Source organism: Tasmannia lanceolata, unplaced genomic scaffold (genome assembly GCF_043159265.1).
Source record: "Tasmannia lanceolata isolate RefF3 unplaced genomic scaffold, GAP_Taslan_0.1 ptg000019l, whole genome shotgun sequence".
NCBI classification, from domain to species: domain Eukaryota; kingdom Viridiplantae; phylum Streptophyta; class Magnoliopsida; order Canellales; family Winteraceae; genus Tasmannia; species Tasmannia lanceolata.
The window spans coordinates 1,331,611-1,473,738 of record NW_027518696.1 but is presented as its reverse complement, the minus strand read 5'-3'; the positions used below and the strand labels follow the sequence as shown (position 1 = coordinate 1,473,738).

The following is a 142,128-nucleotide window of genomic DNA, read 5'->3' as shown; positions in this document are numbered from 1 at the left end:
TCTTCTAAGTTACCAATTTACTCTTCTAGCTATAGTTAGGTGGCCCCCATCGAGGATGGTGGGCCATAATCAGAATTTCAAATGATTGAACGATCCCAGCCGTCCGATTGATGGGCTTTCTTCACGTGGCTGGTCTGATCGTTTTTTGTACAGAGCAATTTGGTCTCTGGCCTTTGATTGATGGTAAGGATTGATAAATCAGGAGCTTAGGAGGGCCCTCATAATGGTTGATCTAGATTGTTCATTTGTGAGGCCCTACTTTGGGTACTAAACACTATCGTCTAATCAATGGTCTAAAATCCAATGACCAGAATACATATTAGCCAATGATAAGGTGTGATTTTCGGGCAATTAGAGATTCAAAGTAGGGCCGACTAGATGGACGCTCCAGATCAATCAAGGGTGGGCCCCACTACGACGTTATGCTATGAGTCTAATGTCGGCATAACTTGAAATAACTATCTCGTCCTCCATGGCTCAGTCGAGATTTGACGTAAGTGCTGAGGGTATCATGGTCATAAAATCAAGGGCTCAGAAGTCAATACGATTCTGACACTTGTCAGTGGACACGTGTACGGCCAAAGTTGAGACAGTCGAAATTTGGTTTTGCCGCTCTTAGCCCCGGCCGAACCGTTCGTTTTCCGCTTCGGTTCCAAACCTAAGCTTCGGAAGACTCCGAGCCATATCTCAGGATATTTGTTTTGCACTCCGAACCTTATGTCTGGAGGTCGTCCCTATCAGCTCCACCAGTAGCAGTAGCAGTCGCAGTAAAAAAACAAAAAAAACGTTCGAGTGAGAAAAACGGAAGAACGTTTTCTTACGATTCGAAACTGCAAACCCTAGCTTTTTAGGGCTTCGATGCTAATCTCTTCGTCGTTGGAGGAGATTCGAAGGTGTTCTCTTTCATCTGGTTCGTTTCTGTCTAAGATCTGATCTTGTTTTCGAATTTTTCTTCGAGTTTGAGATTTTCTCTGTAAGCAAGGAACCGTTTTTTTTTTTTTATTATTTAAAAATCTTGTTTTCGTTTCTTTTTTCTGAGTTCTCTGCGACTTTGAGTTTAATCTGTAAGCTAGGAAGCGCGAAAAAAGACCTAGTTTTTCTATGAGATTCATCGGAAAGCGCTGGACAGAAACAGAGACAGATTATGATCGTTTGTTTTGAAGGTGTGTACTGATTTGCCGTCTTCCGAGGCTTTTTTTTATTGCATGTGAAGCAAAACTCGTCTGAATCAAGGTGTTTTTAAGCTGTAAATGAGAAAACTTCTACCTTTCGTACTTTTATTTTTAAGGAAGTGGAGAACGATGATGTTTGATTTCTTGAAGAGATATGCTGATTTTTAGTGTTCTTTAATGGATCTACGGTACTGAAATCGGTCCGACAGAGAAATATTTGTTCATTGAGTATTTAGACTCTGTAAATGTATGATTTACAGTTTTGACCGAAGATTCATGAAGCTAACGAGGTGTTTAAACTTCTTGTTTTGAAAAAGAGGAGGTGAAGAAGGAAAAATTGTTGTTGAATCTTTTGCGATCCTGTTCGTGTGAAGATCTGCAGCTCTTGAATTAGTTGTGAATGAAGTGATTTGTAGTTTTTTTTTTTTTAATGATTATTTAAGTAAAATCATCGAGTCTCTTCAACAATCCTTTTGGATTCTGCTCAGAACAGGTAATATTTCCGGAAATAGGCGGTTTTCTGCTGAAGTAGGAGCAGAAAGAAGAGTTATTATTGATTATTATATCTTTTTATTAAGGCAATACAAGGAGGATTAGTGAAGGTCTACGTTGCGAAGACGATTGCAGGTATTTTTTCGGAAAGTCGCTCTGTGAAAGGCAAATTTCACGTTTTTCCTGATTTTCGACGGTTTCAATAGATTTCTTATCTGTAAAATATCTTTTTTCCTCGTGTTCTTGCATAAGTTTTGCGGTTTTATCGCATGCTATGATACTAGGGCACGCAAAAGGCACATGTGGCTGTAATCTGCTTGAAGTTCCTTTCAACAGCACATTCCGTGTGTAAGAAAAAGAGAAGAACTGATTTTTCTTTCTTTTCTTTTTTCTTTCTTTCTGGAGTTATTAATTTTTTGGGTTAGAAATCAGCTGCTTTTCTACTCTGTTTTTATTGTGGTCACCTATTTTTCAAAATTGAATCGAAAAACGGAAAATCACTTGTTTTTTATCTGTTGAAATGCTTGCCGTTTTACTGTAGAAACTGCTGTTTTCAACGTGATTTGAATTAAATGCGCAGGTCGGTTTCAATAAGTTTCATCATGCAAGTGGTATGAGCAATGAAAAAAATAACTTTAAAAGAGTATGGACGACCATGATCATTTGGGGATAAAAATAAAAGGGAAAAATTGCAGTAAGGGCTCCTCAGGATCATATAGTGTGCATCATTTTAGCTGAAAGAAATAGTTGCAGAAGAGCAAGGCCTGCGTGGTGAATTTGGGTAACTGGAATATTGTTTTTTTAAGGGTTTTCTTGTTAGTTATGTCGGGTTCGGAGAAAGCCTCATCAACTGAACGAGAATTAGATCCTCTGTTGAAGGATCTCTCCGAAAAGAAACAGAATTTTCGTCGCAACGTTGTTTCGTTGGCAACAGAGCTCAAGGATGTTCGCAGTCGATTGGCCTTGCAGGAAGAGTCCTTCGTGCGAGAAACCACAACGAGACAGGCATGTGCTTTTTAATTTTTTGGGTTTTTTGCCGTCATGTTTTTTTTAGCTATTTGTACAAATATGAGTGATTTGTGGTGTGGGATTTCACAGGTGGCTGAGACTAAGGCAAGGAGCATGGAGGAGGAGATATGTAAATTGCAGAAAAACTTGGAAGAGAGGAACGGGCTGTTACAGGCGTCTGCATCTGGTGCGGAACAGGTGACGATCTGTGGGGCTTTGAACTACTGTTTCTTGTGCTTGGTTTTTTGTTGGTTTGGTATTTTCGTGCTTGAGCTAGTAAATGAAACTTTTTTTCTTATTTGTTTGTTCTGTGTTTGTTTCCTATTATTTATTTGTTTGTTTGGTACGTTCTTTTTGTGTTTTTCTGCTAGTGTTTGATCTGGTCCCCTATTCGGCCTGCTTCTCCACCTTCATTTTCTTTGTTATTGTGTCTTTTTTCGAGCCCACAAAGTTCCCGTCTTTTTCTAAACTTCGTGTTTTTATCCTCTTCCTTCCCATCTGAGGTTTCTGAAAATCAAATAGCCATGTGAGAAAAAGTCATGCTGTACTGCTGTTAAGAAAATCCAAAAAAATATCGATTGGAAGAGTACACCTTTGAATCTGTTGTAATTTTCATTTATATGATTGTAATTTATCTTTCAACGGTGATCCAAGTGAATCATGACCGCCATAATGATCCTGTTTCGATTGAATGGGTGATCCAAATGTGAATGATGACCACTTTAATGAAAATTTTGTTAGTCCATACTTTCAATTAGCCCTTTTTAGATTGAAGGAAAAACATTTTTTTTAATGATAGGAAAAACATTTCTTGCAAAAAAAATTTCCGAGTAAATTTTTTTCGTTTCCACAATTTAGGAAAAAATGATCTGGGCATGACCACATTTTGATACTGGGATGACTGTCACACTATTCTAGTAGGCTGCTGAGAGCTTTCTGGGAATTCTAATATCCTTCTGGTAATCAAAACATGGTTGTGCCCGTGTCAGCCCGCTAAATTAAAGGCCCTCTAAAGAAAACCTTTTTTTTGAAATTGCAATATATTAATAAAAGGAGGACCGAGAAGGACCTCAAAGGGACAACAGAGATAAAAAAAATCCAATAGAAAATCAAGAAAACACCATCCAAGGTGTCACGGAGGAAGGAAATCAAACTGCTCCAAATCCTCTCTCGACACCCCAGACCTAGCTAGAGAGTCTACTTCAGAATTACTGTGGTACAAGTTAAATTTTTTCCCCTATGTAACTAATTAATGGAAAAGTAGGAAAATGGTTTTTCTACACCAAGCTTTCCCAGAAAATTCGTGCACTGTAAACAGAGCCTTGGAAATCCCATGCACAGTAATTATGCATTTGTGCTTAAGGAAAAAAAAGTTTTGTTGACTTTCACGCAGGTATCCTCATTATATTCCAATAAGGTACATTTTGATTTTAGTTGATTGGATGAGTAGCAGTGAATAGTGGTAGTTTTATATTTATAGGGTGCATTTGTGCACCCAAATTGCAATTTGGCTGTACACCCAAACACACCCGAGTGAGCAGTTCCTTCTGCAGACAGGTCTGTTGCAGATGTTTGAACTTCTACATACATTTGCAGAGTGCGATAACTTTTCTACAGAGTAGTTTCGGCTTCTCAAACTGTTTCTACTATCCAAACCTTGCACCTGTCAAGAATGTCTGGCATCTTTTCTCTTAATCTGTAGCTTTAAATTTGTAACATTCCAAAGTTCATGCATACATCTTTCGTACATAAATTTCTGCCTAAAATATTTCTCTGCGAAGCTCTCAGTCTTAAACCATAATCACACCAAGTACAAACCAATTACCTTCAAACGATCTTCTCCTTATTTGTGCTATTGAATTTATCTTCATTAATTTCTATAAGAAATCCGGATGTGCAACCATGAAACTCCATGCTTGAAGATCCTCTCTTCTTCCTGCAACTTTGGATGATCCATAGTTTAAAGAATTCATACATCTACCTTGACTTTGTTGAATTTGGAAAGCAGAACTCAGAAGTGTGCTCATTGAGGACAGTTTCTCAGGGATGCCCTGTCTCATCTGGCATGTGATGCAACCCTTGGGTGCTCACCACTCTACACTGAATTTCTATGATGCTTATGCTTAGTCCTTGTTGAAAAACTAGACGAACTACCTGATTTTTTAATTTGGCTGCTCAAACCACTTCAATCAATTAATTACTTGAAAAATTATTATCTTTAAACCTAGAAAATGTAAAACTAAAAGCTCAACACCTATCATTCACAAACTTACCATATTAATTATTATATAATCTAAATTAAGGCCCTTCCTTTCTTGGTTTTCTGTTGACTTTCTAAGTCAGCAGTTAATTTGGATATGTTATTTTGGCTTCTAGTCTTGTAATTGCCAGAGTGGGAAGCAAGTACCAGAAGCGATGTGGAAAGCGGAAGAAGGAAGCGAGGGTTCTAGAATAGAGAAACTGTAGGAAGTAAAAATTTATAAGTAAAGAGGAAACATGAGGGAAGCATCATCAAAATTCAATATGAAACATTTAATAAGCCTCATTAAAGCAAACAAGCAGCGTATAGAAAGAGAAAGGGTTATAGTAGGTTAGAGAGGAAGGGTTAGTACAGGGATTTATAATTTTTTGTGTTTTATTTATGCAGATTTGCTGTTAAGTTTTTAGAAAAAAGATCCCCATCAGTTTTGTTTGATACTTGAGATGAGTTTTAAGATTTAACTCACTCCTTTGACATTATCAAAAGAAGAAAACAGTCTTTTAGGAAAAATAATCACCTAAATGGAGAATGTACTCTCAATTAAGAGGAAGCATGTAGGAAGTATGGTTCTCATACATTTGGGAAGCGAGAATAATTACTTCTGAAGCAAGCTTCCCACACCATCTAGGAAGTTTCCGGTAACTAAACTCACGCCAAGTTAATTATCAATTCACTATTGCTTAGTTACCTAACTTATAAGTGGAGCAATGGAAATTAATTAAATTGGTTTGGAAAAGATAAATAATTATGAAGGGAAGTTAATCTTGTTTCTTAACCCAAGTTAATAAATTAACCTTGAAGTTAATTACATAGTTATATACACATTTCATTCTTCACGTTCTACACACACACACACACACACACACTGTAGTGGTTTGCTCAGTTATTTGAATTGATTGAGTACATATACATATTCACCAGATAATTAACTAGTGCCCGAGATAGATTATGTAGCTGTCCTACTTATTTTCCTGCTTAATGTAATATCCTAAAATTGTTGGGAAGAAGTTGGTGATAAATATTCAAATGGTTTAATTGCAAATGGGAATTTTATGTAGAGCCAATTTGTTGTTTTTTCGAACCCATAATACTTGATGTACAAATGGCAATGCGACTTCAATAATGTCATTTGTGAAGTCCTACATCATACTTCTATTACTAAAGTTACCGACCGTATTTGTTTATTAAACTCTAGATTGTCATTTGCAGCTTGGATGTTACCTGGCACTCCAGTGTTTTTCTACCAACTAATGTCTTTTGGATTGAACTAATTCTTTTCACCTCTGACATTGGTTTATGTGACACAGTACCTGAAGGAGTTAGATACTCTTAGATCACAGCTTTCAGTCACACAAGCAACTGCAGAAGCCAGTGCTGCATCAGCCCAATCAGCGCAGCTCCAATGCTCAGTCTTGTTGAGAGAATTAGATGAGAAGAACAGTTCATTGAAAGCACATGAGGATCGAGTGAACAAACTGGGAGAGCAGTTGGATCATTTGCAGAAGGACCTTCAAGCAAGGGAAACTTCTCAAAAGCAATTGAAAGATGAAGTTCTACAAATTGAGCAAGATATTATGCATGCGGTTGCCAACGTTGGAGCTAGCAAGGATTGTGAACTGAGAAGGATTTTAGAAGAGGTTTCTCCCAAGAACTTTGAGAATATTAATAAACATTTAAGTGCAAAGGATGCTGAGATAGCCAGACTGAGAGATGAGATCAGGGTTATGTCCGCTCATTGGAAGCTTAAAACTAAAGAACTGGAATCACAGGTTTGTTCTTTTCTGGATTTAATTTATGTATTCATACAAATTGACCTACTATCCCAGGCTATATTTTACTGTTAATATGTCCCATTCCTGTTCTACTGTTAAAATCTTTAATCAAGTTCTACAGGAATTGGTTATTTGACTCAACTTGGTCAACTTGCTTCAAGTTGTGGCGCATATTTTGGTATCCAAATCAATTGCATTTCGTGCATAGTTTCTCTATAAACTCACAATATTCTTTTTTATCGTTTTAAAATTGTGATGAATTTCACCCAAAAATGCAATTGGCTTGACACATCCTAATGGAATCTTAGGTACATGATATTTTTTAAAAGCAGGAAATACCAGATCAAGTACTGGAAATACTTATCAAGATTCTATTGACAATGGTTTCCTTGTGAATAAATTGAGTTCTTAGTTTTTCTGGGATTTAGCGAGGTCATTTTGAAGAAAGGGCTATGTTTATTTAAGTTAGTTTAGTTTGGTGTGCAGAAAGATCTCATCCAAAATCCAATTGGTTTCATATGCTGAAAAGGCCCTATCATGTATGGCCCATAGACGTAGGGGCGCCCTGTGACGGCCTTATTAGTATGTTGTCTTACTACTTGAGCTTATGTGAGGGTCACTGAGAGGGCTAATATGGGGGACTCACATATAGTAATTTGGCATTTTTTTATTATTATTTTGAAGAGACAATCTTCCATTATGTTATTATCCACCGCTTTATTCTTTTCCCCGATCAATTTGAACTAAAAATTTTCAATTATTTTGTGACCTTTTACTATTTATATTCTAGTTAATTAATAACAACTTGTGTTTTCATTTTTTCGGAGTTTAATTTCTCCTTTTTAATAGCATTTTTTAAGTACAAACCCAAAAATCTTGATCAATTAAACAGCACTGCATCATTAATTTTCAAGTCTATTATGTTGGTGTTCTTTCCGATCTCTAAGCATATCACCGCTCCACCGGGAATTCCCTCTGCCCCTAACATACTCCAGCTTGGTAGTTTCCACCGCCTGTCCAGGGTTGAGGCCTGGGATTTGACGGCGGACTTGAAAAGCCACCAACAGATGCTTTACTCCCAATCATTCCGGATAACGCTTGCATCCTCTCTTGTCCCTATTTTTACTCCTGCATTGGGGAACACAATAGGGGTACTTGTGATTGTGTGGTTAGAAAGAGAAACATCCGCAGGGATACAACAACGTATTGGGCATGAATATGCTGGTCCCTTGGGAATTCTTCAAGCTCTAGCGGATGGGACCAAACTGCTTTTCAAAGAGGTTCTTCTCCCATCTAGAGGAGATATTCGTTTATTCAGTATCCATAACAGTCGTATCAATTCTACTAAGTTATTCATTAATTCCTTTTGGCTATTGCCTTGTTCTAGCCGATCTCAGTATAGGTGTTTTTTTTATGGATTGCCATTTCCTCTCTTTTTTAATAGCATTTTTTTACAGTACAAACCCAAAAATCTTGATCAATTAAACAGACTGCATCATTGATTTTCAAGTCCTCGTAGACTCGAATTGATTTTCAAGGTTCCTAACCATTTCCATGTTATGTAATTTGTTCTTTTATGTTTATCTAACAGCTCGAAAAACATCGGAGAGCTGATCAGGAGCTCAAGAAGCGAGTACTGAAGTTGGAGTTCTGTCTTCAGGAAGCTCGGTCCCAGACACGAAAACTCCAAAGGGTATTGGATGATATTTCAATTTTCGTTGAGTATATAATCATTTTTATATTCTTTAAAAAAAAAACGTATTTCTTTTGCATTTCCATGCTGGTTAGCAATGATGTGGTTACATCTAGTATTTCCTCTTGCATCTCTATGCTAGTCATTGATTTGCCTTCATTAATCTAAGTAATTAGACACAAACACCATGATGTTGGAAAACATGCCATACTGATTTGTCCATTTGATTATATGATAATATTGTGAGTTATAGGGTATCATATAAATTTTAGTTCATTAGCTCATGAGTGGAAACACAGATGTGCATTGTTCTTGAACTGATATGATAATCTGCAGCGGGATTCTAAACTGAGGGGCACCCTTGCAGAAGTCAGATGAAAGGGTGCCTCCATTGGATGCACGCCACCAAAGTAACGTAAAAGTCAAAGACTATTAAAAATGCACTTTGGTGGCGTGCATCCAATGGGGGTGCCCTTTCATCTGATTTTTGCAAGGGCGCCCTTCAGTCCAGCATTCCTCTAATCTGAAACATATATTAAACATGAATATTACTTCAGATGGTTATGAAAAGTGGGAACATGTAAAACCAGAAAAGGAGATAGCTTTAGGGCCTCTTTGCATTTTAATTTAATCTAATCAGAAAATGGGGCATGAAGGCCTCTTTGGAAGCAATTATCTATAATATTTCTAAAATTTTTATAACCATTACTTTCAAATAATTGTATTTAACTTCAAAATCTTTACCATATAAGATTCTTAGACGTATGCAAAGAGACCTTTGATTTTGCCATATCAATTGAAGTTTTTGAAACTGTTTTTGGTTCCCAAGGGGCTTTACATAACAGTACTTAAGATATGATTCAATTATTTTCTGGTGTTTTCCATTATGTTTTGATATGGGGCTGTGAAACACAGATGGGAGAACGAAGAGACAGAGCTGTGAAGGAACTGAGAGAGCAGCTGGCTACTAAGAAACAGAGCGGAGAAGAGAGCATCAACAAGCAGAACTTCTGGGACAGCTCTGGTTTCAAGATTGTGGTTTCCATGTCTATGTTGGTTTTGGTGGTATTTGCTAAACGGTAAAACCAACCCCTCAATGTTATCGTACATGTATGAAAGGGATACAGTAGAGTTGATGTAACAGAGAAGAGAATGGTAGGCTACATTGGTGATATATGTATATGTCATATTAGGTTAGTTCTAATCACTTGCCTCACTTGAGAAATGGTGACAAAGTTCTCTTGGGGGATGTCAACGAACATAGAAAATAGTATGTTTTTACCTAATCACGCAGCTGAGCTTGCCGATCTCTGCAGATGTATATTTTGTCCAAACCATAAGAGAATGTTCCGTGAAACACTAAATTTGTTTACATCTTAATATGAACTCGAAAAAGGAAAAAAACACAACTCAATTCTCCAGCCATTTTTTCTGTACCCAAGGGGGAAATTCAGTAACTGGTTAGTTAAATCCACATCTGGTTTGCAAGAGGTAGCTTCTGTTTAAAGCATATACATACACAAGTGTACATTGGTCTACCTGCAAAAGTTCTTGAACGATTGATTAATTCGCCGCAATTAGGAATCATTCATCCATGTATCAGATGTACTTGCCCCGCAAAGAAGGCTGATGTGATCGATAAGAATGTGAAGAGCAATTGTAGATCGAGCAATACAGATGATGAACTGGTAGTAGTGGCAGGTGGTGATTGGGACCCAAAAATTGTGGTCGTAGTTGAGCTTCCTGGATCACTTGTATTCAACACCGACGGTGACGATGACAATGATGAAGCAGAACTGCAGTTAAAGAAAACAAATATTATTTAGTACCATATTATAAGTAAATTCCAAGTTAATAATGTGAGAGCTACAATGAGAGAATATTTGTACCTTGATGATGGGTAGACACAAGATCCAGTACCTGTTGAAAGTGCAAGAAAAGATGACTGAGAAGAATAAAAGAAGAAATTTAAGATGAGTTTTTAAATTTTAAATATATTTCTCCAGTCTTATCAACTCAACTCAACTAACCTTTTGTCTCAAACTAGTTGGGGTAGGCTAATGAATCCTTTAGAAAAATTTTATGAATAAGGTGAAAGGATCTACCCACCTCAAATTGACTAAGTCTAATACTGACACTAGTTGGGTTCGTCTACATGGATCATTGTCTTTTATTCTCTCCTATCCGAGGTCATGTTCCTAGCCATCAAGTTTTTCCTCATTGTTTCTACCCAAATTGTTTTCGTTCTGCCCTTACCTCATTTTACTCCATCAACTTGGCACGAGTCACTTCTCACTGGAGCATCCAAAGGCCTACGTTGGATATGTCCAAACCATCTTAAGCGGTGCTCTCTCATCTTCCCCTCAATTAGTGCCACTCCCACCCGTTTTACAGATGTCTTCATTTTTAATTCTATCTAAACTTGTGTGGCCGCACATCCATCTAAGCATTCACATGTATTATCAAAAAAGAAAATTATTTAAAAAAAAAAAATGAATCACCAGAATAGGAAGCATACTCCTCCTTAAGAGGAAGTGTGTTGGAGAGGTGCTTCCTCTAAATTTGGGAAGCGGGAAGAGTTCAACTTTCTAACTTAGTCCAATAGTCCACGACTCCTTGGTATATTATGTTGAGGATGTTAAACTAACTCTTAATTTTTCTGTTTTCAGTAGTTGAGTACCGGTAGGTTTAGAGAGTTGAGTCAAAGTAGGCTTGAAGGTTGAGTGCAAGTAGGCTTAAGTAGTTGTCTTAGTTGGAAAAGGAGATGAGGATTTATCATAAAAACTGCCCATGTGAAAGGGCTGTTGGCACGGTTGACGCTGTGTTTTCTGAAATCAAATAAAAAAAATTTCCTTCTTTAGAGATTAATAGTGCTTTCATTGTCATGATTTTGAAAGACCCAATCTTCGCGCTTATGGCTACACCACTTTTTAAGTGATCTTCCTACCCAACTAGAAAAGCTTCCAGTAACTTATGATCTATAGCGAGTAGTAGTGCTTTCATTGTCATGGATTTGGAAGACCCAATCTTCGTGCTTCTGGCTACACCACTTTTTAAGTGATCTTCCTACCCAACTAGAAAAGCTTCCAGTAACTTATGATCTGAAAATCAAGCTTCTAGATTCACATCTATATGAATATTTTTTTTGAATGATGTATGAATAAAACATATAAAACTATAGCCCTTCAACCATAACCTGCTACAATCCTATCTCTTTCTATATGTTTCTTGTTCGAGCAAAAAATACCTAGTAAAGAGAAAACATGGTATTTTTTGCTCGACCTCTCGCTTCTCGTATCTCTTCTTGCACTCCTTTCTCGCTCTGGCAACAATGGTTCAAACCTTTGGATAAACTGACTTATTGCCCTTGTGATTTATGCTAAGGAATGGTGGTTTTCATCTATCCCCTAAAAAATCAAGGGGCAAAACAGTCTTCACCCATTTCTCCCACCATACCATCTTCACATGCATGCAAATATAGTTTCCAATTGAAACAGAGATTCAGTAATGAATAAAAGAATAAGCCTTATCTTACTTGGATTTGTATTGACTGTCATGGCTGTTCCTCCGAAATCACAGCTAGTTGACGTTGGACTCTTCTGATAGTAACTGTTAAACGCGTATGAAGCATGATCACGGAGAGTGTTAGGATTATAACAAGACCCTGTCTGTTGAATAGCTGAGCAGTCAGCTCCTCCAATCCCACAAGCATAATCCAGTGCAACTTGAAGTGCATTTTCCAATGAACCCATCTTTGCCACACACCAGCTCTGCCCTGCAACTATTGGGGATACTGTCGTTGGAGGAGAGATTGGATTTGTGGTTGGTGCCACAGGGGGTGTTAGAGGTGTTGTTAAGCCGGGTGGTGGGAATGGATTGGTTACAGGCGGTGTAATGGGGACCGTGACAGGTGTCGTGACTGGATTGGTTATTGGCACCATAGGGGTCGGCATTACTGGAACAGTGGATGGGCTTGTGACGGGTGTGGTTATTGGATTGGTGACTGGTGTTGTTACGGGATTCGTTGGAAGGACAGTAATGGGATTGGTGGAGGGGACAGTGACTATTGTCGGCGTGGGATTTGTGGAAGGGACAGTAGTAGGCGTTGTCACAGGATTGGTTATGGGGGTTGTAGGGACGAATGTAGTTGGCGGATTAATGGTATCATGTAGAGTTGTTTTGGGTTCTGAAATGGGTTTGTTTTTGTTAAGTAGTTCTCTGTGGGAAGAAGGAAAGATCTGTTCTACTTCCCTGTCCAGCTGTTTCTGCTCAAATTCTTTCATTGGAGAGATTTCTGCAAATAACCCACAAATCCTACTTGTGATATGAGCATGGTTTTCTATAGATTCCATCATTTTCTCTGTGAATTGAGCTAGTTCTATTTCACTTGGAACAGCAGAGCTCTTAACATTCAAAACCAAAGGAACATCATTGCAATGAAGAACAGTGGTGGCATATGCAGCTTTTTTTGTTACTGATTGAATGAATTGATCTCCCAAGCTCAATGCCCCATCAATAGTGGTCTCTAAAACAATAAAAGACCCAGATTTCCTAATAAAATCCATGATTCCATGTAGATTTTTCTTGCATTTTTTGTCTGAATTCTCTAAAATCGATAGAGAGAGTACGGTCGAGATCTTCACTTGATGATCGAGTTCAAAGCTTTTCAGTGCTGAATGTATCAACTTTAAGGTGGGTAGAAGCAAAGATAGCTCATTTTCTGTTGCGGATTCACTACCACTTGTTATAATGATAGTGATGTTTATGTGTGGGAGAGAGGGTATCAGGTGGTTTTTGAGCCATGAAAAGGCAGAAGCTTTTGATTTTTGGAGAATTTCGACTTGGGTTTTGTTCACATAGAGATCTACAGATATTCCAGTGTTGTAGAGTGAATTTAAAACCCTGTGGTCTGCTACAAAGACTTTGATCTGTGAGGGAGATACCTTGTTTTTCTTTAGTAAAGAGACTGTTTCTATAGGAGATGAGGTTTCACTGTTTCTCCTTGCGTCATATGAGAAACCCACAAGTGTCCCTGAGGTAAAAAAACAGAGGAGCAAAATAAATTAATCAAACTAACATTTCCCACAAAGAAAACTAACAGGTAATTTGGAACCCAGTATAACAAGAAGAAGAAGAATTAAAAAAGAAAAAAAAATCAAGGCTAGTAGAGCATTTTCAAAATGATAATGAGCAGTGTTGAAGAAACGGACATGAATTTGTTTTCCAAATTTTTTTATTTTGGTCATCATAAAACCTCAGAATCTGAAGACCCAATAGGCAAAACATGAGTCCATCTCTAAGCTTTTGTAAAAAAATACTCGGTTTTACAGTGTATTTTCTTTAGCATTCAAGTCATTTGAGTGATTTTTATTAGCCCAAGCAACCTTAAACTAAACAGAAAATGGAAATTCTATACTGACCTGAACAGCAGACGGTGAGAAGAGAGAGGAAGAATGGGAGGAGGCTCTTAGCAACCCGCTTAGCCATTAAAATGAGATGGTATCTCTGAATTTTGGAGGGCACCCAACTGGATTTTTCATGTGAAATACACAAAGACTGTGTTTTAAAAGAGGGCCACTTGAAAAAGGAAAGGAATCCAAGAGGAGGGAGAGAGAAAAGCAGGGGAAAAGTATGAGATATAAAGCAGAAAGCACAGTAAAGGAAAAGAAGGGGAAAAAGGTGAAAATGAAAAAACAGACATTACTTTGGCACGAAGAATGAGATCAATAGTGCAACGAATCAACAAAGGGCTCTTTGTTCCCTATCTCTATGTGTAGTGAAAGGGGCACATAGGAATAAAATTAGACATGGCCAGGCGTGTGATTTGGCTACAAGTCATTTAAAGCCACCACCCTCACCTCAAGTCCAAGGTATGTATGTATGTGAATGTATGCAAGAGGAATTCATACTGGCACTCTTTTGTTTAAAGATAGTTAATGAAGGAATGCTAAACTGAAGGGTACCCTTGCAAGAGGAATATTAGCACTGAGTTTAGAATTTTCAGTGCTATTATAAATGCACTTTGATGGCGCGGGTCCAAGGGGCGCCTTCATTTTAGGATCCTCTAGTTAAAGAAAACCACATGAATGGTTAGGGGGTATGTACTCTCGAATTTTTGGTAGTAAATGTCAACTTTCAAAAAAAAGAAGAAGGTTAAAGATAGCCTTCTCTTATCTCTTCATTTGACACTTTTTCTAATTATTTTCAAGGGCTGTTAAAATTTACTAAAAACAAACTATCATAAACATATCATTTCCATCTAAATTGTAGAAAGAAAAAATTTACTTAGAAAAATGTTTCTCTTGCAATCCAAAAAGGGCTTCGAGAATTAGTTAATAAAACGAGGAGTGCCATTATCAAAACAAGGGTGTGCAGATACCAATTAGATAACTATTATACATATTTACATATTCATGCATGCATATATGTATTTGTAATGTGTGCATGGATGCACATAGTATGCATGCACGTAGGATGTGAAAACCCCTTCTCTAAATCTCTAATGCAGAACCATGTCGTGTTTCTTTACTCGGAAATTATATTTCACTCCATTTTCCAGGATTTCCGCCCCTCTTCGTTCTTTCTCCTAAAATGGTCACATCATTTTGTTTGTCAATTTTAATGAAGTAAAGAGAAACTGAAGGGGTGGTGTGAGAGGGGTGGAAGTATCATTTCCCCTTACCTCTTTTGAAAAGGTAGTCAAAATATAAACAGAAGCATCGTCAGGTCCTGCTTCACATGAAACAACTGTGCAGAACATGTGCACCATAACAGTACTGTATAGTGTAGACTGTTTGGTAACAAAAAAAAGGAAAATGGTATTTCCACCCCTTTTGTTTGTCTTTTGTTGAAAATGATGTCATTCCCAGAAAAAGGAGTAGAAATGTATCCATTATTTAGGAGAAAGAAATACCCAATGGGGGTGGAAACTGTAAAAAAGGGGTGGAACTATCATTTCTAGGCAAAGAAAATCTATTAATCCTTTCTGCATTCAATACAAAAAGCATGTAGTTGTTTGTGACATGGCCTAGGCGCCGAAAGCAATAGAAAGATGCCAAGAACATGGTTGCATTTGTAAATAAAAAAGGCTCAAGCGTTGGTCAATCCCACTTATATTTTCCTAAATTTAGGTTAGACTTTAACTAGTTAGTTTGATATTGAACATAGAGCCCCTCTTGTAAAAAGAGAGAAAACAAAGTAGATATGAGAAAGATAATGTCTTGAATCTTCTTTTTGCTATAAAGTATTGGATAACATATATTTGGAGAACTTAGAGAGTCCAGTTTCTTCCTTTGGTTGGAGCAACATCCAATCATAATTGTGCAAAACGAAGTGAGTAATGCCATTATCAAAATATGGTAGTGTGGCCAACATGGTTCCACTAAGTAAACCATTCATTTGTTGGGGCCCAACTTAGAATGGTTATCTCCATAGGTCGATCCTAACCCTCGCTCCGATCTATAGAAGGTAGCGTATTATTGAAAGCTCCACAGATTGGAGGGTTAAGATCATACTGTGGAGATGATTTTAAGAGCATGGCATATCTAAGTTGGGACTTGGGACCCAACAAATGAATAGTTGGATCATCAACCCATGTAGGCCCCACTGCAGACACCATATAAAAACTTAACCTTTGTGCCCCCAAAACATTTCCCCTTGAGATGATCCTAAATACCCAACAATTAAACTTGCAATTTATAAATGTGCAGTTCGGAAAGTTTGAAAGCAATGGTACAAAAATTTCCACAAATCAAAGGGTTATGATTGTCCAATCCAAGAGATTTTCAGTATGGGCCACATCCTTTGCAAGGCTTGGCAGAGGAATTGTTTACATCATCTTTTGATCTTGGATGAGAGAGAGAGAGAGAGAGAGAGAGAGAGAGAGAGCTCTGTTAGTAATGATTTTTTCCTGGTTGTGATTAACTTCCTCCATGCTAACCTAGTAAATACTCTGTTAGTAATGATCTTTCGTTTTAAATGGATAATCTATTAACATTAAGGAAACCATAAATACATTCAAAAGATAACTGTACAATGGAAGATCAATGAGATTAACTAATTGCAGTTTCCTCCTTTCTCATCAGTACTCTGTTCTTTCTTCCTCTGCTCTTTCAAATTGCATGATCAACCCATAATTCATTGAAGAAAGCATCAGAAAGTGCATCTTTGGCTGAATCATATGAATTTAGACATTTCCTGAATGAACGAAGAACTCTCTCATCTTTTGCAGTTCGTTGCTGGGACACCACCAAGTTGATAATTAAAATGAGAATGTAATTACAATTAAACAATTGTTGTACAATTCTAGAAGAAGAAAGATTTTGGATCTTAATTTGACTTACGAATGTTTTCTTCAGCAACAAAATATCCACCAAATATTGTAACCACAAGACATTTGTCTTGGGGAAGCTGTTTAATCATGAAAACAACAAAGTCTAAGAAGCCATCTGTTTGCTAGATAAACAAAAAAATGCTATAAATCTCTCTGGTTCTGAAAATGCTCAAAAGAGCTTCTCTCGACTTTGGTGTTGAACATTTATCCTTCCCAAGCACCAGAATAGAAGATAACACATATTCAAATTTATATAGATATAAAAGAATTGCCACTAGACTTTTTCTAGGGACTGGGCTGTGAAGCCAACTGTCCTTCGCTTTTATAGGAAAATCTACAAAATAACACTCTTCAATCTTTAATAAAATTTCAACTATCTTACCTGCCTTCCCAGAATTCGTCCGTCACCTCTTTCATCTTTCGGTATGTTTCAGACTGTAACAGAATATGAATGAGGAGGTAGAACTAATACCATGGTTAAATGAACAAAAGATTTAGTGATTCTCTTCTTACTTGTTTATCTCCTTTTGGACCCTCAAAGATTTCTGGGTCAGTCGATAGATCCAGAAACAATATAGCTTCCCCTACTGAAAACCAGCATTAACAAATGTCATTCACTGCCACACTAACTGTCAAACATTCTATTCAAACACTATCTTGTTTTATAGTCAGGCTACAAATTTATTGTTTGAGGAAAATGATATTTCCAATGTTACATGGATATCTAATTTGGAGGCACAAAGATACCAGCTACTTCTGTGGATATGCAATGTAAATATACTAATTTTCTAATTTAGCTGCACATACTATATGTGCTTGTGTATTTATCTCTGTATGCACAACTAGTGGGATACTGTCTCCATGTATATTAAACTGACACAACTCACTAACTTGGTCTGTGAATGCCCTCTTTGAAACCTTTGTCAACTCAAATCCAACTGCCAGGACAAGAGTGAATGGCAACATTTTCAAAGAGGCAATATCTGACTCATATTTATAATTTATGACACTATCATAAACTATTTATTAGTTTAGCGGTAAGTGGTAACAAAGAACTCCAATCTGCACCTGTGGTCTAACTAGATAGTCTGGGTCCCATTTTCTTATAACTCTCTTCCCAAAATTGCTAGTTACGACGATTTAAGAATCATATATAAGTTTAAAGCCACCAATTGTTATGAGCAGCACATAGAAAACTTTAAACCCGTTCAAGTAAAGAAACTACTCATTTAACAATAAAGCAATAAGTTGGGACGAATTATCACCAGCTTTGATCCGAGAAAGAGTAAAGTCAATTATTGATATTGATAATCCAAATGTTTTGGCCAGCATTCGCCTTCCCTGAAGCGTGAACTCCATTGTTGCGGCTCCATTACGAGTTAAGAGAATGTTGCCCCTGTGATTCAATCCCAAATCGACCCTCGGTAAGCAATGGATTTAGCAAGTAACAACTAAATTGTGTATCATTAAAAAAATTTAACTAAATGGTAAGACCAGTGGAGATCTCGATGCTCAAATTCGCAAGCGACTTCTGCTACAGCCAAGGCAGCTGTAACCTGCAATGACGAGAGAGCAAATCAGCGGTGCGTTTCTGAACGTTGATTCCAAAATGAATTGTAGGACTTTTAGGAATTTATTTCCATGTTATTTAGTTTCTAGGATTTTTAATTCCATGGTATTTAGTTTTAGGACTTTTACTTTCCATGTTATTTAGAATTAGGGAATTTATTTATGGAAGTGATAAATTGGCCCCTTTTGATTACTTGGGACACCCACGAGAGGTGTATCAATGACTGCAGAGGGGCTGATGTACTTCACGTCAGAAGGATTCAACGGGGCTGATTGGCACGTACACTGCTGCTGGGTGTCCCAAGTAATCAAAAGGGGCGGATATATCACCTTCCATTTATTTATTTTCCATGGAATTTTATTTCAATTGCCTATATATAGGCCTCATGTATTAGAGATTATTAGGCTTTGATGATTATTGAGTGAATATAGATTTCTCAAGAAATGTTTAGCTTACCTGTACCAACAAACTCCGTGCTTCGTCAAAATTCATGAGCACAAAGCTTTCGAGGTCCCTACCACCATCCGCAAGAACAAAGACAACATAGCACTGTAACCAACTTTATTAGCTTGAAATATATAGAGCAAATAGATCACAAATACAAACTGCCAAAAGGGTAAGATTAGTCTCAGGGGGTATAACTCCTAATTACTTAATAACCTGATTCTCTTGGAATTCCTTTGGATTGTCATTTTCTGATCCATTCTTTACATCCCATTCTTCCCATGCTCGGATTAGGGAAGCATCATAGGCACCATGGCACACTCGTACACTGCAGAGATGGAGCTTCATTACCATCATCAGGACAAGAATTAACTGTAAATAAGATTGTAAAATACAACTAGATGAATTTGGAGAAATTAAGCAGAACACATACTCTTTGGTTTCTATGAAGTTTGTACATGTGTTCTGATTGTCAACATGGGTTGCTTGTCCCCTTAAACTATTTAAAGCCCAGCAAAGCAAAACCTCTTCGAGCACCTCTGCAGATCTCTGAGCAAAGGGAGATTGGTTCTTCATGATTGGGAATCATATAATATACATGAGAATAGTAATTGAATCTACATACCTTTTGGATTTCCCCATTCACTCGTAAATCTCCGTCAATGGGTACTATTTTGCAAACAGTCGCCCCTGCCTTGAAGGCTTCTCCATATGTGCCTTCACCAATCTTAACTATACTATTTGGATCACTGTTGTGAAGTAAAAGGCCCAGTTTTCATCAGTTCATGGATATCTTCCAAATAAACCCCATTATACAAGAAGAAAAGAATTGATAGCTACAGAAAGCCTTGCACTAAGAGAAAACGTAATATAACAAGTATAAGATCAGGTTGGTGTCTTCGTATAGCTTCCAATATAATCAAGTTCTTGATATTGTTTCATGCAAGTGTAAATTAGTTGAGAAATACTTAGAGCATAATATCTCGGTTTTCTCCCATCGGATAGAGGTTTCTTGAAAATCAAACATTCAAGGATGAGCCCAAGCAAATAAGTGAAAGAAAGGAACTTAAAAGTTAAAACACATCAAAGAAATTAGACGCAGCTAACCAGTGACTTACATTTCAGTTGTAATAAAAATATAAAGTAACTATATCAGAAATAGTTCATGTAGCGTAGTTTCCTTGAGCCAAATACATAACTGAGGAATTTATGATTTTGCAGAAAAATGGTATTAGGTAGTAAAGAACCAACCAATAATGAGAGAACACTTCCACTAATCGTGATGGAACAGACTGCCCACAAATCATTAGCAGCTTGTTAAATGTGTCCCAGTGATCTCCATCCAGTGATTCACTACGAGATGTCAAAGAAAGTTTCTTAACCGCTTCTCCCAGATCTTCAGCACTGGTATCACCTTCTGCCGAGACTTTTATACCTTCACGAGTATCATTCAAGATACTACTCTTTTGTGGATGCTTATCTCTGTCAACTAGATCATTTTCCATGGAGATTGAGCAAATGCTATTCTGATCAAGATGAAATCTCGAGGTAGTCTTCAATGTGGAAGATCTTTCTGGTGTTTGCTCATTTGAAGGGTCGGAAATATTGGCGCAAAAGGCTCCAATGGGCTCTAAAGGTGTTTCCAGAATCCTGGAGAGCGAACCAAAAGACCCGCAACTGTAGGTGAGCTTTTTGGAGATCAACCATCGCTCTAAAATTGAGGACAAATCTGGTATAACATGAGTGTTTTGTGCACCCATTATCCAAGTACCAGAGTGCTTGGGTGAGGGGCTTTCCTCCAACAAATCAAAGGAGTCAATCTCTTGAAAGTATGCCCGCTCCTTTGTAAAATCTTGAGGCTGATGCACAACCTTTCTCTGCAATCATCAGGCGGAAGCAGATGCAAAGAAATAATAACTCAATTGTAAGAGGTTTGAGTATGAGGACCACAATAATGTCATAAAGAAAATATGGCACCTGAAGTTCCTAATATAATATCAAAGTGAAGATATGAGATAAAAGTAACAAGAGTCATACATTGAGAAATGCTTGCTTTGGTTTCTTCCTTGCCTCCCTCTGTTTCAGTTGAGGCCTATAATCTGCAGCCACTGAAATGATAATACTTTTCCTCCCCCTATCAAACATAAACACGGATATCAAGTTGTGCACAGTGACTCCTATATTATTAGCATAAATGACATATAAATAACAGTTAGTTGGGAACTTGGGAACCAAGTAAAAGTAAATCCAAATACATAGCAACTTGAGAAAACATGATGCTTGATAATGATTCCCACACATCTATACAAAAAACAGAGAGATGAATGCGACAAGCATTTGTAAAGGATAATGGTATGGGCATTTGCACCATATATAACACAAGGATATTTTAAAAAAAAACATGTGCGGAGCGAACATTAACAGACCTAGCCAATATAATGAATTTAAAATGTAGTTGGAGAAGTATCCAGCAGTATCCCATGTCTGCATCTGTCTCACAGTTTCTTCAAGAACATTTTGGCCAAAAAGAATGGCACGAGTAGGACGGGCGGTTGATTATTATCACAACTAATATACAGGATATAGTAAAATAGCAGATTATTATGAGAACTAATAGAAAGGACATAGGAAAATAGTTGAGAGAACAAAACAGATGTCATGAAAGCTGAATGAATATTAAGGGCATTCCTTCACCATTGAATAAATGCCATGCCATGCTGAGTATGTTACGTAATACATCTTGGTTGAATGAATAACAGCATTACCACTCTAATATCTCTTTTAAATACCCTGCAAGCTGACCATTGGTGTGTCACAAGGACAGCTTGTGAGTTAAGTCTTTTGTTATCTGTAATTTGATCATTTGTAGAGATGAATTGAATGTTCCTTCAATCGCTTAATCTTCAATCTTCTCTCGAATTATTTGGGCCCCACCGGAAAGTTTTGTTTGGCCATAAAGAATCAGATTGGAAGAGATGGGCAATGCTTTCACTGTATGGCTCCCAATATGTCATAATTGTCCCAATGCCATGACTATAATTCTTATCCATGTAACTTCATGTTGTAACAGCTTCCATTTCTGTATTCCAACTTTGGCGTGCATCAAAATATGAAGTTAAGAGTATTGGGTTGGTAACATTTGGGCTGTTCAGGGGCGGAACTACATGTAGCATAAGGGGGGGCAGCTGCCCCTGTTGAGTTGGGCCAAATTCCTAAAAGTCCACATTCATGTTCTATGATCAAAATGATTAACAATGTTTGAAAAGAGTGACTTTAGTGTTATTTAACCTAAAAATTGAAAAGGAGAGTAGTATTTTGATAAGTTGCAGAAAATTGGCAGAATAAGACAAAAATCAAACCTGGTAGAAAGGGAACGATTCCAGCTGATTCTCTTTCCCGGTGCCAGACTCAAACGATTCCCCCCATCGGGTCGGCCTCTAAACAAAGAACAAATCGTTTCAAATAAAACAAAAAATCGGAGCTTTATAAAACACAATAATCGTAGCGATTGTTGCGTTTTTATTTTTGTTTTAACCTACATTTGTACACCTCTGTCCACATTTTCAGGTTTTCTCCTTCTGTAAATTACTCCAATTTCATTCTGATCGTCTACAGGATTTGAGAAATCGCTGCCACCTGAAAGAATAGGAGAGAGTGAAAATGGTGAGAGGAAACTTTAAAAAAAAGGAGAGAATTGAAAGAGATTAGGGTTAGGGTTAGGGTTAATATTTAGACCTCTTTTTTGGGAAGCCATGGTTGTCAGAGAGAGAGAGAGAGAGAGAGAGATTTGAATGATTAGATTGGGAGGGAACACAATACATACACGCTTTCGCATCCGTTGCGATATATTGAGAACTATCCGCCTCAGTCATCTCCTACCTACACGGGTAGGGGTGGCAAAATTGGCCGAATCGAACCGAAACCGAGCCGACACCGAACCGAAAATTCAGTTTTGGTTTGGTTAAACCAAACCGATTCAAATTTCGGTTTGGTTTGGTTTGGGGATCAAACCGAACCGAAACCGAATATCTCCAATAATTATGAGTAAGGGGTGGTAAAATTGGCAGAACCGAACCGAACCGAAAATTCGATTATGGTTCGGTTTTGGTTTGGTAAAACCAAACCGATTCAAATTTCGGTTCGGTTCGGTTTGAGGGTCAAACCGAACCGAAACCGAACCATTGCCACCCCTATACACGGGCCACCCCTTTTAGACCCGCATCAACCCGACCCGAAAATAACATGGGGTCGGGTTTAGAAATCATGGGTCTTGGTTAAGGTAGGGTTTTAAATTGGAAAACCCTAATCAATCTTGAGTAGTGCCGGGTTTAAAAAAAGAAACCCGATCCGACTCATGTGGATGTATTATGACTTACTTAAATATCTCTTTAATGAGGTAGCAAATTATTTTCCAATATATTGATACAATTGTTTTCATTGAGGTAATCATGTCTCTATGTGAAAATAGCATCCTTAAATTTATAGACTCGATGACAAAAATTTAGAGATTTTTGGTGTGAAGATTCTATGGGATTTGCTAGGGTCCATCTCAAAAGGCATTTCACAGCTGGTCTGTCCCATGTCAGACCATCCACCTGTGAACTGAGACAACGGCTTTTGTCTCCGTTCACGAGGTGGTTGGTCTGACATGTGATGGACAAGCCGCGAAATGCCTTTTGCGATTGACCCTTGCAACTCCCTTTTGTTTTCTACCATTTTGTCTCCATTCGGGTTTATGAATCTCGGGTTTTCCTAAAAAAATTAGACCTGACCAGAGCTGAGATAATTCTCAAGTAGGGTAGGGTTTTGGAAAACCCGACCCGCCCAACCTGAGTTCACCCCTACCTTTAAGATTAAAAGGGTAGTTAGGCCAAAGGTTTAAAATTTCAGTTTCAGTACCTATTTCGGATTTCGGTGAAATCCGAAATTTGGTATTAAGCTTCGAAATTTGGGTTTGAAATTTCGAAATTTGGGTTTGAAATTTCGAAATTTCGGACCGAAATTCCCAAATTTCTGAAATTTCGGCCCAAAATTTTGTAACAATCTTTTTATTAAAAAAATGCCATTAAAACGAAATTAAGACCGAAATTCCCAAAAATTGGTAATTGGCGAAATTTGGAATTTCGTAGAATTTCGGTTTCGGTCCCCTCGGTCGAAATTTAAAACCATGGTCAGGCCTAGGGAAGAAAAGGGCACGAATACATCAGTTCCCCTCATAATATATAGCAGAAGGCATTTCGTGGATGGGCTCTTGCATGAGAAAGCAGCCACCTCAAATGAATTAAATGAATAAGACAAAATCTGTTGAAAAGTGAGCCTATGTGGCTGCTCTCTCATGCAACAGCCGATCCGCGAAATGCCTTATGCAATAGTCCCTAGCAAATCACTTTTACAATTAAGTCTCTAAATATAAGGGCCTCCTTGGAAGTCAGATATACCAAAATTGAAAATTGGTACTTACTTGCAGATATGATAAATTGTATTAATGTTTTTATCTTTTTTTTGTTTGCGTCCTGTACTATTGGGTGTGGTCCATCTCGGTCCTCCCTCTTTCTTTTTATTGTTTCATTAATATTATTGATTGTCATTTAAAAAAAATGATAATTTTAAGGACTTCATGTCCGCACTACCATATTTTGAAAATGGCACTACTCACTTTGTTTTACATTTTTCTGATTGAATTTAGACAACTACTTGGGTGAAATTATATGGTGTTTTTGTGTTCATGCGCATAATGGGGTACGGCATGGGTGACGCTGTTGATATTTGATCCAACGATGCCTTTGAAAATGTCGGATGTCGTTGGATCAAATATCAAAGTCGAGTTTGATTACATGCAAAAATGCATGCGCAGACACCATTAGAAGAACTCACTTCTTGATTACCGTAACAGTGCGCCCCTTTTCATCACTTGGGACAACAAGCTACCATGTATCTATGACTGCGTAGGGGCTGATGTACTTCACATTTGAAGGAATGAAGTGACCTGATTACCACCTACAATGCACCTGGGTGTACCAAGTGATGAAAAGGGGCGCATTTATCATTTCCCTTAAAAGGGCAGAGAGCAAAGCGAGTAGTGCCATTATCAAAATACGGTAGTGCGTATGTCAGTCACATAATTTTAATATAATCTTATCTGCAAATGAAACATTACATCTTCTTTGGAAACTGTTAACCATATCATTTAGAGGATCGGAAGACATTTTTCTTAAAAAAAAACATGGCATAATATAGGTTTGACGGGTGCGCAAAAAGACATGAGAAAGAGTGTGTAGTTGAGGAAGGTGAATATAACTTATGAAATAATGATAAAAAAAAAACATGGGCCTGTTTGATTTTAGGATGTATATAGCCCCCAATAAGGTCTATTCTTTAATAAATCTTGATTCCGTATGTGTCTAATAGCTATCTTGAGCATAACTTATACCAAGTTGTGACTTTCACATGGGGGCATTTCATTGCTGGATAAACTGAAATTATCTAATCATGAATAAGACCCTGTCCCGGATTACCTGTTTTCATGAATAGCTTGTTTTTTGTTTGTCAGACTTTATTTTCTATCATGGAATTATTTTTGTCTGCCATTTGTTCCATAATGTACTGCGAACGAATAAATTATCTGGTTCAATGATAAAGTGAAGGGTGTAGTTGCAACTTGCAAGAGCCCAATAGTAAGGGTGCCCCCATTAGATCCATGTCACTCACCGCAACAAGAGCAACCTACGTCATAAAATGACCAAAATACTCATGTATCAAACAATATGATCAAAGTGCCCTCAACACTATATTAAGATGTGTAGGGAACTTAACCGGATATAACTCACCCCTAAAAGCTAGCTATTAGAGGGAGGGTGCCCATTCCCTTATAACCCATCCACATGTTTTACCGATGTGGGACTGTTTGCTTTTGTGTGGAGCCCCAACAAGATGGATGGATGATAACATGCAATATCTATGGAGATTTGCGGATTTGATAGATGAGATCCAGACGATAACCATGTCCAGAATCAGCATGTTCGACGTTCTGCGAATGGTGAAGCAGATTGTCTGGCCAGTGAGGGAGTTAATCGGGCATCCTTGATCAGAAGATAAAACTGCCATAGTGACCCAGTTTTATCTTCTTGTTATGTTTTATTCCTCTAGATCCGCTTGATCTTGGGGTTGTTTCTTATCTAATAAAGATCTTGTCATTTTTAAAAAGAAGAAGAAGAAGAAGAAGAGAGGCATGGTCTATTCACTAGGGAATGTTTAGCACCCCTTTATTACATAACTGGATCTCATTCTCACCTTTGGTTGGAGATTGTTTTTTTCTAATAGAGCCTATGTTGGTTATCAAACGGCTCAAAAGTGTCACCAATCATCCAATCCTAACGTCCAATAATATGAATGCTAGAAGCCTAGATCCTATAGACATGAATTTGGGGCCATTGAGATCTATGCTGGGTCCATCAGATGGGCCAAACCAATCAAAGATGGGATTCACTATGCTATATTCTGTGCGCATGATACATGTAATGGGAGCCCTTTCAAACTTGCCAATGACACTTGGGTTTGTCTTCCCTTCTAGTGGCAATTGGTATCATGTGTATCTGTTAAATTTTATTAAATAATCTCTCTCTATATACTAATTAAAAGTTTCAATCAACCATCTTAAGTGTTTTTAATAAAGCCATTCAATCCCTTTCAAATTTTCTTTTGTCGGGCCAATGGGGAATCTTCAACCAAAGAAATGGGAAACCAATTCCCTGGCTTCAAGGAAATCTCACAAACCCCTTCAGAGATGAGAAACATCTCATGGGAAGGTAAGATGTGTCTATCTCCAAAAAAAAAACGAAAAAAGAAAAAAAAAAGAGCCTAACAAAAACACATGTTCAAACAGGTATTGGGTTTCTTCTATACTCAAGTTTTGTAGGTAGGATCTCAGCTGAAACCCATGAAATTCCCCTGATACATTTTGAAATGAACTGGGCATTGCATGGTTGTGATAAAAAGGGTAAAGTACTATATGGATGTTTAAGACACAAATAAGAAAAGAAAATGTTAAAATAATAAGGCAACGGATGACCCACTTGGAGTTTGTGCCTAATCCCAAATTCCCAATTAAGGCCTAATGGGGCTGTTCACTATGGAGATAGTGGGGATATCATGTCTGGGTTTATTTTATCCTTGGATAGGCTTGCTATCCTCCGTCAAGAACGACCCCCATACAAGCAGGGCAGCCAATCCCAGGGGTTTATATAAGAAAATTAGCCAAGCAGGGTAGCCGAACAGTTTATCCAAGGATTTCTATCTCCATGGAGAGCAGCCCTTATTAGAATTATGACTAATCCCAAATTAAGACATAATTGGAGAGCATTGAGATATTTGAATTGTTTGAGGTGACTCAATCTCCTAATCTCCTATTACTAGAGTATTGGGGGTGAACATTACTCCCTTAGAAAATCAGAATTAAACTATTAGCAAATCAGTTCCGGTGCCACGATAGCAAAAGAGCAATTCAAACTTCAAACTTCATATAAAGACATGAGTTTTAATAGATACTGAGTTATGGTTATGGTGAATTTTGTGAATTTGTGAGCATAGTTACAAAGATCATATTCCAGAAAAAATAGTCAAAGAAAATATGATAAATTACGAAAAATGTTTGGAACGAGTCTCAAAAAAAAAAAAAAAGATTCGTCGAGTTACAAAGATCATATTCAGGCGATGAAACTGTTTTAGGGTTTTGTGAAGTACTTATATTTTCGGGTTATGAGAGAAAGCTTGTAACCCTAATATCATAAATAATGAAAAATCTTCTCATCTCAACCTTTGACATAGGCACAATGCCGAACCGCGTAAATCGTATTTTGTTCCTTGTTTTTGTTTTATATATTTTTTTTTTACTGAGAGGAAGTCTAAACTGAAGGGAGCCCTTGCAAAAAAAAAGGGGTGAAAGGGCTCCCCCATTGGATGCACATCAACATCATGTTTGACTTTTCAGCTGTTATTAATGCATGATGGTGCATGATGGTGATGTGCAGCCAATATGAGAGCCCTTTCACCTCTTTTTTGCTAGGGCTCCCTTCAGTCTAGAATTCCTCTTTTACTGATGCCCTTGTTTGATCCACATTTACATTTACAATGCGAGAAATTTGAAGTATTCATGGTATTTTTTAAATTAAAATGAGGAATAAAAAATTCAAGATTCTTTCATGAACGTTTCAATTATTCAGATAATTTTGTAACTCTGTTCGTGCGCAAAACTTATTTTATATCATTAGTATGAGAATCCTCGGCCTCGAGGGCACAAGTACGCACACGCGCACACATAAGCATTCATGTGAAATACTGAAGACCTCCACCAGGAAGCACACTTTCTATAGAAAAATGAGTATGGAAGGAGGTCAGGAGTTTCATAGCCTGAAGCTTGTCTTCCCCTAACTTCCATATCAAAGAATGATTCCAATTCAAAGAAATGAAAAACATAGATTAATTGAATTATAGACAGTAGATCAATAAAATACAGCAGGGAAGGAAATGTATTTGGTAGCATCAGATTGAATTTGAGGTGTATGTCTGGGGTTGGCGTCCATGGAGAGACAACAATTCATATGCAAGTACCTTGATTTCATCCTGAATTGAAACTGGGACCCACTTGGGTTTTTGCTCTAGAACCACAAAACAAGTGGGACCCCTTTGTAGAGAACAAAAACATGAGAGGACTCTATTATCTACGTGCATTATTTTTAATAATTTGATTGGTAGCTAGGACTTTATTTATTTAATCCATGTTATATTACTTTAAAGTAATGAAAGTGTCATCATTTGATTTTGACCTTGGTTTGTTAGGGGCTCCTTTTCTAATACCAAAAGACTCTTGAATGCCGACCAACCTCAATAATAAGCTTTTCTTGAGGTTTTAATATACTGTAAATCCTTGGGGGAGAAGAGACAAAAGAGTATTCTGATAATCCAGATTAACTCCTTTTGTGTCCTTTTCTTTCAGCAACAAGGCCTTAGAAACATCACAAATCCCAGCAGCCCATTTAGTAATTTGATTATTTTATAAGTTTTGGAGAACCATATGAGGATGAGGAAGCAAAAGAAGAAGGTAGGTTGACGACATGTTAACATTTCTTATGAGGTCGCAAAAGGAAAAGGTAGATTGAAGCATTCTTTCAACACTTAAGTGCATTTTAATATTTCTTATTTCATTGTAATTTCCATTATTTTTCCATTGGGCAGTGATAAATCGACTCCCAAATATCTTAAATCGACCCCCATGTGTCTATCTAATGGAAGAGGGGAGTGATAAATCGACCCCCATATATCTTAAATCGACTCCCCATGTGTACCTATTTCACATTCCAAGGGAGAGGATCCGGTCCTGTTCCCAAGTAAGGTTAAGAAAATTTATTTTGGATATTCACCACTGGAATAGAAACCCTCGGATAGGCAGTTCCTAGGATTGGCTATTCTGCCTGGATTAGTTCATTTTGAAATTATATTGTCGTTGTTTATCAATTTGGATATGGTAATTGTAGTTGATATTGGCACCCACTTGTCTTGTTACTATCCATCCCTCTCATTTACCTAGAAAATTTTCCTTTGCTCCTACAACTAATAATTAGTTGTACAACAGATGAAAACAAAATTTATAAAAAAAGAAGAAGAAGAAGAAAGGACTGCAAGGGACCACCTTTAATGGAGACTTTTGAGATCACTTATTTGGATGCTCCCACATGGGTAGAAAGAAACCATTGGATAACTTGTTCTTGGGATTAGCTATTCCACTTGATAACAAATCTATCTAGGGATAAAATAATCCCCCACTTGCTATCCTCATGGTAAACAGCCTTATTGTAGCTTAGCTGGTATTGCCAATCACTTGTCTATTCAGTTTGAATTTATCCATTGCTCCCCCTACAACTAATAATTAACTGTAACAAGTACTAACAACCGAAAACAAAATTTATGAAAAAGACTGCAAGTACAAATAATGTGAGTGGCAATAGCCCTTTCCTCACTCCTATTCATATTTAATTATAAGAGTAATTTTATGAAGGCATATTCACAATATTTTTGACATATAATCCAATCTAACAAGCCAAAAATATAGAACCTCAGGGCATGTTTGGCAACCACAAAAAAAGAAAAAAAAAATCATGGAATATTTTTTTACCCAGGTAAGAGAGGGGAAGAGTCAGAGGAAGTGATGGGGTTGGAAATCATAGAAAAAAAAAACCATGTTTATAGTAGTTTTTTCCCCTTGTTTTCAGCCCCATTTCATTGGGTTGCCCATTCACACCAAAATGAGATGAAGAGAGGTATCGACCATATCCACAAATCGACGGTTAAGATTGTCTAAAGCAGGAGATTTTCAGTATAGCCCAATTACTAGGTGAGAATTCCATATCCCGAAGTACTACTAAATTACCTCATTTTAAGCTAAGCCAGTAAGTTAAACAAGTGAAGCCCCACACGAGCCATGCCGCAGGTGGCTAACATGAACATCTAGCGCCGACTAGTGGGACCCAACATGCGTACTTCTAGTTCTAGTAGTAAAGCCGGTGGCTAACATCTTGCGCCGACCAGTGACCCCACTAAGCCGGCGGCTAACGTTCGGCGCCAATCACGAATCATATCTTCTCGGTTTCACACTTTCAATTTTTACTATCTGTTCCCTTTTCTCAGACACCTCTCTGAGAGTCCTATGGGTAATGATATTTCCACGCCCCCTGTTTTTGGTTTGCCTCTTCACGCAAAGTAAAGAAAAAGACAAATAATAAAGATTAAAGAGTCAAAAGGCCAGGCATTTCAGGAATGAAAGTAGTAACTAGTTAAGAAGTAACAAAAAGAAGTGGTGAAGATATCATTTCCCTAGTTCTATATGGCCATGTGGGACGCATTTTATGTATGTGAAAAAGGGCAAAGGGTAAATAATAATGGTAGGGGATGAACTATTATGAGAGTTTAGTGAGACTCAGATTTAGTCGACCATCTTTGATGGACCCAACATTACAGATTTTGGTACCCTGAAACCCAATGTAAACAAGGAATCCTAAGCATCCCGTTAAGATCATGTTGATGTGTTGTACATTTTTCTAATAATGTATTCTAATACGTGAATAAAGGAAAGCACAACTCATGTTGTTAGACATGGGTTCTTATGGGGGGAAGGGGTAGGTGAAATCAGGACCGTTGATCTTGTAGAAGATCACAAGATAGACTACAAAAATCAACAGTTGATCTTTCCTTGGTGGAACCTAAAGCGAGACTTGTTAGATCAAGAGCCTACAACAGTCCGATTCAATGTGTTCTCAACCATATTTGGCTGCACTTATGGTTGCCAACCGGATTAACGGACCTGATCACTGATCACATAAACAAGGCAGAAGTTGGGCTCAATAAGTATCTTTGAAGAAAAGATTAAAAATGACTTTATTTTTTCCATTTTCCTTACCTTAATGTTCAGATTAAAGGGATCAAAAGACTTGAATAAGCCAGAAGAAGTGTGCCTGAAAAGAGGAGAGTAGGGTCAACCCTAGGCCAACTTGTTCAACCTGATTTCAACTCTTGTTGGGTTGGGAACAGCCAACCCGATTTAATTTCAAGTTGGGTTAGGGTTGAGGCATTGGACAACTCGACCTCCTTCTCCTTTATTCATCGTGGTTTTCAAAAGGAAAATGATATCAGCACACCCATATTTTGATATTTTTCACAAACCATCATGTCATTTAGTATTAAATTTCCCAAAAAGCTATCGCGAGCCAATTAAAAGAATGAAAGACAGCTGGGTTTGTGCTGATAACATTTCCTTTTTCAAAATCTTACCTCCATGATTTCTTTTATTTATTTATTTTTTTCTTTGTTTACCCAGGCCAACCCAACCCGATTCAGAAAATTGGGCTAGGGTTGCAAGATTTAGAGATGGGTTGGGTAGGGATTGACCCTTATCGACCCAAGGCTTGCTAGGGTTGGGGTAATGCCACCTCAGGTTGGGCTAGGAATGGCTTCAACACGACCCGACCCTGCCCGAGTTGCACCCCTGGAAACATGAATTTAAGACCAAGAAAATTACTTGTTTGAGCATCTAAACATGTTTCTACCTTTTTCTTATTAGCATAATTATGTCAGTTAAAGGCTCAAGACCCTAAGCTAATAATAGTATTATGGTTCAATTTTTTAACTATGGAAATTAATAAAAACAAGCACAATCGTTTATATTCACTAAAATTTAAAAAAAGAAAAGAAAAGAAAAGAAACTCCCTTTCTTTCAACCAGAGGGGGTGACCTCTCTGAAAGCGCTCCTGCTTATGACCTTCCTTAGAAGGCAGGCGAAACTGTTGTTTACGAAAAAAGCAAGGTATTTTTGAGTTTGAAGCATAGTTACAAAATTCTACGAATTTTTATCCCCCATTATAAACTTTAAAAAATCTTCTCTATTAAAAAATTCTTAGATTTAATGAACTAAGAGAATGAATTACACAAAAACTTGAAAAATAATTCATCATTTTCTCATTGGTAAATCTTATGAGAATACCCACCAAAAAAGATCTTAAGAGAAATTCAAAAAAAATTGAATAAGACAATGTATTGAAAATGCATCCTAATCTAACAAACTCATGCACTAACCCCACCTTTCATTGCTCCTAATGTAGCAAACGTGTGCAATTAATCACACTTCCATATATTTTGTTGTGCCATATTTAAAGTAATAAGTATTTGTAGTGGATATATGTGGTGTAAATGAAGGAAAACGCGCTTCTCTGTTCTGGATTTTTTCAAATCGCCCTCCCTTTTTAACTTGATTTGACATCAAAAAGCGTTAAAGTTGCTCGCGCATAATCTGCCCCGCGCCGGGGCGCGTTGTGATGGGGTGAAAAAATCATCTCCTTTGTTTTTAAGTCTCATGATATAAGGATTTAGGCCAATCTAATAAAAGCATCTAATTCCGAAAGTGCTCAATTTTCTTCATTTCCATATCTTGCAATATGCATGGATGAAAGAAAAATATCACCAAGGCATCGGTGCAAAGCAGTGTTTCAAAAGTCGGAATCCTACGGAACTCCGCGAAGGCCAAAGGGAGTCGACTCTAGCGAGTCAATGATTGACATAATTATAACTCGAGCGAGTCAGATTGACTTGTATGCTAAAATGTGGACTCGGATAAGAACTCGGCTAATAGAAAAAAGAGTCAACTCAGATATATTGACGTTTAAAAACACAACCCGATTAATTAAGCAAAATTACTGAATTTAAAATATTCTTTAGATGGATTATTGACATGAACGGTAATATAATTCCTTGCTTAAAAATTTCCTAAAATAATTAATTTTAAGAGTACAGAAATGAGTGATGATATTTTCACCCCCTGACTACGCATGCGCCACTCTTTTTTACATGATTTGACGTCAAAAAGCGTTAAAGTTGCCCACTGTTCACATCAAATCACCGTTATAACGGGGGGGGGGGGCATGCGTACAGGGGTGAAAATATCATCTCCATTTCTTTTCCCTATTTGGTTCTTTTATACCTAGTTAATTCATTTAGGGAAATACTATCAGCACTACTGTATTTTGATAAGGGCACTCCTCACTTTATTAAAAGTACGGTATGGCCCGCACCATAGGATATGATTGAAACCGTCCATTCGATGGGCCACAGCCTAAATAGGTTGCGCCCCAAAAATTATTTCTATAGGTTGATCCTAACCCTCCGAACCCTCTTAACCCTCTATAGATAGGATCTATAGAGGGTTCGGAGGGTTAGGATCAACCTATGTAAATGATTTTTGGGGCACAACATATTTAGGCTGTGGCCCATCTAATAGACGGTTTGGACCATCCTATGGTGCGGGCCATGCTGTACTTTTGATAAAGTGAGGAGTGCCCTCATAATATCAACCGTGAATAGTTTATGTCGCAAATATCTTCATCACTGGATGATCTCAGCCCTTCAATTTGTAGCCTATAAAATGAACGACTAAGGATCCTAAATCGCAAAGTGACCATACCATAGTGTTAAGATGGTACATGATCCATCCATTGTAATAATGCCCAACAAATGGACGGTTTGGATCAACAAACTCATGGACTCTACCTATATTTTAGCTTCCTGTTTTAGCCGGCATTTTTCCGCATGGACAGCATTTACTGTCTTAACTCAAAACAAAGATTTTCCTTATCCAAAAGAAAGACGGGTGTATCTACCAAAAAAGGGCGTAAATATTATTTTCCTTGTATCCTTTTTTTGATAAGTTCACCCCGTTTTGTTTTAGAGATGGTCCTTTTTTTAAGTTCAATTAAAAAATGGAGTATCTTTTGCCTGATTGACTTCATTCTCTTCAGTTTACTGACATTAATAGTGAATACCCTTCATCATAATCATCCATTTACAGTAATGGTGGGGCAATCTCTGTAATACCCAGGAAGAAGGAAGGCTATTTAGGTAATTTCAAGAATCTAGTATCCAGTCTGTTCTTTGACTATCAATCCAGTTTGATTACATTCTCCTGAATCACTGATTACTACTGTTTTTCATCATCATTATTGATTTTCTTTCATGTTTGACCCCAAAAAAACAAACAAAAAAACAAAAAAAAATCCATTTTTCTGATAAACAGTCATCTTCAAAACACATTTTTAAAGTAATGAAGAAGAACCCAAGGAGCCTTCTATTTCTATGCTTCTCTTTTACTGTTTCTGAGGCATTTCATCACCTACCACTGATAACTCCATCCCTTCTTATTAGTCCTCTCCACCATCCCACAATTCCATGTCCCAATACTCTTTGAAAATCCCTTCAGACACAAGAGAGGATTTTTTAGTGTTAGGGTTGTCATCAAGGGGGTGTAAGAAAGGTCAGTTTGAGCTTAGATTCAACAAAACTTTTGCCCTACAACAACAACCCAGAAAGGGATCCTTCTCAACTACCTGGGTTTTTTTGGTGCTTTTTTTGAGAATGGAGTTTGTTGGGTTCTGTTGGGTTGGATTCATCTCAAAGTGGGTTGGGTCTGTTTGATCAGAGATCTAGGGTTTAGTTTTTCTACCCTTCTCTTCTTTTTACTGAGGAGAGGTGAAGGGATTTTAGAGATCTGGGGATTGGAGACTCTTTGGGAATCATATCACAGGTATGAGAAAGAAACAACTCATAAATCTATTAAGATGGGATAAAAGCATTTGTTTTGTTTTGTCTTTTTTCTTTTTAACAGAGATGGGAAATGAGAAGCAAAATGGAAATGATGTAAAATTTTTCCTTTAGTGTAATTTTCATTTTTATTCCTTTTGGTGAGATTGGAAATGTGTCTTTAGTTGTTTATGTTGGTGTGAGGAATAGTTTCCTTAAATTGAACATTTAGATTTTGTTTTGATGTTTCTTAACTAGAATTATTTCTTATATTGTTTTTTCTGTCTGAGTTTGGAACTGGGTATTTCTTGTTTTTGTTGGTCTGAGAAAGCAAGTGAGAAATGGAACCCTTATTTCCCTGTTTCTATTGTGTTCTTTCTTCATGAGATTTCAAATGGGATCTGTTTGTTTATGTTTCTGTGGTGGTGGAATTGTCTGTTAGGACTCTATTTCGACTTTCTAAGCTTCCTGCATTTTGATTAATTTGTTATCGTTCTTGCACATATTGTGGTCGCCCTTTTGTTTTTGAAACTCCTCTCTTTTGTTGGATTTGAGGCAGCAAGTAGGGGACACTTTTTTTTTATTTGGTCATGATAGGATATGGTTTTCCCTATTTGGGGAAACTCTCACTTTTGAGAAGAGTATTAAAAGATGAGTAGTAATTATGCATCTTGAATTTTTCCTGTTTAAATTTTTTGGGGTACTCAAAATTTCAATTTTCTCGTTTTTGTGTTTTTTGTTTTGGGCTTCTCCAGCCTCCAGGACAGGAAAATGAGCTCTCTTAATGATCAGCTATCCCAAAAAACAGGTGTTTTTGGTCTTAAGGTCTGGGTTTTACTTGGGATAGGTGTTGGAGTCTTCATCGTATCTATCCTTTGTGTGCTATCGATATGCCTTACTGCTCGGAGGAAATCAAAAAGAGCGTCGGAGAAGCTTCCCCTCACCCGAATCCCACCAGTTTCAAAGGAAATAAAAGAGGTGAGGGTAGAGCAAGTATCATCTAATGACTTTGTTCCTCGTGATGGGATTCTCCTCACCATTCATGACAAATCCAATGACAGAGAATCAGATAAGGTTATGGTCCATTTGGGCATGAGTCAAATGAAAAACGGTAATAATAGCAGTCAGTCAGGTTCATTTCATCACATGGATAAAGATGGTGGGTCCCAATCAGGTGAAGAAGGAAGTTCAGGGACAGTTACAGTGTACAGACCATCTTCTTCGAATCCTATAACTGCCCCTTCACCTCTGACAGGCTTGCCAGAATTCTCTCACCTTGGTTGGGGTCATTGGTTTACATTGAGGGACTTGGAACTCTCAACCAATCGTTTTTCAAAGGAAAATGTCCTTGGGGAGGGTGGCTATGGGGTTGTTTACCGTGGCCATCTGATCAATGGAACTCCTGTAGCTGTTAAAAAGCTCCTCAACAATCTGTAAGTTCGCGTGACCCTAATCCACATACACTTCTCTTCTTAATGCTTGCATTTTGCTGCATGTTCTTCTTGCTTATGCCATTCCTTCTTTTTTTTCCGTGAACCTTTGGTTGCTTTTCACTAGAGGCCAAGCTGAGAAGGAATTTAGAGTGGAAGTTGAAGCTATTGGCCATGTCCGCCACAAAAATTTAGTTCGACTCCTTGGGTACTGCGTGGAAGGCACCCACAGGTACTCTTCTGTCAACTTGTTGGAGTTTTTTTGCTGGTAATGTCTGTGGGTTTCTTCATGTGAACTTATCGACCACAATCCTTCAATTGATGTATTGTTATTATGCGTCGCCAAATTCCATCAATCCATGAGAAGATGGTGGTTGTTTCTTGTGATTAATGGCCACTTAGTTGTTTAAACTGAAGGCTTTAGTAGTACAAGATAAAGAGTCTCTTGAACAAAATGATTTTATTATAATCTTTAAAATTTAACATGAGGTGAGTGGCCAGTTTTCTTAGCTTTTTGCACTGACTATGTAAAAATACTTCAGGATGCTAGTTTATGAGTATGTCAACAACGGAAATTTAGAGCAATGGCTTCATGGGGCTATGCGTCAGCGGGGATTTCTTACTTGGGAGGCTCGAATTAAGGTTCTCCTAGGCACTGCTAAAGCGTAAGTCTGTTGATGAATTCTTAATTTGTGACATCCTTTTCTTATGCTCCTTGGTTATGATCTTATGATTCTGGTAATTACATTTAATTAGTTATACCAGATTTTCTTTCTATGTTAACGAATTTAGTTCTCAGCTACATTGGTCAATTAATAGTTTCTCAGACCCTAAATTCTACTTTGTTCCGCATTTCGGTTAAAAATATGCTAAATGGCTTGCAGCCTTGCCTATTTGCACGAAGCAATTGAGCCAAAAGTGGTGCATCGTGACATAAAATCCAGCAATATATTGATTGATGACGATTTCAATGCCAAGGTGTCCGATTTTGGACTGGCCAAGCTGCTGGGAGCTGGAAAAAGCCATATCACAACTCGAGTGATGGGGACTTTTGGGTAATCTACAATCTTTTAAATCTGTGATGTTATTTACTTCTGTTATCTTTATTTACGTTTTCTTTTATTAATTGCTGGAAGTTGGACTTAATCAAGACATTATCAATGGGAATTGGATTATCACATTCTTTTCATCTATTCTTCTTTGTATTGTTCAGATATGTGGCACCGGAATATGCAAATACCGGACTTTTGAATGAGAAGAGTGATATTTACAGCTTCGGGGTTGTTATATTAGAGACAATTACCGGTAGAGATCCTGTGGACTATAGTCGCCCTTCACAGGAGGTATTGAAAAACTGAATTCTTAGTACAGTTTGTGGAGATGACTAAACGCTGTGTTATTGTATTCAATAATAAATAGTAGATGCTTCAGTTCTTGGCTACTGTTCTAAATTCTTTTCCTTTTTGCTCAGTAAGTTAGGATTTGCCAAACCCAAACCAGTTTTCATTACAAGGGAGTCACAAGTAATTCATATAACCTTCACCTCGGTGGGATACATACTCATTATTGATAATTCTTAAATCCATGCACTCACTCTCAGATTCATTAAACAATTTGGTCCTTTTCCTCTTCTCCTGGCATCTACGAAATTTTCATCTATAATTGATGTAAGCTTTCTCTGTTATCAAAGTTTCTATGATAGGACACTGGGTTTGTTTTTGTCCATTTTATCAGCAGTTAAAATTCCTACAATCTTCTATTCCAACAGGGTCTCAAAATTTCTGCTTTCCATCCTTACTATAGGAGATTTTTGTTGCTCCTGTAGGAAGGCCATTGCTGGTGTTCTACCCACCTTCTATAACTTTCTGAACTGACTTTTTTCAACCACCTCCAGCCGCCGTTTGGTTTTTCATTTTTCTTGCTTCTTTAGTAATTACAATAAATAGTGTGCCGAGGAAAACAAAAAAATATAACATTGTCAAGTATTGCTTAAAGAGATAAGCCGTAGGGATTACATTTTCTTCAGACATGCAATCCCTACGAACCCTACCGATTCTATAACTGAGTTTGTTTTACTATTAATACGAGGAAACATTAGGTACATTGAAACCAACCAGGTAAAATTAAAAATACTTATTGAGCACATGACTTAAAGAGTTAAGGGGAATGTGGATTGTGGTTTGTCCTTGCTTGCCTCCACTAAAATTCATTTGGATCTAGCACTGGGAGTGTTTCAACATGAAATTTCACATCCTACAAACTATTTAAAGTCCTCCTTTGTTTTCTATGCTCTTTTGTGTAGACTTTTTACTCAAGGATTGACTTATCTTTTACTGTCTAGAGACTCTTTTGCCCGTCTCTTGATCTTAGGTGCCTTATTCAAGAATTGACTGATACTTTTATTGTCTAGACTCTCTTTTGCCCATCTCTTGATCTTTGTTGCCATTTGTGTATTATACAACTTTAAACATTCAGCTTTCAAAGATGCAGAGGTTCTGTCCATCATGATTTCCAATACTAACTATGGTATATATGCATTTCATCATGTGTCATAAACTTTCAACATAGTCAGGAGTATTTGTCTCGGGTCTCGGTAAGGGTATATCTTGGGAGCTTTTAGCTTTTTTTTTTGTTATTTTCGGTTTTATATCGGGAAAAAATCTAGAAAATAAAATATTTAAAATATAAACTTAATGAAAAAATATCGTGAAATTATCACGCTATTTTTTGTGGTTAAAAATAAAAACTATATATATATATATATAGAGAGGAAAATGATTGTGCGCTCGACCGCACCAAGCTTAGGTGCGGTCGAGGGCCCAAAACACATGGGTCCCACATTGTTAGGATGGTCCAAAGCATTCATTTGCATGGCCCCATCATAGATAGGGTGTGTACAAAAAATCAGCTCCGATCATCCTAACCCATCCAAAAATGGAGGGCAAAATGGACAGACACCGTTTGCCACAAATCTGCCCATTTTTGCCCTCAACTTTTGGAGGGGTTAGGATGATCCAATGGAGCTGATTTTTTGTACACACCCTATATATGATGGGGCCTTGCAAATGAATGGTTTTGATCACCACAAAAAGTGTGGGACCCATGTGTTTAAGCCCTCGACCGCACCAAAGCCTAGGTGCGGTCAACCGCACACTCCTTTTCCTCATATATATATATATATATATATATATATATATATTTTTATTTATTTTTATTTTTTTTAAATCTCGGGTTAATTTTGGTTTTTTGTTGTTTTATCAATTTGTCGCAAAAAATCGCAATATTTTGAAAAAATCTGAAATATTTGTGACAATGCTTTCAAGGGCCCAGTTGTGCTAGGGTTTTGCTCACTTGTTCCAATTTTCCTTGACAAACTGCCCTTCTACTACTGCTATTTAACTGTACCTTTAGACTTATTTATCAAAAACTTTTTAGCTTTAGACTAAAATGCAGATCATGTAGTTTTAATATGAATGATAACATCTACATTCAAATGATAGTTAAATGAATAAATAATACAGAATTTTTTCCACATTTCTTGGTTCTGAGCTGGACATTTCTCGCTTTACTTTCAAAATACTCTGACTGGTACTGTCTAAATCATATCATTTCAGGAAATTGTTGGTACTCCATGGCTTCTTTTGTTTTATTGTATAGCCGCTTACTCAGAATTTTGGTTTTGCTTTTTATCTCTTTTGCTCCCCATCACAAATATGCATCACCACACTTCCTGACTGTTCAGTTCTCTTATCTTGTAAATGTCTTGGAGTGATGCTTTCAGGTAAATCTTGTTGATTGGCTCAAAATGATGGTCGGCAATAGACGCTCAGAAGAAGTAGTAGACCCAAATATTGAGACAAAACCATCAACAAGAGCTCTTAAACGAGCACTTTTGACCGCTTTGAGGTGCGTCGATCCGGATTCAGACAAGAGACCAAGGATGAGTCAAGTTGTACGCATGCTTGAATCAGAGGAATATCCCATACCACGCGAGGTTTGGATTCCGATCTTTTCATCTGAGACAATTTCATTATATTCAAATAATCTAGGAGGCTAAGGAATCACCCTAAGATATACATGACCATTTATCGAATGAGACTCAGGTTGAAACCTATGAAACTTTTTTAGAATGACTTGAGTTTTTATCCCTCTCTAATCTTGAAGCGATTGATTAGACTAATCAATGTACATTTTTTTCTCAAAAAAGTACATTTTTTCATTTAAAAAAAAACCAGTACAAACCTTTTTTCATTTACCCAAGAGAGAGAGAGGGCAGTGTTTAAAAACTCAGATGTGGTGCGGAACACAGCCAAGAAAAATCCTTGTCGACTCGGCGCGGACACGGCCAAGAATGCGGTTGACACGGTCATAACTTGGGAGAGTAAAAGGAGTTTTTATGGACTCTGTAGGGCAAAACGCGGAATGCGGATGTGTGCAACGTGGAACGCGGCCAAGAAAAATCCTTGTCGACTCAGGCGAGTTCCTTGTCGTTTCAACGAGTTTTTAAACAGAGAGAGAGAGAGAGAGAGAGAGAGTGTCTGTTTGTCGGTGTGTGCACGCACACATGTGTGTGCACGCACACATGTGTGTGCACATGTGAATATTCATATTCCCTTGTTTGAATAATGGCACTCCTCGTTATTTTACACGTTTCTAATTAGCTATTGAAGACTGTTGCAGTTTCCAGTTTAGATAATGGACACTCTGATTATGAAATAGTGAATAGCAAAGAATCCCATGTTCTTAATTATCAGAGTAATAGTTGTCTGCAGCCATTCCGCCACTATTTCCTTGCACTTGGGCCACTGTGTCAACCAACACTTGTTTGTCAAGATTTACTATTTTCTTCAAACTGTGATATACTGATATCCATGTTCTAATCTTCAAGCAATTCAGACCCAAGCTATAGACCAATGAGTGTTTAAAAGCTCATTCTAGGACAAGAATTCGCCCAATGTAATGAGTTTCTCATTGACTCGGGTGAGTCAAAAGGAGTTCTAATTGACTTGTTAGGGCCAAAATCAAGTTAAATCGAGCAAGTCAATTGCTGAGGGGAGTTTTTTAACAGTAAGCCATGGGCATGGGTGCGTAGTGTCAAAATCTGACATGGCTACCGAGTCTCAAATTCGTTAAACCTCAAGAAAAAGGATTCATGGATTCAGCAATAATTGATTAATTCTAAAAGTTTCATAATTTTACATAATAATATGATTATAGCAGGTAAAATCATAAGGTGAACATAAGAAGTGCCTGTTAATTATTTGGAAGGATTGAATATGTTCCACATTTTTTTTGTGATGCTGTCTGTATACCCTTTGATGATTAGTTTCCAACTTTCCATGGAGCCATTTGAGTAAGTTTTTAAAATTTTGCAGGACCGAAGGCACCGACGGACTCAAGCAGGCAGCATGGAGATTGAATCCCAGAGGGAGAACTCTGACACAGATAAAAGTGACAATCCAGATTCGAGGCCGGAGAACCGAAGGGACAGAAGAGCGTCAAACAAGTGAGCCATATAGAAGTGTGGATGATTTCTTACATTCTTTTGACCTTTTACTTTCCTGGGTCTGCCATTAAGGTTGCTGTCACAAGCCAAATTGGGCCTAAATCCAGAGAAAAAACAAGGGGGCAATGTCTGTTTTTCTTTTTCTTTTCTTTTTTCTTTTTGTAGAGGAGTTTGTTTATGTGCATGTATGGTGTTTATGGAGTACCAAAAACATTGTGTGTACATGTCTGTAGCACTTGCTGATTGAAATGTTTTACTATGAAAAGGAGGTTGTTTTGTGATTGCAGTTGAGCAAAAATGAATGCAAGTGCACATACCATTCCAAAAAAAGAAAAGAAAAGAGAATGCATTGCCTTAAGGGGAAGGTTAGAAATTAACGTGACAAGTTCCCCCTCATACAATCTCAAAGCCACTTGAATGAAGAAACGTTTTGGGTTTCTACAAAAAAAACTCTTTTAAGGCTGCCAAAGTTCAAAGCAAATGTTTGTTTTATGTAATTTTTTCTAATGATGTTGAGCTGGGATCAGCTTATACAGGGCTGCTAACTGGATAGAAGTACAACTGTGAGAAGAACATAATGTTTGTAATAGTTTTATACCTGACCCCGCTCATGTCCACCTAATTTTGTAATGATTTGTTGCAACCCGGACCGACTAGCCCCGAACCTAATATCCATTTTTTGTATTTTTCTCTTTTTGCCCTGAGCCCACTGACCCAATTTGAAAAATCAGGTTAGACAGGTTGGGTTTGGGTTGAGAGATTTAAAGGTGGGTTATTTTAGGGCTGACCCTCCTGGACCGAAGGCTGGGGTTGGGTTACGGTTTGCCTCAACCCGGCCCAAGTTGCACCCCTACAAAGTACAAACTCGATACCTGGCGATCCAGATACACAATGAGGCCTTCTCCATGAGCAAAGGGTAATAAAATTCACAAGGCTGGTCCCACCCTCAAAATCTAAATTTCTGAAACTATCCCAAGTGCATGTATCTTTGTTAATAAATTGGCTTCAATGTGAGGCATCGGATGTGGACAGTTTGATTTTTTAAATAATGCCCCTCACTTTTCTCCCTTCTCTCCATAAATTGGTTATTATACATTTGTACTCCATGTTTGGGACTTCCAAGAAACCTTTTATTTTTGGGAAAAGTGCGGATACACTCCCTCAACTTTATGACATTTTCAATGACAACCCTGTCATTAACGACACTCCCTTAGTTTTTAATAATGCCTGTTACCTGAAGGGGTAGACAGGAATGAAGAAATTATCAGGAGGTGTCTTTGATGAATTTTGAATTATATGGTGAAAAGTCAGGGGGTCTACTTCATGGACGGTGAAAAGTCAGGGTTATCGTTGAAAATGTCAGAAAGCTGAGGGGGTGCATCTGTATTTCTCCCTTTATTTTTTGAAGATCTGGGATTTTAACCTAAGAAATAGATTTCCAAAGGCCCTACGATTGATACTTGCACTCCTCCCTGTTATTGTAACTTGCATTTTAGCCCAAAGTAGGAAGACTCCAGGTGAAGGAAGGTCTCTTAAGGCATCCTAAGTCCATATTTGAAGAGAAATAATGATTCAGAGAGACTAAGCTTTATTAAAGAGCATAAAATTACAGTAATGTATCATCAAGCAGAGGTTGCCCAATAAATAATATAGATCCACACACTCAGCTCTTGGAGAGCCTATCTGCAGTACCTCCGCTTTCCTAGGAATATGCCTAATTGGGATTGGGCCCAGCCTAGTATGAGACAGGTTTAAAGAGGAGGAGAGGGGGCGGGGGCGGGGGCCGGGGGGGGGGGGGGGGGGGGGGGCGCTTGGTTAGGTATGGGACTAGGTGGGACCCAGCCTAGCATAACGTGTTTCATCACCACGGGGGCATTTGGTATATGGGTTAGGTGTCTTTAACATTTGATACTAGAGGAACCATCACGTCACATGTTCGAATCATGGAAAAGACTAGAGTAAGAGCCATCAGCATTGGTGGTACCTAACAATTTTTAGGCTAATCAGGAGGAACATACAGTCATGCTCCTGATCCAGCTCTCTAGACTCCAGTCCAACTTATGAGACAAATTTGGGATTGTACTTGCCTTAGCCCTGCTGAGTTGAAAGAAATAAAACTACAAGATTTCTATCAGAATGTAAAGCCAAAGAACAAGCTAAGGCCCTGTTTGGATTTAGATTATGACAATCGATTGTGGGGTCCCCTTTTGAGACAAATTTGGGATTGTACTTGCCGGCCTGCTGAGTAGAAAGAAATCAAACTACAAGACTTCTATCAGAATGTAAAGCCTAAGAACAAGCTAAGGCCCTGTTTGATTTAGATTATGACAACCGATTGTGTGGTCCCCTTACGAGACAAATTTGATATTGTTCTTGCCTTAGGCCTGCTGAGCTGAAAGAAATCAAACTACAAGACTTTCTATCAGAATGTAAAGCCTAAGAACAAGCTAAGGCCCTGTTTGATTTAGATTATGACAACCGATTGTGGAGTCCTCTTATGAGACAAATTTGGGATTGTCATTGCCTAAGGCCTGCTGAGTTGAAAGATATCAAACTACAAGACTTCTATCTGTAAAGCCTAAGAACAAGCTAAGGCCCTGTTTGTTTGAGATTATGACAACCGATTGTGGAGTCCCCAACCAATTATTGGACTGAAAATTGCACTAAATTTGACTCCACAATCGGTTGTCATAATCTAAAACAAACAGGCCCTAAGACAATCGAAGTAGAGATTCTTCAGGTTAATAGAAAACGATTGTGAATGGTTGTTAATAGAAAACAAACAGGCCCAAAAGTGCTTGCAACAAATAGCTTCTTGATGTGATAATCCTTCAAAAACCAACATTTTTTAATGGTAGGTTAACATTATAAAATTCAAACAAAAAATGGAGTAAGGAGAAAGGAAATAAGAAAAATACAAAGGCGAAGAGATAGTCAAACACTGCAAACTTTGTTAACTCTATTGCAGGGCGTTCACCTCATTATTGACTGAGCCATAAAGATGCATTAAGTTTAGTTAATAAAACCCCCTCATTTTGAACCTCTTTTTTCAAAAAAATTTAACAAAATTTCTCCCTGATTTTGATGAGCTACTGACTTTCAAACCCATCCTTCTAGCTTGAAAATTTTCACTTTCATCTGCTTTGCTGACCGTGATCCTAACTAGTGCTGAAAATACACGCTTAACGAGGCCTAAGAGAAATTGTACATACTACACATGATTTACAGAGGGGAGGGGTGCAGATATCATCCACTCAGGAATCTAATCAAATGTGAGCATGGTTTTAAATTTTGGCCAAGACCGAAACCGAAATCGGATATACCCAAAACTACTAGATTTGTTTTCCTCTCAAGCGGCAAGGCCTGTGGTACATTTTTCGGCCGAAATTTCAAATTTTCATTTTTTTGAAATTTCGTCCAAAATTCAAGGAAATTCTGCCTAAAAATCTGGATTTTATTAATTAAATAATACTTTCCCGAATTTTTGGAATTTCAGAATTTCGGTTCTGATGAGGACCGAAACGCATTCCGAAACCGAAATTTGAAACCATGAATATGAGTACTGTTTACTTTTCAGAAGACAAAACCATAACATGAAGTACAGTTTTCAGGAGGGGAAGCAAGAAGAAATGATGAGCTCCAATTTAGAAAAAACAAAACCTTTTAATAATTTCACCTGTTTAACAACCGGTAATCTTGCTCTTCTCGAATAATCAAGAGTAAACAAATTGATGGCACACAAATCTACAGCCACCCACATATCTAAACAAACACAATGCATCTGTCTATTGAAAGCAACAAAGAAATAGGGAGAAAGCGAGACAAGAGAAGGATTCACAAGCTTGGATTCTCACCGGGAGGTCCGGATCGAGCGTTCAACAGAGGTTGAAGTGCTTTAACTACGATGCTCATGTTTGGCCGGAAATCAGCTTCATATTGCACGCACAATGCAGCTACAGCCGCCATCTGTTTCGAGCAAGATGCCACACCAAGAAAATGCCAAGCAAGTGTCAATAAAAAAATTCTGACTGGAGATTTAATATTGCAAATGGATTGTTTATATGTGCATGCGAATTAAAATAACAAATGCACAAATTTGTTTCTCATATATGTAGATAGGCAAATAAACATAGGGAGGCGAATAGACGAGCAGAAGAGTTAAATGACATTATGAACTGTTAACATGTGTATGCTATAACTCTTCTATTCAGTTGTGTATTCCAAGCGGGTATTTCTATATTCAGTCTTTGCTATGTTTTATATATGTGGAAATCATATTTTCTACCCCCATTATCAGCCATTCCACCCCCTCGCCTTTATTTTATTCGTTTAACACCGGTTTGGACAGTTCTATACTTCTATCACCATGAACCAGGTTATCTTTTGTCTTTCCATTTTTTTATCAGAAAAAAAAACACAGATTTTTATTTTTTTGAATGCTCAGAAAAACCTGACAAAAAAAAATCGTACCCTCCCTACATCCTAAGGGTTGTCCTGAGTTAAAGCGAACAAACTTGGACATCAGGAACAGGAACAGGAACAGATGACAGACCCACAAGGGCCACAACCATGCCAAGACCCAGCATAAATGCAGTTGCAGGACTGAGCAGCCACTGCACAACCATGGGAAAACCCATAACCCACACAAATGCAATTGCAGGACTGAGCAGCCACTGCTCGACCATGGGAAAACCCACTACTCGGAGTACCCTCCCCACAAAAACTGTGTCTGTGAGGTTCAGTTCCCTATGAGGTAACCACTACTCGGAGTAACCACGCTCCAAAAAAAAAAAAGGTGTATGCCCCTCCTCTCCCGAACTTTCATATGAAAACCAATGTTCTTAGACTTATTTTGTCTTGTCTTCCTTGTCAAGCTGACGACGGCCTTAACCTCTGCAAGCGGCTGTTGGAGGGCTTTTCAGATGAGCTAGAACCCACACGTTCATCAACTCCAAAAATGATTTAAGTATTGCTCCTTGTAGAAATCCGACAGGCAAAATTCGATGAAAACCACAATTCAAGGCAAGATAAAATTAAAACAACAACCCAGATGATTTACTTGGTTCGGCACAAAGCCCAACATCCACAGGCGAGATCACTAGACAAAGATTACAAAAACCCCACAAACCGTAACCCTTTCCCTTCTCCAAATTACATACCGAAATAGAAATGCATACCAAAACCAAAAACATAAGTGTATTATGGTATGCTACATCAATATATATTACATAATTATATTTATATGGTTGCATGTGAAACCTCTTGAGTTGAAAGGAATCAAACTACAAGACTTTTATCAGATTATACGGGCCTAAGAACAAACTAAGACAAACACATGTAGAAATTCTTCTGGTTAATAGAAACGACTGTGACTGGTTTAGTCATAATACCAAAAGTAGGTTTTCTCAATACTCTCACTCTTGAAATTCCCCTAATTGTTTTGAATCTAAGTGCTTGCAACAATCCCATCTTTCATTTCTAAAAAGTCGAATAAAATACTTAAAGTAGCTTCTACTTGTGATAATCCTTCAAAAACCAACATTCTAATGCACTTTAGCTTAGTGACGATTTGCAAAGAGAACAAGTCTCAAGTGCTCACATCTAGATATTGAATGCTCCAAATTAAAAAAATTTGCAAACATGGATTCCAAATAGACAAATTCAGTTCGTTGAGGACAACTTTGGAACAAGACATCGTGATTTTTTCACCAATTGTGCAAGCAAAAACTAGATTTTATTTAGATATCATTGACAACATTCCTGATCAATAATCTATTTCACACGCTAAACAATCAGTCTTCCACATGAATGATTATGTTTTAAGCAAACTAAAAAGGCTAAGATAAAATGGAACTACCAATAATGACAAGAAATTATTTTGTTACATTATATAATCATGGGGCGGATTCACATACCAAAGGAACTTCCAAGAAATTAAGTCGAAAAATGCAATAATTACCTTTGCAACTGCCTTGGGAGGGTATTCTCCTCCAAGCCTTGTATCAACACATTGCTTTACCTTATCTTCACTAAGCCTTGGTGTTGCCTGAAGTGTTCCGAAATTTCCAAGCATCAGGAAAAGAAACATATTTAAACTCTAACTAGAATGACATCAGGGCATGCAAGAAGCACCTCCTAAGACATTTTAGATATCACAAAAATGTGACATTTTAGACATCACAAAAAAACATAAGACAAAATTTGTACCCATGTCACAAGACTCTGCTGCCCCCGTGGTAATGTATGGTCAACAGGTTTACGGCCAGTCAAGAGCTCCAAAAGGACAACGCCAAAGCTATAAACATCACTCTTTGAACTCAGCTGTCCAGTCATTGCATATCTGCCACCCAAACTTACGTCAATATTACTCACAGAATGAGAGCATATAGGAACTTGCATTTCACTAGAAGAATGTTACGAGAGATGATTGATGCATGCCAACTTCTTACATGAATGCATAATATATGTTGTATGGTAAACAATATAATATGCTTTGATGATTAACTTCCTTCGGAATCGTGGTATGTGGCTTGTTGATCATTGCCCCTTATGCTTGGAAGATGGTGAATTTGTAGGTCATCTCTTCATGCATTGTTCTGTTGCCCGTGAGATTTGGAACTACATATTTCAGAGGTTTGGCATATGCTGGGCCTTTCCCCTTTCTATTCCGGAGTTGTTTCGTAGTTGGGTATTCGTGCCGTGGAAACAGAAGGGTAAATTGTTGTGCAGAATTTGCCTCCTTGCTTCATGGTGGGTGATTTGGAAGAAGAGAAATTCGAGAGTGCCTGAGGGGTTGGCCAAATCTCCTTATTGGCTTTATATTAAGATTATTGCTCTCACTATATCTTGGGCGAGATGTCTTCCGGCTTTCCGTTTTGTGTCGGCCTTCAATTTATGGGAGGGGTGGAAGGAAGTACGTTTTAGTAGGGAGGATCGGCCCCAGATTGCTCAGTGTTGGGAGGCTCCCCCTATTGGGAGGTTTAAATTAAATTTTGATGGGTTGAGTTTTGGGAACCCGGGTCCAGCTGAGATTGGTCGTCTTTGTTGTGATGATTGTGGCGTTGTTGTTTGGGCTTATTCTGGCCCATTAGGGGTATGCAATGCTTCGGAAGCGGAGGTTAAGGCCGTCTATCAGGGCATAAAAAGACTTGATAGAGGTATCTTGGATTGTATTATTGTGGAGGGGGATTCACTTAATGTGATTCGGTGGTTGCGTAGATCGGTGTTGCCTCCTTGGATATTCTCTTCCCTTTTTTATGAAATAGATTATCTTATAATGGGATCTTCTATTGTTTTTAATCATGTGAGGAGATCCGTTAATGGGGAAGCTGATTCCTTGGCTAGGGCAGGTGTTAGTCGTTTGGGTTTGGAGTGGTTTGAATTTTTACCTCCTTGAGGATTCTCTTGTTTTATGTGGATTCTTTGTATCTTGGTTGTTCCTTGTATTCTTTGGAGTGGTCCATCTCGGGATTCTCCCTTTTTAATGAAATTTTCTTACCATTTCAATATATATATATATGAGGAAAAGGAGTGTGCGGTCGACCGCATATAAGGTTATATGTGGTCGAGGGCCCAAACACATGGGTCCCACATTTTGGGTGGTGATCAAAACCATTCATTTGCAAGGCCCCATCATATATAGGGTGTGTACAAAAAATCAGCTCCATTGGATCATCTTAACCCCTCCACTTTTGGAGGGCAAAAATGGGCAGATTTGTGGCAAACGGTGTCTGTCCATTTTGCCCTCCACTTTTGGATGGGGTAGGATGATCCTACGGAGCTGATTTTTTGCACACACCCTATCTATGTAAGGGCCTTGCAAATAAATGCTTTGGATCATCCTAACAATGTGGGCCCACATGAGTTTTGGGCAGTCGACCGCACCTAAGCTTGGTGCGGTCGAGCGCACAATCATATTCCTCTCTCTCTCTCTCTCTCTCTCTCTCTCTCTCTCTCTCTATATATATATATATATATATATATATATATATATATATATATATATATATATATATATATAATATGCTTTGACTATTAAGAAACCAAAAAGAACTTACTCTGGAGCATGGTAACCGAAGGTTCCAAGAACACGAGTCGAATGAAGGCGTGCTGCCGTGTCAGGAGCTTGATTTGACAAGTCAAAATCAGCTATCTTGGCAACATAATCATCAAACAGAAGTACATTACTAGACTTAATATCCCGATGAATTATGTGCGGCTGGGCCTTGTCATGCAAGTATTCAAGTCCTTTTGCTGCTCCTACAGCGATTTTCACCCGTTGTGCCCATGATAGAACTGGACCAGGTTGTGCTCCTTTGATGCCTTTTCGTCCTACATCAATGAATTGCACACTACATCACTTGCATCACTGGGTATAATCAAAGGGACATAATTTGCATACAAACATGAACTCGTGATAATGAATTAATGAAATTAAGAACAAGGACATTTTGGGTACCACCAAAGCCACATTGAAGCTTGTAAACAATGTCCTATAAATCCTCGATGATGCCATACAATGAATGAAAAGGTAGTCCATAGATTTTTCCTCTGCATCATGCAATGACAAGACAAGTGAGTCTAATTTCTTACAGAGGGGCAATCTCCGTCACGCCTGTAATTTTTTTATTTTTTTTTATTTTTTATTTTCTGGGTATGCTGGTGCTCTTTTATAAATTCTGCTTCCCTTTTTAATGAATTAGGTTATCATCTTCAGAAGAAGAAAAAACCTTATTTAGCATGTGTTTTATTTTAGCCACTAAAGTCAAACAAAAAAGTATCCACCTGCAGTGACAGTGGAGCACCCCGAGCGAAACCAAGAGGGGATGTTACCAAGAGGGACTAAAAGAACTAAATAATTGCCTCTTAACAGATTAAGAACTCCTAATATGAAGAGAGACTAAAAGAACTAACTGCCCCTATGGACGAAATGCAATACAGTTACATACATATGCTAACCTTCAAACCGTCTCAAATGTAAATAGGGAGAATTTTCTAGAGGCAATGCTGTGTCGAGAATGCTTTGGCAAACATATCTACGAAAATGATAGCCTCAATCTGTTTCTTACCAATAATGGAAATCAACCAAAATATAATTTGATGCAATCTTTGCAGACAAATCGTGCTGGTTTTTATTAGTTGGAGCAGGACTTAGTGTTCCTGATAGGAAAATATGCTAATAGATGTTTTTTGCACTGCTACATCTTCTATTTGGGATCAATAGACACTCATGGATTCTATGTTACTGATGGAATTGCCTATTTTAAAAGACAACAGAAACTTAAAATTTATCTATTTCAATTTCCTGTGTCACCACACCAGAAATTTAAGAAGATTTGCTTCAATTCTCACCACTCATTCAAAAATAGACAATCACTATCAGGAAACACCATGTTACAGCATCATACATGTCATGAACTACATAAGGTAGAACTATCGAAGAACAAGAGGGCATAAGCCAATGATAATTACCAATAGATTCGTGTAGACTATATAAATGATTCCACTATAATCAATTAGTAACGGCTGTAAGCATCAATGTCAATATCATTAAGCACAAAACTCCTATACCATGAAGAATATCATGAAGTGATCCCATAGTGGCAAACTCATATGTAAGGACACGGAGGCTTCCATCAACACAATAACCGATCAGCTCAACAACATTTTCATTTTTCAGCCTTGATACCATGGACACCTGTAGATTCTTTCATTAGCTGGTAAATAAATTCAAATTGGGAGAATAGCTTCAATGATACACTCTTCCATATGAACCATTTTTATGCAAAGAAACTAACCTGTGCTAGAAATTCTGGGTCTGGTTGCTTACTGGCATCTAACTTTTTGATGGCCGCAGCTTTCCCATTTCTAAGATTGCCAAAATACACTCTTCCATATGAACCTTCTCCAATTAAAGCCTTCTGACCAAAGTTCTCTGTTACTTCCTTCAGTTCATCAACTGAGATGGCAGGCACTGCGATAGGCTGGATCTTTACAGGTTGAGCACCCTTAGGAGCAGGATCTGTGGCATGATAAGCTCCACCATTGCCTGAATAATGGATTTGCTCAGTTTCATAATGAAATGTTAGAGGCAAGGCCACGACAAACTAAAATCCACAAGTGTAAGCAAACTAAAATGAAACAATTTGATGAACAAATTTACCCAAAACAAATTGACGAACCAGAGGGACCCAGGCTCCTTAATGTAGACAGTCTTTAGGTAAAAATGTAAGTAATATGGGGCTAAATATAAATCGTAAGACAGGAGAAGCTATCAAGGGAGCACTGAATTTGCATTTTTTTTTCTTTTTGAATGGCCCCACTGAATTTGCAATTTTTGTGTGCAAAATATTGAAACATTTCCTGATTGACAACTTAATGATCAAATTTACCCAATAAAAATTGATGAAAAAGAGGGACACAGGCCTCTTAATGTAGACTCCAATCTTTGGGTAAAGATGTGACTTAAGTAATGTGGGGCTAAATATAAATCATATGACACGCGAAGCTATGAAGGGAGCACTGAAAATGCATTTTTAAGTGCAAAATAACAAAACATATGTCTATTGGTATTCAAATTCACTGTTATTCAATCACCATATATCATATGTTATGACTATGGAGGAATGAGATGAAATGATGCCATGTTGGAGAATCACGATGAAAATGGCATTCCCTTAAAACAGGCTACCTTGCATTTTAAAATTAATAAAAACTCTTCTTTCACTCCTCGATTATGTGTCAGGAATTTAAAAGTTCAAAATTCTAAGAAATAAGTAATCCAAATGTGGATCAGGCTGTAAACATTGCACTGAAATTTTCCTGTTTCTACAAATATAACCAAGTACATACAGCAATAATGTGCGATAGAGACTGACTGAACCAACTTGAAACACCATATAAAAATTGGTAAAATACCTACCAAGTTGAAGGGAAAGTTTTATAAGACAGCAGTGAGGCCAGCCATGCTGTACGGCTCAGAATGTTGGGCCACCAAGAAGCAGCATGTGCATAAGATGAGTGTAGCGGAGATGCGAATGCTTAGATGGATGTGCGGCCACACAAGGTTAGATCGAATTAAAAATGAAGACAGGGTGGCACCAATTGAGGTGAAGATGAGAGAGCACCGCTTAAGATGGTTTGGGCGTATCCAACGTAGGCCTTTGGATCTCCAGTGAGAAGAAGTGACTTGTGCCAAGTTGATGGAGTAAAAAGAGGTAGGGGCAGACCGAAAACAAATTGGGTAGAAACAGTGAGGAAAGACTTGAGGGCTAGGAACATAACAGAGAACATGACCTTGGATATGATAGAATGGAAGAAAATGATCCATGTAAACGAACCCAACTAGTATCACGAGCAGACTTGGTGAATTTTGAGCCAGGTAGATCCTTTCACCTTCTTCATGAAAATTTTCTAAAGGATTCATTAGCAGACCCCAACTAGTTTGGGACAAAGGCTTAGTTGAGTTGAGTTGAGTTGTAGACCCAGATGACTGCAGTGCTATGGTTTGGTGCCTAAACAAAAGGACCAAATATATTTCACAAATAGCACAATTATAAAATGAAGGACAAGTTACCAGGCAATTAAATGGAGAATAAACTCGTGAAAAGTAGGGAGAAACACCTTCTACTTATGGTGTTCAAGATGGTTGCAAAAGCTAGCAGAATAGATGTCATTTGTTGATCATGATCCATAAGTAAATTATACCCACTAAAAGAAAGAGTACTATCTCTTATGTTGGTGATTGCCATGAAGACTTTACATTAATAAAAAGAAATGGAGCTGTTTGCTGTGCGGATAGTAAAAGTGTAAAACGAGAATGGGACTCATTCCATGATTCCTTGCTCATCCGCTGTTTGGCTGCACTAGGAAAGCGTGAATGTGGATTCTGATCACCGCTATTTTCCCGCTGATTGGCGCTTTTGTGAGTGAATTCCACTCCATATAATAGCTGGAATGCAACTCGGTCATGGTTTCGATGGTGAGCACTAGCAGCATTCGGGGTGTACTTCACTCCAGAATTCTTGTCTGCATAGCAAACAGCCCCAACAGGATTTTTCAAGCTTGACGCTAAGTAGCACAACATTTCATGTTGTTTCAAAAGACGAAAGGAAGAGGCGATCCATTTGGCTGTCCCAAGACGCAAGGTGTGAGTTTCATGATTTTTTTAAATTCAAAATTAAGAAAAAAAAAAGAAAACAGATATTTTTGAGGGAAAATACAAAAAATGACTACAGAAGTCTGCTATCTCAGTTAATGATCCAGAAAAGAAGTCTTAAAAAAAGGTACAATGAAGAGGGAGGAGAAAATGAACAAGAAACAAAAAGAACAGAAAAAAGGGTTTCTACTCAGAATTGAGATGTAGTGCTTGTTCCCATGAACTTTGAATTGACGCGGTAGAAACGGTTGATGCACAGGCACCAAGTCAAAACGTCAAACCCAAGGTAAATCCCAAATAGAGATAAAACAGGTGACTAATAGTCTCATTAACCTCCCTAGCTATTCGGTTTTTTAAGTAATGGATGGCCAATTGAAAAAAAGAAAGAAAGAACAATAACAATAATATTTTTTAAAAAAGAAATCATCTTCGAAAGGTTTTTACTTTTGACCACTTTGACTAAAAATGGAACTCAAGGAATGAGGTATACAAATCAAATAGAGAAGAGTACATGTTAAAGATATTAACGCATTTGGGTGTACACCTCAAGGCAAGGAGCTGTGCCCGACCCTGAGATAGCCTCAAGGCTTGAGCCTATACAGCATTAGAAAACACTAGTAATTTGCATAATGATAGATTCAGACATAACGCGGGCATATTCAGTTTTATTTCAACAAGTACAGGATATCACTAATTTTAATACCTGCTGATTGTTTTGCCGTAAACGGACCATTATCAGTTGCTTTATGGATATCATCTTCTTCACAGCAGCCAAAGCATGCCATGATTGCTTTTCCTAAAAGAAGCTTCCTTTCTTATCCAACAACCTCCCCCGTCTGCATGTTACTTGGACATCATCAAACCAGAAGTCAGTCACATAACTTTCACAGGGAAGTCAATTGGTGAGTGACTTAAAAAACCTCATGAGATTATAGAAGTCTAGTAATCAGACATAGCAAAAAGTATGTGCACTATCAAGAAGGGCTTTAAAATGTTTCCTAAATGCCACTTTTAGAGGCGAATAAAATCTAAATATATGTGCGTTGAATGTTTACAATTTTCCATTTTCGTGTATGCATTTATTGTGAAAAAAATATATATTGATGAGGAGGTTGACGCGATCATTTGCCTCAAATCTGCGGCTGATAATTATATATGTGTTTTCAAAGCTGTGTGCATAATAAACTCAACATTGTCAGTTGGAGCAACACGCATGGAGAAATTTGATGTGGAGTTTGCACCAAGGTGGGGTTATCAAGGTCATGCATTACATGGTTTCTGGACCTAATGACATGGTGGATACGGTTGATGACAGAACATTAGCAGCAGGAGGTATAGAAACTCATGGCAGCTCACGGGTCACATAACTTTCTGCTAGGCAGCATATAGGTTCTCCGCAGGCCATGGATAGAAAGATACATAATGCATATGATCATCACTGATCCAATACCGGTGCTGGAGATGTTAGTTCTACATTGCCAAAATCTGATGAACCTTTAAACAGTCTAAAAATAATAAACAGGGGTCAAGGTCATACTTCAAAGGAGTTGGAAGATGGGATTCTCAAGAATATATGATGCTCCAATGTGGTCGATAACAACCTTAATATATTCTATATTGTTGTAGACTATATATATGCAAACCCATCGTCTTAAACGGAGTATACATGTGCCATGTCAACACCTAGTCAACAAAAGTATTTTCTAGAACACTGTTGATGTGTGTACCCAATCCAAAACTGATAACCTTTCTCTTTACAAATGCTAACCAACTTAGTTGACCTTCACAAGACCTAGCAGTTATACAGTTGCATAAATTTCTAATTCAATAACATGAAACTTATACATACTTGAATTCTCTTAATCGTGGTGACTATGAGCCTATATTCCTCATTCTATATGTATTTGTGTGTGTGTGTCCAGTTTCTACAAAAGAGTAACTTGTTTGACTACAACTTAAAATGTAACCATTATTAATTACCTTTAAAAACTAATTATCAGATTATTCAGGTTATTTGAATCTTTAAAAATTGTGACTTATCAAATTACAAAAAAAATAAAAATAAATGAACTTGTTCTCACACACTGCCTTTTCCAGCAGTTGGTGGGTCTATGTACCAGCACCAATTTTAATTTTGGCACCCACACCATTATGTAGTTAACACAAGCTGTAGATACTGAGAAATTAGTTTTCAACGATGCTAGCAAGGAATGAGTAGACATTGATCCTTCTTTGGAACTAGAGCCAAAGGCTGTGGGAATGCATGAACAGTGCCAAGAAGGATCCTCACGATGGTCAATGTGGCATGAAAAATGGATGGCTACGTCATTACATCACATCTAATGCAGGAAACTGCACATATGGGTCTCATCATGAATGATACAAGTAATGAAATAGGAAAATTGTTCAAATGAACTCAGCAATAAGGGGGTGATAAGAATCATTGCTAAGTACACTTTACATTAGGAGTCTTTGAATATTTGTATTTCACACGAACCTAACCTAATTTGAGAATTTAGATAACTGTGTTAAATAAGAAACATACGAGATAGTTTTAGTTGTTATTGGGATTTGAATAGTTAGTGCGGGAATGCTTGATTATTAACCATTTTTCAGAAAAATTACATGGCCAGTTGGTTATTTAAGTTGTTAGGTAGGGAGTTTGGGTTCTGTGTTTTTATAAAAAAGTGAAGTGATAAAGTGAGTTATGAATTTCTCTCTTATTCTTTTATATGTTTCTTCAAGTGAATTTTTTGTGTTACATCTCCAAGTATATCATTATGCCTATGCAAGTTTGTGTTTCTGTCACATACATAATCAAGAAGAATGACAGAACAGAGGAATGAAATCACACAGTCCAATTATGTTGAGCAACAAAGAGATGAAGTTTCCAACGCGAAACATACAAGTAATAGCTGAAAACATGTGAGAAGGGAAAAAAAGAAGTAAAAGCCTTATATAACTAGCAATCCATTATAATTTCGTTTGTGTAGGGAAAAATATCCATGTCTATAGCCAAATTGCTTTGATATATACTACCACAAGTTAACTGAATGCATTGGAATAGCAGCCTGAGACTACATTTATGTCCTGTTTGGATTGCATGAATTTTCTGGAAAAGTTTGGAAAGGAAAATTATTTTTAAAATGTGCTAATTTTTTTTTAAGCGCGAAAAAAGAATAAGTTGAACCAACCCTATTCAATTTTTACTTCAATTTATGATAATATCCCTCTAAAAATCAACCATAATCATATCATTCCCCTCTAAACAGTGGAAAGAATAAAAATAAAAAACCATAATCAATTAACCATCAACACAAATCGACATAATATAAACTCGATTTCATGATTTTATAATGTGAACCCTGCTCCTGATCATCTATGGGTCAAACCTCTTTAAAATAAACCCGATCAAATTCAAATCGTCATACATGCAAAATCAATAGAAGAAAATAAACTCAATTCCTACAAGTAAAATAGAAACATAAAAACAGACACTAAAATCAGCAGTAACTAACAAAAACCTAACAGAGAATTAGAGCGATCAAATAGCAAAATCAACACTAGAAATTACAGTTAAAAGAGAACGCTAACAATCAAATGGTGGAATTAACAAAAGGATTTTATACTGTTAAGTTCAGAAATCGATCAAAAACATGCTTCTAAGATTGAAATAAGAAAAATCAGAATATGTTCTAAAAGCATGAAAAGTAAAAGAAATCCGAAAAAAAAAAAAAAAGAGAAAAAAAAACTGATATTTACACCAGCCCAAAGAAATCAAAGGATCAAGTTCTAGGAAAAAGAAGTGAAATTCTAGGGCAAAATCTCACCTCTTTCGGAATTTTTTTTTTCTAGAGAGAGAGAGAGAGAGAGAGAGCTTTGCTTTAGACTTACGGATCTGAAGGCAGCAGGGGTGCGCAGGATAAGGGGGATGTGCGCAGGATAAGGGGCACGCAAAGAAGACGGGCCTCGGTCTGAAGCCTGAACTTCCTTTGATTTATGCTATTAGAAAGGAAATAAATAAATAAATTATTATTTCGCTGGAGCTGACTAGGTAAACCACGTGTCAATGCGGGAGAAAGAGGGCAGCGGGTGAAATTACCAAAATGGGCTTATACTTAAATTATAGTGGACTTTCTTAGCAAGGTTGTTCAGCGGAGGTACATATAGATAGATATATAGCCAGTCCAACCTTGCCTTTGTGTCTTGTGCCTTTGAATCAGCCCAATGTGCAATGACCAAATCCTTGGTCAATCTCACTTGGGTCTTCTTCTTTTTTCAAACGGACTTCTGTTTTGGAAATATTTTCCTTAATGAAAGTTCTAACAATCAATAATCTTTGTTTCAAGGCCATATCTTGGATGGTCTCTGCCTTTGAGGACCAGATCAATCGTCGTTGTTTCGAAGTCATATCTTGGATGGTCTGCCTTCCAGACTAGGTCCAGTCCTCATTCCTTAGCGGTCCAGGGTGTGTTAGGCAAGGCAACTCCGAGTCACTCCACCCAAGAAAATCTGATATAACCATTCCTAGACAAAACAAACCCTCTGCCTGTCGCGCGGGGGGGAGGGGGGGGGGGGGGGGGGGGGGGCGATGTCAAGGTCACGGGAGAAGGGGAAGGGGTCACGACTACGCAAAAAGGAGGGTACAGGGAGACTGCATGACTCCCTAACTGTGGATGAGATCTTGGTTTAGAAAATTGAGGACTATGAGATCTCAACTCAACCCTGGTCCTGGGATTCTATTTTCTAGGGTTTTTTAAGATTTTTTTTTTTTAGCCTTCTATTTCATCTATGATTTTGAGTCGTGCCAAATACTAGATAGAAGTTCAAGCCATGAATATACCACATCTCATGTGTCGCATAAATGTTTATACTTTTTTATAGTTACATGAATGATCCTTTTTTGGTTTTGAAATGGACTGAACTTTTGAGGTGGAAGCATTCTGCACCTGCAACTAAGAAATCAAGCAAATAAAAGGGATATAAGCAAATAAAACAAAAATTCAACCAACACATCATTTTCCAGTTCTTTACTATTTTGGAACGGATGTTCTTGATCTTTATCAAAATTAAAAGCGAGTTTTGAAAATTATTGTGTTAAAAATGTTGATTATTTCATTTGCAAGCTCTGCTCATCTATTTAGTGTGGAACATGTCGGCGTTAATGGCAATGGCCCATAATCATCAAGAAATCTTTGATTGCTAGGATAAATATCTTTGATTGTTAGGATATACTATATCTATATCTATATCTATTCCAGAAGAGAAAATGAGAGAATTATTTGAATTTCTCCCAAAATTTTAATAAAATTACACATCACTTTTTTTTTTACTTTTTTCTAACAAAAGCACCCATTCAATGCTACCCCCTCTTTTATGCTTTTTAACAAAGCCACCCATTAATGCCACATGATTTCAATCCTACTCCCCTCATTTATGTTTTTTTAATAAAAAAAAGTGGACAAAGTCAACATAGTGATGTTTTTTTTTTTTGCAAAATTATGGATTTGGTACATATGTTACATAATACTACGGATTTTTGTGAACATATTACATAATACTACGGATTCAGAACGCCTTTCAAAATATTGGCGAACTCGATTATTTTTTAATACAGAACTTATTCATTTAGTACATAATACTACGGATTTCGGCCACCTTTCAAAATATTCCGGGTCCCACTCGAATGCATGGGTTTGGATATAGATGGTGTGTGAGACCCACCTATCAAAGCATGAGTGTGAAATACTCCACCGCATCAAATGGGAAAATGATTAACCATTTATATTTTTCTCACCCCGTGCATCGCACGGGTGTTTTTACTAGTTATATTGTATAGCAGAAGAGAAAAGAAGAGAATTATTTGAATTTCTCCCAAAATTCTATGAGAATTATACATCATTTTTTTTGACTTTTTTTAACAAAGGCACCCATTCAACCCACATATTTTCAATCCTACCCCCTCCTTTATGCTTTTTTACAAAGGCACCCATTAAAGCCACATAATTTCAATCTTACCCTCCTCCTTTATGCTTTTTTAATTATGAAAACCTTTATAGATTGGAGGGCTAGGATCAGCCTATGGAAATGATCTTACTGGCACAACCTATTGATGTTGTGTTCCATCACATGGACGGTTTGGATCAACCGATGATGTAGTCCATACAGTTCTTTGTCGGCCTGTGCATCGCACGGGATTTTTTACTAGTCTTCTATACTATATAGCAGAAGAGAAAATGAGAGAATTATTTGAATTTCTCCCAAAATTCTATGAGAATTACACATCATTTTTTTTTACTTTTTTTAACAAAGGCACCCATTCAACCCACATATTTTCAATCCTACCCCCTCCTTTATGCTTTTTTACAAAGGCACCCATTAAAGCCACATAATTTCAATCTTACCCTCCTCCTTTATGCTTTTTTAATTATGAAAACCTCTATAGATTGGAGGGCTAGGATCAGCCTATGGAAATGATCTTACTGGCACAACCTATTGATGTTGTGTTCCATCACATGAACGGTTTGAATCAACCTCTGATGTGGTCCGTACAGTTCTTTGTCGGCCCGTGCATCGCACGGGTTTTTTTACTAGTATATATATATATATATATATATATATATATATATATATATATATATATATAGCAAGATGGGATCGGGTTTTTTTACTAGTATATATATATATATAGCAAGATGGGATAGATGTTTAGGGTATCCCATCCATTGAACAAGTGATCCAAAGCTTACACTTTCACGTATTCTTATTTTTCTTTAGAGCACAGTTAATGGCTTTTATCCAACAAGAGAACCAAAAGCTCATAGTCACATAATTTTTGGGTATTTTTGTAAGAATGAGAAAACACCGAACAAAGCATCTGTTCATACATGATTTAAAATTTCTATATGAGACTTCGGTCCCAGATTATTTTTTGTTCATTCAAAAGAAATGAGTTGGATACAGGGAGGAGAAGATTGGAAGTTTTGAAAGATAAGGGACTTAAGCAGAGTTTTGCACTACAGGGTGGTTTGGACATTTGGTGTAAAAAACCCATACTAATAGGAATAAAGAAAATGTTGAGTAGACTAAATGACTAACATCCCCTTTGGAATGGTCATCTAGCCAACAATGAATGACTTTTTGGCACACATCCCAAGAATATTTTATTTCTCTTATTAACCTAAGCTTTTTTTTAATAGATTCAACAAGCTCTCCATGTTCTTGGCAATACTTTTTTGTCATAAGGTGGACCTTTTCCAACCCCTAACCCCAATTCCAAAGTGTCAATTTTGGTTGTAATTTGTCTAATGAGGTTTGTTAGACCAAAAATCGGTAACAGGTACAGCAGTGGCGTAAGAGCTGAGAGCGAGCGACGAGGGAGGTTGAGTATGAGTCCTGCGGTGAGTGCTTAGTCCTGCACAAGGCAAGCGAGGTCAGAAGACCAGACCGGGTTTTACTCCGGACAGGCCCTTCGACACTCAAGTCAGTATGAGCAGGAGTGAAGGGGAGATGTCTTAAGAGTTTAGGGAGAGAAGGGATTTTCGCATTACCCATCAGTCTGAGCTTTAGTCCCCTATTTATAGGGAAAATCTGTTGAGATGTCCTGGACAGGTGTCCAGGACAGGTGGCGGCCTGTGAGAGGCTGGATCTCACCTACTCTGAACAGGTGGCAGCCTGTGAGAGGCTGAGTCTCACCTACTCTGGGACAGGTGGCAGCCTGTGAGAGGCTGGGTCTCACCTACTTTGGGACAGGTGGCAGCCTGTGAGAGGCTGGATCTCACCTACTCTGAACAGGTGGCAGCCTGTGAGAGGCTGAGTCTCACCTACTCTGGGACAGGTGGCAGCCTGTGAGAGGTTGAGTCTCACCTACTCTGGGACAGGTGGCAGCCTGTGAGAGGCTGGTGTTTTCACACCCCATCAGTTGCCCCCCAGTTTTCCAAGTCATTGAAGGACTTGGGAAAGTGTGATCACTCGTTTTTCTGGATGGGGAGACGTTGTTCGGGGGTGAATCGAAGAATTTAGCACGGAGTCCGGAGTTCGCAGTCCGGATTTCGGAGTTCGGAGTTCGCAGTCCGGCGTCCGGAGTACGGCTTCAACCGGACTGGCTTCTGGCGCATCACAGAGTCAAATATCCAGTCCGGAGTTCGCAGTCCGGAGTCCGGAGTTGGGAGTTCGCAGTCCGGAGTACGGCTTCAACCGGACTGGCTCCTAATGCTTCACAGAGTCAAATATCCAGTCCGGTTTTTTCCGGACTGAATTTTGTCTTCTAGCGGCCAGTCCGGTGCGGACCGGACTGATTTTTGTCGTCTTGTGAGAACGCGTTATATCCAGTACGGTTTTTTCCGGACTGAATTTTGTCCTCTAGCGGCCAGTCCGGTGCGGACCGGACTGATTTTTGTCGTTTTGTGAGAACGCGTTATATCCAGTACGGTTTTTTCCGGACTGAATTTTGTCCTCTAGCGGCCAGTCCGGTGCGGACCGGACTGATTTTTGTCGTCTTGTGAGAACGCGTTATATCCAGTACGGTTTTTTCCGGACTGAATTTTGTCTTCTAGCGGCCAGTCCGGTGCGGACCGGACTGATTTTTGTCGTCTTGTGAGAACGCGTTATATCCAGTACGGTTTTTTCCGGACTGAATTTTGTCTTCTAGCGGCTAGTCCGGTGCGGACCGGACTGATTTTTGTCGTCTTGTGAGAACGCGTTATATCCAGTACGGTTTTTTCCGGACTGAATGCCGAGTGCGGAGTGCGGAGTGCGGAGTGCGGAGTGCGGAGTGCGGAGTGCGGAGATCCACCTTTGGGACGTGAATGTTTACGCGCGTGCTTGATCGTATTGATGGTGGGAGAATGTGTCCGTCATAAATAGGGGACACGTGGCGCAATCCGGATGGCCTCGAGATGCGTGCATCGCATTTATTACCCCACCGCCTCCGAAAAACTATATAAGGAGGTTTACCCCCTTTCACTTTTTACTTTTTACCTTTCATCTTTTTTCTCTTCTTGCTCTGGGAGTTTCCACTTCTCAGTTCGCAGCTCGCAGTCCGCAGATCGCAGATCGCAGTTCGCAGCCCGTAGCTCGCAGTCGCGTTCCAAGATCTTTTAAGAGCTCCACTCACCGGTATTCCTCTCAGCCCTTCCTTTTACTATGTCTGATAGTACTTCCGATTCCGAGTCCGGTACGGGGTCCTCCACTAGCAGTATTTCGGAGTTTAGGATGCCTCAGGAGCCTTTTTTGGCTAGTCCGTCTGATAGGATAGACCTTGTAGATAGTGACGACGGAGGGGATAGGGATGAAGTGATCTTAGATCTGAATGCCACTCCACCCTTGACTGGCAGTCTCCCGCGAGCAGGAGGGAGTGTTGAGAGCGACGTTGCTGAAGCGTCCACAACATTCCTTCCTGGCCGGGCCGTGGAGGTGATCGTTAGAGCGCGGATGGATGCCGATCCAAAATACAACTTGCGAGCTCTAGTCGAGGAGAACTACCTCACCAGATCTATGCTGGGAGACATCAGGGATAAATACTGTGTGCCCCCGAGATTTGAGCTGAGGGCAGCTATAGAGGGAGACAGAGCCTGCAACGAGAGCCAGGATCTCTGTATTTATGAGGAGTCACTGAGGGCAGGACTCCGATTTCCGTTGCACCCCTTTTTCTCAGCGGTGCTGCGATACTACGGACTAGCCCCGGCCCAGGTAGCTCCGAACTCATGGAGATTATTAGTTGGGTTTTTATACCTCGTCCACGGTCGGTTAGAGAGGAGCGTGACTTTGTCACTGTTCCGTGCTTGTGCACACCTGAAGAAGCATAAAGAAGGGGGCTGGATCTACATTAGCCAGCGCCCTGAACGGAAGATAATCACTGGCATTCCTTCGTCGATTCACTCGTGGAAGAACAGATTCTTCTATGTTGTGGATCAGGAGGCCAGTGAGCCCTGGTCTGTCCCTCTAGTGTGGGACACTCCAGATACCTCAAAACTGAGTCGAAAGCCGCTCCTCGAAGGTGAGGACAGTATAACATTCGCCTTGATGCGGAAGGAGATTGAGCAATCGGGCCTCATCCGTTGTAAGGAGTTTTCTGAAGAGGCGATTCTGGTCGGGCTGGGCGTGAGTGCCGCGACTCCAGAACGTATGTAGCTAGACTTGTCTATGCAATCTGTTTATTTTTTATTTTTTTATATACTTGCTTCTGACCGTTGGCTGCTCATTTGTCTTGCAGAGATGAAGAAACAATCAACCGTCGAGAAAATCAGGCAGGGAGCTCAACCGCGGGCACAAGAAGGTGCTCAACAGGCGCAGCAGGAGCGCCAGAAGAGAAAAGCGACTGTGCTGGAGAGTCCGGCCCCGTCACAGGGCATTCCACCCCCATCCCAGAGGCCCAAGACTAAGGTGAAGCTAGTAGGCCCCTTTGCTCAGGGCGGTGGCTCTTCTAAGTCCGGTGGTGCTTCTACCGGAGCCGGTTCTGGGGCTCGCCCTCCTGCGGGGATTAGTGAGCGAGTCTTTCGACCCAATTGGGCCGTTCTGAAGGATGACACTGCCTTAGGCGAGGGCCGGGTAGCAGCAGAGCTTATGAGCAAGTGTTTGCTGCAGAAGGACAAGCAACAGGTCCTTTACGAGCCGCCAGCTACAGGAGAGGAGGCTGTGTTGTCCTCCGCTTACCAGGTAAGGAAGTAGTGCTTTGATTTGCTAACTTTCTGCTCATTTCTTCCTTTCACCATACTGATGCCTGTTTCTTTCTGTTCTTTCTTCAGATCTTGCTATACTATAATGACCTCAAGGAGAAGAGTAAGAGCTTCTCCCAAGCCATTACTTCATCTGAAGAGGTGAACGGAAAGTTGGCCGCTGAGGTGCAGGAGCTTCAAACGAGCATTGGGCGAATAGAGGAGGAGAAGAAGATGTTAAAAGAAGATCTGGCCGCAGAGAAGAGGAAACTGGCCAAGGCTGCTGAAGCCATGGAGGCTCAAAGAGGAAGGGCCACTGACAGGCAGGAGAAGGCAGTAAAAGAGGCCACAGAGGCAAAGGAGGCTGAACTTTTCAGCCTGTCGAGCGAGGCTTACAGTCTTGGATACTACGACTGCCTCCAGGAGCTCCAGGCCTGCAATCCAAATCTATTGATGCAGAACATGACTCTCCCTGCCAGGCCGAAGATTACTGATGAGGAGCCAGATACTCCTGCTGATACTCCTGCTGACATCACCCCTCTTCCAGATGCTTAGAGATTTTTTTTTTGTTTTGTCTTTGTTTTGACCTCTTTTTGTAATGGTCCTTGAGACCCTACAGCTTTTACCAGCATGTTTAAAGTGAATTTTGTAATGGCCCTCGAGGCCCCACATATTCTGATCAATGAAATTTGTCTGTCTCTGATACTTCTCAGCTGAGTGATTTGCTTGACTTTGTCTTTTTATTTTGATAACCTGTGAGTGAGGCCGTTGATGGTCGAATTGCGACGAACTGGTCTTTTAACAAGTACCCAAGTTTTGTGAACTGGGTTTCCAGTGAGTACCCAAGTTTAAGAACTGGGTTTCCAGTGCGTACCCAAGTTTAAGAACTGGGTTTCCAATGAGTACCCAAGTTTTGTGAACTGGGTTTCCAGTGCGTACCCAAGTTTAAGAACTGGGCTTCCAGTGCGTACCCAAGTTTAAGAACCGGGTTTCCAGTGAGTACCCAAGTTTTGTGAACTGGGTTTCCAGTGCGTACCCAAGTTTTGTGAACTGGGTTTCCAGTGCGTACCCAAGTTTTGTGAACTGGGTTTCCAGTGCGTACCCAAGTTTAAGAACCGGGTTTCCAGTGCGTACCCAAGTTTTGTGAACTGGGTTTCCAGATATAAAAATGACACTGAATTTGCAAGAAGATTATTTATTCATAACAACAAATATACAAATTTACAAGATCACCTTTTCACGCCGGATAATTCGACTACTGATAATATTTCCTGAGGTTTTTGGAGTTCCATGCATGAGGTAATAGGTGCTCCTCCAGTGTCTCTAGCCTGTAGCTTCCTGGCCGGATAACTTCCTTCACTCGATAGGGTCCCTCCCAAGTTGGGGAAAGTTTCCCTACTTTCGTCGGCTGGGAGACGGCTGCCTTTCTCAGGACCAGATCCCCTGTCCTGAATTCTCTGGGGCGGATTTTGGAGTCGTGATAATTCGACACCTTCTGCTTATAAGCGGCGACCCGGATTCGAGATTCCTCCCGGATTTCTTCTAATAAGTCGAGGTTGGCGCGGAGTCCGTCGCTGTTCAGTTGCTCATGGAAACTGATGACTCTGGGAGATGGGGTGCCTATATCAACAGGTATCACGGCTTCAGTTCCAAAAGAGAGGTTGAATGGTGATTCACCAGTCGTCGTGCGAGGAGTGGTGCGGTAAGCCCACAGAACATGGTAGAGCTCATCTGCCCATCGGCCAGCCTTTTCATCCAGCCTTTTCTTTATCCCTTGAAGCAAGATCCTATTGGTTACTTCCGTTTGCCCATTGGTCTGGGGGTGAGCAACCGAAGTGAATCTCTGTTCAATCTTTAGGTCAGAGCAGAACTTCCGAAAGTTCCGGCAGTCGAACTGTTTGCCGTTATCTGTGATTAAGGCACGGGGAATCCCAAATCTGCAGACCACTGCCTTCCAGAAGAAATTCTGTATATTCTGCTCAGTGATCTGGGCTAGAGGTTCTGCCTCCACCCACTTGGTGAAGTAGTCGATTGCCACTACTACGAATATGCGCTTTCCGGAAGCCGGTGGAAAAGGACCAAGAATGTCCATCCCCCATACTGCAAAAGGGAGTGGACTGATAATCGGGGCCATCGCCACAGCAGGCTGGTGGATGGTGGGGGAGAATTTCTGGCACCTCTCGCACTTTTTAACCAGATTCAGCGCGTCTTGTCGTATGGTGGGCCAATACAATCCTCTGAGGAGTACCTTGATCGCCAGGGCTTTGCCCCCCAGATGTTCTCCACAGATTCCTTCATGAGTCTCTTGCAATGCGTACGCGGCGTTACTTGGTCCCAGACACTTCAGGTACGGGAGAGTGTAGGACCTTTTATACAAAATGTCACCGCTGAGGGAGAATCGGGCGGCTCTCTGTATCACCTTACGGGCTTCCTTCTTATCTTCGGGAAGTTTTGCGTCCCGTAAGTAATGAATGATCTCATCCATCCAGCACGGCTCGTTCTCCACCTGCATTATATCTGCGGCTTCCCTTTCGATGCTAGATCTTTGTAGAAATTCCATACGTATGCTTCCAAGAGTGGTGTATCCAGAAGCAGCCAGCTTCGACAGTACATCTGCTTTGGCATTTTCTGTCCGCGGTATTCTGATGACCTCGAAACTGGCAAACCGGCTGGAGAGTTGATGAACCTTAGCAAGATACTTAACCATACGCTCATCTCGGGCTTCGTAGACCCCTTGGATCTGATTTGCTACCAGCTGTGAGTCGCAGTATGCTTTTAATTTCCGGGCGCCGGTCTGAATTGCTAGGTTCATTCCGGCAAGGAGGGCTTCATATTCTGCCTCATTGTTGGACGCACGGAATCCGAATCTCAGAGCATAATCCGCAGTGAACTCCTCAGGCCCAGTGAGGATGAGGCCTGCTCCACAGCCGTTTTTATTTGAAGAACCGTCGACATATACTTCCCAAGTTGGTGTGCTGGTCATGGAGTCCTGCTCTGCCAGGGGTTGCAAGATTTCTGTCTGAGTTTCTGCTATGCATTCGTCAGGAACCGCTTTCTCTGCAACTGGGAGTTGTACCGTTTCAGGGTCGGCGACTTGCTGGGGGATGGTGCACTCCGCTACGAAATCTGCCAGTACTTGGGCCTTGATGGCTGGCCTTGGAGCGTACTGGATGTCGAACTCGCTCAGCTCTACGGCCCATTTCACAAGTCGTCCGGAGATATCTGGTCGATGGAGTACTTGCCGGAGCGGCTGGTCAGTCAAGACCTTTACAGTATGAGCTTGAAAGTAAGGTCTTAATTTTCTTGCAGCCATTACCAGCGCGTAAGCCAATTTCTCGACCCGCTGGTACCTTGTTTCTGCGTCGTGAAGAACCTTGCTGACATAATAGATTGGTTTTTGCTGGCGGTGCTCCTCGCGGACGAGGACAGCTGCCAGTGCCGTGGAGCTAACGGAGAGATATAGAAATAATTCCTCACCTGGCTCCGGCTTTGTTAATAATGGCGGGGAGGACAGATACCTTTTCAGCTCGTCGAAGGCAATCTGGCATTCTTCCGTCCAGGGCGCAGTTTTGAGGCCCTTAACCGCACTGAAAAAAGGCAGGCATCTCTCCGCCGATTTGGAGATGAAGCGACCCAGCGCCGCTATCATTCCCGTGAGCCGCTGAACTTCTCTGATGGTTCTTGGGGCGGTAAGCTCTACGACAGCTCTGATCTTCTCGGGATTTGCTTCTATCCCTCGCTGACTCACCATGAATCCCAAGAATTTCCCCGAACTGACACCAAAGGTGCACTTGGTGGGGTTGAGTTTCATGTTGTGCTTCTTGAGGACCTGAAATGTTTCTCTGAGATCAGACACGTGGTCCTGTGCGCTTCGACTTTTGACCAGCATATCATCCACATACACTTCCATATTTCGGCCGATCTGGTTCTGAAAAAGTCTGTTCACCAGCCTTTGATAAGTAGCTCCGGCGTTTTTGAGGCCGAAGGGCATGACTCGGTAGCAATAAGTCCCTTGATCTGTGACGAATGAGGTCTTTGGTATATCCGATTCGTACATCCTGATCTGGTTATATCCGGAGAAGGCGTCCATGAAGCTCAACAGTTCATGACCCGCTGTGGCGTCGATGAGCTGATCGATCTTCGGGAGCGGATAACTGTCCTTGGGACAAGCCTTATTCAGATCAGTAAAATCGACGCAGGTTCTCCACTTTCCATTAGTCTTCTTGACTAGGACTACATTTGCTAGCCAGTCCGGATATCGAATCTCGCGAATGAAGTCAGCCTTCAGAAGCCTCTCCACTTCTTCTTTTATTGCCTGTCGCCTTTCAAAGGCAAAGTGTCTCCTTTTCTGTTTCACCGGTCTGCAGGTTGAATCGACACCAAGCCTATGAGTGCTGATCTCTGGATCGATGCCGGGCATATCGGCAGGAACCCATGCAAAGACATCTGCATTGCCCTGGAGAAACTCGGTGAGTTGATGTTGAATGCTACTACTAAGGGAGGAACCGATCAGAGCGACTTTCTCACCGTCCTCCGGGCACAGTGGGATGGAGAGTAGGTCCTCAGCGGGTTGAGTACCCCTGAGTTCGTCCCTTACATCAAGCAGTTCGATTGGCAGTGATTCCACTGCGTTTTTTCCTTTCAGTGCCATTGCATAGCACTCCCTTGATTGAGGCTGATCTCCGCGAACTTCCCCCACACCATTAGGGGTTATGAATTTCATTTTTTGGTGGTAGGCTGAGGCGACTGCTCGGATCAGATTCTGGCCAGGCCGTCCCAAGATAGCATTATAGACCGAGGTGGCCTTCACTACCAGGAAGTTAACCATGGCGAATGCTTGACGAGGTGGGTCTCCGACAAGAACGGGGAGCTCAATCTGCCCCACTACTTTTACGACCTCTCCGGAGAAGCCGAACAAATCTGAGTTCGCCGGCCTTAGACGGTCGTCGCCTATCATCATTTTCTCGAAGGCATGGTAGTATAGAATATCCGCTGAGCTCCCGTTATCCACAAGAATTTTCTTTACCTCCCAGTTGGCAACGAGCATGGTTAATACCGATGCATCGTCGTGGGGCAAAATAAGGCTGTCCAGATCTGCGTCTGAGAAGGAGATCTCATTCTCCGTTCTTGACTTTTTGCTGGTTGTGTGAACGGCGTTAACTTGCCGTGCATATGCTTTTCGAGCAGCAGAGGAGGTGCCCCCGGCGGCTGGTCCGCCCATGATTGTATTGATAACCCCCCTTGGTTGAGATCGGGGTGCCTCAGGCTGCGCGTCGGTGACCTGAGAAGTCTTATTCTGAGGAGGGGGCTGCGGTGATCTTCGAGGGCTACGGCCCTGGGGACTCTTTCCTTTGCGCCCTTGGGTGCGGCCGTCATTCTGGATGTATTTTTTCAAATAACCCCGGCTGATCAGCTGCTCAATTTCTCCCTTGAGCTGCCAGCAATCCTCTGTGTCATGGCCGTGGTCCTTGTGGAACCGACAGTACTTTGAAGGATCTCTTCTGTTTCCTTTGGAGATCATTCTGGGCGGCCACTTCACAAACTCCTCCTCACTGATCGCTGCCAGTATGTGCTTTCTAGAGGTATTGAGAGGTGTGAAGTTCTCTTCTCTTCTCTGAGGGGGTGGAGACTTCTCTTTCCTGGGAGGTTTATCCTCCCTACGCTGTTTAGGCAGATTCTTCTCTTCAGAGGTTATCCTCCGGTTTGAATTAAGAGCTGCCAGTGTTTCTTCCACTGTTATGTACTCTTCTGCCCCGGCCATGAGATCCGCCAGTGAGTGCGGATTTTGCCGAGCCACCGCTCGACGGAAATCATCAGATCTTGCACCGGTGAGGAGTGCGTTCATAGCCGCTGAGGGATCTAAATTGGGCACCTGTAGTGCCTCCCTGTTGAAGCGGCGGACGAACACCTTCAGGGGCTCATTGTCTTCCTGTCGCAAGGCCATCAGGGAAGCTGTTGTTTTCTTTGGCCTGCGGCTGCTCATGAAGTGGCGGACGAGGTCCTCTCCAAAATCGTCGAAATTGTTGATGGAGTTTGGTTTGATCCTGGAGTACCAGTCTCTTGCCGCGCCAGTGAGCGTCGTTGGGAAGGCTCTGCAGATGAAGCCGTCGGAGGCGCCGTGGAGGAGCATCATTGTTCTAAATGTTTCCAGATGATCCACGGGATCGGTAGTGCCGTCGTACTGAGGGACGGCAGGCATCTTAAATCCTCTGGGTGCTGGAGCACTCAGGACATCCTTAGTGAATGGCGTTCTGCTTGAGAACGCTCTAGAGGCGGGCCGGCTCTGATCCTTCGCCAATTCCTCTATCCGGTGGTTCATCTCCTCCATTCTCTGTAGCAGCGGATCCGTTCTGCGGTCTGGGGACCTGATTCTTCCCACAAATGGGCTTGCCGCAGAACCTGACTGACTTTCCGGACTCCTACGACGAGGTCGAGATTTCGCCGGTGGCAAACGATCTTCGTGAGGCCGGCGCCTCTGCGTGGAGCGAGACCGCGATCTTTCGCGGTGATGAGGTTCTGTCTGGGCGTGCCTCACTATGGGGCGATAAACTTGTCTAGCGGAGTGATGAGTTCTGCCCTCCCCGTGACGTGATGACTCTCCCCTGTGGACTCCTTGGGCAGATCGCGGGGCCTCTGGAGGAGGTGGAGGGGGTGCTTGAAGTAGTTGTTGGTACTGACCAACAAGGGCCGTCATCTGCTGGAAGAGGGCTTGGACTTGCTCCGAGGTGGGCACGGGATTGTGATGCTCCGAGCGAGAAAGGCTTTGGTCGGCAGAAGCTGCCACTACCATCGAGGCGATTCGACCACTCCGGGTCCTGCGAGGTAGCGCGGCTTGGTCGTTCTGCGCAGAAGCTAATCGCGCACTCTTGCGCCCTGCCATTTTGTAAGTGAGATGTAAGAACAGCTTTTAGTTCTTGGTCCCACGGATGGCGCCAATCTGTTAGACCAAAAATCGGTAACAGGTACAGCAGTGGCGTAAGAGCTGAGAGCGAGCGACGAGGGAGGTTGAGTATGAGTCCTGCGGTGAGTGCTTAGTCCTGCACAAGGCAAGCGAGGTCAGAAGACCAGACCGGGTTTTACTCCGGACAGGCCCTTCGACACTCAAGTCAGTATGAGCAGGAGTGAAGGGGAGATGTCTTAAGAGTTTAGGGAGAGAAGGGATTTTCGCATTACCCATCAGTCTGAGCTTTAGTCCCCTATTTATAGGGAAAATCTGTTGAGATGTCCTGGACAGGTGTCCAGGACAGGTGGCGGCCTGTGAGAGGCTGGATCTCACCTACTCTGAACAGGTGGCAGCCTGTGAGAGGCTGAGTCTCACCTACTCTGGGACAGGTGGCAGCCTGTGAGAGGCTGGGTCTCACCTACTTTGGGACAGGTGGCAGCCTGTGAGAGGCTGGATCTCACCTACTCTGAACAGGTGGCAGCCTGTGAGAGGCTGAGTCTCACCTACTCTGGGACAGGTGGCAGCCTGTGAGAGGTTGAGTCTCACCTACTCTGGGACAGGTGGCAGCCTGTGAGAGGCTGGTGTTTTCACACCCCATCAAGGTTGTTATTGTCACCCTTAAAATTAGTCAGTTACCTTGACTCATGTCAATTTCTCGTATACAATAGAAAGTAAATTTATATCAACTAAGACAAACTCACATGAGTATATTTGCTTTAATTTAATGATGGTAATCCCCATGGTTTTAAATTTCGGCCGAAATCCGAATTTTCGGATTTTGGTCGGGACCAAAACCGAAATTTGGAATTTTGTGAATTCCGAAATTTAGGCCGAAATTCCGAAATAATTAAATAATATTTTTAAATTATTACCGAATTTCGCCGAAATTTCAGATTCCAGTGGGGTCTGAAATGGGTACCAAAAGCGAAATTTAAAACCTTGGTAATACCAAAGGAAAATGCTAAAAGTAGTCATTTTACACTCCTTAATACACCTGTCGGAGCCCACTTTTACACAATTAGATTTGGTGATTCGAAAGGCCAGCCAAATGCCATGGAGAACATCTTGATCAGATGATCCTAGGACCTTGGCCCATCGAGCCACATTTAGGGTTCTGCCACGAAAAGCTATACCATTGAGTTTTGTAGTCCTTTATCTTATGCGTGGGATGTTCTTTCAGGATTATCTCCTGGCTTTGTTCTACTGTATATATCCCCTCCTAGGCACTTGAAAGACCCACAAATTGCCTTTTATGCTTTTATCGTTAGTTGTGAACGTGACTTTCCTCATGGTCCTTGATACCAAGTTGCCATTAGGGATCCCAGGTTACGATAAGTGCACTCCATTCTTTATGCCTTTATAAATGGGTATTAGTATTAAAAAGCTGTAGCAATTTCGAAGACTCTTGAAATGGTATTATCAAAACAAGGGAGTGTGAATATCACTCCCTTCTATTTATGTTCCTTTTCTTCTCCCATGAAGCTAAGTCAAGGCGTGTTGAAAACCAGAAATACCTTGACATATGCCCACTGTTTTGGAATTTGAGAACCATTTGTGAGTTCAAAACTGATTATTAGACTCAAAATTAAACATAAATTTGAGTCCAATAATCAGTTTTGGATTCACAATCGGTTATCAAAATCTAAAACAAACGTGCCCTAAACATAAATTTGAGTCTATTAATCAATTTTTTACTCACAATCGGTTCTCAAAATCCAAAAGAAACAGTCTTGGAGTGGTGGGCCCACCTTGATGAGACATATGACCCGTCCATTATTGTAATGGTCCCATTGCTGCAGATGGTGGAGTTCAGCTTTGGAGGTGACTTTTGAACTCTTGAGGGCGACTAAGCTCCTCTTTGCTATGAATGGATATGGTGTCACAAAAACTTCTTAATTATAGAAGCATTTGACGTGAAGATACCAGATATGCATAAATGTGAAAGCGAGATGTAGTTTGATTTCGTTCTTTTCTTCTTCTTCTCTTTTGGAACTAAGCGTCGGAATTAGGCAGAATTGTAATCAGATCCCGATTCTAGCGCCAGACATTATTTGGCCTTTTATATTGCTTATGTTAGAAAGAAAGAGAGAGAAAATTGATTCTCACACCTTCACTCTGCTTTAAATTCTCACATTGGAAGTTTATACTCACCTTATTGTAATACGATAAGTATGAAGCATCCCACTACGGCACAGTGGGTCCAACTTTTCCATTGATCTGGACCATTCACTTGATTGTCCTTGCTTTGGATCTCCTGGCCCAAAAACCAGGCCAATCATTCAATCCTAACATCCCAAAATATGTGTTTTTTTACTAATAAATGGTCAAAAACTATTATAGGCAGTGTTTCACATTAATCAACAAAGAGTACATACTATCATGATTGCATGGTTGAAGTATTTTTTGGCCACAAGTAATCTAAACCAAGGTTGACCACATAAACGGCTCAGATCAATCAAAGGTGGGACACACTATGCCGTAGTATGAGCGCTCGCGTGGTTTGTTGACTTGACACATTACCAAAGACATGGTCTTGGGTTTATTTTTGTGACACTAGTAAATTTCGCGTAAGAATAACCATAAATTAAGTAATGGCCTAAAAATAGCTGTAACACCTACAGAAGTGAAGTCTATGCATTTAGATAGGCATAAGCAGAAATAAAAAATTTTATGATAAAGATCATTTGGCATGTGAATTGGTACAAACATTTAGCATAAGTAAACCCTAAGACAATGTGATTAAGAAGACTTCACGAAGGAAATTTATATTAATTAACCTACAATAAAGTTGAGAGCTTATTTCTTAGATGGATGCATATAAATAAAAGAAAAAAAAAATCACAGAGAAAATGTAAGTATTGGCGTATAAATAAATGAAAGTAAAATTTTCAAAAGATAAAAAGAAGAAGTATGAGAGACATAAATTTGAAAGTCACTAAATAACTAAATGATGTGTTAATATGAAGATGACAAATTAAGAAGAAAGTAAATGTAAACTATAAAATATACCTTCTTAGTTTTGCCAGAAAGTAAAGTTTCACAATCATTCATTGCCAATGTATTGACCGATTTTTTATCCCCCTTAGCAGAGATTGGACTGCATCTATGTCAATGAATCTATGTCACTGAGATATGGTACCAATTGTTGACCACCTCAACTCAAGACTGGTGCTACTCACCGTATTTTGATGATCACACTCCTCACTTTATTAAAATGTACGGTATGGCCCGTACCATTGGATGATCGAAACCATCCATTAGATGGGCAACTGCCTACATAGGTGGTGCCCCAAAAATAATTTTCATAGGTTGATCTGAACCCTCCGATCTATAGAGGGTTATAGGTTGATCCAAACCGTCCAGGGACAGAGCCAGGAATTTGCAAAAGGGGGGGCGAACAAATATTGTTATATAATAATTAATAAATCTTCATAAAAGCCTCAAACGCAACATGGTATTGGAAAAAATTAAGAAAAATAAGTTAACCAAATACTTGAAAATAAATTTTCCATGGCAAAAAATTTCTCTTCTTCCAAACAACCGCCGAGAGACAACCATTATTTCAAAGAGAAAAATGCTTACAAGAAAGTCACTTCTACAATAAAGTAGGATACGATTTAACTTCTACAGAGTAATAGTTTTGCGCATAAAGGGATTGCCCATCTTTTTCACTTAGGACAGCCCCTCAAGTGAATTTTTGACTACTCTTTTACACTATAGTGGGTTGTCCTGTGTAAAAAAATGGGCAAGCATATCATGGCAAAAAAAAGGGGAGATATTTTAGTAAACAGGAAGATACGATATATGCAAATGTTGAAAAGGGCAATTGCACCATTCGTAAAAACCAAGAAATAAAAGGGAGACAAGAGGCTATTTTTGGAATTTAAATGTATATGAAATTTTTTTTGAGATTTTTTAGGGGGGCAACTGCCCCCCCCTAAATCCGTCCATGAAACTATCTATGTGATGGAACACAACATCAATCGGTTGTGCCCATAAAATCATTTCCATTGGTTGATCCTAGCCCTCCAATCGATATAGGCTGATCCTAGCCCTCCAATCGACAGAGGGTTCCATAATTGTTGTTCCTCTTAAGGTGCCCGGAAGGCCCTGCATGAGTAATATGAATTAGTTCTTTCGTCATTGTCATATGTCTTTACCTCTTCTTTGTACTTTTTTCCATAATTGTCATAGACAGGCACCCTGTGTCAGCTACTTTCCGTATGTGGATTACGATTTTACCCTAAAGAAAGTAGGTAATATCATAACGTCTTATTGAAGAGAATATGCATAATACAACTTGGATATAGATGGAATTTTTGGCAAAGGGTGGAAGAAAATAACCCAAGATTTTGCCTTTATATATGTAGATGTAGATTACGATTTTACCCTAAAGAAAGTAGGTAATATCATAGCATCTTATTGAAGAGAATATGTATAATACAACTGGGATATAGAAGGAATTTTTGGCAAAGGGTGGAAGACATTAACCCATCATTTTGCCTTTATATATAGTAGTTAGATTAGATTAGATTAGATTTGAGTTTCGTTGAGCTTTTTTTTGGGTCTTATCAAGTCTCACCTAACAATGAATATTAAAATTCTCTCTCTCTCTCTCTCTCTCTCTCTGGGTCTTATCAAGTCTCACCTAACAATGCAAATTAAAATCCTCTCTCTCTCTCTCTCTCTAAGGCTCCACTTCTACAAACCAAGTGCCGGGTCTCGATAGCTTTGTGGTACTTTAATTAAAGGGATTAAATGTGGTGCGATGCATTGAGGCGAGATACTCGTGAGGCACCCTATGATTAGGCCCACATGGAGATGGGCTTTACCTGGAGATGCCCAAATCATTATACTCATAAGATGATCCCAACCAATGACTGGAGGACATAAATACAAACAAATGCTATGTGTTTTAAATTATGTTTCCATTTCTATGTCATTTATTTGACATGTAACAACTTTATTGTCGTGCTTCGTTTTTTGTATCAGTATAGGAAGAATGATATAACATTATTATGAGACGGGCCTTAAAAAAGCCCATTGGTCTATCCTGCCCATGCCCATTTACCTATCCAAAATTGAAGTATCTGACTACACACAATATGCAGCATGTTTTTGAGATGGTTATTGTCCCGATAAGACCTTTAAGATTATGACAACGACTCGATGGTCATAATCTTAAACGATAAGGACCTAAGTTTTTGAAACAATTATTTATCGATGGGTTATTACAATAGGCTGTTGGGCTTTCATCAACATGTGATGGGCCTTAAGAGGTCCAATGAGTTGTTGAACCATTGACCAAAAAAGTTTGCTAGGAACATTCGCATAAAGCATTTCACGGGCGGACTGTTGCATGGGAGAGCAGCCTTGGGCTCACTTTTCAACAGATTTTGTCTTATTCATAGGAGGTGGCTACTCTCTCATGCAACAGCCGGCCCGCAAAATGCCTTCTGTGATGGATTGGTCCTTAGGAAATCCCAATTATAGAAGTCAAAGCATAATTATTTATTGACAATGCTCTCGGATTTGTTTCAAATCTCAGTTTGCCATATTAGGTGCCAACTAATAAAAAAAGGAAAATGATATATTGGCCCCTTTTTTTTGCTTGGGACAGCTCCATCTAGTATAAAAGAGCAATCACGGGGGCTGTCCCAAGTTAAGAAAGGGCCGAATGCATCAGTTCCATAAAAAAGGCATTATTATTAATCTTTCAAATTAAATTTTTGTTTAAAAACCTAGAGAAGACATGAAGTCTTTGGGTTCACATGGTGGATCAAACATTCAAACCGACTATTGAATATAAACCGAAAAAAATAATGAAAGGGGTTGAATATACCCAAATGTGAAATGATATCGGCACCCTTTTTTAAGCATACTTCTGAGGTTTCCAATGAGAAAGACAAAAACAAGAGGTTTCCAATTGAAGAAACAGATGAGGCGAGGGGGGCTGAAATCCCAGCTTAAAAAGGAAATCTGTCAAGCCCCCGATCGGTGCAACAAATGGGGCTCATCATGCCGATTCAAGAGGGTCCCCATATTATCTCATTTGGGTCCCATCCCTCCCAAGTGTGAAGATTAAGGCTACAACAAATAATAGTAGATATCAATAATGGATATTTGGCCGGACGATAAAAAGACTTACTGCAAGGCCTATCAAATAGATGGTTCAGATCGAGGGACCCACTATGCATTAGTAGGCGCTCCACGTTATACAATCAAGTTGCGCTCTACTGCTAATGGAGTTTTTATGTGGCGTGTGGTCCTATAGTCCATTATTTTTCAGGATGATCCAAACCCTCCATTTGTTGGGCCACAATGGAAATAGGTTGTGCCCCAGAAATCATTTTCCGTAGGATGATCCTAACCCTAGATCTATAGATCAGTTTGGCACACATAATTGGTTGTCATAATTTCGAACAAACAAGGTCTTAGCCTTAAAATCATCAGATTATACATCTTAAAGCACGTGCAAAGTATATATATATATATATATATATATATATATATATATATATGAGAAAATAGTTCCTGCGCTCGAGCGCAAATAGCTTATCTGCGCTTGGGTGCTGGAAACAGGGGGGGGGCATTGGGGGCGTGATCCAAACCATTCATTTGGAAGGCCTCATCATGGATGGGGGGCCTACCAAAACTCAACTCCATTGGATCACCATAGGGTGTCCATTTGTGGGGCAAAAAAATGGACAGATACTGTTTGTCCACAAATCTGTCTATTTTTTGCCCCACAAATGGACACCCTAAGGTGATCCAATGGAGCTGAGTTTTGGTGGACACCCTATGCAAGAAAGGGCCCATCAAATGAATGCTTTGGATCCCATAATAAATGTGGCCCCACCTTGTTTCTGTGCTCGAGTGTAGATAAGCTCGAACGCATAAACCTTTTCCTCTATATACATATGAGAAAACGGTTTTTACACACAAGTGTGGATAAGTTATCTACACACTAGCTTAAAATACAGTGGATGGCATATTGTTTGGGTGATCCAAACCATTCATTTGATTGGCCGTCACATAGATAGGGTGTTCACAAAAAATGAGCTCCATAGGATCATACCAACCCTATGATTTGTGGAGGTAAAATGGACGTGTATAAACTTTCACAAATCTGTCCATTTTTTGCCTCCACGGTTCGAAGGGTTAGGATGATCCTATCAAGTTGAATTTTTTGGCACACCCTATCTATGCTTTGGATCCTCCAAACAATGTGGGTCCCCACTGTATTTTAAGCTAGTGTGTAGGTAACTTATTTACACTTGTGTGTAGAAACCGTTTTCTCTATCCATATAAGACAACGGGAGGAGATAAACTAATGAAGAAATAGAAAATAGAGAAAAGACAACTAAACACGGAAGATTATTATATGAAATTAAGCATTTAAATTTTTTTTACGTACAATGTTGATTTTATTATATGCCAATATTAATTATATATAAGTAGAAATATTATTAAAATAAATATTATTTTTTTGTAAAAGTTCAAAGTCTTTAGAATCTTCTCTGCAGCCTTACCAACATGGAAGACCCGAACTCTCAGGACTGTTCTTCGGATCTTTCAACGGTAGACTTATTGGCTATGGTGGGGAACAGCCATAGATGAGTTGTCGATCCTCCAGCTTTCTTCCAATAGGACCAATACCCATTAAGGTTACTCGAAGTTGGGCTTACCAGGGTTATGTATAAATAATTGTAAAACAGTTTCAAGCACACTTTTCCACTAAAAATGGATGTAAATTTTGTTTTACGCCCATTTACGGTGAAAAAGTTTACCATGTAACAGTTTTACTCGAAAAAGTTTACCATGTACGTTAAAACAAGTTTTGATAAGAAAACCCAACTCTAATAGGCTCAGCAATATGTGGCACACTTGCATGGTGATTGAAAATTCCTCTTCCAACTTATCATAGGCATACATATGGCAATTGCCAATATTTTTAGGTTTTTTGTGGGCTAATTAAAATCTGACTTGCGTTTGGTTGCACAAAATATAGGATGGCTTAGGGGTTTTGCTTGGCATTTGGGTGCCACAACAGGTTGATAACCAAAACCTGGCCTCCATCTATATTGGTAATGACACTCCCTGTCACTACTATACAAGGTTGACAACCAAACACTACTTACTTACCGCTATTCTACGATGTAAGTTTCAGATAAATCCTTATACCTAACGATTACTTATACCACTACTCTACGAGGTACCTGCAACCAAACAGAAGTCTGAGTAGAGGGGGCGGGGGGGATGGATCATCCCTCTTACCCTAGAAAAAATTCTAGACCTCCTTGGCGCACGTTGTTGTGTGCCTTTTGCTAATAACGCTTAGATAAAGCCCATTTTGGATGTAAGGGGCTAAGATAATCTATCTATTCATAAGGCTATGAACATAACTTTAAGAGAACCCAAAGAGGCCCTCTGAAAATAGCTTTTTAGAGATCCCCAATTGGCCAGCTCCAAACTCCCAATACCGTCAAATGGCCCAACTTCAAAATCCCATGAGGCCCATTAGTACCTACTAAACTAATCTAAATTAAATTTCAAAGGCCCATCAGGCCCATCAAAAGCTACTAACCTAATATAATAGACATTGATTTCTAGTAAGTGATTAGGGAAGATTTGCTAGGCAATTTCGGGGAAAGCCACTTCAAAGCTGACTTTTGATAATAAGACAAAATCTGCCAAAATGAGCTTGTGTGGCTGTTCTCTCATGACAAAATCAGCCGCAAAATGGCTTTCCACGAAACTGCCTAGCAAATCCCAAGTGATTAGTTGCAAGATCACGTGATTAGTAACATAAAACAGAAAACATTTACTGTAATAATAGACATAAACAGTTTTGCCCCCCGCTGTGCGATTATGCGCCCCCTTGGTAACGTGAATTGTGGATAGTAACGCTATTTGACGTCAAATCAAGTCAAACGGGGGCGTATAATCCTACAGTGGGGCGAAAAAGTCATCACTCTAAAAAATATGCAGTTTTCACTAAAACTAAGGAAAGTGTCCACGACTAGATTACACTGCCTTTTTTTCCGGGGGGGCTCCTGAAAAAAAAAGTCCTCTTCGTCATTCTTCCTCTATTCTGCTCGTCTCTGTCACCGATTTTAACGGGAGATTTCGATCCAAACGAAACAAGTTCTCTTTGATTTAATCTTGCCATCTACAGGGAAGTTTTTTTTTTTTTTTTGGGTTGCTTTTTTCCCTTTTTATGTTTTATTTTCTTTTGGACCTTTATATGGTCTCCGTTTTCTGAATTTGAAGAGAGACTTGGTACTGAAAACTGACTACTGGAATCTGAGAATTTAGGGTTTTTTTTCCTATAGATTTTAGGGTTTTTGCGTATGTGGGTCGCTCTTGTTTGGATCCATGGGTTTGTGGGTGTACCGTTTCTGGGGGTGTACTGAGGCAGATTAGGGAGCTATAATTATTTTTTTTCCTGATTGATGGGTGGAATTTTTCTGGGTTTTTTTTTTAAAATTGTGGGTTAGTTAGATTTTTTGTGTTTGTTTAAGGGTTTGGATTCTGGGTATTTGTTTTTGTTGGGTTTGGCTAATGGAGGCTAGAATTGGAGAGGGGAATCATCATAGTTTTTATGGGTCAAGTGCATCAGATTTCATGTTAAAGGAGAAGGACTTAATAGGGGTTGGGAAGAGGAGTCAGGAGTGGGATTTGAATGATTGGAAATGGGATGGTGATCTTTTTCTTGCCACCCCATTGAATACTGTCCCTTCTAATTGTAAGAACAAGCAGCTCTTACCCGTCGGATCAGGAATCACGGTGGGTAGGGGTTTTTCGAACAGTTCGTCTGATAGCTTTGAAGAAAATTATGTGGAACACATGGAAGGAAGATTGGAATTGGAGAAGCGGCGGAGGGTTGTTGTGGTTGAAGAGAACGCGTGGAATGATGAATCTGGATCTCTGACTTTGAAGCTTGGTGGGAATGTATACCCAACCACTGAATTGGAGGGTGTGGATTGGGAAAGGAAGAATGGGAAGAAGACCAAATTGCAGGGGGGGAATTCGAGTCGTTCAGCTTGTCAGGTGGAGGATTGTGGGGCGGATCTGAGCACGGCTAAGGATTACCATAGAAGGCATAAGGTTTGTGAGATGCATTCCAAGGCCGGTAGTGCACTCGTTGGCAATGCTATGCAGAGGTTCTGTCAGCAGTGTAGTAGGTTAGTGTTAGATTCCTATCTGCATTTTCTGTTTGTTTTATCATTTTTATCAGTGTATTCCTGATTCGAATATTGATACTACTATTATTTATGATTGCATTTTATTTTAAGCATGATGAGTGAGGCGCTTTGCCGGCTCATGGTTTTATTGCCCTCAATTAACTTAATTTTTGGATGTAATCAAGGTTCGACTTTGTACCCTGTGGGTTTTGAAAAGGGAAACTTTCATATGCCTACTTTTCCTGCACCCTAGACATAACTTCCAAATCTATTATTTAGCTCAAACACATGTACCTTATCGTATATCTTAGTTGTCAACTGACTCAACTCTATTTTGGTGGGTGTTCTGTTTTTCTTTCGGGATGGAATGATCGGGTGTTCTCCCCGATCTGGTGTTCCATAGGCCAGTATGTTTTTTTTTTAATGACTGGAACATAGGCCAATATGTTTTTTTTTTAATGAAAGCATAGGCCAGTATGTTCCAGTACAGTTTCTGACCTGGTTTCCTTATCGGAATGGGACATCTGGAATTTCTGTTCGAAACCAAGTGGAATTGACAACTAAGCTGCATACTTTTGATTAGAATTTGTGGTGAATCCAATTTTGATCTTATGCCGGACTATATCCAAGTCATGCTAATGTGGACTTGAAGTCATTTTAATTTATGAGCTGACAGCCTTTGGTGAAAAATCTCTATTTTCTAATGTGTTATTGTCTAGTTCTTTACTTCTTATGCTACTTTACACCCTAGATGGGCTTTAATTTTCTCCAGTTTATGAAAGTTGCCTCCTCCTAATAGTTCATAGTGTTTCTAGTGACTCTTACAACTCTCCCCCAGAGTTGAACATCTCCTGAAATGCCTAAATGAGCTTAGGGTCATACCTTAGGAGCTGAGTGACAACCCCTTAGTGAAGGTATCCATATCAATCTGGTCGTACACAAATAGACAATCTTTCCCCGTATGACCTCGATATGCCTTGTTTTAGTGGGAGAGGAGGAGAATTGAGAGGGTATGAGTGACAAGATGATGCCAAGTGGCAGAAAATTAGGGAAGGGAATAGAGTTTTTCTTTTCCCTATTTTTCAGCAACTTCTCACCCTCTCCTCACTCATGCCCTCAATTCTCTTCATCTCCCACCCTCCTCGTTCCTCTGCCACCACTTGATAAACCAATATTCAATGGAAAAACTTTCATGTTTGCCTAACATGGCCCAAGTGTCTTTCATGTATAATCATTGTATGCGACAACATGCTATTTTCCTCTGCAGGTGTTTTATTCATGATGTTTATCCTTTTTGTAAATTGATTTTTATTTTATCGATTGCTAGGTTTCATCTTCTTCAAGAATTTGATGACGGGAAGAGAAGTTGTCGTAGACGTTTGGCAGGCCATAACAGACGGAGGAGGAAGACACATCCTGATATCGTTGTTGGTGGGAGTTCTCTGAATGATGATCAGGCTAGCAGATATCTATCGATATTTCTACTAAGAATTCTCTCCAATTTGCAATGTGATTACCTTATCCTCACCACTTAGTTTACCTTTCTTCATGTCCGTTCTCTTACGTGATTTTCTGCAAGATTTTCTCAGTTGGTCTTCATTATGTTATGCTTTCAAGCGTCGTGGGGAAATCTTTCTTTGTTGTTTCCATCTTGGAAGTAATGCTTATGTATATGTATATATATTTGCACAGCATTTTTTTCATTTAGATTTTGTTAACTTACCAACTTCTCCAAAAGCTTAAGCTGTTGGAGAAATGCGTTAATTATCTTTTATACTTTAACACTCCCCCGCACTTGTGTCCCACTTGGCAAACACGTGGCACATGTGGTCCCACTTTGGGCCGACAATCACATGTGATTTTTGCTATCCGAGAGGTTTCAACTCAAGACCTTTAGCTCTGATACCATGTTAACTTACCAATTTCTCCAAAAGCTTAAGCTGTTGGAGAAAAGCATTATTTATCTTTTATACTTTAACACATGTGAACAAGTTTGTTGGAGCAATGTCTACAACTATGTATGTATCTCATAATCTTCTGCCGTGGGAATAATAAATAGAGTTTACATTAAAAAATAAAATACCTGGTGGCCACTTAGCCCGGATTCGAGTTTAATTCTCATATGTAAACAAAATGAGCTGATGGGCTTCTAATTCAGTATCCTCATTCGCGACTTCCTATGACATCCATCCCAATATTTCCTTTTCATTTCAGAAATTATATACTCACATCACCTTTTCAAAAGAGAGAGGGAGGTAGGGAGCACAGACCTTGGTTTTGTGCATTGGCTCATTTAGTAAGGTTACCGGGATTTCTTGTGTGGCTATGAGTAAGATTTTTAATTCACTTTTTGTTGATTATGCGCCCAGGCATATATGCATCATTTTGGTTCCTAAGAATTGATGCTCATGTGTTTTTGGATGCACTTATTTCCCAATGAGTTCAAATATGATGAAACAACTCATCCGTTAGCACCTGTAGATACATCCCCACTTCCTGACTCCCCAAGTTGTCTGGTCCTGGATAACCCCCTCCGTCAGTGAAGTTTAATTCTCCCATCCCCTTATTAATTCCTTCAAGATAAAACTAAGAATTAAAAGAACAGAAGAGGCTAGGCTGGTTTGGGAGCACGAGGTCAGTGCGGCTCCATAGTTTTGGTGGCATATATCACCAGGGTTTGTTGATGATGAGTTGAGCTTACAAGAACCAACTTCTACATTAGTTTTGTTTTATAAGTGGATGCAAGTTTGGTCGGGGTTGTTAGTCCATCTGGAGTTACAAGGTGCCCCTATTCCTCATACTTCGTTTCTATCAATTTAAAGAGAAACATAACTATTGAAAAATACGAAGAGGTCGTGGATTCCTCCTACAGTTTTGGATGCTGTTTAGATAAATAGAACTCGCGAGTGTGGAGATCATGTCTCGATTGTGAGCATAATGCATCCTAAATATTTCATCAGAAGTTAAATGTCACGATCATGGTCAGGAGTTGCTGGATTGTTCGAACTTGTTGCTGTCTGTGGGTAATTAATGTAGTGTAACTAATTTTTGTGGAAGCTTCTTGAGATTTTTAAATAATTTTCATCAGTCATTTTTTCATGCCATTATCTATGTCCAATGTGGAGGACATAGATGCTTACATGATGTCATGACATATTATATATACAAAATGGCATGAGAGGACATCATTCTGGTCTCTAGAAAATGTTCACCCTAGGAGAAAAAAAGGGATTTCATCTGATGATTGATGTGTTTCCTGAATTACTTCTGAGCCCTTTTGATTTTTTTTTTGGTATGCCAAATTTGATGACTGCAATGATGGTGGTTAATGTGGAATCTATGTGACTTTCCTTTTTTCTGTTTGCTTCCTTTATTTTTTTTGTTTCCGTGCTCATTGCTTTGGTGGACGTACTGGACTGATGAATGCTAATGAATGGATGTGTTGCTATTTTCTCTAGAAATACTTGAAGTAGTTCTTTGGCTATGTGATGATGTTATGTACCATTTGTTACCTAGAGCTTGTTATTTCTTTCTCGATTTGTGTGTTAATTTTGTTTACTTAATTGAGTCTTCGTTGAAATGCAGCAAACCACTCGGACCAGGCAAAAGATCAGGATATTTTGTCTCATTTTTTGAGGAATCTTGCTAGCATTGCCGGTACAATTGATGGCAGAAACCTCTCTGAACTTCTGCAGGCATCTCAGAATTCGCAGAAATTGAGTGCTCCTGTTGGAGCATCTTCAGAAGTAATGCCATCTTTGCTTTCAAATGGCGTTGCCGCTAATTTAAATTGTGGGACTAGCACTCATGATGCTTTGGTCAAGCCCATAGATCAATCTGCATCTGTCACTGTAGCGACGAAGGCATTGCCAGAAAATGGAATTTTTACTGGCAATTCTCTTGGTGATAAGCTACAGGCTATTCCTTCTCTGAAATGTGCAAGCAAATTACCAATAAACGATGGCCTTGCTGCAAAAGGAGACACTTGGTGCACATTACGACACATGTTGCCTCAAGAGTCTAATGTGGAGAGGGTCAAGTTAAATAATATTGATTTGAATAATATCTATAATGAATCACAAGATTGCGCAGATGAATCTGGGAGATTTCATTCCCCTGCAAATTTGGTTACTGGTTGTCTTGATTACCCTTCATGGGTTCATAAAGATTCTCATCAGTCGAGTCCACCTCAGGCAATTGGTTATTCAGATTCAGCATCGGCCCAGTCTCCGTCTAGTTCCAATGGAGACACCCAGGTATACTTTTGTTGTGGTTTATATATCTATTGGCAACAGAGAAAATATGGAATACTCTTGTTTACCAATCAATACCATTCAGGTATTGTAAAACAATAAGACAGTATTATGTCATCAAATTTCTAAATTTCCCAAATTTTGTTTTGAAAAGTAAACTTACTGGTCTTTTTCATGTGTTAATTGTCCTTTTAAAGCCTTTTTTAACATCAATTTCAGTTTTGAATATTTCATAATGATACGCGCTTATATAGTATTTTTCTCACTTCGTCTGACCCACATTTTCTGATGATTTCAGAGTCGCACAGACCGGATTGTTTTCAAACTCTTCGGGAAAGTGCCAAATGATTTCCCTCTTGCTCTGAGAGCACAGGTATTAAAAAACATTGTAACTAATTCTGAGTATCACTTAAAGATGTTAAGGTTACAGATTCTAGTTTTTTTCTTTTTCTTGCAGTAGATTAATTTATGTTGTACAATATTTGAAATTTCAGATCCTTGACTGGTTATCCCACAGTCCTACTGACATTGAAAGCTACATTAGACCTGGTTGCATCATTTTAACAATATATCTACGACTTGCGGAGTCCACATGGGAGGAGGTATGCTTCTTAATGATGTTATGGATTGGAATATCTTTATCCTCTTTCAAGCACATTACTTATGTTTGAAAATTTGAACTCTGTGTACAGCTTTGCTGCAATTTAAGCTCCAGTCTGAATAGGCTTTTAGATGTATCCGGTGATGCTTTCTGGCAAACAGGATGGGTGTATGCTAGGGTACAACATCAGATAGCATTTATCTGCAATGGTTGGTTCAATTCCTGCTTTTAGATGTATACTCTTTTGGTTATCTCTAGATTGCAGTTTTTGAACACTGTAAGTTCAGTGCACATGAGATACATAAAAGTTACCAATTATATCAATATTTTTGTCTCCTTGTCGCTGCAGGTCAGGTGGTGTTAGACATGTGCTTGCCTCTCAAAAACCAAAATCATTGTAGGATCTCAAGTGTCACACCTATTGCCGTGTCTGTTTCCGAGAGAGCTAACTTTGTAGTCAGAGGCTATAATCTTTCCGGATCCACCACTAGGTATCCATCATCTCATCCCCGTTTGAAATCGCATGTGTATCTCATCTCTCTGTTGCTCCTCCTTTCACTCCACTATAGCTACTCAGGTTATTTCCTCTGTGATTTGGAAGCATGCAAATTTTAACTAGCATCCAACGATAAGCCTCTGATTTGTTTTCCAGGTTACTTTGTGCATTTGAAGGGATGCATTTATTCCAAGAAACCTCCCATGCCCCGGGAGAGGATACCGACACCTCCAAGGAGCCCGAGGAGCTCCAATGCCTCACCTTCTCTTGCTCCCTCCCTAATGTAACTGGCCGAGGATTTGTTGAGGTGCAGCATTTTGCTTCTTTTTGCAAATGTTAAAGTGTAAAAGATTAAATAACGCCTTCTCTAACAGCTTAAGCTTTTGGAGTAATTGGTTGTTTTACATGGTATCAGAGCAATTGCCCTGGGTTCAAAACTCCTTGATATTAAATTCCACATGTAATGGCCAACCCAAAAAAAGAGGGGCCACATATGCCTAGGCCAACCCTCAAAAGAGGAGCCACATGAGGGGGAGTGTTGAAGTAAAAGATTAAATAACGCCTTCTCTAACAGCTTAAGCTTTTGGAGTAATTGGCTGTTTCACAGTAAATATGCCCACTTTATATTCTCAGCTTTTTGTCTTTCAGTAACCTGAAGATTCTGGGTGTGGGTATGGTATCCAGGTTGAAGACCATGGGCTCAGCAGCATTTTCTTTCCATTCATAGTTGCAGAACAAGATGTCTGTTCAGAAATACGTATGCTGGAGTGTGCAATAGAGATGACTGACTGTGATGATGATTTGGAGAATAGGACTGACACAGAGAATGCTAGGAGCCAAGCATTGGAGTTTTTACATGAAATGGGTTGGCTTCTTCGGAGGAGTCACTTGAAGTCTAGATTGGATCATATCAATTCTCCCGCAGATGTCTCCTGTTTGACACGGTTCAAATGGGTCATGAAGTTCTCCATGGATCACGATTGGTGTGCCGTAGTAAAAAAACTTCTTGACCTTCTATTTGAAGGAGCTATTGATGCAGGGGGAGATTCTGTTGAGCTAGCGTTATTGGAAATGGGCCTGCTCCACTGTGCCGTCAGGAGAAACTGTAGGCCAATGGTGGAACTTCTGTTGAGATATATTCCTGATAGACCTTTAGATAAAACAGAGGATTTATGCAACCAACAGATGCGCAAAGGGTCTGATAGCTTCTTGTTTAGACCTGACATGGCTGGGCCTGGTGGTGTGACACCTCTTCATGTTGCAGCCTGTAGAGGTGATGCTAAAGAGGTGCTGGATGCATTAACTGATGACGCTGGACAGGTATATACTTCCTTGCTATGGGTATTACCTCTTACAAGCAAGACAGTACAATATGCCTCATTTTTCTGAAATCTATTGTTATACACATGCCTGCTTGCATACAGACATATTCACGCGCATGGATATGGATGTACTTATGTAATATATATGTGCATACTTATGTCTATGTATAGATGTATTATTTATGATATATGCACATACTTATGTCTATTTATTATGTATGTAGATATACCTACCGTGCAAGGCTCCGCTCCTGAATACTGTTTTAGATGATCATCAATTTCTTTTTATGACCCATATTTCTCAAGAGAATATTTTCCTGCATTTTTTTGTCATAACTGCAAAAGTATATTGCTTCATCTGCAGGTGTTAATTGCATCTATATTGTTTCCTGAAAATTTCTTATCATTTTTTCTATAACAATACTTCATTTTTGCGATTTTGGATCTGGTTAGATCATTAAATATAAAACTATCCAAAAACAATGAGATATCATCAGCAAAACTTTCATGGTGTGAATGTAACAAACACACCTCATGCAAGAACATCTCCGGTATCGTTTTTATGAAAGCAACAAAATGTATGCAAGGCCTCTGACATCGCGACCAAATCTATCTCAGATGGTTGGGGCCATTCATCACCCCCACATTCTCAAACCCTCTATTCAAACCTTCTGAAAAAAAAAATGAAGAAAATGGTTTCTTTCTTGGGCCTTTTGGTTGTTCTTCTTTCCGCCATGAACATGGTCATCGGAGTGATATATGCAAAAGGTTGGCGAGAACCCAATGTGAATCATATGGAAATTTACAAAAAATGGTCTGCAAAGATCAGATTTGAAGTCAGTGATTCAGTTTATGACTGGGAGATAGTTCTTTACTTTCCTTTGATATGGATTTTTCTTTTTCTTTCTTTTTATTTTTGTGTTGTTCCACAAATTATATATTTTAGGAAAAAAGTAATTACAACTTTACAAGGGGGCAAGGCAGAGGTTGCCCAGTTTACAAATAATCTCTGCTCGCTCCATCTTTGCCAGACTACCTGCCAATTCGTTGGTCACTTTCAGAACATAAGAAATGACAATCGCCCTCCCTCCTATCCTGTCAATAACCTCAGTGATGAAGTCAGCCAATCATCATAGTCCATTAGAATCCTGCAATGCTCAATCATGTTATTTGAATCCCCTTACATCCGCAGCTTTTTTCACATCTCCCTTTAAAATATACAAAACTCGCAACAAATGCCTGAACCTTGGCCTCATCCTAGTCAAAGATACCTATACGAACCGAGTAGGAGAAGGTGGCCTCTTCTCTTCCACCTCAGAACACCTTCAATATGTTTTCTGAAAATACCTCCCGCAGATCTTTTGTCGAACCAGTAACATTTGCTGCTTTTTAGTGCTTTTTAGTACCTTCTGGTCCTCAGTAAACTGCTTGCACAAATTGAGTAGTCATTTCTTCCCCGATGTATGAATGTCTGGGCTACTCTGGCAATATTCTTTCAGAAGTTTTAATATTCTTATCCTTTTAAAAAAAAAAAATCTTGATGTGGGTCTTCCTTACTCAGGTGGGAATCAGAGCATGGAACAGTGTTCGCGACCAGACTGGTTTTTCTCCTCAAGATTACGCATCTCTGGGAGGCTACTATTCCTACAGTCAACTGGTCCAGAAGAAAATTAACAGGAAATCAGAAACTGGTCATGTGATCATCAAAATGCCCGGCGGCAAGCAAGATGATCATCCCAACTCAAGTAAGCCACCCAGCTTTCAGATTGATAAGAGTGAATTAGGACAGATTAAGCCATATTGCAAGAGATGCAGTCAGCAGTTAGTTTACAGCAATAGTGCCAAACCATCACGGTTATACAGACCAGTGATGCTCTCTATGCTGGCCGTTGCCGCCGTCTGTGTCTGTGTAAGTGTGCTCCTCAAGAGCCCCCCATTTGTTCAGTGTATAAGCTCTCCATTTAGGTGGGAATTAGTAGAATATGGATCGAGCTAAGGGCGAGGGCGTAGCGACCATGGTAATGTTGATTAATTAGTTGAATACTATTGTATTATTATTTACAGGTTTTAAATTGATGAGTTTATCTGTAGGACTTTGGGTTTTGGATGGATGGATGGATGAATCTGAACTGAAACTGAACTAGACTGTATTTATCTTGTTCCATTAATCAATAGGGAATTCCATTCATTTTTTTCATTGCTGCCAATGGACTAAAATGCACTTTGCACATTAATTATTATTAGGGCTACTATGCAGGTTGGGCCCAGTGAGGGAATTTGTGAATTTGAAGCAAAGTTTTGGAATTTGTGATTGGGCTTCTACCATTGGAGGCAGTGATGGAACCTGTGGTGAGGGGTATGGACCCCACTCCCTCCACCAATGAGCAGTGTAGACCACAATGGGAAATTTTTAGGGAGATGATATTTTCACCCCCCCTGCATTACGCATGCGCTCCATTAGAACAGTGTTCAACTTTAACGCTTTTTGAAGTCAAAACACCTTCAAGTGGGGCGCATGCGTAATTTTAGGGGGGTGTTGGTGTTGAATATCATCGCTCATTTTTTATTGGAAAGTTTTTTCAATGGAAAATCAAATTTCCATCATTTTATTAACTTCATTTTTCATGGAAATTTTTTCCAAAAAACGAAAATTTTCCCTCTTTTCAAATAATTGCCAACATACTAGAAATTAGAAATTTTTATGGAATATTATTTTCCATGAATTTTTATCTATTTCCCCCCTATCCAAACACACCCTAAGGCCAAGTCTGATAATCAAGTTTTTTTTTCCAGGGAATATTAGTTTATCAAGTGGTTGTGAGGAGTAGGGAGGGTGGGAGAAGGAGAGACTTGAAAAGGCATAGGTTAGGAAAGGGTGACAAGTGATTAAGAAACAAAGGAAATATTAAATTGAATTTTGAAAGTTCTTTTTAGTGTTTTTCAGCATTTTTCTTACTTGTCCCTAAGGTTTTAAATTTCGGTCAGGACCGACATCGAAACGTTCCGAAACAGAAATTGCCGAACTTTACCAAATTTCCAAATTTCGGTGAAATTTTGTATTTCTTTACAAAATCTCTGCTTCGGTAGCTTCTACCGAATTTTAGCCGAAATTTTGGGATTTGGGTTAAAATTTCGGTTTCAGTGAGACCGAAATTACCACCGAAACCGAAATTTATTGTCTCTCAGGAGTCAGGAGTCAGGACCCTCACTCGGTCCTCCTTGGGTCTGTCGCTCTCCCAACTTCTCTCACCATCTGGTAAGCAAATATTCCATGGAAAAAAAAAAAATTCATGGCTGCCAAACATGGGTGCAATCACGGCCTCAAACATGGGTGTATACATTGATAGTCAGGGGCATTAATCTAGTGAGCCATCATTTAATTGGACAATCTTTAGGCGATTAGAACCCAACTTGGGATCTACAAGATGGACGGTCACGATCAGTGAAAAGTAGGGTCCGCCATGTGCAATCGATTTCAATATCACTGTGGAATGACTACACTGCCCCTTATAAATCCCTTAATTTATTATTTTCTACTTTCTTGCCCCTCAAGTGATCAAGCCCCTTGTTTATATAAATCACTCTCTCTCTCTACATCTTTTTCTCCTCCTGTTACAAGCAGAGACTAACCCTAACTCCCTACACAGAGACGAATCTGTGAGTTGCGCTCTCTATTTTTCATCATCCGATTTTGTTCTGTTGCATGACCTAGTGTTTCATTGCTGCAATTTAGGGTTTCTGTTTTGTTCCTTTTTTTAATACTCTTTCTTCTCCATTTTATAAATTCTCGTTGCTTGAAATTGGTTTTCATTATCTGTTTATCATGGAATTTGTAATTGTTATTTTTTTGAAGGCATTCATTAGAAATCTGAATATACCAGTAGGTGGTTGTGGTGGATAAAGTTCATTTCATTTAATTTCATGTTAAAGACATTAAGCACTGTAATTAATTTTTGGCCATCCAACTGGGATGGATGTAAACTCTATCGGTACAAACATCGCCTTATAGTAAAATGACTTGACAAATGAAAACTTGCTTATGTGTTGTCAAACCAGAAAGGATTCTTGGGTTTTATTGGGTTAGTTGATTTTGAGCTTCTGTTGGGAGAAGAATTGAGTTAGAGGAGTACACTTTAATGATTTTTGTCTTATCCTGCACCCTTTACCATTTTTTAACTCTCTGGACTTCTGTATGCTTTAAAAAAGTGCTATGAAAACATCAAATGAGTGGGTTTTATACATGATTTTTAGTGATTCACATATCTTTTTCAGCTCAAATTCTTTGTGTCATGTATCCCTCTTTGCAAAAGAGGCAAACTACAGGTGCCTGTCTGCCAACCCCCACCAAACACACCACACTACACTTGGCTCTACACATTTACAGAGCTAACCCCTGTCCAGTGTCTGGCAGAGCTAAGGGGGTTTCAATCCTGACTCCTTATCCCCCCCACCTTTTTGTGGTTTCTAGGTTTATGGGTTTGGATATGGCTTTTCTTTTGGATCAAGGGTTTTGGATATTGCTATTTTAGTTTTGGGTTTTTTGTGTTAGCTTGGATTTTTATATTTGGGATTTATTGTCAAGAATCAGCGAACACCTCACTTCAATGACATCTCTGCCAAAAATCATCTTGAAGTTCGGAATCATTACAAGAGGTCTTATGTAAAACATCTGAAATTTTGAATACAAGATTGCTACAATATGTTCATTTAAAAGGAACAAAAATAAACAGTAACCTTGTTGGCAATAACCACAGCATATTCAAGATATATTTGGTTCTTTGTGTAGACCATGATTTTCCAGAGACAAATCTCAAGCTAATGAGAGTATGAGACAATTTCTAGACAATATCTAATTCAAGATTTTGTTTTTTCTTAAGAATGATATAAGAAAACCCACTTAAGCGCTCTCTTTCAGATCATGCCCCAACTTATTTCTCTGCTAAACCAAAATCATTCTTGGATTTCCATTAGAAAGCTAATTCTCCTTGAAGGTTTCATATCACAACATTGACGGATCAAATCATACTGAAATCAAGTTTGCAAAAACTGTAAATAACTAAAAGCAATCCATTCCAACTTATTGCTCCGCTAATCCAAAATCATTCATGGATTTCCATCAGAAAGCTAATTCTCCTTGAATGTTTCATATCACAACATATCAAGCAGTTACATTTAAATTTTCAACTCACGTAAGCCCAACATTGAGAGTGTAATCCTTATCTTTTGTTTTTTGGGGTCCATTGGCAACTATACTTTAGTGTTCGATGTTGTTTAGCTGTGTGTGGTTTCTATAAATGCAAAATGATTTCTTTTAGAGGAAAATGTCTAATAAATAAGAAGGTAATGATGTGGTGGAATTTTTTGAGCAATTTTCACATTGGTTCTTATTTTTCTTTGAAATTCAATTTTTGTTCCTTGCATTTCACGGGCTTTCTTGATAGTAGATAGAGGCGAAAAGAAAGGAAAGGGGAATGGAGTGCGTATTCGGACTGGTGGGCAATGGTTTTGCCCTGGTGGTTGCCGACACATCAGCGGTTAACAGCATTCTCGTTCACAAATCCAATGAAGACAAGATCATGGTTCTCGACTCTCACAAGCTCATGGGTGCCAGCGGAGAACCTGGTGACAGGTACACCTCTCTCCCTTCCTCACCCTCTCTCTATCCATTACATAGGATAAAAAGTAAAAAATAAAAACCTGTTAATGGATTGTCATTTCTACATTTTTTTATTTTTCCTTTTGCAGAGTTCAGTTTACGGAATATATACAGAAGAACGTGCACTTGTATCAATTTCGTAATGGAATTCCTTTGACGACGGCTGCCGCTGCCAATTTCACCCGAGGCGAGCTTGCCACTGCATTGAGAAAGGTCTAATTTTCTCATCTCTCTTTCAGTATATGTTCATTTTGTTGATTTTCCTTCATTGATTAACGAATTAGACTCTGGATAGTTGAATTTTCTGGGGTTGGAGTTTCCTTCTTTACTGAACTTGTTAGTGTTGTTTATAATATCTCTTTTTATCTGAATTGGAAAGAAGGGTTTGCATTTTTCTTATTAGGCCTGAATTCTAAGATTATGTGTGTGTTGTGTGTGCATTTGTCTTGAAGTGTTTGTGGCAGATTATTTGCAGTTTTGTCAGATTTTCTATTTGATATGTGATCTGAAATGGTTATCAAGTGACCAATCTTCGGTATCGAGGTCATCCCCACCATAGAAAGCCAGGCTGAGACGCCTGATAAAGAACAGAGTGTTGAATAGAAGGAAGAGTTAAAAATGATGAGTCCCTAATTGTGGTCAAGAAAGATTGGTCATGTATTAATATTGGTCATGTATTAATATTAATATTTTTCACACCCGATGCACTATCATAGGAAATGTGTGTAATATGATCATTGATGGAGGAAGTTGTGAATACTTTGTCCCTGACGAAATAGTGGAAAAGCTAAACTTCAAGACTGAAAAACTCCCACTGCCATAAAAAAATATCATGGTTCAAAGAACGTAATCAGGGAAAGATGAATGAAATTTTTTTTTTTTTCAATGCTTAAAAATTGTAAAGATCAATTATGGTGGGATATCGTTCCTATACACCCCATGGCAATTTCATGGAATTGTCTTAGATGATGACCATAAGAACACATGCACTTTTTGGATGGGTAATGTGAAAGTTGTTCTTTTACCAAGTAAAGAAGAAAAAGATCCCGAATCTTTCCAAGGTAAGGGTAACAACTTTTTTAATTTGTGAAAGAAAGCCATGAAAATGATGCTATATATATATATATTGGTGGCAAATAACAATGGAAGGTCCTACCATTGAAAAGTTGTGGAACTACTTAAGAAGGGGTATATTCAAGAAATTATGAGTCCATATGTAGTGCCGGCATTGGCAACTCCAAAGAAAGATGGAACATGGTGTGTATATTGATTACCACGCAATATCTGACTATCATAGCTTTTCAACCCCAAAGGTTGGATGACATGTTTGATATTGTCGTCGATGGCGATGCACAAGTGTTCTCCAAAATCGACCTACGAAGTAAGTACCATCAAATCTAGATCAAGTCTGGTGATGAAGGGAAAACTATATTCAAGGCAAAAGACAATCTCTTTGGATTACTTGTGATGCAAGCTGCTTTATTTTTTCGGGAAGTTGTTTGTTTGCATGGAGTTCCAAAGTGGTGAGTTGAATGAAACTCGAGGTGAATGAAAACTCGAGGGTGAGTTTCTTTCCAACGTATGAGAATGATGAAGTTCAAAACATAGAAGTCAATAAAGAAGGTTCACCACTTAACATGGACAATTTTGTCATTTACCATGCTAAAAAGGGATATAGTAGGAAAGGACAAAATCAAGGGCCGAAAAAGGGAAAAGTCCAGGAAATCAGGCTCTCATTTTGCACTGAAGCTGGGTTGTAGATACAAATTAAAGATGATAGCTGCTGTCCAATATCTCTGGACTTGATGAAAAGTTCGGTCATCGAATGGACGGATCAACGTTTAATATTTATGACGCCACTGTCTTTAGGGGTGCAACTCGGGCGGGCTCAACCCAAACCCGTCGGGTTCAACCCGAAAAAAAGTCGGGCTGGGTTTTCTCAACCCGAGTGAGTTCGGGTTGGGTTCGGGTTGAGGGCTTGGGCAACCCGACCCAAGTGAAACTCGACATTTTTAATAATTTGTTTAATTTTTTAAGCTTAAAATCTCGGGTTTGGTCGAGTTGAACTCGGGTCGGGTTTGGGTTGGCAAAAAGGGTTCCTCGGGTCGGGTTGGGTTGAACCCTTAGAAGCAGGAACCTTCTCTCGGGGTGCCGCTCCCACTTCGGAACCTCGATTCGACGCTCCTTAGGAAGGAGCTTCCAGGGGGCGCGACCCCTAGAGAGACGGGAACCGCTCGAATGACGCTCCCAGCCTGCTTCTATTACTCTATAAGTCCCACCATCACCAACTTCCTTACATCAAAATCCTCCAACTCTTCAAAGTACTTCATTGGAGCAAGCACAAAGGCGTGTGCATCTTCAGAAGGCACGAGGAACGAGTGCACACAAATGAAGATGGTTAGAAATTAGCTTTTTGATTTACTTAAATTTTGAAAGATACATATGAAAATGATTAGAAACTATTATTTTTTGATGTACTTGAATTTTGAAAGATATATGAAGAAAATATTACATTCACGTTCCCATGGCGCTCCTAAACTTAAACTCTTCTAGACCCCACGCTTCCCCGCCCCCGCTCTCGCCTCCGCCCCGGCCAGCTTCGTGCTTCTAAGGTTGAACCTCGTCTGGTTGGAACTCGGGTCGGGTTCGGGTTGAGTAAATGGTTGCTTTGGTCAGGTTCGGGTTGGCCTCAACCCGACCCAACCTGACCCGAGTTGCACCCCTAGCTGTCTTTAAGCTCAGTTAAGCAAGTGCTAATTTCGTCTCTGAATTGCAGTTCCTGGACATTTGGAAGAGTCCCTCTATAGTTAGTGGTGCTGGCCTCTCTAATTTGGACTTCAGGAGGGAATTTCTGAGCAAGGAATTGGGGGAGTTTTGGGGTGCTTTTTCAGGTTGCCAACATGTTGAACCCGATACCAGGAAAAGATTGTGGCCTTGGCGCTGCTGTGCGGAGTTGCCTCATCTCGAGGGAGCAAGAGAGGCTATCATATCTTTATGTAGGTGGTTGTCCTAGGTGGTAAATTGATAATCTAGAGGGTGGGATACATATATTGTAAAGGGACATGGGACTCGAGTTCCTTGGGCTGGGGTGAGCGTGTAAATACCACTCACAAAATGGATTTGGCATAGCTGCTGTTAGTATGAGGGGGGTTTCTCGTCCCCATAGTTGTAATCCTGTTATTGCCAGATAAATAAATTCCTTACCTTTAAAAAGAACGTAAAGGATATTTTTGCTAAAGAAAATAATAATGGTCAATATACTTCGACCACATGCTAGAAGCCTCAATGGATAGTTATGATTTGTGAGAGTTGCATTTTTTTCAAAGATTGGCTACTTTGGAATCATGTGTTGCTTTTCTCCATGCATTGTAGAGTGTTCCTCGGTTGAATGCATTAAGTACTCATCTTTTCTTATGTTTTGTAACTTGTGCAAAGTCGCTAATGTTTGCCCAAGGGTTGCCTACCTGGGCATCTGCCTACATAGACTAGAGGACTGATTCATGTAAGACACCTTTGATTTAGTCGACATTTTATACTTGTAAGCTTTGTAACTTGAAGTTTTGAAGGAATATAGAGGGGACATCCCACCTATCTCTCATTCAACTTTTGGATGATGATAAAAGTTGTTTCATCTTTAACACTGTGTTCCTCTTTATTTGGTATTTTTTTATCCATGTTCTAGTCACCTAAAAAAAAAGGTATTTTGAAGACGTGTCCGTGTGTTTAGGACATTTCTTTGTACCATGTTGACTGTATTGCCAACCTTCAGAACACAGAGAGAGAGAGAGAGAGAGAGAGAGAGAGAGAGAGAGAGAGAGAGAGAGAGAGTCCACTCTTCACACTTTTCTTATTAACTTTCAAAGGATGATACAATTCTCACGATGGTGTAACTGCCCATAAAAAAGTGGTTAAGCAGATTGTCATTCTTTAAAAATGGGAGTACACACACAAACACAAACTGATATGTTTTTCTTGGTTTTCCAGAATCCATACTCCGTTAACATTCTCTTGGCTGGTTATGACAAGGAAACCGGTCCGTCTCTCTACTATGTTGACTATATTGCCACGCTTCACAAGATTGAGAAAGGTGCATTTGGCTATGGATCCTACTTCTCCCTATCAATGATGGACAGGCATTATCACAGTAGTATGTCTGTGGAAGAAGCGGTCGATTTGGTCGACAAATGCATCATGGAAATTCGATCCAGACTGGTTGTTGCGCCGCCAAATTTTGTGATCAAAATTGTTGACAAGGATGGAGCTAGGGAGTTTGCATGGCGTGAATCAATCAAAGATGCGGGTGCTGCTACTGCCTGAGCTGATTTGCTCGCTGCTACTGCCTGAGTTGATTTGCTCAACTGTTTTCAATCAGATACATGGTCTTTAATGAATTACTCTTACTATTTTTGAGTTTAAATATTGGTTGTGTTCTTGTACTTTAAAAACACATTGATTTCAAGTGAAAGGCCGCAGTACTAATCTCAATTGTCTGCCTGGTTTGTGAAAGGCAGTAGGGCTTCTGGTTCTACTTAGAAAGTGAGATCCAACCCTTCCAATCCCCCTTACACACACTTTCCCATGACAAGCTACCAAGTATGAAGACCATCCTTTGATGTAGGTTTTAAAAAGGCATTCACCTATGGATTTTAGGGGAACCATGTAACTCCTCTGAACGGTACCCCTTATTTTGAGATGCCATTTACTTGGTAGTCACTTGCATCTTTTTCTTCCTTGTGATAAATTGAAACCGGAAGGAGGTTAGATTTTCAAACTTCCATCGATTGGAGATACTATACAAAGACCTTAAACCCGAATGCCATCTACTGCAAATTAGCTCGAATAATGACCACACCCTTCTTTCCTCTGCCGTGAAAAATTGATTGGAGACATATTCACAGCCAATTTGTTCAAAGATTTACAGAACCTAAGCTATCCTAAATGGTTAAGTGCATGTGTTAACTAGAACTGGTTGTGAGTGCGACTTTCACTACAATGTTTCTTTCAGTAAATTTTCATTTTTCTCACGAGCATTACATTCAATTTAAAAAATGTGGGAAAATTTGAATTATTTGGAAACTTTTAACGATTAATATTATTAATCTCAAAAAAATGAACGAATTTTCAACGTGTTTTAAATTATTCGGAGAACTTTGTAACTGTGCCTACGCGCGCAAAAATATAACACGATCAAAGACTGGCAAAGGAGTGTGGTTAAGGCAAATTGAACAACCATCTATACTGAAGTTTCATTTGGGTGGCCCCAATTCAATCTAAGTCCGATGCCAAACTGAGATCTCAGCCACAAGATTGATAAATGCAAAGATCAAAGGCTTACAAGAAGTTTGTTTTCATCACTCTTGATCAAAGGTGTAGAATCAGATGATGGTGGGACCACGGGCAAATAGGGGTCTAATTTGCGTCGGGCTCAACCCCGAACTTGATGGGTTCAACCCAATTTTGGCTCGGGTTGGGTTGGCATTTCCTCAGGTCAGGTTGGGTTAGGGTTGAGAAAAGCCGGTTAGGGTTGAGGCCTTGGGCAACTTGACCCGACCTGATTTGGAAAAAAAAGAAAGAAAAGAGGTTACACGGGTTGGGTTAGTGTTGAGATATATATATATATATATATATAGGTGGGTTGGGTTAGCTCTTAAGATGGTTGTTTTACAGGGTTTGGTAGGGACCATCAGAGAAGGCATTTCGCGGCTGGGCTGCTGAATGTGAGAGCAGCCACAGAAGCTCAGGTTTTGTCATATTCATTTATTCATCTGAGGTGGCCGCTCTCACTAGGAACAGCCCGGCCGCGAAAAGCCTTCTGCGATGGTCCCTAGCAAAATCCCTCTGTTCACTTGTTTTCCCGAGAAAGAGAAAGGAAAAGAAAATGTTTCCCCGGAATCTTACGTGGCATTAGGAAAAGAAATTCAGGGAATCTGTGTAGGAAAAAGTTTCCCTACACTGTTCACTTGCGTTGGAAAAGGTTTCAAGGGAAACTGCTTGCCCTTCTTTTTGCATTAGTTTTCCAGGGAAACGAAATCCGTGTGTTTTTGGTCGGAAATGAAATTCCTAAAGGGTGGGAAAATGGGCTTTTCCATGTCATTTTTTGCTTTTTTGTAAATATTCCACATGTGTAATTCTACTTTTCCTGGAAAGCAAGTGAACAGCAAGTGAACACCATAATTCTGTCTTATCAAGGTCTTGTCTGGAAAAAAAAAACTGTTTTCCAGGGATTTGCTTTCCAGGGAACGCAAGTGAACAGAGCAGACGAAAACAATCCTCCTTGGAAAAGTTTTCCTTCTAGAATATGAGGGTAAAAAATCGACAAACAAGGTTAGTTTCGTCATATTTCCTAGTGAGCCCTCTCCCTTCTTGATATGCCCACCTGCCATCTCTTACAGTGAACAAAATCATAAAAAACACGCCTCTCCTAAAACCATAGCCATCAGCAGGAGAGCAATGGCGTTATGGCCTCTCTCATTCTCTTCCTCTCTATCTTCATCCCCTCTCCTTTCTCGCAATTACAGAAACAAAAAGGAGGAATTGGTTTTTTCTAGGGTTTTTCGCTGTGCCATGGGGTCCGAACTGAAAAAAGCCCGGTCCGTTACCCGGCCCATTAAGATTGATTCTCAATCTTCTAAAAAACGCCACTGGAAAGAAGGGGAGTTCCCTGGAATTTCAGACGCGTCTGTCAGGAAGAGAACGCCACTAAAGAATGTGAAGAAGAAGATGGATGACAAGCGTGAAGCCAAGGCCTGGACCAGCACTGTCACTGAAACTCTGTCCCAAGCTATCCAAAAAAAGCAGTGGGAACATGCCCTTGAGGTAAAAAAAACAAGAGGGAAGATACCCATATTTCAAAATTAATTTAAGAAAAGAAAAACACTTTTTAGTTTATTTTTATGGATTTTATTGTAATTTTAGTTGTTAAATGCATTTGGAATTGAGCCCCACAACCACATATAGCTCAATTGGAGTGCTTAGTATTGCAACATTGAATTTTTTTAATTTTTTTTTATGAATTTTGTTATAATTTCAGTTGCACAATGCATATGGGGTTGAACCCTACACTCCCACTTTAGGTCAATTGGAATGGGCTCAGTGTTGCAAACTTTAGATTATTTTTCATCGCTTGAATCCTGCTCTTATCTATAAAAAAAAGAGGAAGAAGAAAAAAAGAAACCCACCTTTCAGAACAAATAAAAACACTTTGTAGTTAATATTTATGAATTTCATTGTAATTTCAACTGCAAAATGCATTCAGGGTTGAACCCCACACGCCCACTTTAGGTCAATTGGAAGGTGCTCAGTGTTACAGGCTTGAGATCATTTTTGCCTCAGTTGAATCCCAGATTATCTATAAAAAAAGAAAAAAAAGAAAAAAAATTACATCTATGTACTTTTTGAGAAATCTTGCAAGTTTGGGTGAGTCACTAGTGGCCGCATAGTTGTTTTCTTCCAACATAGTTTGATACATTGTAACCCAAGGCATATGGTCTTTGGGGTGATCTTTTATACAATTGGGGCATGTAAAGGCTCATGGTGCTTTTGGGTGTACGATTCAATTTAGATTTAGGTACAATTTTACATGAACTGCAACCTAGAATTGCCTAAATGAAGGGCTTCTGCTCTGTAAAAATTAACTGCTGTACCAGGTTATAGTGGTTTGTCTGGAGTTAGTTGTGGAAGAAATTATTTTCTCTTGATGTGAGATCTTTTAATGGCGTTTCTGTCACCATTAAGTCATGTTATGTGACAATTAATGTAAAATTTACCTATTGTTAGTTATGAAATGTGTAGATGTTGCATTTATTAAACAAGACAAATAAGATGGGTTGCCGCCCTGTTGCCATTCAAAAAAAGAAAAAGAAAAGATAGGTCACACACACACACACACACACCATCAACTGATTACGTATACCCCCATGGCTTTCTAACTTGTCAAGTAAACTACTCCCATCGCCGTGAATATGAGAGCATTTACAATTAGGAAACCTTAAGATGACATCATATATTTTTGAAACCAAGATGATATCATGTATTTCCATAAAAAGTCTTCTCGATCTCCACGGAGGATGAGAATCCTTATTAAGCCAGGGAATTACATTGACAGTGTCACCTTCGATCCACAAGATTTGGATGTTGTCATTCTTTGAGAGCTTTAATCCATGCCACACTTCCATAATTTCTCCTTCAAAGATATGAGCTTCACCACAGGGAACTGCAAAGGCCATGATAATATTACCGCTTGAATCTGAGATAGCACCTCCACACCAGGCCTTCCTAACCTCAACATTGTTGACCGTAATCACTTTATGTTAAGCTTGAGCCACCCAGAAGGAGGGACAGACCTAGAATCAGGAGGCCGGGGCAAGGAGAAATGATTTCGTTATAAACCGATATCCAATCAGAAATAATGTCATGCAACTTGATGTTCAAAAACAGGATTTTTTAGAAGCCTGATCCAAGAATTCCACAATGATTACATTAATTAGCTGACCTATGCTCTTAATTTTATGTTTAAAGATGCGATCGTGCCTTTCTTTCTGAATTGATCAATTGCAGGATGGGAGGAGCTTGGTCTCAACCGCTCAAGTGCAATGTTAGTTTAATTTTGAGCAAGTCTAGTGTGTATTTGAGTAATAATGATTGGGAGGCATCCTCTTTTTTTCTTCGTATTTTTTTGTTTTACCTGCTAATAATTATGTAGTACAGACATATTATGTTGCATCGCCTGTCCTGACACTGTAGCATTTAAACTGTGGGGTTTGTGAGTTAAGAGCTAATTTATCTTGTGAGCAGAAGCTCATCTTACGTATGCATACGTGCTTAAGATTTTATGTAGAACTTACTAATATAGTGATATGCTTTTAGTAGAATGGTTGCATCTGAATCCAGTCCAACCTGTCTTAACTAAAGCTCACCCATAAGGCTGTATGTTACTGATATGTTGACGTTATTCTCTATTGGTATTGGACAATGACAGACTTTCAAATTGACAATTGAAATTGTGTAGGTATTCGAGATGCTTAGAGAACAGCCCTTTTATCAACCAAAAGAAGGCACATACATGAAACTTCTGGTTCTTCTCGGGAAATCAGGACAACCCTACCGTGCCCAAAAACTGTTTGACACCATGGTGGAAGAAGGATGTGAGCCCACCTCAGCACTCTACACAGCCTTGCTTGCAGCTTATTGCCGGAATAAGCTCCTCGATGATGCATTCTCAGTCCTCAACAAAATGAAGACCCTACCCCTTTGCCAGCCCGATGTCTATACATACAGCATACTTGTAAAGGCCTGTGTTGATGCAATCCAATTTGAACTGGTTGACTCTCTATATCAAGAAATGTCAGACCGTCTGATAAGTCCAAACACAGTCACGCAGAATATAGTCTTGAATGGCTATGGGAAGGCCGGAAAATTTGATATGATGGAGAAAGTGCTCACCGGTATGCTCAAGAGTAGCACGTGCAGACCCGACGTATGGACAATGAATACCATTGTGAGCCTGTTTGGCAACAAGGGTCAGATTGAGATGATGGAAAAATGGTATGAGAAATTCCGAAGCATCGGAATTGAGCCAGAAACACGTACATTCAACATTCTGATTGGTGCATATGGGAAGAAAAAAATGTATGACAAAATGTCGGCAGTGATGGAATACATGCGAAAGCTAGCATTTCCGTGGACAACCTCGACTTACAATAATGTGATTGAGGCATTTGCAGATGCAGGGGACGCAGAACACATGGAGTACACATTTGATCAGATGCGAGGAGAGGGAATGAAAATGGACACTAAGACATTTTGCTGCCTTATTAAGGGATATAGCAATGCACAACTTTTCCATAAGGTGGTAAGCAGCATTCAAATGGCAGAGAAGCTGGAGATACCTCCAAATACTTCATTTTATAATGCAGTCATCTCTGCGTGTGCGAAAGGAGATGATTTGATGGAGATGGAGAGAGTCTTTAAGCGTATGAAGGATACACACCATATGCCGAATTCAGAAACTTATTCTATCATGATTGAGGCGTACATGAAGGAAGGCATGAGCGATAAGATCTATGATTTGGAGCAAGAGAAACAGATTATGGATGCTAATGGTTTCGAAGGTGACTGAGGGTTTTGATGGGAGATACAGTTTGAAATTAATTGTGAACGCTAAGAATAACTGGATAATGTGGGGAATTGCCGTGTCTTTTCCTCCATGGAACAGAGAACTTTCGAATGAAAATGGCGTAAAGTTGCTGCTAGACTTGATGGAATTGTCAAACAAGCAGGTAATCTGGTTATTGGTCATATACTTGAATCTTAATTTCAACATAATTAGCACTTAATGTGCATTTTGTGTAATGTATCATCCTGATAAACATGATCATTCGAGGCAGATGGTTCCAAACATTTTCCTAATATTTAGACCATCGAATGTGATGACAGAGATTGACATCTTCACTTAATTAACCAGTTCTTCCATGAAATTGTACAACTATTGGTATTGCATATATGGATGCAGATGGGTGTTTTTTCTGTAGTTTGTAATTTGATGACATGGGTTTGCTTCCTTTTCATTTTTCTGTGAGGAAAATGCATGGTGGAGAACTTAAAAATGTGTTCCATTCTATTAAAAATGATCCTATCCATTAAGCTAGAAATGAGGAAAGTCAATCATAGCATTGAATTTTGATTAGCGTAGACCAATGGCCAATGGTTAGTAGGTCATGATTTACCATAATAGATCTATGGGCCATGGTTTACGGTCATGATTGATCATAGTGGATCTCGATGGTCCATGATTTATAATCATGGTTGAACAGGGTGGACTAATGGTGTTACGCTGGGGAGGGTGAACTGATGGTCCGTAGTTTACTGTCATGGTTTGACTAAAGTGAACTGATGGTCTATTGTTTCTGTTCATAGCTTGACCAAAGTAGAGCGATGGTTTATGACTATTGTTTCTAAACCTGTGTTACCTGGTTCACGGGTTCTCTTGGTTTTGAATTGGAGTGAGATCTTGATTCCAGCCCAGATTCTGACTTGGTTGCGAATTGGAGTGAGATCTTGATTCCAGCCCTGATTCTAACTATCCAAACGCAGCACTAGGAGTATCATTCAAATCCTTCTCAAAAATCCTTTGGAAAGGAGAATTAGAGTCAAAATGGGTGTTAAAAATGTATTGGGTTTGTAAATAAGAAAGTCAGAATTTGAAATCAGGCCTAAAGTTACTTTACTTAACAATGGTTCCTAATTTGCTAGTGTTTGTGTATTAATATGAACACACAATGGCCCGCAATAGGATATGGGATTGAGCGCACCAAATAACAAATTTCTAAACACTGATTAAACCATTGGTTTTCTATTTGAAAATGGTGGAATTTTATTAATCAAAAGAAAGCAAGGCCCGTGACCAAGATGGTCGGGCTAGCGAGATACAAAGCAAAGGAAAATGCGGACTCTTCCACAAGTGAGACGATCTGTCTCTTCATTTGCCGACCGGTGCATATGCTGAAAACAAGTCAGGTGGGCCTCTAGTTGATTCCAAAATCTCATCAATCATTTCATCAAATCTCCAAGGGTGAGAATCTCCCTCAACTTTGAGGTCATCCAAGGCTGTGTTATCCATAATCCTCATACCCTATACCCTGCAGGATCACCCCGACTTTAGCTTCATTAGTCTTTAATACCAATAGGACCAAAAAAATGCCCATCTAATTGTGCCGGTGTTGTCTCTCAAGGGCCCCCCATGCCAAGTGGTCCAAAGTTACCTAAACTTGAGCCATCAAAATTCAACTTCAACCAGTTCGGAGAGGTCATCTGAGGGCAACAACCTCCCTCATTTCTTTGTAGGTGCAAATCTCCTTCAAGCAACAATTCACGTCCGTTGCCGAGTAAATGTCGAAGCATGGTAAAACCTTTGCCCTTGAGATGACTCGAGATATGATCCTAGAGAAAGTAAAGAGGATACCTTTAACGTCGTTCTTAAACAATTTTACTTTCTTTCTTTCCAGAGAATCCATATTGTAGCCAAAAACACTAGCTTCCAAAGAAACATACCTTTCACTGGCCATGGAGCAAAGAACCAACAATCCAAGAGGTTTGACACCCAAGCTAGGAACACCCAAGTATCCCAAACCTTTGCAGGATGCGGGTCCATACCGTTGATTAGTACATGGTGGATGGCCCAAAGCCCAAAATTTGGTGTACATAACATGGTGGATGGCCCACAACCCAAAATTTTATGATGATTTAGGAATCCTGGCCATCCATTTGAGTAGTTTATTTTTTTTAACTGCATTTGTAAAAAAAAATATCAATTATTTTCTTTTATGTATTATCTATAAAATATAAAAATATTCAAAATAAAGAAAAAGGAAAAGAAAAAATAGAAACAAGCACACATGCAAATTAATGTTTAGACTTTAATATAGGATGCTTCCCTCAAATGATAAGTTATTTAATAAGAGATAATTAGGAATCATTTTGCATTAAATGTGAGGCTAGCCTTTTCTTCTATATAAACTCATTGCCCGTAATCAACTTCACTCATCTCTATTTGCTTCCTTGTGCATACCATTGAAGCAGCTCTTCGGTTAGGCAGCCATCTCTGTAGGAGAAAATGGCAATTTCAAATGTGGCAGTGGCCTTTCTGGCAGTAGCTTTCGCTTTTCTGCTGTTTTCTCCATCTTATTCCGGTGGGTTATCATGCTTTGGCAGCCATCTTTGCTACTATTAGCACCATCGTGGCACATAGAGCGTCTCAGTTTTGGCCCTAGCATCCTCCTTGGGATGCAGGGCCAAAACTGCAACTCCATAGACGCCCTCATGTGGGCTAGGCCAAGTGCAGGCTTGGCCTATAGGCAACTCCATGCTAGGCCGCCTGCACGGTCTAGACTACATGCTGGGCAAGCCTCAAATCATTTTCCTATTATTATTGTTGTTGTTGTTAATGTTGCTAAGATTAGGTTTGTTCATTATTGTTATGTCTTTCCGGTTTAAATGACTAAAACTAGTAGGCCTTAACCACAATATGGTTTATTTAAAAATGAAAGGGAATTGCTAGTGTCCATCGCAAAAACCATTTCGCAGCCGGTCTGTCGCATGTCAGACCACCCACGTCGTGAATGGAGACAAGAGCTGTTGTCTCCATTCACGAGGTGGCTGGTCTGGCATGAGACAGACCCAGCTACGAAATGCCTTTCGTGATGAACCCTAGCAACTCCCAAAATGAAAATATCTTAATAAAGATAAGGAAATGTTATCTGCACTACTGTATTTTGATGAGGGCACTCCTCACTTTATTCAAAAAACGGTATGGCCCGCAGACTGGAGGGTTAGGATTAGGGCTGCAACTCGAGCAGGGTTTTACCCTACCCGCATCGACCTGACCCGAAAATAGCTTGGGTTGGGTTCAGGTTTCATGGGTTTCGGGTCGAGCCGGGTTGAGCATTCAAAACCCGCATGAATCTCGGGTCGAGCCGGGTTTGAAGGGGCCCGGCCCGACCCGACCCGAGTTACATAAGTTATAGTATGTACATTTTTTTCTACTGTTAGTTAAAAGTTAAAAGTGAAAACCCACACACCCACTGTTATTGTATGTGAGTGTAATTTCTGCTTCTATGAGTTGAGTTGATTCAAGTGTTTGATTGTAATTACAACATTGTTTGATTACAGCATTGTTTGATTCAAGTGTAATGTGAGTGTAATTACATCATTGTTTGATTCGAGTGTAATGTGAGTGTAATTTCTGCTTCTATGAGTTGAGTTGCCTTGCCAAACAAGAATTTTCCTTAAAAAATTGCGTCAACGTGAAAAAACCCGACCCGACCCGAGATTTATCATGGGTAGGGCCGGGTTTGGGAATCGTGGGTTTTCCGAAAAAAAACCCGACCCGACCCGACCCGAGATATTTCTCGGGTAGGGTTGGGTTCTCCAAAACCCGACCCGCCCGACCCGACCCGAGATTTATCATGGGTAGGGCCGGGTTTGGGAATCGTGGGTTTTCCGAAAAAAAACCCGACCCGACCCGACCCGAGATATTTCTCGGGTAGGGTTGGGTTCTCCAAAACCCGACCCGCCCGACCCGAGTTGCAGCCCTAGTTAGGATCAACCTATGGAAATAGTTTTGGGGGCACAACCTATTTAGGCTGTGGCCCATCTAACGGACGGTTTGGATCATCCTATGGTGCGGGCCATACCGTACTTTTAAGGTATTTAAGACTTGGCTTTCTACCTTTCTATAACTCGAATGGAGTTCCATTTTCATTTTTATATGGTATTTTGTTTAGTATATGACAAGCTGATAACAAGGCTTCCCCCCACATGTTGAGTGGTAACCCTGAACTATTTAGCATGGCATTTACTATGTCAATTAGAGTTGTATTTTTTTCTTTCTGCAACTCCATTTTGTTGTGGAGAATAAGGTGTCGTCATCTCATGAATAATTCCATATTTTCTATAATATTCAGAAAATTCATTTGAGGTGTATTCACCACCTCGATCTGATCTAAATATTTTAATCCTTTTTTCTAACTGATTTTCCACTTCAGTTCTATAGGTTATAAATTTTTCTAAAGCTTCATTTTTACATTTAAGAAGATATACCATTGCAAATTTTGATTTGTCATCTATGAAGGTAATAAAATATTTATTTTCTCCTATAGTAATAGTGTTCTTTAGGTCACATACATCGCTATGTACTAGTCCTAGGATTTCTAAATTTCTTTCTATTGATTTAAATAATTTTTTGCTAAATTTTAATTGAACATATATTTGACACTTTGGTTTTTGTTCAATAGAAATATTTGGAATCATACCTAAGTTCACCATTCTTTTTATAGATTATGAATTTACATGTCCTAATCTACCATGCCACATATCATAAGATTCACCAATATAAGCAGAAAAATCAGAAATTTTATTGATTTCATTCATAGATACATTGAGCTTGAATAAACCCCCAAAAGCATAACCCTTTTCCACAAACATCCCACCCTTGGTGAGAATAAATTTATCAGATTCGAAGACGAGCTTGTAACCGTGCTTGTTCAACAAGTAGCCATAAATTAAGTTCTTCCCGACTTCTGGAATATAGAGAACTTGGTGCATTGTGAGAATCTTGTCGGAAGTAAGTTTGAGATCAATGATAAATGACTACAAGTGAAGGAGATACACGATTTAAATAATGGAAGATCCAATATTTCAAAATTGTATCTAGAATGACTGGAAAGGTAGAAACAAGACCAGATATAATTTGATCGTTATTGAAAAAAGCATAAGCTTCGGGCAATTTGGCGAAGAAAAAGCTACTCGAAGGAAGGGCAGAACTAAGACAGATACAGATCAAACTAAAGATATTAAGCATAAGACCATTATTTCTAACTTAAAGAAAGAAGGAAGCTCGATGACGGCAGTTCGAACAGAATTTGTGTGACTTTATGATACATATAAAATGAAACCATGGATCATACCAATCAAATTACTTCTTTTAAATTTTCATGGAAATAAAAACATTAGTGAAAAAAAAAAAAGATCTTCAACAATGCCTTTGTCATTTGATCCAATAGCGTTCCGTTAGATAGGAACAGATTTGATAAATACTGATAACTCTCAGATGGAGTATTAGAACGGAAAGATCCATTAGATAATGAACTATTGGTTCTAAGCCATTTCTGGCGATGAATTAACAATTCGAAGTGCTTTTCTTCCGTATTCTTGATGAACCAGCGTTTATATATAGATGTAGGAGGATTTGTTTGGGAAGTAATAAGCCCCTTTGCGCCTACAATCTATACTAATAAGGGCTAAGAGGGGCCCCCTAAACGTAGTAAGGAGGAGCCCCTCTTAGCCCTTATTAGCCCCTCTCACGTAAGGGCGTTTAAGGCACGTAAAGGCCGTTCGACAACCAATCTTCTTTTGCTTCTTTCTCTAACGCGTTTAAGGAGGACGGTCCCTGGTCACCGGTCTCTTGTGGGGGTGCTCTTGTAGAATATGATTCGCTTGAAGTACGTAAGAGGGGTGAGTTATACTTATTAAGTACATGCAGATATAGGCATCTAGCTATCCGCATATCCCAGTTCCACTTGGGGCAACATGGGTCGTGCTATTATGGTCGGTCTGTGACCCCTGGATGCCGAAGGCGTCCTTGGGGTGATCTCGTAGTTCCTACGGGGTGGAGACGATGGGGTCGGTCCATGGATTTTCCTTCCTTTTGCCACATTTCGCTCAAAGGGTTGATATTTCAAAGAAGGCAGAGGTCTTTAAGGAACTTCGAATTAATCAAACGAAATGAAATAAATGAAATGAACAAAAAAGGGGGGTGCCCAGTATCTTATCGAGCTTTGAATGGAAAAACTGGTTAAAGCGTCATTATCAATACAATTTATCTCAGAATAGATGGTCTAGATTAGTATAAAAAAAATGGCGAACTAGAGTCAATCAGCGTCGTACGATTGAAAATAAAGATTCCAAAAAATGGGATTCATATGAGATACTAAGGTTGATTGGAACGTTTTCCTTTTTAGGTCAGGTTTCTGCTCGGTGCGCTCGAATGGTGTTTTTTATTTTATGTTTTCCTTGAAAAGCAAAAAGAAGGAAATGGATTACGAATGGGGTTGGTCTTGCAAGTTTCTTTGTAGGAGAGGGGATCAAATATCTTGGGGGTGGACGAATCTCTTCTTATCTCTTCGTATATTTACTAGGGGAGGGGAAAAGAATGACTGAAAGAAAAGAAATCAATTAGTTATTCATCAAGGTTTCATTTGATTCAATGACCAGAGTTAGGCGGGGATATATAGCTCACCACTTCACATTCACTTAGGCCCGGGCCAAGTCAGTGGGGGGACCCTGTCGGGCTCCTTCCCCCACAAAACAAACTGTACGTGGGAGTTTCCCTTCATACGGCCAGCCAATTGTCTCGATCGGGGGATATCATTGAGAAATAGGAATCAGTGTTATCAAAGGATTTCCTGCGATCAACAATTGAAATGATCGAAAAAGATATGTGAGTTAATATATGTTCTAAAGTCGCAAATATCATAAAAATTTATTTTGTTAAAAAAAAAGGGCCTGTGAAACGGGTTGGATAAGTGTTTAGTACATCGAGGGGGACATATCGATAAAGGGTAGCAATGTAGACTCAATAAGACGTCAATAACTATTCTGGTGTCCTAGGCGCAGAGGAACCACACCAATCCATCCCGAACTTGGTGGTTAAACTCTACTGCAGTGACGATACTGTAGGGGAGGTCCTGCGGAAAAATAGCTCGGCGCCAGCTTAACACCGGCAGAATTCATACATGAAAAGGTATAAAACAAGAATAGGCGGAAATCAATATGCTGAAATAAGGAACAACTGCCAATAAGATAGAAATAATGAAATGAATCATAAATAGAGGTCATGCTCGAATTGCTGGTATTGACCCTGATTTGGATGCTCAAGTGGAATTTGGAGCATTCCAAAAACTTGGAGATCCAACTACAAGGCGACAAGTAGTCTGATACAACATTACTCTAGCGTCGTTTGCCTCTTTTTGATTTTTTTTTGATTTGACATACAAATCTTGTTTGTCGATAACCTCGGACCAATCAATCGAATATTGATTAATACGTAATCGATCGAAGACTACTTGAAAACGGTGCTTCTGTTCAGAAACGAAATGTTTTAAATGTTCCTGCCCTATGAAAAAGGAATGAGAACTTGCCATACTAATAAGGGTTGCGCGCTGAAAGCTGCTTCTCTTTCAATTATGGGGAGCTTACCGGAGACGTGTAGCCTTCCCTTTCCCCATGACCTTAGCCATTGAGGAGTTACCCATGAAAAGCATTTCGCTTTCATCTACTTGATGATAGGTGACGAACGCACTTCTGTCATAACAGACATGTACAGTGGCTCCAGTGTCTACCCACCAATCACTCACATTGAACACCATGTTCACTTCAAAGTCTACGGTTATAAGCTTCTTCACTTTGGTTCCGTGAATGACAGTCGCGGATTCCATCATATTGGCTTGAGGAGCGGGTTTCGCTTGAGAGTTTTTGACATTTTGGGAAGTGTCTTTTCCCTTTCGATGTCGACATTGTCTAGCATAGTGTCCAGGTTTTTCGCAATTGAAACAACCCTCTTTCTTCTTATTCTTGTCTATCTTTTTGTTACTTTTGAAGTGGTTTCGGTTATCCACCTTCTTCTTATTTTAATGAGACCCAAAGTTTTTATTTGTTTTCTTCTCACTAGTCTCAACAAGATTGGCCTTAGAAAGGAATTCCGATTCTTTGTCATTTTGATCACGATTCCTATGTTCTTCTTCTATTCGGAGTGTTACTAGGAGATCTTCTAAAGATAATTTCTCTTTTCTATGTTTAAGACTTTTCCCGAATTCCTTCCATGAAGGTGGAAGTTTATCAATAATGGCCGCTGAATGGAAACGGTTATCCATTTTGATTCCTTCTGGTAGGATCTCATTCAATAGGAGTTGGAATTCATGAACTTGTCCTAAGACGGGTTTTCCATCTACCATCTCAAATCTAAGATAGTTTCCAACTACATATTTTTTTCACTCCGGCATCCTCAGTCTTGTATTTTTTATCTAAAGCTTCCCACATTTCTTTTGCAGTCTTCATTCCACAATACACTTTATACAAGGAATTCGTCATGACAATAAGTATATAACCACGACACAAAAAGTCATCATTTTTTCATTTTTGAGTAATCTCGGATTGAGCGGGTTCATGCTCTTCGGGACTAGGCTTGGGTGTGGTCAAGACATAGGCAATTTTAAGAGTTGAAAGCCAAAAGAACAAGTGCTGTTGCCAACGCTTGAAGTTCAATTCGTCAAACTTCTCGGGACGAGTGTAATCTTCACCAGTCATGTTGAACTAAACCGAAATAATCTATCTTAAGATTGTTGGAAATGATCTTGGGGTCAAGTAAATTAGTTCAACAAAATTAGTGATTTATTTAATTGAAATGAAATAAAGAAATGATTACCTTTGATGATCCCGAATGTAAATCGCAAATTCGTAAGCAAGGATCAAAGAAAATATGTAAGAGAATGAAAAGAGTTTAGTGGTAGAGGCACGTTACAGAGTAACGCCACCCTTAAGATAGATTATCGCCCCCACCACGAACGGTATGCAATCGGGTTCTCTTGCGACCTATCTCCAGGATACAACACCACTATCTTTGTCGTTGACGGTGTGCACGCACCGGCTCGGACCTTGCGAACACGAACGATGCCGATCAAATTTGCCCACTTGAAAGAAAGGTTGCAAAACTTAAAACTTGTAAAATTCTTGAAAGAACAATACAATTTTGGGAAAATGACCAAATAGAAGGGGTTTCTACTGACTATGACATTTCAAGAGGGGTGTTTTCTAAATCACCAATCAAGAGTGCATATGACTAAAATGCCCTTGACTCTCTCTCTCTCTCTCCCCCTATCAAATCACCTTTTTGAAATGATTACATTTAGAGAAAAACAAATCCCAAAACCCACATTTTTCCCTCTTCTTCTTCTTCCTCCCACCTACCAAAAAAACGTACGTATGAAAAACCCAAAAACCTCCATTTTTGAAACCCAAAACCTCCATTGTTAGATGCCAAAAGCTCCATTCTATTGCTGAAAACCTCATTTTTAGATGTGAAAGCCTTCCTAACCCTTCATTGCATTGCACAACGCCTCCATTTTCAACAAATATTGGAAAAAAACGTTATTGGATTTGGAAATCTTAAAAATCTTCACTAGAAACTACCATTCCATTGCAGAAAGCTTCCATTTAATGGAAAGGTGTGTATTTTTACCCCTCTCCCCTCTCTTTCCATTATAAGGCATGTTTATAAACTTGAATGAAAGTTTTTCATGTTAAACTACTGTCTTCCATTGTAGAAAGCCTTCAATCACTATTTAATCTTATTTAAATTACTTTAAACACTTTATAATCATTGTTATTTTTCTGTAAACCACTAATTTCTTAAGTTTAACCAGTATTTCACTACCATAAACCGGTACTGAAGTGGGTGTTTATAAGTGGTTTATATAGCTTCTTTGGTTAAGAATCCTTTGTAGTGGTTTATAATCGTAATTAGTGGTTTATTAAGGCTTACCAGTGGTTTAGAGTATTTATAATTGGTTTATAAGGATTTATAAATGATTTATACAGGGTGAGCAGTAGTTTATAGTGTTTATAAGTGGTTTATATAGGCTTATAAGTGGTTTAGAGTGTTTACAACTGGTTTATATAGGGTAAATAATGGTTTATATAAGCCTGTTTGTGATTTAGAGTGTTTATAAGTGATTTATGTAGGCTTATCAGTGGTTTAGAGTGTTTATCATTGGTTTATACAGGGTAAGAAGTAGTTTATAGTGTTTATAAGTGGTTTATATAAGCTTATCAGTGGTTTAGAGTGTTTACAACTGGCTTATATAGGGTAAACAGTGGCTTATATAAGCCTATCAGTGGTTTAGACTGTTTATAAGTGGTTTATGTAGGCTTATCAGTGGTTTAGAGTGTTTATACATGGTTTATACAGGGTAAGAAGTAGTTTATAGTGTTTGTAAGTGGTTTATATAGGTTTATCAGTGGTTTAGAGTTTTTACAAATGGTTTATATAGGGTAAACAGTGGTTTATATAAGCCTATCAGTGGTTTAGACTGTTTATAAGTGGTTTATGTAGGCTTATCAGTGGTTTAGAGTGTTTATACATGGTTTATACAGGGTAAGAAGTGGTTTATATAGACTTACCAGTGGCTTTAGAGTGGCTTATCAGTGGTTTATAGTGTTTATAAGTGGTTTATATAACCCTATCAGTGGTTTAGAGTGTTTATAAGTGGTTTATATAGACTTACCAGTGGTTTTAGAGTGTTTATAAGTTGTTTATTTAGGATTACTAATGGTTTAGAGTGTTTATAAGTGGTTTATATTGGCTTAACAGTGGTTTATAGAATTTATAAGTGGTTTATATAGGGTAAGCAGTGGTTCATATTTCATTGTCATGACTTAGTAGTGGTCTAGAGTGTTTACAAGTGGCCCGAATTGTCTTAGTAGTGGTTTATGTTGTTTTATGGAGATTTAGTAGTGGTTGAAGTTGTGCATAATTCTAAAATGGCTGCTTTACTTGTTAATTGGAATGATTTTTTTTCAATTGGTTATTTTGACAATGGTTTAATTTTGTGTAAACAGAATTTTGTGTAAAGAGCTTCTTTTATCTTACACGTCGACGGCTTTGTAAAGGGTGCGGCGGTATCATTTGCATACATCGGCGGGAAGAAGTTGCCCGTAATTGTGGGTTGAAAAAAAATTGTGAAAAAATTGGAAGCAATTAGGGGTTTAAACCAAATTTTAGGGCTCTAAACCATACAATTCTAAGAAATTAGGGGTTCAAACAAAACTTTACGACTTTAAACCATATATTTCTAAAAAACATAACCAATTTTTAGGGCTTTAAACCATAGATTTTTTTTAAAAAATTAGGGTTTTAGTTGCTGATTTTCCAAACTGAAAGAGAGAGAGAGTACCAACCCTAACTTATTGGTTTGAGTCTAAACTGATTTGGGAAAATTATAGAGTTTTCTAAACTGATTTTCCAAAATATACGGTTTTCTCAACTAATTTGGGAAAATATAGGGTTTTCTAAACTAAATTTCTAAACCAAACTTGGAGGTTTAAACCAATAATCTGTGAAAAATTAGGGGAAAATTAGGGGTTTAAACCAAACTTTAAGGCTTTAAACCATAGATTTCTAAAAAAATTAGGGGTTTAAACAACTGAGAGGGAGAGACTACCAACCTGTGAGAGGAGGTTCACTCAGAATAAGAGGATACCGGAGAGAGGTGCACGAACCTGAGGGGCATTGTGACCCTCTAATGGACGGTTGGGATCATCCCATGAGAGAAAGAGGGCATTGTGGCCCTCTAATGGACGGTTGGGATCATCCCATGAGAGAGAGAGAGGGGCATTGTGACCCTCTAATAGACGGTTGGGATCATCCCATGAGAGAGAGGGGGGCATTGTGGCCCTTTAATGGACGGTTGGGATCATCCCATGAGAGAGAGGGGGGCATTGGGGCCCTCTAATGGACGGTTGGGATCATCCCACGAGAGAGAGAGAGAGAGGGGGGCATTGTGGCCCTCTAATGGACTGTTGGGATCATCCCATGAGGGAGAAAGAGAGAGGAATTGTGGCCCTCTAATAGACGGTTGGGATCATCCCATGAGAGAGAGGGGGGCATTGGGGCTCTCTAATGGACGGTTGGGATCATCCCACGAGAGAGAGAGAGAGAGAGAGAGAGAGAGAGAGAGAGAGAGAGAGAGAGAGAGAGAGAGCCCTCTAATGGACTGTTGGGATCATCCCATGAGAGAGAAAGAGAGAGGAATTGTGACCCTCTAATTGATGGTTGGGATCATCCCATGAGAGAGAGGTGACGGTATTTTAAAAACTGAAGGTATTTTTGTCCTAAACCCTTGCAAACCAGTCACCATCACTATAAATTGGTTATTTCCAAGTCTCCCCTCTTCATATGTCATAGTCAGTAGAAAGTCCTTTCATTTGGTCATTTTCCCTACAATTTTAAGAAGAAGAAGAAAAATCAAATACAGGTACTATTTAGAATAACATGTACTGTTGAGAATAGAAGGTGTGTTCTTGCATATACTAAACAAGTGTATATATACTACACCCTCAATGTCTCTTCCCATAAATCAAAAACCGTTTTCAAATGACAACTAAAGGTAAAACATAAATAGCATTAAAAAATTAATAAATTATCACAAAGAATGACGTCTAGAAAATTTGAAATTGATTCATAAAAAGTCAAAGCCTTTAATGCTTTAAATATTAAAATATCCAACACTAATTTCCCCACTGAGGTAGGTTCATTGCTTTTTCTCTATTGGCTTTTTATGGTGGATCACTGAGGTAGGTTCATTGCTTTTTCTCTATTGGCTTTTTATGGTGGATCACTAACTTCACTGTGAATGCAAGTGCAGCCCACAAAACATGGTCGACCTTCATGATCATGGTCCCATGTCACATGGACTCTCCTTCCATAAAATCAGCACAAACAAAACACAATGATTTAAATCTTCTAGTGGGATTTTTTTTTTTTTCTTTTTTTTTTGGGGGGGGGGGGGGGGGGGGTGGTGTCATTGATTAGGGTTTTATGAATGTCTATTTGTTGTTGTACCACCAGTACATTGTCCACCCCTATCCAGAACGTATATTTTCGTTGGGGGTGGTGATAGATGGGTTAGGATCATCCTGTGGGAGATGATTTTATCAACAAGGCCAATGTATCGGGGATCTTCGAACAATGCTCTCGTAAGTGCTTTTTTCTTTTAACTATATATATATTAGAAAAAGGTTTCTGAGCTCGAACTCAACCTGAGAGAGAAGAAGGGTTGGGAGAGACTGTACAAGTCGTGTACTTCACAAAGGGGGCAAATGGGGACTTGGTCGAATTTATCAACGACCTTCTAGCCAAAAACTAAATAGAGGCAATGCCAAAAACTACCTCGAGGAAATAATTCACATGCCCAGACAAAATTGGATGCACCATGGACTAAACATTGTTGAATGGTGTGAGTCGTGGGACATGTAGGAGGGTGAGACAAGACGCGACATATTTTATTCCAGTGGGTCTCACCCAACCGAAGCATTAGGATGATCATATTATTGTAGCAATCCAATAACTAATAAATGATATGGTAACCGATTTGGGGATCGAACAAATAGCCACTTAACACATTACTACATTAGAGATCTTTCCCTTGATTTTTGGCTTTTTTTCATGAAAATGGCAAAACTACACCCCCCCCCCCCCCCCCCCTTATGCCACGTGGCATGTGAGGATTTGTTAGGTTATATTCTCCGTTCCACTCTCGGTCTTCATAGCAGCACTCATTAACAAAGCAGGATGCCCTCTATTGTGACACGTGCACAAGAATACAAAAAGGAGTGCAGGTATTCAGAAATGCATAAAATGTAAGTGAAAATGGCCAAATCATTAGTCATTTTCACTCCTGTCCTTATTTTCAGCACGGAATCCGTTTTACAAGTATTTTTCCTTTTTTGAATGCCTGGACCCACTAATAGTGAATCCCTTCAGTTTAGCAATTTATGGTGACTTTAAGCTTTAAGTCTACAATGACTTTTGGCTAATATTCATTTTTTTTTTCTCATCTTTGAATGGAGTTTTTTACTTTCATTATCAATTTAATTTCACTACACTCAAGTTCCATAATCACCTAAGAAGAGAATCCTTTGTTATCAAATGACCCATGGTCTTTAAATACCACATCAATGAAGAACACCCAAGATTAATTATTAGTTCTCTACACTTCTCTTTTATCTTTCTCTCTACTTTGAATCACTCCAACCTCTCAACCATGTCTCAGTTGGTAGGCAAAGACGGCATTGAGTCGCTAAGGATCGAGTTCTCGGAGAATGGAAGAAGCAAGAGGTCGTCACATCGCCATAATTCGAGTTTCCGAAGCAGTTCGACTGTGAATTCTATCAGAGATAATGATGATGATGATGAAGTACAATTACAATGGGCAGCAATTGAGAGATTGCCCACTTTTGAACGGCTTAGATCATCGTTGTTCGATCAGTGTGAAGATGGAGATGGTGTCCAAGATTCTAAAGGGAAGAGAAAGATCGATGTTACGAAGCTTGGAGCGATAGAGAGACACATGTTCATTGAGAAGCTTCTCAAGCACATTGAGAATGATAATCGCCTGTTGTTGCAGAAATTAAGAGCAAGAATAGACAGGTAAGCTATACTCGTGTTTCCTAGTATGCAAATATGGAGAATTTATAGTCCAGTACTTTTCAGAAAGTACAGTGAGGCCCACTTCACAGGAAGATCTAAACCACTCATTTGTTGGTCCACAATGTAAATAGGCTGTACCCCGTAGATAACCTCCATAGGATGGTCCTAACCCTCCGATCTATAGCTATTTCTATAATTGGATTGGATGGTTAGGAACATCCTTTGGAGCTGGATTTCTCCGGAACTCACCATATAAATTCTCTCAAAGATGTATTGATGTCTGTTTTCCCTGATCATTCTGGGTTGTGTATATCAGTTTTCTGATGTATAAATTATATGCTTACACAATACAAAAATGAAAAGAACAAAGACGAATTAAGGTCTGTTTTTCCTGATAATTCTGTTCACATCTGACATGTTTTCCATGGCAGTTTTTCCAAAAATAAAAAATAAAAAAAATCTGTTGTGCAGTATGAACTTATGCAAGTGAGAAATGGGTTGATTTGGATGATAAGTTGTCTCACAATATCTGTTGTAGAGTGGGTGTGAAATTGCCTACTGTGGAGGTGAGATACAAGAATCTGTGTGTGAAAGCAGAATGTGAAGTAGTTCATGGGAAGCCCCTGCCTACTCTTTGGAACACCACCAAAAGCATATTCTCTGTAAGTGGGTTTGATGCATATTTTTAGTTTCATAGATTTTAAGTAATCAATTGGGTTATTTCACTAATCACATCCATTAACTTCTGGGTTTCTTAAATCAAAGAGTTGTTTGTAAGATTTTCTATCTTAAGTGGAGGGCATCTCAATGGCTGTTACAATGTTGGTGAAAACAAAATAGTTTTACTTCATTCAGAATAAGGTTAATTAATCCTAGAAAGTCCCAATATAAATAACTTCTAGGACTTTTCATATTGTAGTTTTTAGTAATTTCTAGGATGTAGGATATGTATTATAAACCAATAAACAATTCCAATATGAAAAGTCAAAGGAGTAATGGAGCTTCGAAATGTTACTTTGGTTTTTCATATTGGGTATCATATATAAGGTTCTTAATTTTTTATTAGCAATGGATTTTTGTGTTACAGAATTTTGGAAAGTTGTCCTGTTCAAAGTCTCAAGAAGCCAAGATAAGCATCATCAATGATGTCAGTGGAATCATCAAGCCTTCAAGGTAGAGATGTGAAGTTCTACCGTGTCAGGAAATTGAAATCTAATGTTATCAATTTTCTAATGACTTATTTTAATAGATCCTAATATTCATAGCCAACAAAGTCTTTTTTATATTACTTTCAATTGTTGCCAACGAAATCGGTATTCTAATATTTATTATTTCAAAAGGTGCGAATGCTATCTTCTATTTTTTAAGTTCTTTTCTTTCAAGTACTGTATTTCTTTAAGGACTTTACTTGATCCCGCTGTCCTCTTTTTCCAAGAACTTCAGAAAAAATCTTTCTGCCCCTTCCTACATTCTACTGTCCACTTCGTCGGATTTAACAAAAAGGTTTCCATTTAAAGTTGTACAGAGGCTTTGTTTTAGTAAATTTTACATTTAACGCTACAAGAAGTATCCTGCATCTTTTTGCGCCATAGAATATTACGAATGACTCTGTGAGAAGTTCATACCATGAGAAGCATGACTTGGATCCAACCACATGATGTCAACATAGTCCAAATCCTTCATAAAAAGCTGGTTAACTTTTAGATGAAAGAAAGTTAAATTCACTCCGATCAAGCATTTCTAACCATTCGATCATCAAACTTGAATGTAGACAGTTGCCCATTTCTTAGAAGTCCATTTGTGAGCAATTGATTGGACAGTTGGGATAGCCCAATAATTGCGATTCTCGACAGGATCTACCAAATAAAGAATATTTTCTAATTTGTACATTTTATAAGCAGTTCTGCAAAGCAGGGGTAAGGCTGCGTACATCTAGCCCTCCTAGACCCCGCAATGGAGGGAGCCTCTTGAACTAGGCCGCCCTACATTTTATATGCAATGCATGTACATATTTTATTAGCAATCTCTGGTTGATGATTGAAATACAAATTTTTCTTAATAAAGTTCTTGAGAATTATCTCAATTTCTATTTCTGAATTTGAAAATAAAGAATCTTCATGGGTGCAGGATGACTCTGTTGCTGGGTCCTCCAGGGTGTGGAAAAACCACCTTGTTATTAGCACTCTCAGGAAAACTGAACCAATCTCTCGAGGTTTGTTCTTCAGATTCTTTTATCAAAATCCTAAGGAAATTCATATATGATGAAAAATATTTTAAATACACAGATATACAGAGATAAATTCATATATATATATATATATATATATATATATATATATATATGGAGGAAACACCAAACTTATGGTGAGCTAGCTTGCCCAATCACATGGGGGCCCACTTTGTTAGGCTGATCCAAACCATTCATTTGAAAGTCCCTTACATAGATGGGGGAGAGGGGGGGGGGGGGGGGGGGGTGTACCAAAAATCAGCTCCATAGGATCATCCTAACCCCTCCATTTGTGGAGGACAAAAATGGACAGACACAAATCTGCCCCATTTTTGTCCTCCACAAATGGAGGGGTTAGGATGATCCTATGGAGCTGATTTTTGGTACACCCCCTATCTATGATAAGGCCTTGCAAATGAATGGTCTGGATGACTCCCCAAAATGTGGGACCCATGTGATTGGGCAAGCTAGCTCACCATAAGTTTGGTGAGCTTAAGCTCACCAACAGTTTCCTCATATATATATATATATATATATATATATGAGGAAAATGATTGTGAGCTTGAAGCTCATATAGCTTATATGAGCTTGAGGGCCCAAACACATGCTATGGAGCTGATTTTTGGTACACACCCTATCTATGATGGGGCCTTGCAAATGAATGGTTTGGATCACCACAAAAAATGTGGGACCCATGTGTTTTGGCCCTCAAGCTCATATAAGTTATATGAGCTTCAAGCTCACAATCATTTTCCTCTCTCTCTCTCTCTCTCTCTCTCTATATATATATATATATATATATATATATATATATATATATATATATATATATATATATATATATATATATAGCGTCCATCGCAAAAGGGTTTTCGCGGCTGGTCCGTCGCACATCAGACCAGCCACCTCATTAATTAAGACAACAGCTTTTGTCTCAATTCACGAGGTGGCTGGTCTAACGTGCTACAGACCAGCCTCGAAAAGCCTTTTGCGATGGACCTTAGCAAATCCCTATATATATATATATATATATATATATATATATATATATATATATATATATGAGGAATAAGATTGTGCGGTCGACCGCACCAAGCTTAGGTGCGGTCGAGGGCTCCAAACTCATGTGGGCCCACTTTGTTAGGATGATCCAAAGCATTCATTTGAAAGGCCCTTCCATAGATGGGGTATGTACAAAAAATCAGCTCCATAGGATCATCCTAATTCATCCATTTGTGGAGGTCAAAATGGACAGACACTGTTTGCCACAAATTTGCCTATTTTTGCCCTCCACTTTTGGAGGGGTTAGGATGATCCAATGGAGCTGATTTTTTGTACACACCCTATCTATGATGGGGCCTTGCAAGTGAATGGTTTTGATCAACACAAAAAATGTGGGACCCATGTGTTTGGGCCCTCGACCGCACCTAAGCTCTCGACCGCACACTCCTTTTCCCATATATATATGAGGAAGCTGTTGGTGCGCTTAAGCTCACCAAACTTATATATGGTGAGCTTAAGCGCCCAATCACATGGGGGCCCACTTTGTTAGGATGATCCAAAGCATTCATTTGAAAGTCCCTTACATAGATGGGGTGTGTACCAAAAATCAGCTCCATAGGATCATCCTAACCCCTCCATTTGTGAAGGACAAAAATAGACAGACAAAAATATGCCCATTTTTTGTCCTCCACAAATGGAGGGGTTAGGATGATCCTATGGAGCTGATTTTTGGTACACCCTCTATCTATCATAAGGCCTTGCAATTGAATGGTTTGGATCACCACAGAACATGTGGGACCCATGTGATTGGGGAGCTTAAGCGCAACTTATGGTGCGCTTAAGCTCACCAAGAGTTTCCTCTCTCTCTCTCTCTCTCTCTCTCTCTCTATATATATATATATATATATATATATATATTAGTAGTAGTAGAAGTAGATATAGATACAATCATCATGATATAATTAAATGTTTTTTTCAAAGCAAGGGTGCTGAAGGCTACAGAAAAAAAAAAATCCTACGAGTATAGACCGGATGTTATATTATAACCACTGTTTAAAACTCTCACTAAGAGAAGTTCTCGTCTGAGATAAAAGCCAGTCAACTTAAGAGAAGTTCTCGACTGACATGACAAATTTTAATTGACTTGGGTGAGTCAAGGAGTTTTTGATTGACTCAGAAGGGCCCAAACCGACTTGACTCGGGGAGTTTTTGTATGGACATTAGAATTAAATCAGTAAACAAAGTGGCTGAGACACTGAGACTGTTTCATACACACAAGGGTCCTGTATTCATTTTTCAACTAACAAAACTGACTACAAATTAAAACACCATAATAGATACATAAAAAAAAATTGATCACTCCTGAAATGACATTAAATACTTTAAATGCAGCTTAGGTGAATTTTAAGTATATATATTATGTTTTCCTTTATTAGCTGTTTGAGTTATACACATCTAAATCCTGATCACATGTTTGTAATTTGTAAATTTCAGGTTACAGGAGAAATCTCCTACAATGGCTATGGACTAGAAGATTTTGTTCCCCAGAAAACATCAGCTTATATAAGCCAATATGACCTGCACATTCCTGAGATGACTGTGAGGGAAACACTTGATTTTTCAGCATGTTTCCAGGGTGTTGGAAGCAGGGCAGGTAAGCTTATCTTGTGTCCACTACAAATTCTTTCTTTCCTTTTTTTAGTAATCAGAAAAAAAAAGTTCTGCTACACTTACATGTGATTGAAACCCATACCCACATAATGTGTTATGTTGGCTAATTTGATATCTGTGTGAAGAAATTATGATGGAAGTCAGTAGAAGGGAAAAGCAGGCTGCAATTGTCCCTGAACCAGACATAGACACTTACATGAAGGTAACATAACATCTCCACTTATTTGACTTCTATGCCACTAATATGACTATGTGGACATGTTGATTTTGAACAAAAACAAATAGGCATTTTATAGAAATATATGCATAGTATGGATGAAATATTGTGCATAACTTGGCATTATCCCAGCAAATAAATAAAGTTCCTAAATATTATGACTCAAAGTTGAATGTAGTTTCTAAGGACAAGATAATTCGCACTTGACTGGAGTAGGCAGAAGGGCTGTGACCGACCAAGTGTTCAGGAAATGTCGAGTGTGATGGAATGCAAGTCGCAGCATTGCCTTTTATCATGCTTTCTCCTTTCATTTATAGTAGGGATGCTTTGTTGTATTCCCATATTGAAAATCTGACAGTTGGACTTTTTTTAACCAGGCAACTTCTATTGAGGGATTGGAAAGAACCCTTCAAACAGACTACATTTTGAAGGTAATTCTCTTCAACATAGCAAAGTTTCAAGCTACCAGTAAAAATAGATAAGCTGAAATATGTTATTTTTCTGCATCTAAAGAATTGAGTAGAGACATCTTTATGTTCTTGCAAAATTAGAGTCCCTTAAATTCTTTTCTTTTCTTTTTGGGCTGATCAGATCCTTGGATTGGACGTTTGTGCTGACATGATGGTCGGTGATGCCATGAGAAGAGGCATTTCTGGTGGTGAGAAGAAAAGACTCACTACAGGTAATCTAAAATGCCTAAGCATTAGCATTCTACATTGGTCTGATTTTTCACTGGAAACCGACAGTTTCTAGTCCATTCTAGGGGTATTTATAAGAATTTTCTCTTAGTTTTCTTAGATTCCTGACAATTTTAATTAATGGGCTTAACTTGAATTGATCCCAACTTTTTTGTGTTATTTTCAATGGATTTTATTGTGATTCTTTCATTGAATGATTTTATTTGGTAGGGGAGATGATTGTGGGGCCAACGAAAGCTCTTTTTATGGATGAAATATCAACTGGCTTAGACAGTTCCACTACCTTTCAGATTGTTACCTGTCTTCAACAGTTGGTGCACATAACAGACGCAACTGCTTTGATTTCACTTCTTCAGCCTGCACCTGAGACGTACGATCTCTTTGATGACATCATATTGATGGCCGAAGGAAAGATAATATACAATGGCCCACGCAATCATGTTCTCAATTTTTTTGAAGATTGTGGATTTAGGTGCCCAGAGAGAAAAGGGGCAGCTGACTTCCTCCAGGAAGTAATAATATTATCACTTTTATTTCTTATTTTTTACTTTGGATTGGTTCTAAGTAAACAGTTTTGATTGTTGTTCAGGTAATCTCCAGGAAAGATCAGGCACAATACTGGTATAATACAGAAAAATCTTACAGTTATGTTTCTGTTGATCAATTCTGTAAGAAATTCAAGTCATGTCAGATTGGTCAGAAGTTAGATGAGGAGCTTTCAGAGCCATATGATCAGTCCCAATGCCATAAAAAGGCATTGTCCTTCAGTGTTTATTCAAGGCCTAAATGGGAACTATTTAAGGCTTGCATGAGTAGAGAATTACTACTCATGAAGAGGAATTCATTTGTTTACATATTCAAAACAACTCAGGTAGCTATGACTTCCCAGACTATTTCATTGATACTATTATTATTGTTTTTTTCAAAGATCTAATACTTTATGTGCCTCTAAGTGCATGGCTTCATTCTTTTTGCAGCTTTTCTTCATCGCATTAGTCACAATGACTGTTTTTCTGCGTACAAGGATGCATGTTGATGTGGTTCACTCCAATTACTATATGGGTTCTCTCCTTTACTCAATTATAATACTCATGGCCGATGGACTCCCGGAATTGTCCATGACAGTGTCTAGACTTCCAGTTTTCTATAGGCAAAGAGATTTTTACTTTTACCCTGCATGGACATACTCTATTCCATCATGTATTCTAAAGATTCCAATTTCATTGGTAGAGTCTTTCATTTGGACGAGCCTTACTTACTATGTTATCGGATACAGCCCAGAGGTGGCAAGGTGAGTATAATCTGAAAAGCCCAAAATGGTTTAGTTTTCCTTATGCAATATGCTTTAGTCACTTATAGTTCTCACCAATTATCTAAGTTGTTTCCGTTATTTTCTCAGGTTTCTCTGCCAGTTCCTTCTACTTTTCGCCGTCCACCAAATGTCAATATCGATGTTCCGTTTTATTGCTTCAGTTTTTCAAACTGTGGTGGCTTCTTTAACTGTTGGCACCTTTTCTTTACTAGTCTCCCTAATGTTCGGTGGTTTCATTATACCACGAAGTAAGGCTGTCCATAGTTTCTCTTTCGTTCAGTCTTAAAGTGAACATTCAAAATTTTCAAATAGATGTGCTTAAGGATGCCATTATTGCAGCCTCTATGCCAGCTTGGTTAGAGTGGACATTCTGGCTTTCACCATTCTCATATTCCGAGATGGGAGTTTTTGTAAATGAATTCCTTGCCCCGAGGTGGCAAAAGGTGAGTTGTGGATTACCCAACTTGTTAGATTCTGTGATTGGATTTTTTTTTTTTTTTGAGCAATTGATTGTATATTGCCTAGTTATTTTCAGTTCATTTTCATTTACAGATCTCGTCTGTAAACACAACAATAGGAAAGCAAACACTGTCGAGCCATGGGCTGAACTTCAATGGATACTTTTATTGGATATCACTGTGTGCCTTGTTAGGATTCACAATACTCTTCAATATTGGATACACAGCTGCCTTGACTTTCTTAAAGCGTAATTTCATCTTTTTCAGTTCTCCAGGCTTGTTTTGATGAATGATTTTGTCCTTAGTATATATATTTACCCATTTTTTTCAGCTCCCGGGATGTCCCGTGCCATTATTTCTCGTGAAAAGCTCTCTCAGCTGCAAGGAAGAGAAGACTGTAGCCACGATGAACATTTAGAGAAGAAGCCCACTGTTGCTCCACTCAAAACAACCGCAGGACCCCGACAAGCAGGTGAGACTATTGTCCTTACTATCTGTGCTGTGTTGCAAATAATCCAACTCGGTTGGAGGGAAGATAACTAACTTAATTGCACATACATTTCCTAAGTGACAACCTACACAAAACCAAACGTAAAACATGGAAAAACTAAAAGCCTTCTACAGTTACAAAGCAAACACAAAAGCTACCAAAAGAAACTTAATTTTCCAAGGTTTGCTTTGAATCTTCAAAGGCTTGCTCCAAGTCCAACTATCCACTTAGAATTCCGAGCCATGATTAGATTTTCAACATATTCATTTAGATTTTCAAAGAATAGTTTAGAATTCCATTTACCATAAAGGAATGATGGTTTATATGCTCCAAGTCCAACACACCCACTTACAATTCCAAGGCATGATTAGAATTCCAACAAACTAAATTAGATTCTCAAGGACTTTCATTGGAATTATGACATGTTCTTGTTAGTAGAAAAATATCGAAATTACAAAAATAGATTTGAAATTCTCATGTGCTTTCTTTTTAAGGCTGACATGGTTGGCTTCCAGGGAGAATGGTTTTACCGTTTCAACCACTAACAATGGCATTTGAGGACGTGCAGTATTATGTCGATACTCCTCTGGTAATCATGTTAAAGTAATCATCCAATTGAATTCTCAAAAATTTGGTCATCGAGTATCAATAAGATCAATAACTTATCTTTGTTTCATTGTATCTCATCCAGGAAATGAGAGAACAAGGTTTCATGCAGAAAAAACTCCAACTTCTTCATGATATTACAGGTGCATTCAAGCCCCGTGTTCTTACTGCATTAATGGGGGTGAGTGGAGCAGGGAAAACAACTCTCATGGATGTTCTTTCTGGAAGAAAAAGGGGTGGTACCATCGAAGGACACATAACAATTGGAGGATATCCTAAAGTCCAAGAAACATTTGCTAGGATATCAGGTTATTGTGAGCAGAACGACATACATTCTCCACAAATTACTGTAGAAGAATCAGTTATATACTCGGCTTGGTTGCGGTTGCCACCTCAGATTGATTCAAATACTAAAGTTGTAAGTTATCCTTCACATGGTTGTAGAATAACTGAGATTATAATTTACATAAGCTCATGAAAAAATTGGTGTTTCACAGGATTTTGTAAATGAAGTCCTCGAAACGATTGAGCTTGACAGAATTAAGGATTCTTTAGTAGGCATTCCTGGTGTCAATGGCCTATCAACTGAGCAACGGAAACGGCTAACAATTGCAGTGGAGCTTGTTTCTAACCCATCAATTATATTCATGGATGAACCCACATCAGGTTTGGATGCAAGAGCGGCTGCAATTGTCATGCGTGCCGTGAAGAATGTTGTTGATACAGGAAGAACAGTGGTTTGCACTATCCACCAGCCCAGCATAGATATATTTGAGTCATTTGATGAGGTAATATGGCAACTGATGGATCATATGCAAAATAAAATATGAGGGTACAGTTGATTTTTTAATAAAATAATGAGAATTAAGGGGTTCAAAAATCTCAGTATTCTGCAAAAGTTCTATAAATAGTTAAGAATGCCCTGAAGAAGATTCACTGGTGAGGTATTTGAGCAATTATGGTATTTATGATATTCACAATTAGCAATTTTTGAATAGTATCTCCTGATAATCTTATTAGTGTGGCTAAGTCTACAAGGAGCCCATCAGCAGGATTTTCTTTTAGCAATGCTTGCTGTCGATTAAAAACTAGTGGATTTTTTGTATTGCTTTACATAATATAGTGATATATATATTAGTATCAGAAAATTAGACATTTGATGTTGCGTTCTAGAAACCATGGTATTTTCTTACATTTCATATTTTATCATGCTCAGGATGAGTCACAACACATGTTTCATTTTCTAATGAAGATTTTACTCTTCTTGCAGCTGATTCTAATGAAAAGGGGAGGACAAATAATCTATTCCGGGCCATTAGGTCCGCATTCAAGAAGTGTTATTGAATATTTTGAGGTAAAATAGGTATTGATGCGCTATAATCTTTGTCTATAGTTTCTGCCACTTGAATAAGATCCAGTCATTTAAAATGCTTTCTTGTTGTTTTGAGGTAAGATAGCAAGGGTGCACTGTAGTCTTTGGTGATAGTTTTTGTGTTGGATTGTATATTTAATAAATCCGGTCAATGGGAAATAAGATCAATGGGTGTCATTGCCCATGAGCGATTTATCAAACATACTATCCAATTTTAAGGGCTATATAAATATTTTTAATATTCATAGCAATCACTCATACGAAAGGGGAAAGCCAATGGCATGAATGATTGGTATGCAACAATTATAAACTATTAATTCCATACCTTTGAATTTAATTAAAAACCTTTCTCCTTCCCCATGGCTTCATCTTAACTCTAAGTAGATGGGTTTAGTTAGAAAGTGAAAGAAACAAAATAAAAAGGAGAAAGAGGAGAATTGCCATTAAGAACTTGAGAAGGAAAAAAAAAAACAAAAAGAACTCTTCTTTAATTGAAATTAAAAGCACAAATACATCAAATTGTAATTGAAAGAAAGAATAAAAAATAAGAAAACTTAGTCTTATTCTTCTCCTCAAGTAATGGTTGAATCCTTGTCCTCCTTCGAGCCTTGATCTCGCCTTGGATTGAATCTTGGATGGTTGGATCAAGCATTTTGATGAAAGATGATGAGATGAGATGAAAGAGAGAAAGGGATTCCTCTCGTCGATACGAGTCCAACGGATTCGACCACACACGATCGGAGCTAAAACGAAGAAGTTATGGTCCGTTGAAGTTTTAGAAAAAAAAACTGTGAAGACGCGACGACCTTAAAATTCAATCCTCATGGGAGAGAGTTCAAGAGAGATAGATATATATGATTTTGGGTGAGAAGGGTTGCTAAATTAAAGGATTGAAAAAGATGTAAGGTGGAGATTAAAAAGCTAATCTTAGGAAACAAATGAAATGACAAGATTAAGGCTTGAATGGGCTTTCTATATCTCTTCTAAAAAAACATGGGTTACTTTTCTATTTTTCCTCTTTCCAAAATTGTGTACAAAACCGTCCAATTATATCCGCAAGCAACTTTCTAAATGTTAGAAAGAAAATAATGGAAAGTTTCCAAGTTGAGGGATATGTGCATGAAACGACCAAATTATCCCTATCCTTTGAATGAATTACAGCCATTCCACATTAATTTGCAAATGGCTAATCTACCCATCCATGTAATGAACACAAACAATTATATTTGCCTCTCATCTTCAAGGAATGATCCAAGCCATCCAATTGACGGTCCACTATGTAAATTAATTGCACCCATAAACCATTCCAATGAGATGATCCAAACCGTTGAATTCATGGATCCCAATGTGAATTTTCGATCTTATCAATGGCTGCACTTCTTGCATCCTTTTTGTGGGCTGATCTTAATCTTTCAATCGATGGTCAACAATGTAAAATTATTTGCACCTCACAAATCACCTCCATAAGATGATCTTAACCGAACATTTAGTGGGCCTTGTGATAAATTGCTTGTACCTCTTTAAATTATTTTCCAAAGCTATTCCGAACCAACCAATTGGTGGGCCATAAATGATCTAAACCCTTCAAGTGATGGAAAATTCATTGGATTTTCATCTCTTTAGCTTCATTTTCCATGGAAATTCAAAAATAACCCTGAAACACCAAAAACACACAATGAAATTTTAGACATAAAATATGCATGTTTTCCTACCTACAATTCACACATAAATGTGCTCATCAATAGGTATTGATGGGCTATAATCTTTGTCTATAGTTTCTGCCACTTGAATAAGATCCAGTCATTTAAAATGCTTTCTTGTTGTTTTGAGGTAAGATAGCAAGGGTGCACTATAATCTTTGGCTATAGTTTTTGCCACTTGAATAAGATCCAGTCATTTAAAATGCTCTCTTGTTGGTATTATCTCATTTTCGATGCAAGTGGGAAGCATACTAATTTGAGTAGGAGTCAAATTTCTTTTTGAGGTTTCCTTGTTTGGATAGGAAACAAAGAGAGGTAGATAAGCTTTGGGGTTTCTCTTGTAGATTTCCTAGTTGGAGTAGGAGATAGAAATAGAGACTTAGGTTTCAACCTAATCTATATAAGGTATTGTTATAACTTAAGTGAGATGAGATGAGAAACAGTTGGATGTTAGGTGCTCTTGACTTCGATCTTTAGGGTTGTGAGCATTGAGCATGGAAGGACTGGGTCAAGGGATTGGTGGTTGTCTCTTATAATCTCTTGTATTTGTTGCTCATAGTAGAAGATGATTTCTCTCCTGTAGATGTAGGCAATTTTATCCAACCATGTAAAACTTGTGTTGGATGGATCTGGAATCACGTGTCTAGATCCAACTTGGATTCGCAAACCCCAAAAGGTAGGATTTGTACATTCGGTAATTTTTATCAAATAAAATTTAAATTTAATATATATATATATATATATAAGTTAGCTACACCGGCGGTGTAGCTTCACTTTCCTTATATATATATGAGGAAAGTGAAGCTACACCGCCGGCTTAAAATACAATGGGCCCACATTGTTTTGGTGATCCAAACCATTCATTTGATTGGCCCTCACATAGATAGGGTGTCCATAAAAAATCAGCTCCATAGGATCATCCCAACCCTTCAAACTGTGGAGGCAAAAATGGACAAATTTGTGAAGGGTTTTACATGTTCATTTTTGCCTCCACAAATCGTAAGGTTGGGATGATCCTATGGAGCTGATTTTTGGTGGACACCCTATCTATATGAGGGCCAATCAAATGGAATTCTTTGGATCACCAAAACAATGTGGGCCCATTGTATTTTAAGCCGGCGGTGTAGCTAAGTTAGCTACACCGGCGGTGTAGCTTCACTTTCCTCTCTCTTTCTCTCTCTCTCTCTCTCTCTCTCTATATATATATATATATATATATATATATATATATATATATATATATATATATATATGAGGAAAATGATTGTGAGCTTGAAGCTCATATAGCTTATATGAGCTTGAGGGTCCAAACACATGGGTCCCACATTTTTTGTGGTGATTCGAACCATTCATCTGCAAGGCCCCATCATAGATAGGGTGTGTACCAAAAATCAGGTCCAGTGGATCATCCTAACCCTTCCAAAAGCGGAGGGCAAAAATGGGCAGATTTGTGGCAAATGGTGTCTGTCCATTTTGCCCTCCACATTTGGATGGGTTAGGATGATCCTATGGAACCGATTTTTTGTACACACCCTATCTATGTAAGGGCCTTTCAAATGAATGGTTTGGATCATCCTAACAATGTGGGCCCACATGTGTTTGGGCCCTCAAGCTCATATAAGCTAGAGGAAAATGATTGTGAGCTTGAAGTTCATATAGCTTATATGAGCTTGAGGGCCCAAACACATGTGGGCCCACGTTGTTAGGATGATCCAAACCATTCATTTGAAAGGCCCTTACATAGATAGGGTGTGTACAAAAAATCGGCTCCATAGGATCATCCTAACCCATCCAAAAGTGGATGGCAAAATGGACAGACACCGTTTGCCACAAATCTGCCCATTTTTGTCCTCCACTTTTGGAGGGGTTAGGATGATCCAATGGAGCCGATTTTTGCTACACACCCTATCTATGATGGGGCCTTGCAAATGAATGGTTTGGATCACCACAAACAATGTGGGACCCATGTGTTTGGGCCCTCAAGCTCATATAAGCTATATGAGCTTCAAGCTCACAATCATTTTCCTCATATATATATATGTATATATATTCATGAAACTTTTGAGGATGGAGGGTGGAGGCTTAAGGGTTTTTATTGAGAGAGTCAAACAGGAAGGGGGTCGATGTTCGAGGGTAGAGGGTAGAGGGTCGAAGCATTAGGGTTTTTATTGAGAGGACAAATTGTGATTTTTTTAAAAAAAAGTTAAGAAGAAAACGTGTTTAAAAGTACAGGATTCACATTTTAAAAGAGACAATGATGTGTCAGATTTGTTCGAAAAAACAGCATTCGTGTCGGACACGCTACGACAAGAATCTGATTGTGTCCCACGCGAATCCTTATCTAATTCGCATGTTGAAACATGTCGACTCGGACTCGCCATAGAGGAGGCAAAGCATCCATGCAACATGGTGTAAAACGCTCTTGTTATCTTGTGGCTTGCTTATTTTCATTTTGTATGCGCCGGATAGATCATTTGTAGGACCATAGTTGCCGGAAACTCCTTGGGACGGTGGGAAACCTGTTTCCCCTAAAACGAGTTTCCCGTGTGTGGGAAACTAGTTTCCCCTAAAACGTGGGAAACACGTTTCGAAAATGTTTCCGAAATATGATAAAAATTTGGAAAAATGTTTCTGAAATGCATAGGAACATATGAGAAACTTATGTAAATCGTGTGTGAAACGCGTGATAAACGTATGCAACACTCGTAAAAAAACGCATGTGAAACGTGTACGAAACATATGTGGAACTTACGAAAATCATTTTGAAAAAAAACACATCAAAAATTGTGGAATAGATATTAAAAAAGAAAACAATAGCATATATTGTAAGAAAAATAAAAAAAGAAAAATTCAAATAGAAATTTAAAATTAACAAAATTTAAATCTAAAAAACCACATATTTCGTGTTTTCATTGTGTTTCATGTGTGTTTTTTTTATCGTTCAGAGATGCTTCTAATGTATTTCGTAAGACGTTTCTCATACGATTTTCTATTGTTTTCTCGTTTCTTGTTTTCCCTAATATATTTTTCAAGCGTTTCACGTTTCCGTTTCACGTTTCCTTTCCCGAATTCGTTTCCCACCCTAGTAACTATGGGTAGGACCAATGACTTATTTCTACAATGGGTATCAAAGCGCAAGATTAGAGGCTTGGGTAGAGGAATAGTGATGCGTATTGTAGGCCCAGTAAGTGGCATAATTGCCCATTAGGACTTTTCAGGATTTGTTTAATGTTATTTAGTTTCTAGAATTTTTATTTCCATGGTATTTAGTTTTAGGGCTTTTATTTTCCCTTAACTTAAGAGGAGAATGGAAATAGAGAAGAGAGAACGGAAAGAGAAGGATCAAACCCTAGAAATTACACATGCATGAACGCACGCGAGCACACAGATATATATATATATATGAGGAAAGTGAAGCTACACCACCGGTGTAGCTAACTTAGCTACACCGCCGGCTTAAAATACAATGGGCCCACATTGTTTTGGTGATCCAAAGAATTCATTTGATTGGCCCTCACATAGATAGGGTGTCCACCAAAAATCAGCTCCATAGGATCATCCCAACCCTTCAAACTGTGGAGGCAAAAATGGACAAATTTGTGAAGGTTTTTACACGTCCATTTTTGCCTCCACAAATCGTAGGGTTGGGATGATCCTATGGAGCTGATTTTTGGTGGACACCCTATCTATGTGAGGGCCAATCAAATGAATTCTTTGGATCACCAAAACAATGTGGGCCCATTGTATTTTAAGCCGGCGGTGTAGCTAAGTTAGCTACACTGGTGGTGTAGCTTCACTTTCCTCTATATATATATATATATATATACATATATATATATATATATATATAGAGAGAGAGAGAGAGAGAGAGAAAACTGTTGGTGCGCTTAAGTTGTTATAACGCTTCCCATTCGTTTAAATGTTTAGCTCCCGCTGGGTCCCGCTTAAGCGCACCATTTTATGGTGCGCTTAAGCTCACCAACAATTTTCTCCTATATATATATATATATATATATATATATATATATATATATGAGAAAACGGTTCCTACACACGTGTAGATAAGTTATCTACACACTAGCTTAAAATACAGTGGGGGCCACATTATTTGGGTGATCCAAACCATTCATTTTTAAGGCCCTCACATAGATAGGGTGTCCACAAAAAATCAGATCCATAGGATCATCCTAACCATTCGAACTTTGGAGGCAAAAATTGGACTAATTTGTGAAGGTTTAAAGACATCCATTTTACCTCCACAAATCGTAGGGTTGGGATGATCCTATGGATCTGAGTTTTTGTAGACACCCTATCTATGTGAGGGCCTTTAAAATGGATGGCTTGGATCACCCAAACAACGTGGGCCCCCACTGTATTTTAAGCTAGTGTGTAGAGAACTCTCTACACATATGTGTAGGAACCGTTCTCTCTCTCTCTCTCTCTCTCTCTCTCTCTATATATATATATATATATATATATATATATATATATATATATATATAGGAAAAAGGTTTCTGAGGTATCGCTCACCGTGAGCAGCCCTCTAGATACCCCATTTCCCATAGTTGGTTGAGTCATCCAACCCATTGGTTTTGTAGGTTATAGGTAGGATTAGGGTTATGGTTATGATTAGTGGAGGTTTCCAAATGGATGGCTGCAAATTAAACTCCTATAAATCGAATGGTTAGGATTATGGTATGGAGGTGGTTTCTTAGGGACACCCTATCTATGTGAGGTCCTATAAAATGAATGGGTAGGATGAGTCAAACAACATGCAGGTGATGTTTTATAGAGGGCTGCTCACAGTGAGATACCTCATAAAACCTTTGTATATATATATATACTAGTATTTGTGGCTTGCCATCTAACAGCCTAAATCCAACTTGCAGACATCATGAATCATAATGAGCCAATTAAACCTTCTAGGACTTAAGTTGGTTGAAGGCTCTGGGACTTTTTGAAGATCGTGATTGAAGTGTCATGTTCCAAACTTCTGCTGGTTGAGATGTTTAATTGAAGAGAGAAAATGCTCAATGTATATACTATCATATATTGCAAACAACTCAAGGTATACCTTCAATTTTCTTCCATCATTTTTTTTGGCAGGGCATTTCTGGGGTACCAAAGATAAAAAACAATTACAATCCAGCAACGTGGATGTTAGAAGTTACCTCTACATCTGCAGAAACAGAACTTGGTATTGATTTTGTGAATCTTTACAAGGATTCCTCTCTATATAAGTGAGTGCTAATTCAACAGTAGACTATATTCAAATTCTAAGTAATTTTATTAACTTGTGGCAATGTCTGAATTATCCCAATACCAAACATAGATCAGCTAATCAATTTATGCTACAATAAGACGAAAAATAATGAATACCAGGATGGCTGGGTACTTGAGGCCAGATATTGATAGTTTAACTTCATTTGTGAATTCCTTATAGTGTTATTTTGATTGTAGGGACAACAAAGAGATGGTTATCCAGTTGAGTGCACCACCTCCAGGTTCAGAGGACTTGCATTTCCCAACTCGCTTTCCACAGAATGGTTGGGAGCAGTTCAAAGCATGCCTTTGGAAACAACACTTGTCATACTGGAGAAGTCCTGCGTACATCTTGGTGCGCTTTATGTTTATGATCGCCTCATCATTGCTCTTTGGAGCAGTGCTTTGGAAGCATGGGAAGAAAATGTGGGTCATGTAACTCTGCTGGGTTCATATATGCACCACATGCATCTAAGAGCTAATCAAATCTTACAAGATAGGACCAAAATACGAGTGAAAGCAGCAAAATGTTTTATTTAATTTGTTTCTGAAAATAAGTACTTTTTGTGGGTTTTCCAAATCTGGGTATTACACCAAAGACTAAATAAAACCTTTTCATATAATAAGTCAAACAAATAAATATGATATAAATATACATATATACTTGTTTTATTCATCTGCTACAATATGGAAAGGAAAAGAAACAAAATAAAAAACACCGGCTGGATTAATTGTTGTTTCAAAAATTTAGGCTCGAACGAGAACTCGGCCAAGGTAAAAGAGAGTTGAGTTGGGCGAGTCAGTGGTTAATGCGGTCAATTTTTTATGCTTTCTATTATGATTTGACTTTTTAATTTCATTTCTTCATGCAAGAGACTCTACATACCAAAAACATGAACCTCACCATTTTTTCGTTATCTATAGAAATGACCAGCAAGACTTGTTTACGATACTTGGATCGATGTTCTGTTCCGTGATCTTCTTAGGCATAAACAACTGCGCATCAGTTTTACCATTTGTTACAACCGAACGCACTGTTCTTTACCGGGAAACTTTTGCCGGGATGTATTCTTCATGGGCCTATTCGTTTGCACAGGTCCAAACATCTTTATAGAGTTTGTATTATTAGCCTTTACAATCGCTGCATATTGCTATACTAGTACTGAATAATTTTAACTTGTACATATCATGATTGGTTTCTATGTTTCTACAATTTTGTAGGTGGTCATTGAACTTCCTTACATATTCCTCCAAACACTAATTTTTCTGATAATCACATACCCATCAATTGGTTACTACTGGTCAGCTTATAAGATCTTTTGGTACTTCTATGCCATGTTTTGTACAGTGCTGTACTACAATTACCTCGGGATGCTACTTGTGGCATTGACCCCAAATTTGCCGGTAGCTTCTATATTGTCATCAGCCTGCTACACGATGCTGATTCTGTTCTCAGGCTTCATTGTACCTGAACCAGTAAGTCGGCCATTCACCTCTTTTGTCATTTAGCTAGAAAATTTTATTTAGAAACTGTCACAACCTTCACTTCAAATATGACAATTTCTACTTCACTCTTTTTATATGTTCTGTACCCGCATGATCTAAGTCGATTGCTAAGTCAGAAAACTAAAACAGTTTATGGTGCTTGCTTGCAGCAAATTCCAAAGTGGTGGGTTTGGTTCTATAGGATCTGCCCCACACCCTGGACTCTAAATGGTTTATTTACATCACAGTATGGAGATATAAGAAAGGACATAATGGTATTCGGAGAAACCAAAACAGTTGCTTCCTTCATGCAGGATTACTTTGGGTTCCACCATGATCGTTTAGGTGTTGTGGCCATCATCCTTATTGCCTACCCTCTTCTCTTTGCTTCTCTTTTCGCTTATTGTATAGGGAAATTGAATTTCCAAAGGAGGTAGAGAAATACATTGAAATGTTCTTGATGCATAGCAACATTTGTATATTTAGCTAGCTTGGATTTCCAGTAAAGAATTACAATCTTTGATGGGTCGTGGGATTACTACTGACAGAGCAATGCTCTGAGGTTTGGAGTAAATAAAAACACTTCTAGTAATCACTAACCACGATTTTATGTGTCTGAATCCAAGACAAGAGGTTCCATACAAAGCAATGCTCTCAGGTTTGGAGTAAATAAAAACACTTTTAGTAGTCACTAACCACGATTTATGTATCTGAATCCAAGACGAGGTTCCATTTGCATGCATCAACACGCGAAAATGGTTGAACAAAGAAAAATTCAGACAACAGATACATCAGTTTCATGATATGTAGTAAGGTCATATTGAACAATTTCCCTAATTGTAAATGAATCAAGACTAATAATTCAAAGCTTAACTGATATCATATACCAGCAAGTAGAATATTGAGAATTTTAAATTAATCTCCAGAAAAAGGAATAATTATTATTAATTAAATTCTATGATTACATATTTACAACCAAAACAACATCTGCCTAAAAATATGTGCAACCTTGCATGAGAGAGAGAGAGAGAGAGAGAGAGAGAGAGAGAGAGAGAGAGAGAGAGAGAGAGAGAGAGAGAGAGAGACCAGCTATCCTGTTTGCTAGAGCAACGGCTGAATTTCTGCTTGAAGAGATGCTTTTTCATAACCCTTGCCCAAGGCTAGATCATCCAAACTCAATTTTTGAATCCAATTCATTCAGCTGTTTGATTGACTGTAGTCTGTAGGTAATTGTAGTTTAGGCCCCGTTTGTTTGTGGGATTTGCTAGGAAGCATCGCATGAAGGCATTTTGCGGCCGGCTTTTGCATGAGAGAGACTCAGATGAATCAAATGAATAAGAGTAAATCTTATTAAACAATCCTTACCTCAATGTCCCTAGTAAATCCATTTGTTAGGTACCTTACCTATACGCCAAAAGCTCCAGAGCTGATCGAACGCGTTAGGCAAGGCCCTTTAAACCTGTCCCATACCAGGCTGGGTCCCACCCAGTCCCACACCTAGGCAGGCCCCCACTTAGGACCGTAACATACCACCACGCTTCCGCATCTGCCGTCCTCGGCGGCCCACTCTGTGACGGCTTTCACTCTGGCCTTTTTTCCAAGTAGCCCTTTTCGCAAGTCGCCCCTTCCGCGACTCGAACACGGGATGTGGTGGCTGCTCTGATACCAAATGTTAGGTACCTTACCGATACCCCAAAAGCTCCAGAGCTGATGGAACGCGTTAGGCAAGGCCCTTTAAACCTGTCTCATACCAGGCTGGGTCCCACCTAGTCCCATACCTAGTCAGGCCCCCACTTAGGACCGTAACACCCTTGTTTTGAATTTTGAGAACCGACTTTGAGTCTAAAAACCGACTATTATTGGGTTCAAAATTATGTTTAATTTTGAGTCCTTGGGCCCACAATCGGTTCGCACACTCTAAAACGAACAGGGGCTTTGAGTTCAATGATTGGTTTGGGTCCCTGAGAAATAAAGAGGTTTTCTGCATATTTTGTGGTTGTGGCGCCACCTTTATTTGACTGTACCCTGAGAAGCTAAATAGGGGCTTTGAATCCAATGATTAGTTCGGGCCCTGGGAAATAAAGAGGTTTTCTGCATATTTTATGGTTGTGGCGCCATCTTTATTTGATTGTACCCGCTAAACAGGGCCTTAATCTGAGTCCAGTAATCAATTTTGAACTCATAGTCTGTTCTCATAATACAAAATAAGGGATTTAATAGGGGCCTTGAGGTTAGGATGGATTTTGTTTTGTGGGATTTTCCAGGGACCACTCTGTATGAGTCCACCCATTTTTAAGGCTGGGTTACCTTAGGCTTGAAATAAAGTGTAAGCCTATCTTTTCCTTTAAAAATGGAGTTAAAATAATACACACCACACACACACACACACACACACACACACAAGTAAAAATCGAGCCGACAAAGTACTGTACGGACCACATCATCGGTTGATCAAAACCATCCATGTGATGGAACACAACATAAATAGGTTGTGCCCGCAAAATCATTTCCATAGGCTGATCCTAGCCCTCCAATCTATAGAGGTCTCCATAATTGTTGTTCCTCTTAAGGTGCCCGGAATTCGTCAATATTTTTAAAGGTGTCCTGAATCCGTAGTATTATGTAATATGTTTACAAAAATCCATAATATTATGTAACATATGCACCCAATCCATAGTTTTGCATAGAAAAAATGTCCCATATGTTAACTTTGTGGACAAAATGTATAATAAAAAAAATCATAAAGAAGGATAAGATAAGTATTGTGATGGGGGGTAGGATTGAAAATATGGACCTTTAATGGGTGTCTTTGTTAACAAAAGCAAAAAAAGGTGATGTGTAATTCTCACAGATTTTTAAAAAAATTCAAAAAATTCTCTCATTTTCTCTTCTGCTACACACACACACATACACACACACACACACACACACACACTAGTAAAAAACCCCGTGCGATGCACGGGTCGACAAAGAACTGTACGGACCACATCATAGGTTGATCCAAACCGTCCATGTGATGGAACACAGCATCAATACGTTGTGCCCGTAAAATCATTTCCATAGGCTGATCCCCTAGCCCTCCAATCTATAGAGGTTTCCATCATCTGTTGTTCCTCTTCAGGTGCCCGGAATTCGTAAATATGTTTACAGGTGTCCGGAATTCATAATATCCTCAAAAATTCATAAGGAAAAGTACTTTTGTCGTAATTGTCATATACAGGTACCCGGTTCGGTACTTTTTTCCGTAATTTTGCGACTTTCAAGTACTCTTCCGATAATTTTCCTCCAAAACTTTAGTACGTAGTGATTATTATTGCCTTTGTCCACTTTTTTTTACTCAAAAAGTATAAAGGACGGGGGTAGGATTGAAATTATGCGGCTTTAATGGGTGCCTTTATTACAAAGCATAAAGGAGGGGGTAGGATTGAAAATATGTGGGTTGAAGGGGTGCCCTTGTTAAAAAAAGTCAAAAAAAGTGATGTGTAATTCTATTAGAATTTAGGGAGAAATTCAAATAATTCTCTCATTTTCTCTTATGTTATATAGTATACTAGTAAAACCCGACGTGTGATGCACGACACGGCAAAAAAAATGGAATATGATACAAAAAAAATAGTTAAAAATATGTAGAAACAATAAGCAAAAAAGTACGCATAACCATTTACCAAGTAATGAAAAAAATGCAAAAGAAAAAGTTTTCTAGGCCGACAAAGAACTATATAGACCATAGTATAGGTTGATCCAAACCGTCGATGTGATGGAACACAACATCAATCGGTTGTGCCCGTGAAATCATTTACATAGGCCGATCCTATCCCTCCAAGCGATGCACAGGCCGACAAAGAAATGTACGGACCACATTATAGGTTGATCCAAACCGTCCATATGATGGAACAGAACATCAATCAGTCGTGCCCGTAAAATCATTTCCATAGGTTGATCCTAGCCCTCCAATCGATGGAGTTTTCCATAATTGTTGTTCCTCTACAGGTGCTCGGAATCCTTCAATATTTTGCAAGTTGTCCCGCATGCGTAATATCAATAGTATTTTTCGTCATTGTCATATGTCTATACCTCTTCTTGGTAGTTTGTTCCGTAATTGTCATATACAGGCACCCATGTCGGTACTTTTCTTATTAAATGACAAAGCAATTGACGAATTTACCCTCAAATAATTTCTCACAGATATAGATGTTAGATAAAGGTGATAAGGATTTGAGGGCATGGGGGTATTTGAAACTTAAAGGAGTGGGAATGTGAGGGCATATGAGGCATTTCTGTATTTTGGTTGAGGTGTAAATTCGACAGAATTTCCGAAAAATTCAAAAAAGCATGGGCTTTTCCTCCCGGCTTATTATAGTAGATAGATATATATTGTGATGATTGCTACAACTTAGAAGAGTTAGAAGAGGAGGAAGAAGAAGAAAGAGAAAGAGAGAGAGAAAGAAGGGGAAGGGAAAGGTGGAGAAGAAAAATGAATAATAGACATAAAAAAATGGAAAGAGTCGTATAAATGAAAAAGAAAACAAGGGAGGAAAAAAGAAGAATTCACACCAGAAAAAATAGAAGATGCCGAAAAATATGAAAGGCATTATAAAAAATGGAAAGGAAGAGGAATAGACTCAGGAAAAGTTGGGGTCGACTTGGTGCCCTAATTATTACTGAGTCCATGCCAACTCATCCTTCTTCTTCCTTTCTATTTTTTTTCTAGTGTCTTACAATTCAATTCTTATGTTTCCTTCCTTTTCCCTTTTTCCCATTTTCGGTACATTCTATTTTCTCCTGGCAGTTTCCATTTTTTTCAAGTTC

At 39.0% G+C, this 142,128-nt stretch overlaps 9 protein-coding genes across 25 annotated transcripts; 6 read left to right on the top strand and 3 right to left on the bottom strand.

The window, feature by feature from the left end:
• Window positions 1-732: 732 nt before the first annotated feature.
• Window positions 733-9,822, top strand: LOC143853030 (nuclear envelope-associated protein 2-like). Of its 5 annotated transcripts, none has more exons than XM_077362732.1 (7): window positions 733-910; window positions 1,666-1,799; window positions 2,245-2,669; window positions 2,763-2,870; window positions 6,240-6,701; window positions 8,296-8,397; window positions 9,313-9,822. In XM_077362732.1, the coding sequence occupies exons 3-7, from the start codon at window positions 2,487-2,489 to the stop codon at window positions 9,478-9,480; spliced, it is 1,023 nt and encodes a 340-aa protein (XP_077218847.1). In that variant the 5' UTR covers window positions 733-910; window positions 1,666-1,799; window positions 2,245-2,486; the 3' UTR covers window positions 9,481-9,822. The 5 variants fall into 5 exon arrangements, with proteins under 5 accessions (XP_077218847.1, XP_077218845.1, XP_077218844.1 ...); XM_077362730.1 differs by having other exon boundaries at window positions 1,661-1,799; XM_077362731.1 differs by lacking the exon at window positions 733-910 and adding an exon at window positions 1,064-1,163 and having other exon boundaries at window positions 1,661-1,799.
• Window positions 9,698-14,017, bottom strand: LOC143853029 (glucan endo-1,3-beta-glucosidase 3-like). The gene is made up of 4 exons (XM_077362728.1): window positions 13,818-14,017; window positions 11,933-13,429; window positions 10,287-10,317; window positions 9,698-10,193 (listed from the first exon to the last, which is right to left on the bottom strand). Exons 1-4 carry the CDS (start codon window positions 13,882-13,884, stop codon window positions 9,986-9,988), a joined length of 1,803 nt encoding a protein of 600 aa, XP_077218843.1. The 5' UTR covers window positions 13,885-14,017; the 3' UTR covers window positions 9,698-9,985.
• Window positions 14,018-16,208: 2,191 nt separating this feature from the next.
• Window positions 16,209-22,695, bottom strand: HASPIN (Protein kinase superfamily protein). 3 transcript variants are annotated; one of them, XM_077362475.1, is made up of 15 exons: window positions 22,567-22,695; window positions 22,283-22,379; window positions 22,103-22,180; window positions 20,781-20,877; window positions 19,995-20,620; window positions 19,369-19,492; window positions 19,177-19,292; window positions 18,960-19,071; window positions 18,756-18,848; window positions 18,224-18,285; window positions 17,995-18,125; window positions 17,243-17,316; window positions 17,112-17,164; window positions 16,740-16,806; window positions 16,209-16,634 (listed from the first exon to the last, which is right to left on the bottom strand). In XM_077362475.1, the coding sequence occupies exons 1-15, from the start codon at window positions 22,613-22,615 to the stop codon at window positions 16,509-16,511; spliced, it is 1,905 nt and encodes a 634-aa protein (XP_077218590.1). In that variant the 5' UTR covers window positions 22,616-22,695; the 3' UTR covers window positions 16,209-16,508. The 3 variants fall into 3 exon arrangements, 2 of the variants coding, with proteins under 2 accessions (XP_077218590.1, XP_077218589.1); XM_077362474.1 differs by having other exon boundaries at window positions 16,212-16,634; window positions 22,479-22,611; XR_013236872.1 differs by lacking the exons at window positions 16,209-16,634; window positions 16,740-16,806; window positions 17,112-17,164 and having other exon boundaries at window positions 18,211-18,285; window positions 22,479-22,611.
• An 11,349-nt stretch (window positions 22,696-34,044) lies between these two features.
• Window positions 34,045-42,075, top strand: LOC143852763 (putative receptor-like protein kinase At5g18500). 2 transcript variants are annotated; one of them, XM_077362354.1, is made up of 8 exons: window positions 34,045-34,178; window positions 35,612-36,289; window positions 36,414-36,518; window positions 36,829-36,951; window positions 37,171-37,341; window positions 37,500-37,629; window positions 40,068-40,280; window positions 41,662-42,075. In XM_077362354.1, exons 2-8 carry the CDS (start codon window positions 35,628-35,630, stop codon window positions 41,794-41,796), a joined length of 1,539 nt encoding a protein of 512 aa, XP_077218469.1. In that variant the 5' UTR covers window positions 34,045-34,178; window positions 35,612-35,627; the 3' UTR covers window positions 41,797-42,075. The 2 variants fall into 2 exon arrangements, with proteins under 2 accessions (XP_077218469.1, XP_077218467.1); XM_077362352.1 differs by lacking the exon at window positions 34,045-34,178 and adding an exon at window positions 34,260-34,860.
• Window positions 42,076-45,435: 3,360 nt separating this feature from the next.
• On the bottom strand, window positions 45,436-57,998 carry LOC143853499 (Protein kinase superfamily protein). Of its 4 annotated transcripts, none has more exons than XM_077363291.1 (8): window positions 57,844-57,998; window positions 54,653-54,785; window positions 51,590-51,840; window positions 51,363-51,489; window positions 49,850-50,123; window positions 48,000-48,132; window positions 47,752-47,838; window positions 45,436-45,758 (listed from the first exon to the last, which is right to left on the bottom strand). In XM_077363291.1, exons 2-8 carry the CDS (start codon window positions 54,732-54,734, stop codon window positions 45,627-45,629), a joined length of 1,086 nt encoding a protein of 361 aa, XP_077219406.1. In that variant the 5' UTR covers window positions 54,735-54,785; window positions 57,844-57,998; the 3' UTR covers window positions 45,436-45,626. The 4 variants fall into 4 exon arrangements, with proteins under 4 accessions (XP_077219406.1, XP_077219403.1, XP_077219404.1 ...); XM_077363288.1 differs by having other exon boundaries at window positions 54,653-54,795; window positions 57,844-57,995; XM_077363289.1 differs by having other exon boundaries at window positions 54,653-54,795; window positions 57,780-57,929.
• Window positions 57,999-80,580: 22,582 nt separating this feature from the next.
• LOC143852655 (squamosa promoter-binding-like protein 1) lies at window positions 80,581-90,603 on the top strand. The gene is made up of 10 exons (XM_077362161.1): window positions 80,581-81,734; window positions 83,062-83,243; window positions 85,320-85,990; window positions 86,286-86,360; window positions 86,482-86,589; window positions 86,680-86,797; window positions 86,938-87,079; window positions 87,241-87,391; window positions 87,769-88,404; window positions 89,968-90,603. The coding sequence occupies exons 1-10, from the start codon at window positions 81,112-81,114 to the stop codon at window positions 90,400-90,402; spliced, it is 3,141 nt and encodes a 1,046-aa protein (XP_077218276.1). The 5' UTR covers window positions 80,581-81,111; the 3' UTR covers window positions 90,403-90,603.
• A 1,310-nt stretch (window positions 90,604-91,913) lies between these two features.
• LOC143852903 (proteasome subunit beta type-2-B) lies at window positions 91,914-98,547 on the top strand. Of its 2 annotated transcripts, none has more exons than XM_077362554.1 (4): window positions 91,914-92,063; window positions 93,851-94,035; window positions 94,152-94,275; window positions 98,047-98,547. In XM_077362554.1, exons 2-4 carry the CDS (start codon window positions 93,878-93,880, stop codon window positions 98,377-98,379), a joined length of 615 nt encoding a protein of 204 aa, XP_077218669.1. In that variant the 5' UTR covers window positions 91,914-92,063; window positions 93,851-93,877; the 3' UTR covers window positions 98,380-98,547. The 2 variants fall into 2 exon arrangements, with proteins under 2 accessions (XP_077218669.1, XP_077218668.1); XM_077362553.1 differs by having other exon boundaries at window positions 91,935-92,063; window positions 93,848-94,035.
• Window positions 98,548-100,439: 1,892 nt separating this feature from the next.
• PPR2 (Tetratricopeptide repeat (TPR)-like superfamily protein) lies at window positions 100,440-104,590 on the top strand. Its single transcript, XM_077363015.1, has 2 exons — window positions 100,440-100,878; window positions 103,070-104,590. Exons 1-2 carry the CDS (start codon window positions 100,513-100,515, stop codon window positions 104,177-104,179), a joined length of 1,476 nt encoding a protein of 491 aa, XP_077219130.1. The 5' UTR covers window positions 100,440-100,512; the 3' UTR covers window positions 104,180-104,590.
• A 13,709-nt stretch (window positions 104,591-118,299) lies between these two features.
• On the top strand, window positions 118,300-137,848 carry LOC143852608 (pleiotropic drug resistance protein 3-like). Of its 6 annotated transcripts, none has more exons than XR_013236800.1 (24): window positions 118,301-118,819; window positions 119,358-119,481; window positions 119,907-119,992; window positions 120,947-121,031; window positions 123,543-123,702; window positions 123,845-123,921; window positions 124,314-124,367; window positions 124,528-124,618; window positions 124,845-125,146; window positions 125,224-125,505; window positions 125,612-125,925; window positions 126,034-126,194; window positions 126,286-126,389; window positions 126,499-126,652; window positions 126,736-126,876; window positions 127,410-127,483; window positions 127,586-127,918; window positions 127,998-128,288; window positions 128,771-128,854; window positions 135,679-135,812; window positions 136,033-136,260; window positions 136,759-136,930; window positions 137,183-137,310; window positions 137,490-137,630. XR_013236800.1 is itself a non-coding variant. In XM_077362073.1 (24 exons), the coding sequence occupies exons 1-24, from the start codon at window positions 118,326-118,328 to the stop codon at window positions 137,754-137,756; spliced, it is 4,467 nt and encodes a 1,488-aa protein (XP_077218188.1). In that variant the 5' UTR covers window positions 118,302-118,325; the 3' UTR covers window positions 137,757-137,848. The 6 variants fall into 6 exon arrangements, 4 of the variants coding, with proteins under 4 accessions (XP_077218190.1, XP_077218191.1, XP_077218189.1 ...); XM_077362073.1 differs by having other exon boundaries at window positions 118,302-118,819; window positions 137,056-137,310; window positions 137,490-137,848; XR_013236801.1 differs by lacking the exon at window positions 136,759-136,930 and having other exon boundaries at window positions 118,300-118,819; window positions 136,033-136,189.
• The last annotated feature ends 4,280 nt before the right edge of the window (window positions 137,849-142,128 follow it).

Coding starts and splice junctions, on each gene's coding strand:
- PPR2 (XM_077363015.1), top strand. CDS start 100,513: ATGGCGTTATGGCCTCTCTCATTCTCTTCCTCTCTATCTTCATCCCCT. Junction 100,879..103,069: donor AGTGGGAACATGCCCTTGAG/GTAAAAAAAACA, acceptor GAAATTGTGTAG/GTATTCGAGATGCTTAGAGA.
- LOC143853029 (XM_077362728.1), bottom strand. CDS start 13,884: ATGGCTAAGCGGGTTGCTAAGAGCCTCCTCCCATTCTTCCTCTCTCTT. Junction 13,430..13,817: donor TCTCACCGTCTGCTGTTCAG/GTCAGTATAGAA, acceptor TTTTTACCTCAG/GGACACTTGTGGGTTTCTCA. Junction 10,318..11,932: donor GACAGTCAATACAAATCCAA/GTAAGATAAGGC, acceptor CACTTTCAACAG/GTACTGGATCTTGTGTCTAC.
- LOC143852655 (XM_077362161.1), top strand. CDS start 81,112: ATGGAGGCTAGAATTGGAGAGGGGAATCATCATAGTTTTTATGGGTCA. Junction 86,361..86,481: donor CTCTTGCTCTGAGAGCACAG/GTATTAAAAAAC, acceptor TTGAAATTTCAG/ATCCTTGACTGGTTATCCCA. Junction 87,392..87,768: donor CTGGCCGAGGATTTGTTGAG/GTGCAGCATTTT, acceptor TATGGTATCCAG/GTTGAAGACCATGGGCTCAG.
- LOC143852903 (XM_077362554.1), top strand. CDS start 93,878: ATGGAGTGCGTATTCGGACTGGTGGGCAATGGTTTTGCCCTGGTGGTT. Junction 94,036..94,151: donor AGCGGAGAACCTGGTGACAG/GTACACCTCTCT, acceptor TTCCTTTTGCAG/AGTTCAGTTTACGGAATATA. Junction 94,276..98,046: donor TTGCCACTGCATTGAGAAAG/GTCTAATTTTCT, acceptor TTGGTTTTCCAG/AATCCATACTCCGTTAACAT.
- LOC143852608 (XM_077362073.1), top strand. CDS start 118,326: ATGGTCTTTAAATACCACATCAATGAAGAACACCCAAGATTAATTATT. Junction 127,919..127,997: donor TTGATTCAAATACTAAAGTT/GTAAGTTATCCT, acceptor GGTGTTTCACAG/GATTTTGTAAATGAAGTCCT. Junction 137,311..137,489: donor GCTTCATTGTACCTGAACCA/GTAAGTCGGCCA, acceptor GCTTGCTTGCAG/CAAATTCCAAAGTGGTGGGT.
- HASPIN (XM_077362474.1), bottom strand. CDS start 22,578: ATGCGAAAGCGTGTATGTATTGTGTTCCCTCCCAATCTAATCATTCAA. Junction 22,380..22,478: donor CATGGCTTCCCAAAAAAGAG/GTCTAAATATTA, acceptor CTATTCTTTCAG/GTGGCAGCGATTTCTCAAAT. Junction 18,286..18,755: donor CACGGAGTTTGTTGGTACAG/GTAAGCTAAACA, acceptor TCGTCATTGCAG/GTTACAGCTGCCTTGGCTGT.
- LOC143852763 (XM_077362354.1), top strand. CDS start 35,628: ATGAGCTCTCTTAATGATCAGCTATCCCAAAAAACAGGTGTTTTTGGT. Junction 37,630..40,067: donor ATAGTCGCCCTTCACAGGAG/GTATTGAAAAAC, acceptor TGATGCTTTCAG/GTAAATCTTGTTGATTGGCT. Junction 40,281..41,661: donor AATATCCCATACCACGCGAG/GTTTGGATTCCG, acceptor AAAATTTTGCAG/GACCGAAGGCACCGACGGAC.
- LOC143853499 (XM_077363291.1), bottom strand. CDS start 54,734: ATGGCATGCTTTGGCTGCTGTGAAGAAGATGATATCCATAAAGCAACT. Junction 51,841..54,652: donor TACGGCAAAACAATCAGCAG/GTATTAAAATTA, acceptor TCCATTATTCAG/GCAATGGTGGAGCTTATCAT. Junction 47,839..47,999: donor AGCAGAGTCTTGTGACATGG/GTACAAATTTTG, acceptor GGAACACTTCAG/GCAACACCAAGGCTTAGTGA.
- LOC143853030 (XM_077362729.1), top strand. CDS start 2,487: ATGTCGGGTTCGGAGAAAGCCTCATCAACTGAACGAGAATTAGATCCT. Junction 2,871..6,239: donor CTGCATCTGGTGCGGAACAG/GTGACGATCTGT, acceptor TATGTGACACAG/TACCTGAAGGAGTTAGATAC. Junction 8,398..9,312: donor AGACACGAAAACTCCAAAGG/GTATTGGATGAT, acceptor TGTGAAACACAG/ATGGGAGAACGAAGAGACAG.